Genomic DNA, 142522 nt, shown 5'->3' with positions numbered 1-142522 from the left:
CCAAGCTGGATTCAACAGACAAGGCTCTAGCTTACCATAGATTTTCCCTAAACTGCCTTCTGATTTTTGCTCGACAAATGATAAACCTGGGTTTCTCAGGCCAACGCTGTATGTGAGGGGCAGTTACACGCAAGCACTGTGGATTTCATTCTGGGATGACAGCTCCATTGCCAGCTTTTATGGACCACTCCTTGGTCTGAGGTTCTGGATGGAAATCCGCAGTGAGCTACGCTGTACAAGCTCAGCAGAGCCTTGGAGCCTCCATCACCATCCCTGTCCCCGTTGCTGATTGCGCCGTCTCCCTTCACCTCACAGCTCTGATCCCTGAGAAAGTCAGAGGGCCCTGGGGGCTCTGAGTGGCCCTTCCGCTCACATCCCGAGCCATCGAAGTCCAGAGATGACCATGGCCCTGTCAGCATGGGGGCCCTTGGGTACCCCCAAAAGGAAGACCAGAACTCCCCTCTGTAGGATCGAAAGAGTGCAGAATCTTCCAAGAGTTGGTTTCCTTGGCAAGATGTAAAAAAAATGGAAAAGAGCCAAGTCTGAGAGCAAAGAAAATCTTATTTGGTGACTTCATAGCTGGGCCTGAGCCTGGCCTGGCCCCAACACAGGCTGGCTGGAAAGGACAGCTGTCCTCACGACACATGGCTGTGACGAGGCTGTGCCCTCCCTGCCTCACCCCCACCCCTTCTCCCCTGCATCCCTAACCTCTCAGGAAGGAGACGGCCTGAAATGGTTTTGCCTGTCCCTGGTTAATGGGGGTCTGGGGATATGAGAGGGGCATATTCAGCTTCTCCTTCTTTCATTTAATTTTTCTGTTTAGGCAACTAGCTCAGCTTCTAGAAGCAAGACTGGAATCTAAATAATATTGGTGTTTATGAAACGCTTTTCCAACCATTATCCCACTTGATCTTCATCACAATCCTGGAAATTTGACAGGAATTATCACCTTCCTCCCACCCCCGATTTCTGCCCTTTTCCAGACAAGAAACAGGATCAGAGAGATTATGTGACTGAGAGGGCAGAGTCAGACTAGAATCTGGTGTCTTCATACAGGTGCCATGGTGGACACTGCCATCAGATGCATTGGCTCCAGAAGAAAGGGAGCTGGAGGGGGAAACGGGTCCCAGCCCCCTGGAGAATGGCCCTGGGCTCTGCAGCTCTGCAGCGTTTGCCCATGCTGTCCCCTCTGCCGGGACCCTTCTCCCTGTCTGCAAGTTGGGCTCCTACTCATTCTGCAGAGCCCCACCTAAATGTTAACCTCTTAATAAAATTCCAGGGTACTTGCGGGCCAGCTGGATTATGTGATTCCCTGGGCCATCACAACTCCTAGGATGACTTTATCACCCTGGACTGTCATTCTTTGTTTGACATTTACCTTCCTCATTGGATCCTAAGCTCCATCTTTCATCTCTGCAGCTCCTGCCCCTAGACAGGGCCTGTCCCAAAGGATACACACTCTTTAATGTTTATTGGCTGAATGAGTGAATGAATGAATCAATCAATCAAACATATCAAGCTGCCACCCCATGTGTTTATTATCCACAAAGCAGATTTGCCATTTTTTGTTATTATCTTATGCATTTACTTTTAATTATTCAAGAAGAACATAATTATATTTTTGCTGTAAGCAATTCAAACTCCACAGAGAAATCCCAATTCCCCCTTGTCAAACCCCCCTCCAGCCATCACCCCCCTTCATTCCAGTCCTTTCCCTAGAGAACGTCGTCATCACTTTGGGGTGTCTCTTTCCAGACTTCTTACTATGCGTTGACACACATTTATAGCTACATACGGAAACCTAAGGCTTTGTGTGTCTTTTAATCTAAATGACATCCCATTTTACAACATATTCTGCAACTTGCTTTCGTCACACCACGATCTGTCTTGGACTTCTCTCCTTGTCAGTTTCAGAGAGCTCCCTAAGCCTTTGTAGTTGCTGATCTATTGCTTATTTATCTAGACTCTTCTTGATGGGCACTGAGGCTTTCCCCAATTCTTCGCTCTGGTAAACGAAGTGGCAGTACCACGTTCAAGTCTTATAATTTCCTTTCCCAGGTGAGTGCCTTCCAGATCCACGCTGGAGCCCCAGGTAAACTCTGGTCCTCCTCCAGCCCATTTGTGCAGCAAAGGCCTGGGCTCCGGCCACACTGGTGGTCTAAGGATGGTCAGAATCAAGTTCCTGAGACCAAAGGCATTTAGCGCAACCCTCCTCTGAGGTTTGTTGCCATTTATACAACAACCTGAGTCATGGCTTCCACAGCCGGGGAACGAAGCCCTCGTCACCCCCCAAGGGAAAGTCACCAACAGGGTTTGCATTCAGACACTGTTGGTTTGGGGGACGTGGAGGCCTGGGGGCTCAGCCTTAGATCCCTGTTCTAAAGATAGAGGACGGCAGCCCCTGCCTGCAGGGCTACTCTGAGGGTTAAAGGAGATGAGACGTCCACCGCGCCTCGCACTGGGCCAGCTCTTCCCAGCTGCTCAGCGCCTTCAGCTACTGGATCCATACCCGCCTTCTGCGGCTGCCCATCTGAGAGCCAGCTTAGCCCCACCCTGAGACCCCTGCTTTCCCGGCCCATCCTGCCCCACCCACTCATCCTCACCTTGTCCCTAATGAGGGCAGGTCATAGCTAAGGAATGGTCTTCCGGGATGTTTGGGAATATGAACTTTGTGTTTCCTTATGTAAGACAGGATTGGAAATTCACCTGCCACCAAAGTCACTGACGGTCAGTGTTCCAGGATCCAGAAAGATCTGTACAGGGGCCAGCTCCTCCTGGCGTAATCGAGCCGAGGCTGGAGAAAAAGAAGATAGATCAGCAAAGCACCTGCCAGGGCCAGGGTGCAGACTCCCATCCCCACGGCCTGGGCCCCGACTCAGCGCAGGGGGCTCTGGAGTCATCTGAGTGTTTGTCCAGAGTCACCAAGCTAGGAGTACTGGGACCAGGACAAGGATGAGAGAAATGACCTTTTCCTCCTAGAGCAAAAGGACCCCTCCCCAGAGGAGGCCACAGGTGCGCCGGGGCGGGAGGAGCTGGTCGGGTTGGCTGACTTGAGCTTCTCTTGTTTACTGAGTGATATTGGGCAAGTCACTCACTCTCTCTGGGTCTCGGTTTTCTTGTCTGTGAAATGGGAGCAGGGCTGCTCTCTCACTGGGTTGTTGCAACAGCGTATGTAAAGTTCTTGGTGACATCTAAAGTCTAAAGCATCAGGTAGGTGCCAGGCCTTCCTGCTAGGACACTCTCAGAGGGCAGAGACACGTGAACCGCTTGCAAAAGACCGAGGTAAAGGAAGTAGGGCCTCAGGCAGAAAATAAGGAGAGGAGTTATAGGGTAAGTTACAGGAGAGATGGGAAAGGAAAATGTGGACAGCAAGAAGAAATAGCAATGTGCTTTCCAAAGCCCATTTTCACTCTTCCCCCGTTTTACCACTGTTCGTGTTTCTCCTCGGCCCCTGTGGCCTCGGTTGATCTCTGGCGGTGTCTGTGGAAGCCAGCGGGGCCGGGCACCTCCCCAGTCCTGCGACAGGCGAGCTGACCCCACGTGCTTCCCACTGCGCTTGCCGCTCGGGACACGCGGTGGCCGCAACATCGTGATCCTCTGGCTGTCTCAGTCCTCCGCTGGAGACTCCCCTCCACTCGGCCTCACCCTGACCCACATGCTCACCACGTCTCCCTCCCAGCCCCCGGCTTCTGGGAGAGGCCAAGGAACCCCCATCCCACAGCCAAGGCTGTCCCGAGGCGTAGGGGACACGAGACCGAGAGAGAAAAAGAGAGAGAGAGACAGAGAGATGAGAGATGGGAGTGGGCTGGGGGAAGGGCAGGTACTCAAGAAAGAAAGACACAGAGACACAGAGATGCAGAAAGGAAAAGGGAGAGCTGGAAAGGCAGAAATATCAATGAGCAGGGCCAGGGCACAGAGCAGAAAGTCTAAGATTATTCTGCGGGTTGTTCGTAGGTGTTTGCGGGTGGGGATGTGGTTCTGTTTCCAAACAAGTCAGGTGGAAAGCACAGGGTAAAACAGGAACCAGAAAGGCTTCTCTTCTGCAGGACAATACTGTGCTCTTGACGTGCTAATGTGGGTGTCCTGAATCTCCAAGAGGGGGCTCTAGGGTTTCCCGATACAAGTCACCACCGGGGACAACAAAGACCAAAATCCGGCACCGTGACATACACTGACACAGAGATTCAGAGGAAGACATGGACCCAGAGAGCCGGAGGCTTAATGTAAAGGGACAGGCAGACAGGCAGAAGGACACAGAGAGACAGACATAAAGACAGCGGGGACAGGGAGAGACAGAGACAGAGAAACGCACGCACAGTGATTCAGATTTCAATGCAGAGAGAGAGGCGGGGCCAAGACAAATGTGAAGGCACGTGAAGAAAGAGAGGGGCAGTATCGCAGGGACAGGGGAATAATAGAGAGAGACAGGGACCCAAAGAGAGAGAAGTGATGGGCTGTGCTGTCCTGAATTTAAACCCAGAAGGGCTCCCGCTTGTTCTGAAACGTAAAGCCCAGCACGTCGGGCCCCTCCTGTAGCTGTGGCCCAAACACTTCTCCTCTCTCAGCGGACAGCGCAGAATCTGCCAGAACCAGGGGACACACTCCCTGGGGAAAGTCACTTGACCTGCCACAAATTCAGCCACCCCTACGGAGAAGTCCTGAAAAAGAAATCAGCCACGCGGCGGACTGAAGACCAGTCCCTGCTTCTGGAAAACTAAGACAGTGCATCAGCAGTTACCGCTTGGCTTCCGGGGGCGAGGCTGAGATAAAGCTCCGGGAGTTCACTGCACCGATTTTAAATGATTTGCCATTAATTTTATGGGTTTGCAAGAGCTTTCGAGATGAGAGATGGACTGCGAGACTTCAGAGACTATATTTCATGGGTGTTAATGCCAATTCAACTCAACAGGCCACCAGCTCTTTTGATCCCTTGAATTCGTGCCTGTTCTCATGAAGAGCGGTCCTAGGGGATTTCTGTGGACACAAGTCCCCGTCACCTCAGATCTATGTGGATCTTTCTCCCCAGCGGCCCCACCTGTCTCAATCTGTGCTCCAGGCAAGATGTGCCAGTAAGTCCGCTGCCCTGGGGTGACGGTGCATGGTGGTCACACAGCTGCTCCCTTCCCCTCGTGAGATCTTTCCAAAGCACAAATGTAAACGGGCTTCTCCCCTGCTCAAATGCCTTCCAAGACTCCCAGTTACCACTCTGTATGCCTGATCACCCTTCAGCCCTGGAGAGACGTTTAGGCAGAATTCTTCACTGCCTACTGTTCTCTTACCTCCTCTGAGGCCAGCGTCTCCCTTGTTCTCAATAAACTCTGGATCTTTCTTCTGCGGTGGCTTCATGTTCTGTGTTATGGATTGACTTGTGGTCCTCTCTTCCTTGTCTCATGGCCCTCTCAGGCTGGCCCCCTGTTTCTGGCCCCACTAGCCTCTTGGACACAGTGATGGGCATGGTGATGAGGTCGAGCTTCTCTGGCTCTGGTCTGCAGGCTCACCCTTCAGTGCTCCCTGATGCTGGCTGCTCTGGCAGGTATACACTTGGTCTTGTATTAGGCTACAGGCCAAACTACTGTAACACGGCATCCAAAAAGACATGTGAAAGAGGTCTCATTGTTTCTCACATAATCGTCTAAATGTAGGCAAACACGGTAAATTATTGGCCTACCTGATCACCCCTTCCTGTATTTGTCCTCTTTGCTGTGTGTCTTTACACTTTCCCCGCTAGAGGTGCCAGGTATTTTACTGCCTTGCACCGTGACTTAATAATACTCAGTAAGCTGACTTGTCATGACCAATGGCATGGGGGTGGAAGCCACAAAGTGCCAGTGAAACAAGCTCATAAGAGGCCTTACATGACTCTCAGCCAGCCTGCAGACACGTGAATGGAATAAATGCTGATTGCTGTGGGCCACGCAGATTTTGTCGTTATTACAGTGACAATCCAGGATGGGCAGACGGCTGTGCTTCATGGAGTTGTGCGTGGGCCCAGGTTAGCGGTGAGCTCCGCCATCCTAACGTGTGACTTCCATCTGTGTCCAAGGCAGCTGCTCCAGAGCCACTGGGAGGGGAAAAACCAAAGACAGGCAGCTGCCTTTAGGGAATTGACCCGGAAGCTGTAGGAAGCTGTGCACAGCACTTCTGTGCATAGCTCATAGGACTGAATTCAGTTGCGTGGCTTGCAAGGGGGTTGGGGAATGTAGGCTTGTTATGGGCTGAATTATGTCCCCTTAAATTCATATGTTGACGTCCCAACCCCCAGTACCTCATAATGTGACTGTATTTGGAGATAGGGCCTTTAAAGAGGTGATTAAGTTAAAATGAGGCCACTGGTGTGGGCCCTAATCCAGAATGACTGGTGTCCTTATATAAGAGGAGATTAGGACACAGACACACACAGAGGGAAGACCCTGTGAAGACACAGGGAGAAGACGGCCGTCTGCAAGCCAAGCAGAGAGCCCTCAGAGGAAATCAACCCTGCAAAGACCTTGATCTCGCACTTCCAGCTTCCAGAATTGTGAGAAAATAAGTTTCTGTTATTGAAGTCTCCCAGTGTGTGGTGCTTTGGGATGGCAGCCCAAGCGAACGAAAGCAGGCCACAACTGGGTGGCTGTGCTCCTCACTTAAACTTAGGGGAGAGTGGTGATTCTACTAGAAAGAAGAGAAAAGAGGATGCTGGGGGCAGTTAACAGTCACCACCAGTCTCCCTCGTGTGTCGGATCTGACACGTCACCCCCACCTTCCCAGTTCCACACCCTAGTGACATGGGGGTCTACCATGTATCCACTGGCTGTTTACCCAAAGCCAAAGTCATAATTCTCTGCACTTGACTGTGTGCATTTACAAACGCTACTCTGAGAAGGGGTCCGTAGGCGTCACCAGATTATGGTCAAGTGTCCATTGTTTGTGATGCTCTTCCCGGGTCACAGACAGGCCACATGCTTGTGCGTTACTGACATCATCTTTAATTTGGTGACATACGTGGCTTGGGGACCCCTCAGTCATTCCACCTCCATTAGCCAGCCCCAGGATTAGGCAGAAAGAGAAGTTGAACTCTGATCAAGACGCAACAGAGGTCCCAACCGGTCCCACAGGAGCTCCGGAGCTGGGGAGGCCCTCAGAGTGTTCCATATTGAGACAAGGGGCTGGGCCTTCCTCCCCCTACAGGGACAGTCATTGGATGCAGGCAGCCCAGAGGTAAGGAGTGGCCTTAGGGGAGTCAGCTCCCTCCAGCTGAAGGCAGTGCCTGGCGAGGGACTCAGCTCTGAGCCCCCAGCGGTCGGAAGTCCCGGCAGCCAGGAGAATGAGGGAATGCCTGGGTCCTGCAGGGGCATCTTGGTAGTGCACTGCACAAGCTCTTATTCTAGGCGCTAATTCCAGCTCTGACTACCCGAGCCAAATGTGCTTTCTGTCTTTGTGTCCTTTTCGGCAGAGCTGGGCAAGCTTTGGCCCATGGCTCCAAGAGGCACAAAAATACCTAGTCATTAGCCTCTTGGGCCTAGGAGGAAGCGTTCTCTTCTGAATGTCAGAACCCTCGAAGTGTCCACCTAAAGGACTCTTGCTGTTGGAGCTGCCACTGGCCCAGGTGCGGGTGCTGAGGAGGGAGCCTGGCCCAGCTCGGGGCTCTCGGTGATGGGCTCTCCTCTCCTTCCACATCCCGTGAGACTCGACTTCTGTGCACTGGGCTCAGAGGAGCAGTGGGTGAGAGCTGCCAAGCCAGCCGGGGCTGTCTAACCAGAGCTTAGCTCTCTTCCTGGGCTTCTGGACACTCTGGGGCTGCCCTTGTAGGCATTCTTAACCATCTCTGTCCATGGACCCCTGAGTAAAATGTGATGGAGCCGATTGACCCCTTCTCTGAGTAATATTTGTAAGTGCATACAATAAAATACACAGAATTACCAAAAAAAACTCTAAAACAATGATATTGGAATAAACTTATCAAAATATGGTAAAAACCAGTTTTCTGATCTAGTACTATATATGTTTTTTCAGTGCATTAATGGTAAGACTGGACAAGAGTAATCTATATCTCACACTATCTAATAGCAATCATAATATTAAAGTAGTGCGGAGCATAAATGGTATTTTGAGATACCTGTGACAACCATAATATGATACAAAAATATCTGTGATTTTTCTTGGTTTCAACGTAGCGCTAACATTACCGTGGTTTGTTGCCTATGATATAATTTTTCCCACCAAGTTCATGGACACCCCTGAATTCTATCTTCAGACCATTTGGGGGTCGAGAGAACCCAGACTGAGAACCCCTGTTCACTAGTGAGTTAATAGCTAGAAGAAGCTGAGCCCAGCCTTGGAGCCAGGAGCTGGATTCTACAGCTAAGCTGCAGTTCCCTTCTCCTCTTGCTTGGCAGCTACAGAGCTCATGATTGGCCATAGCAGTCGTTTAGCATGCCTCTACGTGCTGCCTGGGACTGATCATTACTTGTGCATCCATGCATCCATCCATCCATCCATGAATCATTCAACAAATATTCACAGAGATAGACTCTGGGCTGATATCTCTATCCCCACCATGCTGGGGAAATTTCAGGATGCAGGGGGCAAAAAGAGGAGATGTGAGAAGAGAGAAAAGGATGACAAATCCAAATGTTGTTGGATTTCTCAACAGCAACAACAGAAGCCAGGAATAATGGAGGAAGAGCTTCAAGATTCTGAAGAAAAGTGACCTCCAATGTAGAAATATGTAGCCAGTAGACTATCACTTAAGGTTACCGCCAGTTAGGCTATCAGAAATGCAAAGTCTCAAATTGTTTGCCTCCTGTGGTAGCCAATGCCCAAGATGACCCCCGTGATCCCTGCTTCTTGCTATTCCACCCCCTGGGGGAAGCCAGCTGCTCTGTTGTGAGGGCACTCATGCAGCACTGAGGAGAGGCTCATGTGATGGGCAAATCAGAGGACTTCTGCCAACAGCCAGCAAAGAACTCAGGTCTCCTTCCACAGCCGTGTGAGCGGGCCTCTTGGCAATGCATCCCCGACCCCATGTTAAGCCTTCAGATGACTGCAGCTCTGCCCGACAGCTTTACTGCAACCTCATGAGAGACTGATCCAGAAGCACCCATCTAAGACACTCCTAGATTCCTGAAATGTCGAAACTGTATGAGATGATGCATTGCGGTAATCTGTATTATATATATATTTATGATAAAGAATTAGCTCACACAATTAAGGATGAGCCAGTCCCAAGATCTGCAGGGTAAATTGTCAAGCTGGAGACCAAGGAAGGCTGATGGTTTAGTTTCCATCCAAAGGCCAGCAGGCTCAAGACCCAGTCAAGTGTGAGGGCAGGAAAAAATCCAGTGTCCCAGCTCAAAGGCAGTTGGGCAGAAGGAGTGCCTTCTAACTCAGCCTTTTTGTTGTATTCAGGCCTTCAGCTGATTGGATGAGGCCCACCCCACACACCAGGTAAGGCAATCTGCTTTACTTAGCCTACGATTTTTTTTTTTATATATAATTATATTTATTTAGTTTTGGCTGCATTGGGTCTTCGTTGCTGTGAGTGGGCTTTCTCTAGTTGCAGTGAGAGGGGGCTGCTCTTCATTGCAGTGTGTGTGCTTCTCACTGCGGTGGCTTCTCTTGTTGCGGAACACGGGCTCTAGGCATGTGGGCTTCAGTAGTTGTGGTGCGCGGGCTCTAGAGCTCAGACTCAGTAGTTGTGGCACATGGGCTTAGTTGCTCTGCGGCATGTGGGATCTTCCCAGACCAGGGTTGAACCCGTGTCCCCTGCATTGGCAGGCGGATTCTAAACCACTGCGCCACCTGGGAATTCCCTAGCCTACCAATTTAAATGCTAATCTCATCCAGTTATACCCTCACAGGCACACCCAGAATAATGCTGGTCCAAATATCTGGGCACCTTGTAGCCTAGTCAAGTTAACACAAAATTAACCATCACAGATACCAATGGGGGGAAAGTTAGCTGAAAGAGTTGAAAGCGCTTGATTCAGGGCATTTGAAAATGGTGGTGAGAGGCATCAGGGGACTGCCATTTCCATAGCAAGCTTTTTAGAACTACTTTATTTCATAGATTCTAAGACACCTTTTTCACAAGTTAACATCTCTGAAACTAAGATTCTGTTTAACCATCAATGGCATCGGCCAGTTACAACTGGTAGCATTATTTTCTTCCTCACTGGTATATAAAATTAGAATTCACCTTGCAATCAGTATCATCCTAGATTCAATGAGATACAGCATTTGACTCTTTATGTTCAAGGTATAAATTTAGTATCAAAACAGAAACTAAAAAAAAGAAAAGATTGTGTCCATGAGACAATTCCCTCACTGACACATGCCTAGGCCAGCCTGGACCAGGATGGAGTAAAAGTGACAACACACTACCCGTATAATGTAGAAGAATCACGACTTTTTTTTAAACCACTGGACTTTTATATTTCTCTCATTATTAAGGGGATCATGGAATTAGCAATCAAACCAGAACCCTTTTGAGAGTAAAGGAGAGCCACTATTAATGATTCACTCCAGGACAACAGGCATGAGACTGTCCCAAGCAAACTGGGATGTATGATCACCACTCAGAGTGCTTACCCCACTCTAGCAGTTACCATCCAGTTACAGATCTGCCTCCCAATCTCTGAAGCCTGTAATCTTTTGTAACTTTCATCTTTGTACTTCTCAGTGTCTAGCATGGTGTCAGGTACACAGTTGGTGCTCAATAAATAGTCATGGGATGAATGAACATATGACAGGGTTAATGGACTCTGGTTAAGGAATTAGTGGTGGACCACAGAATCAGACTCTAGCTATTACTTTGCATCAGCTATTACTATGTCGTTCACTACTTAATATTCATGCTCAAATGAAGTCTCTCTGAAAGCATGTATAAATGCAGGTACACTCAGTTCTTGTGGAAGTTCAGTTTTTCTCAACTAATTTTCCATGGGTTTCTTTTTCTTTTCCTTTCTTTTCTTTTTTCTTTTCTTCCTTCCTTCCTTCCTTTCTTTCTTTCTTTCTTTTTCTTTCTTTCTTTCTTCCTTCCTTCCTTCCTTCCTTCCTTCCTTCCTTCCTTCCTTCCTTTCTTTCCTTCTTTCTTTCTTTCTTTCTTTCTTCTTTCTTTCTTTTTGTCTCCAATTAAAAGAATTGCTCCAGGCCCCGATAAGGCTAGGTACCCACCTACAGTGGAAACAATACCTCCTACAGATGCCAACACATCTGGATTGCACACCAGCTCTGCCACTAGAAGCCATGTGTCCTTGACAAGGCAGAAGCTCTCTGAGCCTCAGTCTTCCCTTCTGTAAAGTGGTCAGAGAACAGTGCTGGAGCAGGTCATAGGGTGAGGTTGGTGGTGGGTGAGTCGGGGGGCAGCACCCTGCACATCCCCTGTTCCAGGTGAGGAAAATCCTCAGGCACACGGTTTCTCTGGGCCTCAGATGCCCACAACAGCTGAGCAGTGGCTGCTGGTACCAGGAGTCTTCCTCCATTGTGACACTCTGATGTAACAGAGCTGGGGGAAGTAAGACAAGCCTGGAGTATTTCAGCCTTGGAAACTGTGTCCCAGTTGACCTCGATAATTTGAGAAACAGGAGCATGTCTTTTCCTTGATCTACCCATGAGATTGCCACAGCTTCATTCTTCAAAGACAGGCACTGTCTGAAACCCAGGCTTTACGAAGAGGAAAACCCCAGAGCATTCTCCCAGTGACAGTCCCTGGTCACCTCTGTGTGAGAAATCTCTGTTCCTCCATCTTCCTTTCCTGCTTTGGGCTATCTTCACCCCCAGGGACTTACCTGCTTAAATACTTTGTGTTAATAGCTCTCAGAATGTATCGTTAACGTGTCTGTGAGCCAGTGTGCCCTATCTTCAGTCTTAATGAAGACTCTGATTTAAACATGACCACAGACCTGGGGGAAGTCTGGGGGAAAGGTGAGAAGGAAAACTTCCTTAAATTGTTTAGGCTCTGAGGACCCTCTGAATTGTATTTGAAAATCTCTTACACTTCAATCCATCTTAATTAGAATGGATTTGGCTGCAAGTAATCACCCAAACTCCCATTCCTTTAGTGAAGCTGTGAGCATATTTGTATCTCACAGCAGGAAGCCCTGAGGTGGGCGGCTCTGGGTTAGTTAATCAGTGGTTCTGATGCTCCCAACAACAGCAGCAAGAACTGGATTCTTCCCAACCTTCCCCTGGGCCATCCTCAGGGCACAGCTTTGGTCCTCAAGCTGCTGCCCTCTGGACACAGATGAGGAAGAGCAGACAGTGGATCTAAGGACAAACAGACAAATCACTGACTTGGATTATTCGCACTTGAAAGAAGAAGAAACTGAAGCACAGAGCAGTTAAGTAACACGCTCAAGGTCACACAGCAGAGCCAGATCAGTCTTCTTTTGAAGACCTCTTTCTACTGGATTATGTTGCCTCCCATCTCCTACCTGTCCTGTCTCCAACCAGAGCTCATCACCCTGCTCCTTGCCCAGGAAGGAGCAATAGAACAGGACGAGAATCTCCGAGGTTTGGGAAATAGGACCCTCTCGTATCATATGACTATGGGTTTAATGCTGAATGTTTTAAAGTATCTCTACAGTTGCTGCCTCCTTTGTGTCTGAGAATACAGTGAGCCCAAATAAGGCCTCAGAGAAATGTAAATACGAACTGAATAGCAGGCTATGTTGATGAATTATAGTTCATGTTATTAGATGAAACACCGAGGTTACGTAAGAAAATGTCCACACACCCCTCTTTGCTGAGACGCAAATGCAAGTATTCATGAGTGAAATGAAGTTTGCAATCGGCTTTAAAATACTCCAGGGAAAGGTGAGGTGGGACAAAGCTATGGTGGCACAGTTCTGATGGCTGTTGAAGCTGGGTGCTGGGCACATGGCAGCTCACTGTTGTCTCTACTTTTGAATGTTTGGAAATTTCACAATGAAAATTAAAAGTAATTAAACATAAATTTCTAAATCAATAACAAAAGGGCCTCCCAGCCAAGCTAGGAATTAGTCCTGTGGAGTTAGTCAATGGAAACAGAGGGGCTAAAAATAGCAGAGAGATTTATTTGGTCTCTCTGCATGACATCTCTGATAATTTATCATCCACGTTCACATTTACCGCATTTGTTCTCTAGACGTCCTGGATGGAGCTTGGTTTCAAGGAGAGAAAGAAATATTCCCCTATCCCCACTTGAATAAGTGCTCCTGCAACTTCTGATGGTGGGATGGAGGGAAGTGCCTTTCCCTGCCCCCACGACTGTGAGCCTCAGTTTCCCCAAAGAACATTAAGCATGAGGGTACCTGCTTTGACTCTCCAGTAGGGTCCTTGAAAGGAGCAGAGGAAATGCTATAACTGAAAACGCTTTTTTAAAAAGCCTTGATTTTCTTGTTCATAAGTGAGACATGGCTCATTGTAGAATATTTAGGAAGCAAGATAATCAAAATAAAGAAAATAAAAACGACTCACAATACCACCTCCCAAATATAGCCAGTATTATTTTAGCATATTACCTTACAGGTTGTTGTTTGCCATGCATATGTTCTTTTGTTGTTGTTAATTTACAAACAGGCTCAAATTATGTAACATTTTATTTTCTAACTTAACACATTGGGGACATCTTTTCATATTGTTACAAATTCTTCCACAATATTATTTTACATTTTAATCATTGCTATGTTTTCCATTATGTGCCTATACCATAATTTATTTAACCAGTCTCATTATATTAGTTTCCTAGGGCTGCCATTACAAAGTGCCAAAAACATGGTGGCTTAAAACAAAAGACATATATTTTCTCACAATTCTGGAGGCCAGAAGCCTGAAGTCGAGGGTTGATTCCTTCTTGGGTATTCAAAGGGAGAATCTGTTCCATGCATGCCTCTCTCCTAGATTCTGGTGGTTGCAGGCAATCCCTGGGATTCCTTGGCTTGTGGCAGGATAACTCCACTCTCTGCCTCTGTCAGCACATGACTTTCTTCCCTGTGTGTCTCTGTGTTTCTTCTTTTCTTGTAAGGATACCAGTCATACAGGATTAAGGATCTATACTGCTTCTATTTCATCTTAACTTAGCTAATTACATCTGCAGTGACATTAATTCCAAACAAGTTCATTTTCTTTATTTTTTTATTTTTAATATTTATTTTATTTTTATTATATTTATTTATTTATTTATTATATTTTTTTGTTGAGGCACGTGGCATCTTTGTTGAGGCATGCAGGATCTTTCGTTGCGGCACGCGGGCTTCTCTCTAGTTGTGACTCATGGGATCCAGGGTGCGTTGCCTCTGTAGTTTGCGGCACACAGACTCTCTCGTTGAGGCTCGCGAGCTCAGTAGTTATGGCATGCGGGCTTAGTTGCCCCACAGGCATGTGGGATCTTAGTTCCCCAACCAGGGATCGAACCCGTGTCCTCTGCACTGGAAGGAGGATTCTTTACCACTGGACCACCAGGGAAGTCCACCAAACAAGTTCATATTTTGCAGTTCAAAGAGTTAGAACTTTAACATGTCGTTCCGGGGATAGAAATCCATCATATTGGTGGGCTTTGTAATTAGCTCATTTGCTTTACTTTTTTTTCTTTTTGCTATTACTAATGTCTCAATTTTTTTTTTTTTTTTTTTTTTTGCGGTACGCAGGCCTCTCACAGTTGTGGCCTCTCCCATTGCGGAGCACAGGCTCTGGACGCGCAGGCTCAGCGGCCATGGCTCACGGGCCCAGCCGCTCCGCGGCATGTGGGATCTTCCCAGACCGGGGCACGAACCCACGTCCCCCGCATCAGCAGGCGGACTCTCAACCACTGCGCCACCAGGGAAGCCCTAATGTCTGAAATTTTTGATCACATCTATGATTATTTTCTTAAAGTAAATTCTTAGAAGTGGAATTTCTAGGATAAAGACTGTATCAGTCAAAGTTAGGCCATGAAAAGAGAAAGCATAGGTATTGCAAACAGAGGGGATTTAATATAGGGAATTAACTACATAGGTGTTAAGAAGATGAAAAGCAAAAAGATGCTGAGATAACTCAGAGATTAATAATGGCAGGAAGCAGTTACCATCCCCAGGACTTAGGGAACCAAAGGAAAGAGTTGATGTTACCAGAACTCAGGAGTGTGGAGGAGGAGCCCCCCTAAAGCTCATGCTTAGGCTCCTACAGGAGACACCGCAATGTCAGTGCTTGGAACTCTCGAGGGAGCACTGACAACTGGTGCTCAGACATCTAAGAGGAGGGCCCACAAGAGATCTCTGATGGAGCACCACGTGTCTGATGCTTAGACTTTTGGATGGTGCTACTCCAGAGGGTACAAATGGCATGGCTGCTGCTGGTGGGGTAAAGACCTCAGGTGGAAGCCAAAAGACAGTCCTTTCTCTCCTCCTCTCACCTTCCAGTTTCCACTGGTTTTGAGGTCAGGCTTTTCTATTTATATGTGGTCAAACCTATTAATCTTTATTTTTTTATGGATTTGCCTTTGGTTTCATGCTTAGAAAGCTCTTCCCCAGGCCAAGATTACATAAATATTTATATTTTCTTTATTCTTCATGGTTTCTATATTTTTAACATGAACTTTTTAAAATTTTAGTCTTTATATGGAATTTATTTGGGATATATCAATAGTATAAAGTTAGAAATTATTGAATAGTCAATTTTCCTCTATTATTTGGAATGCCATCTTTATCCTTTATTAAATTTATATGCATATACATGTATCTGTGTCTATTTCTGGACGATCTCTTTTATTCCAGTAGTCTGTCTGGTCATTACATTTTATTACATTCTCATAAAAATGTAAACTCCATGATAGTCATCTTGGTACCACCAGTGGCTAGCTAGAATGGTGCCTATCAAAAAGTAATTACTCAAGAAATACACATTGAATGATTGAGTGGACTATTTCTGTGCCAGAATCATGTTCTTTTTGTTTTAAACTCAGATTTGTTGAGTATTAATTTACCTATAGTAAAATTTTCCCTTGTTAGTGTCCAGTTTAATGAGTTTGACAAACACATACAGTTGGGGAATCACCATCACAGTCAATGTATAGAACAGTTCCACTACCTCAAAAAAAACTATGATGCTTTTTTAAAATTACTTTTTTTAACTTTAAATTATAATTAAAAAAAACTCACATAACGTAAAATTCGCCATCTTAACCATTTTTAAGTGTTAAGTATAGTAGTACCCTAGTACTAGTGTTAAGTACAGTAGTACTATAGTACTAGGCAGTAGTGTTAAGTATATTTACATGGTTGTGCAATAGATCACCAGGACTTTTACAACTTGCAAAACTGTAACTCTGTATCCATTAAATACAACCCCTCATTCCCTCTCCCTTCAACCCCTGGCTACCACCCTTCTACTTTCTGTTTCTACAAATCTGAAGACTTTAGATGCCTCATATAAATGAGATCACACAGTATTTGTCTTTTTGTGACTGACTTAGTTCACTTAACATATGTCCTCAAGGTTCATCCATGTTGTAGCAAATGTCAGAATTTCTTTCCTTTTTCAGGTTGCATAATATTCCATGCTCTCTACCAAGTCCTTTGGTAGTGAATGCCTTCCCAACCTCTCAGTTTTCTGTCTCAGCAGTTCGGCCTTTTCCAGGCTGTTACATAAATGGAATCTGACAGTTTGCAGCCTTTTGAGTCTGGCTTCTCCCACTCGGCATAAGGCATCTGAGGTTCATCCATGTTTTTGTAACAATCAGTAGTTCGTCTCTTCTTATAGTTGGTACTGCGTCATTGTATGCATGCATCACGGTTTGTTTATCCATTGCCCAGCTGAAAATAAATTTGGGTTGTTCCCAATTTTAATTATTATGGTTTCATAATGCATTTTTATAGTGAAACCATTCAGGAAGATGCCAAACATATACCAATTGTAGCCAGAACTAGTGGAGAACCAGGTGTCCCTGGAATGTGGAGATAAGATTTCATTCTGGGATTGAGAGCAGGAAGAACTCACTTCTGATGAATGTGGAGAGCATCAGTGATAACAGAAGACTTGTGGGAAACAGCCAGGTCCTGTCAATAAAACTGGGCCAAGTGAGCTCACCGGCAGTGTCGTGAGGAGTAAGGCATTAAGGACATGAGCTCTGAAAACAAGGAGCTCTAGATGTGGCTCTTTCCTCTGATGCTTCCTTGCTGGTGATGGGGCAACCTCCTGGCCTGCTGGAAGCCTTGGTTTTCCATCTGTAAAATGGGAACACGATAGCACATTCCTCATGTGAAGTTGTTAGTGCAGCCACTAGCGCAAAGTAAGTGCTTACTAATTGCTTCTTTTTGTTAGCTATTCTCTTGGGAAAGTGAGGCTGGATCATGAAAAAGAAAGCCACGTATGGATTCATTCAGCTGTGTTTCTTCTCTGAAGAAAGAATATACAAACAATGCAGGTGATAACGGTGGTTTTGAAACACGGCTGCAAGTTCTTCAACATTCTTCCTTTCAAGACATGAGTCTATATTCTCTCTGCTTGAATCCGGATGGACTTGCAACTGCTTCCACCAATAGAGTATAGCAGAAGTGATGGCGTGTGACCTCTGAGGCGGAGCCATGAACAGCCACGTGGCTTCTGCCCTGTTGGCTGGGCCTTCTGCTTTTGGAGCCCTGAGCCACCGTTAATTAGGAGTCTGACTATCCTGACGCCTGAAGCTGCAGGGGTGAGACTGTAACTGAGCAGGACCCCATGGCGCCTTCCCGGGACAGGCCTTCTCTTATATCCTCTGCTTTAGCTCCTCTCTGTGAAGTACCTAGAAAGCAGTATTTGATGCACATTTCCTGACTTGTTTTACAGATGGGAAAGCATACCCCCACCTGCTCCCCACCAAATGGAAGATGTTAACAACTTGATGACCATGAGCCCATAGTCCCAGGCCTCCTGGAGCCTAAGGACTGGTAATGTGAACCCCTGTGACACTGTTCCCTCACTATCAACCAGTCAGAGACTTGTGCACTAGCTGATCACATATCCTCCCTCACCTGGCTTTTCTAAATGCTTTGCCGAAACCCTTCGGAGAGCTCGGGGCTTTTTAGGACATGAGCTACCCATCTCCTTGCTTGGCCCTGCAATAAACCTTTCTCTGCCCCAAACTCCAACGTTTCCGTTTGTTTGGACTCACTGTGTGTCAGGAACATGATCTTGTGCTAACAAGACCACATGCAGACCACAGAGAAAAAGAAACCCAACAGGCACCTCAGCCCAGGAACCAGACGTGCGAGTAAAGAAGCTTCCAGATGATTCCAGCTCCCAGCTATTTGAGTTATCCCCAGCTGTGGGGACTCCCCAACTGAGGCCCCAGACATCATGGAGACAACCCATCCCCTCTGTGCCCTGTCCAAATTTTTGACCCACAGAATTTTTGTTTGCAATAAAATAATGGGGATTTTATGTCACTAAGTTTGGGTTGTTTTGTTACAGCCATAGATATCCAGGACGGTGGTCTAGAAGAGATTTAGGGGAAAAAAAAAAGGAAGGCAAAGAGGGAAGATTTATCAGTGTTCTGCTAGCAGCTGGTGGAAGCCTCCACCCACCCACTAGAGGAGCCTCACACACGTGGTGGGAGAATTAATCAGGCTTTTCCACGGCCTCAGTGAAACATCCCCCAAGAATGTGTACCTTTGCTTCCTCTGCTTTTGTGCCTACTGAAAACCAGAGGCTGACTAATTCAGCCATGATGGCCAGGAGTATTCCGGAGCCTGGAAGAGTTACATCAAAGTGGTAAACCAATAGCTCTGCGTTCTGGTTTGTACAACAGTCTCTTATGACTTCATATGTGTGAATCCCTTAAGCCCAAAACTTCTGGACCTCCTCAGCGGCACAGTGGAAAGTCACAGGCTAAGGCTCTGGGTCTAAATCCCAGCTCAGTTACCGTACCACCTTGGCAAGGTGCTTGGCCTCTGTGAGTCTCAGTTTCCCTGTTGGTAAAATTGAGTCAAGAATGTCTTTTTCGGGCTTCCCTGGTGGCGCAGTGGTTGAGAGTCCACCTGCTGATGCAGGGGACACGGGTTCGTGCCCCGGTCCGGGAAGTTGCAGTATAGTATAAAAAAAAATGAAAAGACAACCTACAGAATGGGAGAAAATATTTGCAAATGATTCAACTGACAAGGGCTGAATCTCCAAAATAGTATTTCTTAATTTCTCTCCCCCCCACCTCCTAAAAAGCTTGAGGGCAAGTTCTAGACACAGTGATTCCTCCTAACTCCCCCTCCCCCTCTCCAGGCATTAATCCTCAGAAAACCTGGCCATGGGAGCCCGGCTTGCTCCTCTCTGACCCCTCCACCTCCAGCTACAGTGCTGCCCACACAAGTGGAAACTCTTGGCCTGGCTGTTGGAGCCAGTCTGGCTTCCTCGGTGGACCTGAAGATGTGTCTTGACCCTGCTCCTAACCCCACAGGCTCCGACTTGAGAGGCTGAGGGAGAATCAAATAGGAGGCGACAGAGAACATATGGCTGGGATGACAGAGTATATAGTCCCTGAAGGTAAGCAGCCCTGTCCCATCAATTGGTAGGATGGGAGAGAAGACAGGGCTTGGGAAATTACAGCCCCATCAGGCTGCCATCATCTCTTGCCTCTCATGAAAGTGACCAACAGCCCTTCGACTCTCATTTTAAAGATCAAATGGGAGGAAGGATGACTCCAACAGATTTCAGCCCAGGCCGCTGGCAGCCCCAAATGCCAGAGAGTGTGATGGATTGAGTGCCCGAAACACAGAAAGAAAACATGAATCTCCATATATCACTGGAAGACGCCAGTCAGATCCAAGGAGGCACGTGGTCCCTGCATCTTCCGGCCTCAAGACAGATCCTTGTGCTCTCTGGGGGTCCGGGCCCAGGCTCTGGAACATCAGTTTCAGGAGAGCAGGGGACCAAATCCATTTTGTTCAGCACACATTAGGCACTCAGTAAATATTAGTTGAATGAGTGAATGAACGAACAAACACTTGTTCTGTCTTTCTAGCTATGAGGTTTTGATCAAGTCACTTTGCACAAATCAAATGGCCTGTCTTGGCCTCAGTTTCCTCATCTGTAAAATGGAACCAGGAATATCTACCTCTCCAGGGTTGTTGTGAAGATGAAATGACATCGTACAAAGAAAGCACAGTGGCTGGCATCCAGTACAAGGTGCCCAGGCAAGGGAGAGGCCAGGTGGGAGAGTCAGGTCACGAGGCAAAGTCCAGACGGGTAGGATGAGAGCCAGAAGGCCAGGCAGGGCCGGGGGAGTGGCTCTGTAGGGCACAGTCCTGAGACGTTTGGGGCAAAGATGGCTCAGCTTTGATGCATCAGCTTCACTCTCCGCCCAGTTCTGTGTCTGCGTCCCGTCTGCCTCAGAGGAATCACGCAGAATGCTGTGACATGTGCTTAGCGGATCCTTCACTGCCGGTGACATGAGAATGGTGTTCACAAAGGATTCACGGAAGGGGGTCCCTTTGTCGGGAACAGTTCTGAAGGCGTTGTGGAGGGAGGGACATCTGTACCTGTCTGTAACAGGCAGACAGAGCATGGCTGGTGGGGCTGGAACCCAGGCATGTTTGTGGGCTGGATGCACCTTCTCTGGAGGCTCCAAAAGGCCAGGCTGAGGACTTCACACTTCACATCAAGGCAGTTGGGAGCTATGGAAGGTTTTAGAGCAGGAGTGATTACTCCAAAAAAATTCCTTAGCTTTGTTAAACAATTAGTGTTTTGACTCTTCCACAGAAAGGGGTCAGCAGTTCAACATTAGCACCTACCATCAAGGCGAAAGAAAATAGCAGGGACGTGATGGCAAGAGTCACAAGCTCTGGGTTCAAGCCCCAGCTCTCCTGCTTATGGGCAGCAGTCCCACAGGCAGGTCACTTCACTGCTCCAAGCCTCGGCCTCCTCATCTGATTACTGAGCTGGCTGCACAAGGATTCTATGTGTCAACGCCAGGCAGGCTCTAGCACAGTCCCCACTTGGCAGCAGGAGCAAGCAAGTCTCAGCTGGATTTTATTAGTATTTGTGTTAAACAGAGAAGGAGCGGGAAATGTGGTGAAATAAGTTATCTTGAAAGGGGAAAAAGAGGACTTCCCTGGTGGCACAGTGGTTAAGAATCCGCCTGCCAATGCAGGGAACACGGGTTTGATCCCTGGTCCGGGAAGATCCCACATGCCGCAGAGCAACTAAGCCCGTGCGCCACAACTACTGAGCCTGCGCTCTAGAGCCCGTGAGCCACAACTACTGAAGCCCACACGCCACAACTACTGAAGCCCACGCGCTCTAGGGCCTGCGTGCCGCAACTATCGAGCCCACATGCTGCAACTACTGAAGACCGTGTGCCTAGAGCCCATGCTCCGCAAGGAGAGAAGCCACCATAATGAGAAGCCCGCGCACCGTAACAAAGAGTAGCCCCCGCTCGCCGCGGGCAACTAGAGAAAGCCCACGTGCAGCAACGAAGACCCAGTGCAGCCAAAAATAAAAAAAGAAAGTGAAAAAAGAAAGGGGGAAAAAGAGGGGCAGGCAGGACATTGAAGTTCAGGTTGTCAGATGTGGACGTCACCAGGGTACCTTTGGGAAGTGTCCTGTGAGTGATGGCACCAAAAAATAACTGACCCTGGGTAGGAGGTTAAGTTCATCTTTGCCTCCAGGATTCTTCTCCTGCCCCTCCAATTTTTCCAAAGCCCTAAGGAGCCTATTGGCTGAAAGAGGCAGTGTGTGGGTTTCTTCTCTCAGTGGCGGATGGGCTGGTTTGTGGTTGAATCTTGGGTTTCCTCTGGCCAAGGGCTGCCTGGTTACAGATCCCATCTGAGCGTGGGGTTCCTGGAGATGCACCCTCACTCCCCATGGCCAACATGGCATCAGGATCATAAACTCACTTTGTTTCCCCATAGATGACAAACAGACAGGGGGAAGGGAGCGGGGACGAAGCCCAGGCTGGTGCCTGGAATCTGGGATCATGACGTAGCCTGGTGGAATGGGATCCTTGGCCCAGAAGGTACACTCTGTAGCCTAGCAGCCACTGGCCTTGGCAGTTGGCCAATGTTCCCAGAGCCCCCGGCACTGACTGCCTTTCTGCTTAAACAGGCTGTGCCTTTGCAGAACGGGGAGAGGGCTACGAGCCCAGGGTCCACCTCAGCTTAGCAGGACGTACCCAGTCCACAGGTCCAGGCAAAGTTGGCTTAAATAAACACAATGAGGAAAAAAATCTAACTGGTCACTCATGGCTTCTCACTGGGACCTCCCCGCCACAGCCCCGTAGCTGCTATTTCCTAGCCCTCCAGACTCACTCCCTGCCCCGTTTACACCTGAGCATGCTGCCAGATTTCTCTTCCCAGATTACAGCTCTGGTCAAGTTATTCCCCACCTCAAAATGTCTGCTGTGCCACTATGGAGAACAGTATGGAGGTTCCTTATAGAACTAAAAATAGAATTACCATAAGACCCAGCAATCCCACTACTGGGCATATACCCTGAGAAAACCATAATTCAAAAAGAGTCACATACCACAATGTTCATTGCAGCTCTATTTACAATAGCCAGGACATGGAAGCAACCTAAGTGTCCATCGACAGATGAATGGATAAAGAAGATGTGGCACATATATACAATGGAATATTACTCAGCCATAAAATGAAACAAAATTGAGTTATTTGCTGTGAGGTGGATGGACCTAGGGACTGTCATACAGAGTGAAGTAAGTCAGAAAGAGAAAAACAAATACCATATGCTAACACATATATATGGAATCTGAAAAATAAAATGGTCATGAAGAACCTAGGGGCAAGATGGGAATAAACAATAAACAAGATGGGAATAAGCAGACCTACTAGAGAATGGGCTTGAGGATATGGGGAGGGGGAAGGGTAAACTGGTACAAAGTGAGAGAGAGGCATGGACATATATACACTACCAAACGTAAACTAGATAGCTAGTGGGAAGCAGCCGCATAGCACAGGGAGATCAGCTCAGTGCTTTGTGACCACCTAGAGGGGTGGGATAGGGAGGGTGGGAGGGAGGGAGACGCAAGAGGGAGGAGATATGGGAACATATGTATATGTATAACTGATTCACTTTGTTATAAAGCAGAAACTAACACACCATTGTAAAGCAATTATACTCCAATAAAGATGTTAAAAAAAAAAAAAAAGAAACATGTCTGTTGTGGCTAAAAAGTACCTACACACTCCTCACTGTTGTTTCCCAGGCATCTCCGTCTCAAGGCCAATCATAAATGATGTCTCCTCCAGGAAGTCTCTCCTGATTTATTTTTCTGAACTGTATGTGACTGCCCCCTTCACAATCCCCGTCAGCTTTCACTTATATCAGAACCGGTCCCAAGGCCTGGGGTGTAACACACAGAGCCAAGGAAGAGAAAAGGCAGTCCTTCCCCAGGGAGAGCTGATGGCTTCCCCAAGGTCCTACAACCACCCTGCCATCTGTCAAATAAAGAACATTGTCACACAGAGAGTTACCCACCAAAACTGAGAGGCCGGGGAGACCAAGCGCTGGGCAGCTTTGGTGTGTGCCTGAATATGTATGTGTGTGTGTGTGTGTGTGTGTGTGTGTGTGTGTGTGTGCGCGCGTGTGTGTGAGTACACGTGTGTGTCAGGGAAGCCCAGGGGCTGGGAACATCCCAGGTTGACAAATTTAAATCAAATTAGAGCGTTAGAACTGAAAGAGACCTCAGATCGTTCAGTCCAATGCTTATACACAAGGAGCCTCCTTATACACAAGGAGGCTCCAGAGAGGGGGTGGGATGGATTTCCAGTTAGAGATCACAGGAGTCATCATTTAGTTCATGCAATCACATGGTCATTTGTTCTTTCAGTTATTCAACCACTTTACTAAAGCCCTGATAGATTCCAGACCTCCTGCCAGACTTTGGGAACCCAGAGCTGAAGAAGAAATGGCCCAGCCTGCACGAGGCTGAGAGTCCATGAGGAGTGACAAGTGCCAGTCTGGAGGTCAGCCTGAAGCGAGAAGAAGCAGAGAAGGGAGCAGAGGCCCTGTTGGGGGTGGCAAGGTGGGTGGACAAAAAGTGATCCCGGAAGGCTTCCCAGAGGAGGTGACATCTGGTCTGGGTGTGAAGAATGTGTAGGAGTTTCCTGCAGGGTCCAAAGTAGAGTTAGCAGAACCCACGCATGTGGACTCCCTGCCCACTGCTCTTCCCTACCCTGCACTGTAGGATTTTAACATCTGAGCACAGCCTGAAGGTAGTGGGAAGAAGTGGGCCCTCTGTAACCCCAGCTTGGCCCAGCCTCCACGGAGCCACAGCCTGAGGCTGCGTAAGGTACAGCAATGATTGGTCCAGAGTGACTCTGAGAGAGTCTCTGCAGGGAGACAGAGAGAGGAATAGCAACTCTGGGGCAGACCTTGTGTTCAATGATCCATCCACACTGCAGTGCTTGACCCTTGGAGTGGAAAACACTGGGTCATTTTACAGACAAAGCAACTGAGGTCTACACAGAGAGAGCCGCCTGCTCAAGCTATGCAGTAAGTCAATAGCAGAGCTGGGATTCAGAACAGGCTTCTCAACTCCTAGGCCAGCGTGCTCCCCTGGCGGGGAGTCAAAGAAATCAGGGAAGCATCCCCTAGGGAAGCATCAGAACACATTATTTTAAAAGTCTTTATAAAACTCACAACCAAAAAAGATCGAGAGCCTGATAAGAAATACAACCAACACCAAATGTAGAGGTTAAGAGATGAGTCGAGACAATTTGCAAAAAAGTGTTTTTCAGGGCTTCCCTGGTGGCGCAGTGGTTAAGCATCTGCCTGCCAATGCAGGGGACACGGGTTCGAGCCTTGGTCCGGGAAGATCCCACATGCCGCGGAGCTACTAACCCTGTGTGCCACAACTACTGAGCCTGCGCTCTAGAACACGGGAGCCACAACTACTGAGACCGCGTGCCACAAGTACAGAAGCCCGTGCACCTAGAGCCTGTGCTCTGCAACAAGAGAAGCCACCTCAATGAGAAGCCCTCGCACCACAACGAAGAGTAGCCCCCGCTTGCCGCAACTAGGGAAAGCCGGCGGGCAGCAACGAAGACTCAACGCAGCCAAAAATAAATAAATATATATATATATAATTTTTTAAAGGTGTTTTTCAGGCTGAGGGTCATTGATTCCCCTGTCTTCAAGAAGCATTCTCCCTTGAAGACTCCCCTCCGGTTGCACTGGGTGTCTCCACCAAGCAACCCGGGAACTGAGTACCGTGTATCCTCATCTACACTCGAACTTAACAGACCTCTTCTCCGCAGTGAAGGAGAAGCTCCTTGAAGGCAGGAATGGTGTCTCTTTTATTGCTGTGCTCCAATTACTCGGCGTATTGTAGATGCTCAGTAAACATTTGTTAAGTTAATGACTGCATAAAAAAAAAAAAGAGTAATGCTTCTTCCTAAAGACAAGGTCTCTGCTGTAAATTGAATTTCCATCCATCATCTCTCTATTCTCCCATCCCTCCTTCCAACCATCCTTCCATCCATTCATTCCTCCATCTTTCCATTCATCCATCATTTCCTGCCTAACCCCTTCCTCCCTCCCTCCTTTCCTCCCTTCCTCCATCTCTCCCTCCATCACCCATTTATCTATGTATCCAACACCATTTTTTGAGCACCACCATGGGCAGGCCGCTGAGTTAAACAAAAAGAAACGGAGTCTGGTCTCTGAAGTGAAAAGCTTTCTGTTGGCAGGGGCCTTCACAGAAAACCATCATCAGTGTTTTGGAGAAGACAGCAGAGTAATTTAGAGATGTGATTTAATCAATACTTCCTGGTCCCTGAAATCCATCTCTGTTAAGTGACGAACAAAAGACGGAGGCCAGGGAAGTACCACTGACAAGTGAGAGGGGAGAAAACTCAGTGTGACATCTGATGGGGAAAAGATCCACCTGCTGGGTTAGGGCGGCTAAAACCACCAGACACCTTTGTTATTAGTAATCACTGTACAGAGGCTCCTGACAATGAATGCAGCGTCCCCATGCCTGAGGCTCTGCTGCAGGCAGTGACAACAGGTCTCAGATAATCACCTGAAAATTCCTCCTTGTGGGAAGCTTTGCCTCCAGCTTTGACTCCAGTCGGCCTCCACACAGCCCATCACCACTCAAGACCCTCTGCCCCCAGAGAACCTGCCCAAGGGCAGCAGTGATGGTAGTAGCTGCGTATTCTTTGCAGCAGGACACGCCTTCACGTTCTTTTCTCCTTTGAGCCCTTTGAAGATCCTAATTGGGAAGTGGTATCAGTCTTCCCCTTTCCCAGCTAAGAAAACAGAGGCACGGGAGGATGAACCGGCTTGACAAGGTGATAAAGTTTGCAACTGTCAGCGGGAAGGCAAACTCGGTTCCCTGACGGACTGCTCCCCTCACCAGGCCTTCTGGGGACTTGACTCAGTATCAGGACATAATTAAAATCCTAAATGGCATTTTCCAGGTGACACCCCGAGTGAAAACAGCCCAGTGCTGGCCTGGAAACTAGGAACATTATTAGGACTTAAAGTTAACACCCCAGCACGGTGTTCTAGTACCCAAGCTCACGATGCGGGTGGATGCCCCCTGAGCTCCAACTGCCTTTCAGAGGCTAGTAGAGTCCTTAGAGTTCTGTATCATCCATTTCAAAGCAAGAAGGCATTCGCGAGGGCTGCCAGCTGTCATTCCTATAATGGAATTTGCTTTCAAAACCCCAGGTCATGCTAATGACAAAATAAAGCGCACTCAGGAGAAGTAGGCTCAAGCAAGGCGGGTGGGAAATGCCAGGACACCTCCAGCGGGGGGCGGAGCACCGAGAGTCGTGACTGAGTTGCCTACACTTGTGTGCTTGTGCACACACACACACACACATATGCACATGTATGCACACACACTCCATGGGGAGGTTCTGGAAACCAGGGAGGGGGAATTGAACCTGGGACGGAGATCTTGGGGGGCACTCGAGAGCTGTAAGTACGTTACGGGATTTTTACATGGGAGAGAAATTAGAATTAATTTGAACAATGGTTGCTGCTCATTGAGTGCTTACTATGTGCCAAGCCCTGCACTGGGGGCTTTTATCTTCTCAGTCAATCCTCACAGCAAACGCAGGAGGGATCCTATTCATTCCCATTTTGTAGGTGACAAAGCAGCGGCTCAGATGTAAGACCTTTTGCCCAGAGTCAGAGCGCTGGTAAGGAAGGGAGCTGGGATTTGAAAGCAGATCTGTCCTCCTCTCCTTACTACTCCACCTCCCTGCAGGTGGAAAAAAAAAAATACTATAATAAAACAAAAGGCTGGTGTCTCCACAGGGCAGAACTGAATCTCATGGGGAGATGTCACAGAGATGAAACCACTGTCTCAATCCAAGAAAGAACTAAAAGCCAGGGCTGACCCCAAGTGGAACGAGTGGTGAGACACCTGCCCCAGGAGGTATGCAAGAAGCAGCAGAAACCGGTCACTGGGATGACCCGAGGGTCTGTTGGCTCCTGAGGCTGAAGCCAAAAGAGCTGTTTTTCAGCCCCCGCATAGAGCACCCACCCTCACTGCCGACTAGCCCCCGAGCTCCCAGGCGGAGGCTTCGCCCACATCCCGCGCTGCATGGCTCAGGGAGCTGCCGCGTGACAGTCCGCCTCCGAGGGCACCTCGGGGGGTCGAGAGCCCCCTTCGCCAGGGAGTTCCCACGCAGGCTCCGCCCCGCAGTGGCTGAGTCAGGAGCTGCCTGGTTGTCAGCACCGCCGGCAGCCCCGCCCACGACAGGCGCTGCGGGGAACTGCCGCCCTGCTAACCGCCCCTGAGTGTCACGGTGCCACCCTCACTCACTCTGCCCCAGGCGCTGTCTTCTGCCTCCCCAGCTCTGGAGCACTCTCTGAGTGCCTGCTGTATGCCAGGGCGGTGCTCAGGAAGCGGAGTCCGGACTTGGACTTGGAGTCCACCAGTGCATTGCCGATCCTGCTTCTCCGGGATCACCCCATGACTCAGTTTCCCCATCAGCAAGACTGAGTAGTCACAGCCATGACCCAGGCTGGCAGGAGGACTAGAGGCGCTGAGGAACATGAAGGGCAGAGAAGGGTGCCCGGCACACACCGGACAGCAGTCACTACAGCCTCACTTAGTGCCCCCAGCAGGCCAGTGAGATCTCGCTTTACAAACGAAGAAACTGAGGCTCAGAGAGGCAAAACCGTGCTCTCATGATCACACAGTTGGCAAGGGGCGGAGCCAGGACGGGAACCCGCAAAGTTCTGACACCAAGTCCAGGCCCCTCATCACTTCTCCTCTGCTCAGTCCCAAAGCCTGACCACGCCTCCACCACATCCAACAGCCCGCTCCCACCCCAAGCTTCGGGTCACACCTGGGGTGGGCTGCTGTGACCATTTCCTCTTGGCTCTCCCGATCTGGGGTCCCAGCAGGGTTTTCCCATCCAGCCGGAGGTGGGACTCTCATCAAAGAAGAAGCAGCGTGAAAGGTTTGGGCCAGATAGATGACAACCACAGAGGGCAGACACTGGAGCAGGGGCACCAGGAGAGAGGGGGCTGAGGGCTGAGGCTCCTCCAGTTAGTCACTGGTAACTTGGGACAAGTCATTCCACAGTTTTTTCATCATAAAATGAAGAGAGAAGAATTCTTGCAGGGCTGCTGGGAGGATAAAATGAAACGATGAATAGAAAGTGCCTAGCACAGGGGCTGGTATAAAAAAGGTGCTCAGTAACTGAGAATTGGAATTAGGGGTGGAACAAGCAGAGCTCACCAGGTAATCAAAGGCACCATCTCTTAAACTTGCTCTGCCCCAGAGGTAGGTCCATGGCTGTTCTGCTCCCCATAAGTCATTCTTCTCTTAGTCCCCCGACCAGGGATTGAACCCGGGTCCTTGGCAGTGAAAGCGCGGAGTCCTAACCATTGGATCTCCAGGAGATTCCCTCCCCATAGGTCATTCTAATGTTTATTGAGCACCTACTATGTGCAGGGTTTTCAGCAGCTGCAGCACTCTGCATTGAGGCTACGGAGGTGAATGGGGTGGGATTCCCAGCCTCAACAAGTGTCTATCTGGGGAGTTCAGACACACAAAAATAGCTCCAATACACTGTGTGATGCCTCCGTGAAAGAGAAGCAGGTAAAAAGCAGTGAGTATGTGGTGGAAGGAAAGCGCAAGTCCGGCTCTGGGAGGAGGGGGGAAGTGGGGAGCTGGAGGTCAGGGAAGAACTCTAGCAGCTGGTCTTTAGGGGATAGGATTTGAATCAGGAGATGGGCGAGGGGCTTTCATCGTAGCAGGCACAGCCTCGGCAAAGATGTGGAGGCTGGAAGGGCTGATGGAGCTCCAGGAGGGCAGAGCCCTGCGCTGGGAGTCTCTGTCCTTCCAAGGCAGGTGAGGTATGTTGTGAATTCTGCACGTTCCGTGTGGACAAGGCTGGGCCTGTACCCAGGGCCTGGCATGCATTAGGCACCCCGCAGAGATCTGTGGAATGAATAAGACGTGAACCAGTGTCCATTTCCTCTGAGTTTCGTCCAGCTGTTTTCTAGAACACATAGCTGAGTAGCTTATGGATTTAGTTTCTGGAAAAACTGCTCTGGTCAGAGTTCTGTGTCTGACTACCTTGAAGAGTTACCTAAATTCACCATTAGTAGTGAAAGCTAACACTTATGGAGCCCTGCCATGTGACTGGTTCTGTGCTAAGCGGGTTCAAGGATTACGCCTTTAAGTCTTTATAACGACAATTTAAAGCAAGGGCTGTTGTTTGCTTTAATTTACAGATGAAGAGATCAAGGCCCAGAGAAGCTAAGCAACTTACCCAAGATCACACAGCTGATAAAGGCAGGAGAGGAACTTGACTATAAATAAAGTGTTCATGCTTTTCACCACGATATAATGTTGCCTTGTCTCTAAGTTGCTGTACTTTTTTTTTTTTGGTACGCGGGCCTCTCACTGTTGTGGCCTCTCCTGTTCCGGAACACAGGCTCCGGACGCACAGGCTCAGCGTCCATGGCTCACGGGCCCAGCCGCTCCGCGGCATGTGAGATCTTCCCGGACCGGGGCACGAACCCGTGTCCCCTGCATCGGCAGGCAGACTCTCAACCACTGCGCCACCAGGGAAGCCCAAAGTTGCTGTACTTTTGTGTCCAATATTATTTGGACTGGAAAGAAAATGCATCTTCAGAGAAATGTTTCTACAGTGTAGATTTTTAATTATCTGTTTTTTAGCTGGAAAGTAAAATAGAGGTATATGTAAAATACATAAACATGTAATTATATGTAATATAAGTAAAATAATATGGAATAATAATTTGAAAGAAGAACTAAATGACACTCATTTAAGAAAAGATCGATTCACTCACTCAACACTCAACATTATTTTGCGCCTACTGTGTGCCAGTGAGGCGTTATTCTCAATGCAGTGGTGAACAAAGCAGACAGTGCCCTCAGAGTTTACATTCAAAAATAAATGATAAGTGGATGATGGAAAGAGAGAGAGATACAGAGTGTGATGAGTAAAAAACTAAATAAGAAAAATAAAAAGTAGAAATAAATCTGAAATTTAGTATTGCAAAGTATGAATCTAGGGTGAAGTAACAAAAATAGGGTGAAGTGATACACAGTGACTCGGTGATTACTTCAGATGGGGTGGTCAGATCAGGGAGGCCTTCTTGGGGAGGGGACAGTTAAGCTGAGAGGTGACGAGAAGGCAGCTGTCTGACCATTCTAGAATACGGGAAAGGGCAGTGCAAAGGCCCTGAGGTCAGAACCACTTGGCACATCCCTGAAAGAGAGAAAGTGTTCTATGTGCCGAGGTTGAAGAGGTGGGCAGGGTACAACATGGGGGCTTCCTGTTCTGGGCGAGGGGGCTGGATTCTGGTCCAAGTGCTGGGGGAGGTTTGGAGGAAGTTGATGGGTTTGACTCCCACTGTTTCAAGGTCACGCTGGTGGCTGTGTGAGGGGGATTGGACTGCAGAGGGCAGGAGAGGAAGCTGAGGTCCAGGTGAGGTCCAGAGTAGTGACAGTGGAGATGGAGGACAGGGTCACAATGGGGACACACTTCATTTTGGAGGTGAAGTCAATGGCTCCTCCTGATAGAGGAGATAGCGGACAAAGGGGAATGGAGATGTTCTCCATTTCTAGGTGCTTTGCTCAAAAGACCAGGGGGACGGTGGTGCCTCCAAAGGCACATCTGGATTTGGGGAGGGGATGGTAATCAAGGGGACTCCTTCAGATGCCCACTTAAAGTCCATTCTGGAAATACCAGCCTAGAGCTATGGATCCAGCGGAGTAGAGATGTCCATCTGGGTGTCATTGGCATATGGATGGTTCTTAAAGCTGTGAGCCTGGGTGGGGTCCCCTCAGGAGGGAGGGAGTCAGACAAAGGAGGTGGCCCAGGTGTGCAGAAATAAAAAAGAATGAGGGACCAAGATGCCATGGAGGGCTTTTCAGAGGAGGAGGGGCAGCACCAAGAGCTGAGCTGGGCGGCCAGAGAAGTAGGGAAGGCCAAGAGGAGAAGGAGGAAGCGGCCGCTGAACTCACTCGCTGACCATCAGCAAGATGCTGGCAATGTGCTTGGCTGGAGTAAGCCGGGGGGAAAAGGAGGTACTGAAGCACCAGAGATGGTAAATGGAGACTGAAACAAAGCTCAGCTGAGCTTTTCATAATTTGTGCGCCGTGAAGAGTAGCAGAGAAATGGGGTGACCCCTGCAGGGGGATGTGAAGTAAGGAGAGAACATTTTAAAGCTTGGAGATACTAAAATATATTCCGGTGCTCCTTGGAATGGTCCAGTAGGGAGGGAGGAATTGCCAATGTAGGAGGTCATGGATAACCACAAAGCTGTACTGGGAGGGAAGGCAAAGGGTTTGGGCATGGAGTGTACCCACTGGTTGCTTTGAAGCCAAGACAAGGAGGGAACCCCTGTCCACTTGACTCCTGGCTGAGGCAAGGCTGCCAGCTGAGAGAGGGAAAAGTATGCATTGTCAACTTAGAGAGCAAAGAGGAGTGTGGGAGGATTGGGGGCAGGGTGGAGGCACCCAGGGGCTCATGTGTGCCGATCACAGGCTTCAATGTGCTCAGAGCGGTCCCTGTATAAATAACATTGCGGTGAACATCTTTGCATATCGACCCGTTTCTATATTGTGCGCTGTTTTCTCAGAATTGAGTCCTCGAAGTGGCTGTACACATTATTGTGTGTACAGCTTTTCCATTTATTTGATTCATGTTGGAGTGAAGCATTTTTTCATAAGCTTACTAGCTACTTGACTTTTCTCTTACTGTAAATTGTCCTTTTGTGGCATATGTAAAGAGTCTCCGAGGTAAATCTCAGTGAAGTGATGGCCACACAGCCCATTAGGAGTGAACCAGGGGGTAAGCTTGCAGAGAGGGATTTTGTGGCTATTTCTTTTCCTGACAGTTGCAAGGGGGTAAAAAAACAAAAAGCCTGTAAAGTGAGTCAGGGCCATAAACAGCATATTTTGAAGCTAATTTAAAATAGGAGGCTTCTTTCAAACTGTTACCTCTTTCTTTCTTACATAAACACAAACACGCACATATATGCTGATGATAGCGGGGAATTATTTACGGAGTTCTATCTCAGCGAGCTTTTTGTGATGACTTTTATTAATTATTGAATCATTCGATAAATAATTCATGATTTTCCTGCTGGTGAAGGCATCATCAAAAACTCTTGAATACCCGTCAAGCCATCTCCTGGTCTTCCTGAAGCCGCAATAAACCCTGATTGTATTTCCGTGAATGTGTGAATGTGTGTGTGTTTGTGTGCGTGCCCGAGCGTGGGCCAATGAGTGTGGAAGCCTGGTGTGAACAAGTGTGCGAGTGGTTATGTGTATGAGTGTATATCGAGCATGTGGTGTGAGTGTGCCAGTGGGGTGGGGCGTCTATAGCCAGGTGAGAATGAGTTGAAAAGGAATTTCTCTGTGACTCTATTCTGCACGTTGTTATCGTTTCTTTGGCTTCTGGTGGTGGGAGCAATAGTTCTTTCTTTGTTATCTGTATAGATTGTTCCTTAATAAAAACAGATTTGGGATAGAGGAAATTGTAATAAAAAAATATGTGTGCCTTGGGGAGCAGTGAGGCGCTGGGAGGGCAGGGGAACGATGGGGAAATAAGGAATGTCACCTCCACCTGATTCCCCAGGCTGGGCTTCTCAGTGCTTGGCACCTAATAGTTTTGGACAAATCGCTGAAGGCTATAAAAGATAAAGAAAAGGAGAAGCTCCTTTAAAAAGGAAGACAGACCCGGCCATCGATCTCATCAGCGGGGCTTCTAGTCTGACCCCTTTGGAGGAGGGTCCTGGGGCTCAGCCTGGAGATGGAAGGGAGATGGCTATGGTGGCCAGTTTGAGTACACTGTGTACTGGGGTTGTTAGTTAACATGTCTGTGCTTCTGCCTATAAAATTACAACAAGAAATCCCTGCCCTGTGACCACTGGGGGCTACTGTTAGAGCCTTGAAGAGAAGTGAGTGCTTTGTGCCCAGGGTCCCCAGGGCTTCGTGGGAGTGGAAAGAACAGGAGACAGAGGACAGTTCTCAGTTCCTGCCTGGTCTCTCTACCATTAGCTGGCTGTGCAGTGAGGGGCAAGTCATCTTGTTTCAATTAGGCTCAGTTTCCTCAAGTGGAAAATGGGACACCATCAACTATGAGATGGGAGCAAATGAAATCAAGCAGGACCATGGTGAGAATTAAATGGCTAACCCTGGCACACAGGGTCTGCACACAGCTGGCTCGTGGTAACAGTTTACTCGTTCCCTGTTCATCCCCAGGGGGCAGCATCTTAGCCCACAGATTGCCGTCTAGTTGCAGCACCAGTTACTGAGAAATAAGCATTACCATAACCAGCTCTGTGGATGTGTCCACTTCATTATGCTCTGGCCGGTTTTGTTTTGTGCATTTGGAAGCTATTATGTGCCACCACATTTAGGATTGTTATGTCTTTCTGCTGTATAGACCTCTTTATCATTATGAAATGTCTCGGCTTTGTTCTGAAGTCTACTGTGTCTAATATTAAGACAGTCACATATCAGCTTTTCTTTGGTTAGCATGCACATGGTCCATCTATTTCTGTCCTTTTAATTTAAACCTATGTCTTCATAGTTAAAGGACATCTTTTAAAGGCAGCATATAGTTGCTCTTTTATCCAGTCTGACAATCTCTGCTTTTTAATGGACATTTCGATCCATTTACATTTAGTATAATTATTGCTGTGGTTGGATCTATGCCTACAATCTTGCTTTCTTTTTTTTTCTATTTGTCTCAGCTTTTTTGCTTTTCTATTTCTCCAGTACTTTTGCTTTTCTCCTGTTCTTTTGTATTAATTGATTTTTTTTCTTTTAGTTTTCCATTCTATATCCTCTATTGCATTTTTAGCTATACTTCTTTTCATTATTTCTACTGATTGTTCTGAGGATTCTAATATACATCCTTAACTTACCATGTCCCCTTAGAATCAATATTGTACCACTTCATATTTCACTCTTCACATTTCAAATTTAAGAACATTACAAGACTACAATTACATTTATCTTCTTATCCTTTGTGATATTATTGCCATATATTTTACTTCTACATAAGTGATAAACTTAACATTATAATGTTATCATTTTTACTTTAAGCTGTGACATTTTTGTTAAAGAGATTAAGAGAAGAAAGTAAAAGCTAACGTGTTATATTTACCGACATCTCTATCATTCTGGTGCTCATCATTCCTACCTTCAGATCTGAATTTCCCTTTAGATTCATTTCCATCTAGCCAGAAAAACTCCCTTTAGTGTTTCCTGCAGCACAGGTCTGGTGGTAAGAAATTTTCTCAGCTTTTGTTTACCTGAAAATATCTTTATTTTCCCCTCATTTTTAAACAGCTTTACTGAGCTGTAATTCACATCTCACATTGTTCACATATTTAAAGTGTACAATTCAATGGTTTTTGGTATATTACATTATTGATTTTTTTAAATTGTGATAAAATATATATGACATAGAATTTTCCATGTTAACCATTTTTAGTGGCATTAATTACATTCACAATCTGCATGATTATCTCCACTATTTCCAAAACTCTTTCATCACCTCAAATGCAAACTGTACCTATTAAGCAATAACTCCCCATTCCCCACCCCAGCCCCTCTAATCTATTTTCCGTCTCTATGAACTTGCCTTTTTAGGTACCACATACAAGTGGAATCACACAGTATTTGGCCTTTTGTCTATGCCTTATTTCACTTAGCATATGTTTTTAAAGTTCATCCATGTTGTAACGTGTCAGTACTTTACTCCTTTGTAAGGCTGAATAATATTCCATTGTATGGATAGACCACATTTTGTTTATCCACTCATTTGTTGGTAAATACTTCGGTTGCTTCTACCTTCTGACAATTATGAACAATGCTGCTATGAACATTAACATACAAGTATGTGTTTGAGTCCCTGCTCTCAATTCTTTTGAGTTCGTTCTTCTTTCTTAAAGATATAGAACTCTATGTTGACAGTTTATTATTTTCTGTGCTTTTAAGACCTTATTCCATTTTCCTTTGGGTTTCCATTGTTTCTGATGAGAAGTCAGCCTTGATTTTTGTTGTCCTCCTGTATGTGATATGTCATTTTTGCCTGACTGCTTTTAAGATTTTTGTTTGGTTCTCAGAACCTTTGGTTCTCAGAAGTCTGAGTATGATGTTTCTAGGTTTGCTGAGCTTTTTGGACCATTGATTGGTGATTTTCATCAAATTTAGGAATTTTCAACCATTATTTCTTCAAATATTTTTCTACCCTATTTTCTCTCTCCATGTCTTCTGGGACTTTAAGTACATGTGTGCTATACTGCCTGATATTGGCTCGGAGGTCACTGGGGTACTCTTCATCAAAAAATTTTTTTTTCTCTCTGTTCTTTAAATAGGGTAATTTCTGTGAACTGTCTTCAAGTTCACAAACTCTCCAATCTGATGTTAAACCTATCCAGTGAATCTTTCATTTCATTTCATGTTGTATTTTTCTGTTCTAAAACATTCATATGGTTCTTTTGCTTCCATTCCTCTGCTGGGATTCCTCATCTGTTTGCTCAATCAGACCATCCTTTCCTTTAAGTCCTTGAAAATATTTATAGTAGCTTCTTTAATGTTCTTGCCTGCTAATTCCAACATCATGGTCATCTCTGGATCTGTTCCTACTCACTTCTTTTTTATTATTTATTTATTTATTTATTTATGGCTACATTGGGTCTTCATTGCTGCGTGAGGGCTTTCTCTAGTTGTGGTGAGCAGGTGCTACTCTTCACTGTGGTGCATGGGCTTCTCATTTTTGGTGGCTTCTCTTGTGGAGCACAGGATCTAGGTGTGTGGGCTTTAGTAGTTGTGGCTCGCGGGCTCTAGAGTGCAGGCTCAGTAGTTGTGGTGCACGGGATTAGTTGCTCTGCGGCATGTGGGATCTTCCCAGACCAGGGCTCAAACCCATGTCCCCTGCACTGGCAGGCGGATTCTCAACCACTGCGCCACCAGGGAAGCTCCTACTTCTTTTTTCTTAATTATTGGACATACAGGGGTTCAAATCCCATCTCCTCCACTTTTTACATGTGTAACCTTGGGCAGATTAACATCTCTTAGAGTATTTCCCCTTCTATCTACTAGGAATAGTAGCAGTTACTTTGCAGGATTGTCAAAGGATTGAATAAGATACCGTATGTGAAGAGCCTAGCACATAGTAGGCGTTTAATGCAAGGTGGCTATTACTGACCTTCAAGATTAGGCTCGTGAGACATCTCTCCCACAGGAAGCTCTTTCTGATAACTCCATTTGGAGTTGGTTGCCTCTTTTCTGTGCCCCTCAATACCTTGGGCTTACCGCCCAAATGCACATTATTGTACTATCTACTCACCCCCGTCTCTCCTGCTAGACTATGATTCTTCCAAAGTAGGAATGGGTTGTATTCAGCTCTGTGTCCCTGGCTCACAGTAGGTCCCAATGCACATCTGTTCCACCCAACCAAAGCAGCCCTTTTCTGAGAAGCCAGGAGCAGTTTCACAGACAGCACAATTTACTACAGTCTGTAACATGGTAGAGAGTTGCAATAGTTCAGGAATTCCCCACGGGCCAGCAAACCTGGGGTCCCTTGTGCCTCCAGCCCTGTAAAACTATAATTGAAGCTCACGCTGCATTAAGCATTGCTTGTATTAGGTCTCGAGGCAGTGCAGTTGCTCTTTGCCTCTAATATACTACTGACATTTCATTTTTGTAGCATCAGTGTCTCATTATTACTCATGGCTTCTGCCATGAGACCATAAATACCTGGTACATGCATCAGGCTTTTCTCGCTACGTGACACTCTCATATCTGAAATTGCCCCCAATCCTCCCCCTCCCCTCTAACTCAGAAACCTGACTCCTGGTCCACTGTTCTGTCCAGTGAACTCCCGAGGCAGATATCAGTGATGGTGAGAATGATGATAAATGGGCCGATGAAGACTAAAGCTAATAAACTGAGGGATTGCCGTGTCCCAGGCACTGTGCGTGTTACCCCACTTAATCCTTATCAACTCTGAGCAATGGGTGTCATTATTCTCATATAAGAGAGGAGGACTCTGGAGGCAAAGGGAGATGATGACTTGCCCAAGGTCATGTAAATGGTAAGAGAAAACCCAAACTTGCTGACTCTTTGTCCAGTGCTCTTTTTTTTTTTTTTCGTTACGCGGGCCTCTCACTGTTGTGGCCTCTCCCGTTGCGGAGCACAGGCTCCGGACACACAGGCTCAGCGGCCATGGCTCACGGGCCCAGCCGCTCCGTGGCATGTGGGATCTTCCAGGACCAGGGCATGAACGCATGTCCCCTGCATTGGCAGGCGGACTCTCAACCACTGCGCCACCAGGGAAGCCCTGTCCAGTGCTCTTTTCTGTTGACTGTTGGTGGTGCTCAGCAACCCCTGACTCCGTGGACAGGTGCATGTGCCCAATCTTACCAGTCACATCAAGATGCTCCTGGCTCTGAAAGCTCTGGGGAGTGGTGTTTTTTTTTTTAAAGGGATGTGCCTATCTGTGACGAGTAAGGTGGATGGGGTGACCTGGGAGATCTGGAGAGGATGAGGTCCACAACAACTGTAGTGACAGACGTCACTTTTTGAGGACCCATTGGAGCCAAAGCATACGCTGGGCAATTGACTTATATTATCTCAGTCCTCACAACAATCCTGCAGGGTAACTATTATTCCCATTTCACAGATGTGGAACTGAGGCCTGGAGAGATTCAGTAACTTGCAGCTCCCCAGTGGGCCTGCTCTCCCCTATCCCCAGGCCTGTGTCCATCCTCTACCTCTTTCGTTGCCTGGTTCGCTCCTGGTCACCATTTGGGCGAACTGAGAAGTCACCTTCCTGGCCTGTGGCTCCCCCAGGCTGGGTCTGGGCCCACCTGGCCCCATAGCAACCTTGCCCTTCACCTCATCATGGAGCTTCACATACCGCACTGTTCTTACCCATTTTCTACCCCGAAATTGAAACTGTGAGTAACTCACATCTTACTTGGCTCAATATGTTTAAATGAATTACTCAACGTAAAATGCCTGGCGCTGTCTCTGGTGCATAGTTGGGGCTCAGTAAATGCTGTTACTTTTTTTTTTTGGCCACGCTGTGTGGCACGTGGGAGCTTCGTTCCCTGACCAGGGTTCAAACCCACGCCCCCTGCACTGGAAGGGTGGGGTCTTAATCACTGGACTACCAGGGAGGTCCCAATGCTGTTACTTTTATTGTCTCTGTTGCTTACCATAATTCCAGGCGCACAGCAGGCCAAGAGACATCTGTTAAATTAAGGAATGAATTACTACCATATGGCCATGCATTCACAGAGCCAGGGATATGATTCCTCTTATCCCTGAAACCCACATATTGCCTCTGTCACCCAGGCTGGGTATGCGGGATGACCCCCAACTACATGTTGCCGACATGCCTTGACCTCCAGGCAGCACCCCAACTCCTAACACACCAGCAGAGGCAGGTGAACACATTGGGAGCAGAGCTCTCCGCGACAGAGCTCACAGAGGCCTCAGGTCATGCCTAAGACCACTGCCCAAAGCACCTTGGGAACGGAGGGCCCAAGCTCTGTCCTCTGCAGGGCTCGCGGAGGGAAGGGGACTCTGCAATTTTTCTTGGAATTCTCCAACATAAAACGCTGACCTTTCTCTTCTGAAAGAACAGGGTTTTAAGACTGGATTTGTTAATTGGCCTTCACTGGTCATCTAAGCGAGCTCCCTCCTCTTGCTATCCTCCCCTAGGAAACCTTCATTTTGGTCCAGGCCCTACTCTCTGTCCATCCTCCAGACCCACGGCCTTTATCATCCCGAGGTAGCCTTTCTTCAGATGCAAATTCCAGGCTCCTTCGTTCCTTATTCAGTCTGCTCTAATGATGCGTGCCCCACCTCCTGCAGTGCAGCCCAAGGGAATCCCAGCTCCTCCCACCCAAATACTCACTTTTTCATAACTGGGGCGCCACACCGCCAGATCCTTGGCCAGTCCCAACAAAAGCAGACCGACCAGCAGGAGGGGGCTATGGCTGCATTTCTTGCCCAAGCTAGGAATTGTGTGCCCCAGGCACACGCCCTGGCACCTGGGGGTCCAATGGACCTCGTCCCTCAACCCCATTTCGTTGGCCAGTTCTCCTCTTCCTCTTCCTCTTCCCCCTCACCACCACCACCACCACCACCATCATTATCATCACCATCACTGCTAACTCTTATTAAGGGCTTACACTGTGTCAGGCACTGTTTGGAACACATTACATTGGTAAACATCATTTCATATAACTAGATCCCTACACTACTTTGGACAACTAGGGCCTGATCCTAGAAAACAGGTCCACTTGGTGGAGGTCCTTAGACCTCCACTCAGGTAACTAGACACTGTAACCATCAGGGATAGAACACCTGGGACTTCATCCAAACTACCCTTCTAGAACCGAGGTTGCTGATTTGCCAGGTTCACCCAGAAACTGACTTCTCTTGAGCGTTGGCACTAGACCAGATGGGGTCCAGCTGTGCTCTAATACCTGGATCCTGGATGTGGGTTGTGGGATCTGCCATTAGGGCCAGTCCAGCAGGCCAGGGCAGCTTTGCCTTCCTCCCCTTACCCAAGTCATGCCTGAGTTCCCAGCCTGCGTCATGGCCAAGCCCACCTGGGTTAGGACATGAATTCTCCATTTGAACATCCACAGTGATCAAGTGCCCCCAGTAACCGATGAACTACCTACTTGAATTGTCTTGGTGGCGACTGCCATCTTGAGCTGCCTCCCCAGTTCTTTTCCTCCCTCTACCCTCTCAGCTTTTATAAAAGGCAGGATGGAAACATCACGGGTGTGACTCTTGTTAAAGCTGAAAAAGTCCATGTAGAGACATGGTTATCTTGTTAAAGCCATGAGAGAAAACCTATTCCATTTTATTTTATTTTATTTTATTTATTTATTTTCTATTCCATTTTAGACCGAAGTTGAGGGTCCCCCATGGAGAGGACGGTATTCCAGTTCCTACAGCTGCAAATCGAAGTATAGCAGCATCAAACAGACCTTTGTTATGCTCATGGATTCTGTGGCTCGGGAATTTGGGAAGGGCTCAGTTGGGCAGTTCTTGCCTGGGGTCTCTAATGAAGGTGCCGTTAGATGTTGATTGGAGCTGCAGTCATCTGAGGGCTTGATAGGGCTGGAGGATCCACTTCTAAGGAGAATCATCACATGGCTGGCAAGTTGGCATCAGCTGTTGGCTGGGAGCCTTGCCTTCTCTCCACAATGGCCTCTCCATGAAGCTGCTTGAGGGCTGTCATAGCATGGCAGCCAGCTTCCTCCAGAGTGAGATATCCAAGAGGCCAAGATGGAAGCTACAACACCTTTTATCACCCAGTATTAGAAGTCACACACTGTCTCTTTCACCATATTCTATAGGGGACACAGGCCAGCCATGATTCAGTGGAGGAAGTGTCTACACAGGCGCAAACACCAGGAGGCAATGACCATTGGGACCATCTTGGAGGCTGGCTGCCATGTACACCATTCCCGAGGAGGGAGCAGGTCCCCCAGGTGGGAATGGAATTGGGGGCCAAGAGAAGATGCCACATCCCTCCCTCGGTTCTGGATTTGAAGGTGTCAAGATGTCCAGCCACACTCTCCTAAACTGTGGGTGCCACAATCCTGTCCACCATGCGAAATAAGACTGAGGAGGAGATAAAAGGACCCTGGGATGGAACCCAAACTGGAAATGGGTAAATGTCACTGATACTTTTGGCACCCGCCCTACCCCCCTCGCTCACCTCTGATGCCAGCTGTAGCTGTGGTGGACAGTTCTGGGCACGCTGCAGAATGTCAGCTACAGCGCCAGACACATCTTGCTTCCCTGCCTGGTGCTCACTTGGCCCCGACACAGGGCAGCCCAGAAATGCAGAGGGGTCAACAACCCCTACCAACAGGGGTGGCAGTCGGTGGGTACAAGCCCCTACCTCCTTTCCCTTCTGGGAACGATGCTGTGTTCCTTAGGGGTCCTCAGTGAAGCTGAGCCCCAGTGGCCCACAGCAGTGTGATAAAGCACTTAGTATTGCCTGTTTCTCCTTCCCCGTTCTCTCGCCTTCGGAAAAAACACCTGTCACCCAACTCCTTGACTCAGACTCTACTTTGAGGGGAACTCAAACTAAGCTTCATCTCACATTCTTTGTGGGCCCCATTTCCTCAATTCATAATATCCTCTGCTGGTTCTTTTATTCAGCAGACGCTTTTTGAGCACCTGGTCTGCACCAGACGCTGGGCACAAAGGCAATGATCTCGGTCCTCGAAGACCTCAGCCTTGCCCGCAGCAGTCCTAGACAAAGGCACTGACTATTAGCACGTTGATGAAGCCAAGGACCCGCGTGTGAAAGGAGCCCAGAAGAGGGGTCTCTAAATCAGACAGGGGTCTGGAGGGCTTCTCAAGATAAATGATGCTTGAGCTGAAAGGTTCAAAGGATGAAAAGTTGTTAATGAGACAAAGCATGGGGTGAGGTTGGTTTGAGCCAAGAGAATTGAAAGGGAACAGCATTGCCGAGGAACTACTGCTAAGGCTCTTTGTTGGTTTCTTTTTAACACTTCTGGAGGGCTTTTCCAAGTGCTCAGCCCTCACGTGGATTATTTCATGAAATCCTCACGACACTTTATGCGCTAGGCATAATTGTCGCCATTTTATAGATGAGAAAACAGAGGTAAGAGTTAAGTAATTTGCCCATGGTTGCCCACCCAGTAAGTGGCGGAACGATAATTCAAACCTAGGTCAACCTGATTCCAGATCCCAAAGTCTCAGCCCTACGAACGTACTTGCTTGTACGGTTACTGGTACATGTGGAGGGTGGTGGGGACAGAGCGAGGACAGGAGGCAGGTACTAGATCACAGAGAGCAACCAACTCCGAGAGCTTAAACGAGGCAGTGACAAGCTCATGTTTGGTATTTTCCAAAGATAATTCTAGGCATTGTTAGAACATTCTCTTCCATGTTCCAGAGGATGAAAGAAAGGTTTTTGTCCATATTGCGCCCAGAGGGATAAAGGGCAAGCAGCGCCCCCATGAGGCAGGAATGGGGTGGCAGCAGGTGGGTAACACCATCCTCGTCCCAGGCAAAGGTGACTTTCTCCCAGCAAAGCTCAGCAGTATCCCCCCACCTCACCCCAACCCCGACCTTAAGAAAGTGCCCTCCAATGCGAACCTTCCAGGGCCCGGGATTTTATTAAGGAAAGAGGCATTTTCTTTCAGGTTTATCCCTCTTGGAAAGCGTAATAAGCATCACCTAATGAGCATCAAGGGCCTCCAGGGCAAAACGCTATACACGATGACTATTTTTGACTCACCCTGTTTTTTTCCAGGACAATCTTAATTAAGTGGAAGGTGCCAGTAGCTCTAAAAGTATTTATCAACTGCCTCTCAAAGTGACTCTGATTAATAGCAGAGGCGCAAATGTGTCGCCATAACCAGGTCACATGACATAATACAAATGACTGTCTGTTGCTATTTTTAAATAATGTTTATTAGAATCCCTTGGTGCGTAATAAATTTAATTTACAGCAGCTTGAAGCCCAGCCTGCACATGGCCTCCTGTGGCTTAGCTCATTAACACACTCAGGGAAGAAATGAGTTTTCTCCTTTATTCTCCCATTCCATTTCTCCTTTCTAATGAGGCCAGACAGTGAAACTCTTCAGGAGAGAATTTCTCCACTGTCTGCAGTAAAAATCATTCCTAAATGTTCAAATTTTTTAATTATCACAGAGGCACGCAGCACAAATTCATGTTAGATGGCTCGGGGCAGAGCTGGAGAAATAAACAATGAATCATCCATTCTCACGTGAGTGGGTGCGGGCCCTCAGAAGGGAGGATAACAAGAGGAGTCCTGTGGGTACCAAGAACATTCCAGTTGGAGATTTGGAGGCTTTTAAACAAATCCAACTAGAAAGTCCCCCTAGAAAGCAGTAGCAGAGCTCTGGACTAGAAGACCAGAGACCTTGAGTCTAATTCTGCCTCTGAGTTTTGATTAGAAGACCTCTGAGGGCCTATCGAGCTCTTAACTGTCTGATTCTTTCCATTTCTGGGCCTGAGGACCAAACTGAAAGACCAAACATCTCAATCAAACTATCATGTAGAACAGGAGTGTACAAACTTATTCTGTAAAGAGCCAGAGAGTAAATATTTTAGGCTTTGCAAGCTAAGAGGCAAAATCAAGGATATTGTATAGATACCTACATAATAAGAACAAATTTCCACAAGTAATTATTGATGAAATTAGAAATATAATAATTACGTATAAATTTTGTATAATAAGTCTACCAATGAGAAGAATGGAATTCCTTTTTGTGGGATAGCATTTGTTTAATTGAGGTTCAGAGTAACTTCCCTATCATCAAACCGATTGAAAATATTCATCTATAATAACCTTTCTTAGCTCATAGGCTCTACAAAAACAGGGGGTGGACTGGATTTGGCTTGCAGGCCATAGTTTGCTAACAGCCAGAATAGAAGAGCATCTAAGAGTGTGGGCTCTGCAGGAAAACCACCTGGGTTCAACTCCTGGCTGTACCAATGATTGGCTGAGAATTTACGTAATCTCCTGTTCAAGCTATCCAGTGTCACAATGATGCTGCTAAACCTTGGTGGTGTACAGTGAGAAATACCTACCTAGCTCCCAGATCTGTGGAGGCCCCCTCGATCTGGGTGGGCTCTGCTGATCTGGGTGGGTTTACTCATGTACCTGGAGTCAGTTGCAGATTGGCTAAGTAGCTTTGCTGATCTTGGCTGGGCTCACCCACAGGTCTGAGGTTCAGTTGGTTGTTGGCTGATCTAGGGTGGCCTCAGCTGGGAGCAACTCAATTCTGTTCCATGGGTCTTTCACCTCTGGCAAGCTAGCCAGGGCACCATGTGACCATGGGAAGAGAAGCAAAAGTAAGAAAACCCAGTTACACAGCACCCTCCAAGCTCTGCTTACACTACACTTCCCCATGGGTCCAAAGTAGGTCACAGAGGCCCAGAGTCAGTGGGAGGGCAATACCAAGTCACATGGCATAGAAGGTGGATGCCACAAGGGGCACACTCTGGAACCACTGATGCAGACTCATCATTCTTTCCCAGTTTCCTTATCTATAAAATGGTGACAAGAACAGTAACTACCTTATAAGTTTGCCATGAAGATATAAGGAGTTAACACTGTAATATCTTTGAAACAGAGCCTGGTGCTTAGTAAACAGCCAAGAAATGGTAGTCGTTCTTATTGCCTGGTTTACCCAACTCTGGGTACGAGCATCTTAATTCTATTCACTGTGTAGAATCTATGCATGCTAAGGATCTACAGATAAAAGTACCTGGAAAGAATGATTTACTCTGGGGCTCTTTTAAAGCTTTCTCTATGCTCAGTTAGGTATGGACCATGGATGCCAGAAGAAGTCTGGTGGTGTCTGGTCTCAGCCTGCCGCTCCACCCATTAAGGAAGTGCAGAGAGGCTGGGAGAGAGGAGCTGGGCTTTCAGGGAGACATCCCCATGCGTTCCAGGTTGTGTGGCCCCATGCTGTCCACATGGGCTGGCTGCCTCTGGTTTAGAGGCTCTTTCACACTCTTGCAAAACTCAAAGGTTTGCCTCCCTCCGGACGGTCCACCTGGCCTGCTGCTGCCATGGGCCCCTCAGCCCCCTGCCTCTCTGACCTGAGCTCCATGAGGCTGCCCTCTGTCTTGCTCATCATGGTTGCATCAACACGAGGGGCTGCTCAAGCCTCTCCCAAGCAGGTAGGTGTCACTGTCTCCTTGGAATACGATCCAAAAGAGGGCCCCCATTACTGGGGAAAAACGGATATCCTTGAACCTCTTATATAACATAATTAAGTACCCTTCCTGCAACACAGCCTCTGGGGTTGCTCTTTCTTGTCTGATGTCCTATGGGTGACATACATTTCACTTTTAAGAAATCTAACATATGAACTCCACAGTGCAAATCAAGAAATTGCTAGTTGTCTAGTTGTTCCCCAATATCAGTATCTCTCTTATTCATCAGTAATGGCATCTCTGATTTTAAGCTGGGCACATAGCTGCTCTGAAATGCTTTTCCCAGCTTCCCTCACAGCTAGGTGTTGTCATGTGATTATGCCCAGGTCTATAGGCTGTAAGCAGAAATGTCATTTGATACTTTCAGAAAGTGTTCTTAAAGGGAGGAACCTACCCTTCTTTTTCTCTTCCTATTCCCTGCTAGTTGGAATGTGGATCTGATGGCTGGAGTTCAAGCAGCTATATTGGACCATGAAGTAAAAAGAAACCTACATGCTGAGAATTGCAGATCAACAAGCTAGAAAAAGCCTGGACCCTACTCTGTGGAGCACCATACTAGCCCCAGGCTTCCTTTTATCAGAAATAAACTAACATGTTTAAAGCCCCCACTGGTTACTGATCATGTCTAGTACTTGCATGGTATTTTAGAGTTGACAAAACCCATTCCCATTTATGTTCTCTTATGATCTTCCCAGGAAAAGAAAGTAATTTCATCGTTCCCATTTTACAGATGAGGAAACTGAGGCTCAGAGAGTGTAAATGATTGCCCAAGATCACACAGCTAGGTAAAAGCTGCTATTCAAACCTAGACCGTGTGACTCTAAGTCCAGGCTCTCAACCAGCACTCGGCTTGCCCACCTTCCATCTGAGCACCCCTTCACTCATATCCCTCTTTCCCGTGATGCCAGCATGGTCTTTATAAGTCACAAATGTACGATGCCATTTTCTTGCTTAAAACTGTTAAATGCTTCCCTACTGTCCCCCAAATGAATTCCAGATATGTTAGCATGGCTCACGAGGCCCACCACGGTCGAGTCTTTCCTTCCCGCAGCTCTTTCCTTGTATTTTCCCACCCTTTTCTCCAGCCATGCCCAAGAACACATAGCCAGGAAGCAGCAGTACTAAGATCCAAACGCAGCTCTGTTTGATATCAGAGTCAATGTGTTTTTCTCCCAAATCGTGCGCCCCACCCCTATGCCATCAATTACTCATTGCTCACACGAGAGGGTAAAAAGGGCAGCTCCTAAGAGGCAGGCTACAGACAGCACAGGACAGGATGAGGCTGGTGGGGTGTTGGGATAGGGGAGGGAATCTTTCCTGGGCAAAGCGATGTAAGCCAGGATTTGAAGGATGACTAGGACTTTGCCATGAAGATGGAGGGAAAGCATTCCAGGTAGAGGAAACTGGACATGCAAAGGCAGGGAGTTGTAAACAGCAAACGTGTGCAGAAAATCACAGTTTGGTTAATCGAAAGCAGAAAGTACAATTATGCCGAGATGCTGAAAGCACTAGGTTCTTCCTGAAAGTTTGCAGCCTGTGCTCACCTCTATCACAGCCCTTCTCACACCGTGTTTATAAGCATCTCTTCCCTTCTCTGTCTTCCCCACTAGCCAAGAGCTCCCAGAGGGAGGGCAGGGACCCCGACTCAGGCAATTCTGATCTCCAGTGCTCAAGTCTGGCCCATAATCTGTATTCTATAAATGTTCGTTAAGTGCCTAAATGAGCACAGATTATCTCAGTTATTTCAGGGACAAACACACCAAGGTAATCCTTCTCATCATACTCTGAGGTAGGCATGCTCTTTGAAAAGTTATAACAAATAGCTGAGCAATGGGCCAGTCAAAGCGGGTGTTAGCAGATCTTCAAGCTCCTGGATGCTTCCGACATTTCTGACTAAAGTAAATGGCAAAAATCCTCATTCCCTGAAAAATCTACAAAGCTCAAAGACTGGCTCCCAGGCAGAAGCCATTCTGTGAAAATCCTTGTGTAAACAAGAAGAAACAGGATTCAGCAAGTTCACCTTGTGATTAAAAAAAAGTCACCCAAACATTTCATCAGAAAGCAAGACACAAAATGTAAAATTCTGTAAGTTGTCTCTCTTTCCGTTCACTCCTTCAACAAATATGTACCGGGCCGTCGTAGGTCAAGCATGCTCTAGGCTTGGAGTGTGCTGGCCTCTTGGTTTGGGTTCTCCCCAAAGCAGTGTGAGACCAGGACTCATGTGGGTGATCTGTTTGGAAGGTGAGCCCAGAGGAGGAAGGAGGAGCCAGTTAAGGCTGTGTTAATGGAGACAGTTATCCGGCCCCCTCACCGCAGTCAAAAGGGCCTCAGTCCACTGAGGGGGGACCCCCAAGGAACTGTAAGAACGAGCTTCAGAATAGTCTTCAAAGAAAGGCAGGCCAGGGTATGTGTCCACAGCCCTACTCCATTGTTCAGGTCCTTCGGGAGGCCTCGCCCCCCGCACTTCTGGTTTCTCCCTGCTTTCCTTGGCTCTCAGGCAGCTTACTGGGCGGGGCAGGGGAGGACCCCAGCGTGCAGAGGAGCTGTCCGTCATGGCTGTGCTGAAACCAGTGGTGCCTTGAGCGGATATGGTGCAGGATACAGGAAGTATCTGCTCCAGGCTATGAACAGAGGAGTCCAAACCCCCTGCCCTCAGGAAGCTTACATTTTAGTATGAGAGGAGACACATACTGATCACAGGAAACAAGTTTTAAAAGTGTGTATTAGGAAGCAATATATACTAGTGAGAAAAATAAAACAACATGGGAGAATGGGGAAAGCCAGCAGGCGTTGGCTATCAAGTTAAATAGGGTGGTCAGCACGGGTCTGGGTAGAAGAGTGACAGGCAAACAAAGACTTGAAAGGTGTGAGGGAGTGTGCCCTGCTGAAATGGGGGAAGGGTGTTCAGGCAGAGGGAACAGCCAGGCCCAGGCCCTGGCCCTGAGGCACGCTTGGATCTGAGTGTTTAAATAACAAGGAGGCTGGAGGCGGGGTAACAGGAGAGAGTGAGAAGGGAGGTTGGAGAGTGAAGGAGACCCTTGCACAGAGGCCCAGTGGCACTGGGTTCTACAGTCACTCTCAAATATTTACGGAGCCCCTGTTAGACGTGGGGGGCCGCCGGGTGTCTGAACTCAAAGATGAATAAAACAGAGCCCCTTCCCCCAAGGCCTGCACAATTAGGAGAGGAGACAAACTTGCACCTAGGTGGAACAGACAGGATTTCTTGAGGGCCTGCGCTGTGAAGGCACTGGACTCTACGCTTTACATGCGTTATTTCTAGTATTTCCCCCTGTAGCCCAGCAAGGTGAATGTCAGCACCCTTGTTTTGCAGACAGGAAAAGTGAGGCTCAGAGAGCTGAACGGAACTTTCCAGATTCCTCCCATGGTCAAGCAACACCAATACCAGAGTTCTTTCCATTAAGTCCACGCCCTGCTGCATCCCTGACTGCCCATGTCCTAATAATTCGAGTGCCATGATGGAGAGGTGTGTAAGATCGGGAGAAGGGAGACAGGGATGACTGTATAGGAATTAGCCAAGTTGGCAAGAGGAGAAGGGATTCTCAGCACAGGAAACAGCGTGAGCAGAGCCGGGAGATGTGAAACAGCGGGAAGTGCTGGAGCACCAAGGACAAAGAGGGGAGTGAGTGCGGAGCGGCAGGGGCTGGGGATGCTTGGGTGCTGTGTGAGAGTCTTCTGGGGGCTTGAAAGCAGAGAAGAGAAACGGTCCTATTTGCAGCTTAGGAATCATGTATGCTTCTCCTCCCTCTACTAGAATGTGAGAAATTGGGGAGGAAGATCTATCTCCTTCAGCCTGATGGCTCCTGCTTGGCCCAGCACATGGAAGAGAAGAGATGAAGCCAGCTCTCTCAGCTGGGCTGGCATTTGGACTTGACCCACTGGGCCAGAGGGGTGGCCCACCAAGCAGTTCCAATCAAATGTTCTCTTGGATCATATCTGTTGGACTCTCCTCTGACACTGGAAAATGGCACTGGACCAGGCTGTGCCACCAAGCATGCCCAGTCCTGACAATTTCCCCCAAAGTTTTGGTCCTTTCTTAGGATTTAAGAAAGGACAACAAATGAGGGAAGATACAAGTGGTTTTAAACAAAAGTTTAAAATCCGGGATTCTTCCTGACTCTCCTCCATGTCCAAACATCTGGCTGCAAGAAATCTAGACCAAAATGTTCTTGGGGAAAGGGCCTAACTCACAGTCTGGGGCAAGGCAAATCTGCCCACATAGCCCTTGTAATGAATCCAGCTCAGCTCTTAGGTTACTGGTTGGAGTGTGGGACCAACCTCAGAAAGACCAGTGAGGTCTGGGACAACACCTAGGAGAGACTTGGGTTCCCGCTCCCCCAGTACGAGAGCAATCAGGGAAATGTCCTCTCTGGACAGAGTCACAGCTGATCTATAAAACGTGACACAGACAATTCCATATTTCACTCAAGCAGAGGTAATGAACGATTTGGACACCACCAATGTCTTTTTCAATAACTGTGTTTATTTGCAGTATTTCAAGACGTAATTACCCTGCATAACTTCATGGTTCAATGAGGGCTCTTTTACTGGTCATAAAGTGTTTCCTTTGTTTCCTTGCGTTTTACTTAAAAAGATTCCTGATGCCAATTAGCACTTTTGCAAAAGGGCAGCATTTTTGCGCCTTTATCCGTCAAAATAATTAGAGACTCCTTCGCTGAGCAATTACTATGTGCCAGGCTAAGTGTTTATATGAATTATCTCAGTTAATCCTTCCAAGAACTCTGCAATCTAACTCCATCTAAATACTATAATTCCTGATAGACAAAGAAAAGGAGGCCAGCTTTTTTTTGTTTGTTTTTTTTTTTGTGGTACGCGGGCCTCTCACTGTTGTGGCCTCTCCCATTGCGGAGCACAGCCTCCGGACGCACAGGCTCAGCGGCCATGGCTCACGGGCCCAGCCGCTCTGCGGCATGTGGGATCTTCCCGGACCGGGGCACGAACCCGTGTCCCCTGCATCAGCAGGCGGACTCTCAACCACCGCGCCACCAGGGAAGCCCTTTTTTTTTTTTTTTTTTTTTTTTTCTGTAGAGGCCAGCTTTAAAGGTTAGGGTATTCTACAAAGACTCCACAGCTTATAAGAATCAAGCAGTCTGGCTCAAGAGCTGGTGTTCTCGACCCTCATGAGACTCTTCCCACCTAGAACTTGCCTGGATGCACAGGAGTGGGGACCTGAAGAAGACCATCTGGATGCTTAAGGAACCCCTTTGAATTTGCTGTGGGTCTTCAGAGGTTGCAGTAGGAATGCAGTGTCCTACTTCATTTTATGCATGTGGCCACACCCTCTAGAGCCCATGAACCCTCCAAGAACTTGTCTGAGTCTAAACTCCCCAGGAACCGGAAGTAAAGCAGAGGTAATAACAAATTTGGGGGAGTGAATTTCTAGGTCAGAAAGAGCAAGGGGAAATTGGCAGGGAGGCAGGGAAGGAAGGAAGGCAAAGAAAATGTGGGCCCTTCACTGGTCTGGCCACAGCTTTGCTGGGGAACACAGCCAAGTGCTTAGTCACACAAGACAGACTCGAAGAGGCCAGATGGAACCACGGATGGAGAAAGGGTGATGGATTATCTACCACATCTTTCCCGACCCTGTCTCTCCTTGATCAAAGTCTGTATCACAGGGAGTTAACTCTCTACACTTTCAGGTCGTGTTCCTTGGCCCCTACAGATAGCTGCTCTGGGAGTCGGATCCCATCCACCATGGTGTGGGGCTTTGTCTGAGTATGGGATTGGTAGTAGGAGCCCAAACCTCCATGAGTCTGGTCCCCTCCATTGGTGTTGGGACCCCTCCTACAGTGGGCATGATGGAGGCCACACTGAAGCTCAGCTCTGCCAAGGTGGGGAGGCTGAGATAACCACAGTGTTAGGAGATGGGATGGTGGTAGCTCTGGCCGCTCTCTCCAGGGAGCAGAGTAAGGAAGCAGGTGGAGCCAGACAAATCTAGGTGCCTAAATGTGGTCTAATAGAGTCCACCCCCCTGCATTACTCAGAACCGTTCACATCCTTCTATGCTATTTGCAAGTAACTTGAGAAGAAAATGCCATCAATTTGAGAGTGAAGGTACAAGTCCAACTGTAACTTAGACAGAAAAGCATGAGCAAGCCAAGCTATAGTCCCACTGCTGCAGCTGGTCCTAGGGCCATAATTGATATTCATTATCTCGCCCCCTACACCTCCCATTCTAGATTTCTATGGCCAGCTTTTCAGCTGGTCCGGGGTTCTTACCTGGAGGGTCTTTGGACGTCTTAACTGCCCGTTCATGTTATCTCTGAGCAGAGAAGCTCCAGAGAATCCCAGAGTATCAGCTCGAGCTGCCATAACAACATACCACAGGAGGGGTGGCTTAAAGAGCAGAAATTGGGCTTCCCTGGTGGCACAGTGGTTGAGAGTCCGCCTGCCGATGCAGGGGACACGGGTTCGTGCCCCGGTCCGGGAAGATCCCACATGCCGCGGAGTGGCTGGGCCCGTGAGCCATGGCTGCTGATCCTGCGCGTCCGGAGCCTGTACTCTGCAACGGGAGAGGCTGCAACAGTGACAGGCCCGCGTACTGCAAAAAAAGGAAAAAAAAAAAAAGAGCAGAAATTCATTTTCTCATAGTTCTGGAGCCTGGGAGTCCCAGATAAAGGTCCATAGAGTCGGTTTCTGGTGAGAACTCTCTTCCTGGCTTGCAGAGCTTTTCCTCTGAGCACATGCAGAGAGAAGGAAAGAGAGCTCTCATCTGTCTTCCTCTTCTTGTAAGGACACCAATTTTATTGGATTAGGGCCCTACCCTTATGAGCTCATTTAACCTTCATTTCCTCCTGAAGACCATTTCTCCAAATACAGTCACATTGGGGAATTATGGCTTCAACATACGCACTTGCGGGGTGGGGGAGGGTACAAAATTCAGTCCGTAGCAAGATATACTCTTCCCCGTGCCCACTGCGTAACAGCAAGCCTAGATCCCCATGGTAATCAAGGATGACCGCCCTGCCAGTATAGCAACTCCTCTCTCTGACTGCTGGTCCACTGGCAAGAGAAGCCCAAGGTGCCCACGTAGAACTTACAGCTTTCAGTTTTGAGCATCCCTTACTGTGTTCACTGGTGAAGGCATCAGCTTCTAGGAGCCAGGACCACTAACCCCTTAGTGTCTACATTTGCAGGAACAAGAAACACAGAGTCTGCAGGTATCTCTCTGACACGTGGGCTCAGAGGGGCCAATCCTACTTCACTCCTTTGTTCCCAGATTTTGTGTGTTCTTGCTGTTGAAGACACATCTATCAACTCACACTGCAACCAGGAGAACAATGGCCCATCCCCACAGGTTGTTGTCTCCAAGCTGATGCCACGGCTCAGCCTTCAGCAGACCAAGCCATCGTTCAGGGAAGCACTAAGATGACCAGAGAGAGAGGCTGGCTGACTTCCACAGGATGGGTCATCCTGTCCAACTGATTGCTGAGAGTCTCCTTGGCAATGGATGCTCCCTGGTGAACATGAATATGAGGCAGGACCATCAGTACCCTTTGTGTCCACTCCTATGAGTTCATCCATTGACTATTTACCTGACCTCCATGCCCCTGAGTTTTCAGTATTGTTATTTCCATAAACAATTAGCTGAGCCACTTCCCCCTGCAGACCCAAGATTTTCAGGCTTGTTCGCCCAAATATTCCTATTCTAGATCACAAGGTCCAACTCTTTCCCTATCAGAGCCCTGATGTGAACAGCTGTGTGGCTGCACGTGTAGTGTTCTTTCCAGCTCTGCCACCCTTACAATCAGATCCTGAGCCTATTTTTCAGGTGCCTTGTGGATGTCAAGAGATGAGAGTGTCCTTAAAGCTTTCACAAAGTATGCCTCAAGTTGGCAAATAGCTTCCCTATCACTTTCTTTTTGCAAAATCTCCAGTGCTGTCAGAAGAAGCCATCTAACCTCACAGTCTTTATGATTATCATTGATCAATCACAGTGGCCACTTGACCTCCCATAGCCTTGCTTTTTACCCACATCTCATCTCACTTAGCCAGAGGTGAAGCTTTACAAATAGTAATGTCAAATATATGCGTGATTATGACCTGCTTCCCGTCAGTAATGGGGCCCCTATGGCTTCCAGATAGATGGGAAATCCAGCTCCAACATCTGACCCTGAAGACTTGCTTTCTGGACCACCTGTGGTACCCATTGTCCCTGGTTCCTTAGGAGACAAAGCATGAAGCAATGCTGGCTTGCTAACACTTTATTGAGGGCTACAATTCTAGGACAAGAAAAAGAAAAGAAAACGGAAGTAAAGGAAGGAAGGAGGACAGTAAATACAAGGCTGTGGGTTATCCAGGTGGCTGCATCTTTGGAAGAAAACATTGCCAGTCACTCAGTCACACCTCCTGGACATCTCCTGACAGGCCAAATGGAACTACTACCATCCATATGCTGGCTCCCTCCCATCTCTTGTCTTTTGTTCGTCAAAATTTGCTGCAAGGTTTAACGCCCCTGCATTTCTTTTTTTGTGTGTGTGGTACGCGGGCCTCTCACTGTTGTGGCCTCTCCCGTTGCAGAGCACAGGCTCCAGACGCGCAGGCTCAGCGGCCATGGCTCACGGGCCTAGCCGCTCCGCGGCATGTGGGATCTTCCCGGACCGGGGCACGAACCCGCGTCCCCTGCATCGGCAGGCGGACCCCCAACCACTGCGCCACCAGGGAAGCCCGCCCCTGCATTTCTCGAGGAGAGTTACCTGGCCCTGGTAGGCAGATCCCAGGTACCATGGGTTGCTTGGTCTTCACCCTAACAGAGGTGTGATATTCCATGGCGTTAGGAGGGCTGGGAGAATGTGGAGCCAGCTGACACTCAGGAGGTACGTAGACTGGGTCCAGTACAGGAATACTGAAGATCAGAATGGATGATGCAGGCTTTCCAAGAGGCACAGCCTGCCTAGGTTCTCCTGAAGTGTTGGACCTCTGGTTGGGGCCAGTACTTCTGAATCCCAGGTGAGCAGCTGTGTGATCCTGGGAAAGTCACATCTCTGAACTTGTCAAATGGGGCAATTACACTTACCCAACAGAATTGTAAGAACTGAATTAGAATGTGATTTAAGAACATTTTTAAGTAGCAAAGTGTTCCATATAAACCTCAGGGGCTGCTGTCATATCTAAAGACTGAAGTCGTGGACTGAACAAAATACCCTGGCTAGCTTCAGTGGAAAGGCATTAAAATACCGTGTTATTTGGACCTCAGCTGACCAACAGGGCTCATTTTGTGCCTCATTCTCCTGCTTCAAACCACTGGTGAAAGCAAGTCATCCAGGAAGCCCCTCCTGCCCCGACACCTATATTTTCTTCCCGTCCCTCCTCCCACTATGATGGGCCCCTTAAAGGCAACAGGAAGATGTGATTTGTCCACTGTTGTATACCCAGCATCGAATGTTCTGTCTGGCCCTTAGTAGCTGTTCCAGACACTATGTATGGAATGAATGAACAAATGAACAAGCATCTCCACATCTTTGCCCAGGGGGTTCCCAATGCCTGAAATACTCCCCCACTCCCGGCTGGTCACCCAATCTTGGAAGCCTCTCCTGACCCTCCCTCCAGTTTTCACTGCTCTCTCCTCCCCTTATAGTGCTTTCGTCACACACAGCTGACAGCAGAATGCCAATGGACAGTGGAATGGCTGGTTTTGTTATCTGTCTCCCAGATCAGACCCCAAGCTCTTGGAGGGAAGGGACAGGGCCTCATTCACGACTGTGTCCAAACATCTCCTTGGTTCAGATGCGGCTCTACGGAGCCTGCATGGAGAAGAGCCTCGGGTCAGCACTCAGTATGAAAGAGGTCGCTAGGAAATTGGTCTGAAAGCCGGTTTGCAGAGCAGTTTATAGAGTGTGTGTTTACAGGGGGTGACTTAAGGGTGCCCAGAGAGATGGGGGAAAGGAACTAAGTAAATGCTCCTTCTATGAATGAGCTATGGTGTCCGACTCTCCGCTCTCTGTCCTGACCCCGTGGTTCCTTCACCCAACCTAAAAATAAGATTGTCCATGCGTTGGGGGCGGGGGCGCTCTGGAGAGCCCCTCTGTAAATCAAAGCGCTCGTCAGGTGCTCTCACCCGATCAGTGGAGGTCATGCATACCTGTGGTGCGGCCTGGCGGGGCCCGGGGCAGCTTGTTTGAAAGAAACGTAACGCGCTACTTCGCCACCGACTTGTTGATAATCTCGCCTCAAACAGGAGTTTGAGATGGCTGACGAAAAGCAGTGGTGGAGAGGTCCTCCCCGGGGCCGTCGGCAACTCCTTCCAAGGTGCAGCCGTGTGGCTGGAACGGTCCCCCCGCCCGGGACTACAGAAGGGAGAACACAGCACTTGGCCCCGAGAGTGGCGGCCTGCACCTGCAGCCCGGGCAACCGGGGCGCCTTCGGCACCGTCCGAATGGGGTGGAGGAGGGGAGGGATTCCGCAGGGATCGAGCGCAAAAAGGGGTCTCCACGAGTCAGTCCTTACTCCCTTCCCGCCCCCTCGGAGAAACTTGGCGGGGGGGACGGCAGGCAAGGAGCAAGACCCTCGGGAGCTGGAGTCTGCCTCGCGGGTGGATAAATAAATTATTAAGCGCCCAATACACAATAGCCTCACTAGATGGAGACGAGGAATCACTGCAGCGGCGCTGGCGGCAGCTGCGGCGGCGGAGAGCGCGGGCGGGAGCGCAGCCCCGGGCGGGAGGCGGGCGAGCTCTGGCTCGGCTCACGTCTGTTTTCCTTTTTCGTCCATTATTTATTTCGCCTCCGCCCGCGGCCCTGCGGCCAGAACAGGCGCTCGAGGCCAGCGCCTCTAGCCGCTGCTTCTCACGGGCTGGCGTGACGGGCGGCCGGAGCTCGGGCACATCAGCGCCCCGGGGAGCCGCGCGGCGCCACCGGGGAGGGCGGGGACCCGGGGAGGGCACGCACCGCCCGCTTCAGGCGGCTAGGAGGAGACTTTCCCCGCCCTCCGCCTCCGCCTCGGCAGCCCGCCCCGGCCCCGGGCGCGGGGTGCAGCCCCTCCCGCCCCGCGCGCGGCCAGGCGCAGCCCGGAGCCACCGCGCCCTGCGCCCCGTGCGAGCGCGCCCTGCCGGGGCCCCCGGCTCAGCCGCCCCGGAGGCCCAAACCGCGCGCAAACTTTTGCTCCAGTGCCCGGCGCTCCTCCCAGGCATGTGAAGCCCCCAGGCGCCCGCGCAGTCGCCAGGGTGAGGACCGAGGCCCCGCCTAGAGGGCGGGGGACTGGGGAGGCGGCTGGCTTTAAATGGGGGCCGTCCGGCCGCTAGGGAACAGATTCTGCCGCGGGGGGGAGCGGGCGCCTCCCTTCCTCGCGCCGAGGATCGGCTGGGGCCGCCGCCAGGCAAGGTGGCGTAAGGCCCCGGAGGGGTGCGGGCGGAGATGGAGACGCGGGGCGAGCTCGTGCCCTGAGGCCGGAGGCCGGGGCTCAGTAGAGCGCGAGGGCAAACGGGGCGCGCACTGAGGTGCATGTGTTGCAGTGTGCGCAGTGAGGGCCGGCGGGGCAGAGAGGGTGCACGCAGCGTGTACATGCGGGGTCAGCGAGCGTGCGGGCAGGAGTCGGTGGGTGTGCACGGCCGTTTCTGTGGGTGTGCACGCAGGGTGAATGGTGCCCGCCGGGTTTGAAGTGTGCTCACAGTGGGAGAGAGTTGTGCATGGCTGTTTCTGGGGAGGTGCACGGGCCTCGGTAAGCGTGCTTGGCTGTTTCTGGAGGTGTGCATGGGGCCAGGGTTTGCGCGCAGGATTCCGGGGGCGTGCACCACGACGGACTGTAAGTTCTTGGATGCCGGCCCCTGTGAGTGTGCATGAAGGGTCAGCGAGGATGCAAGCTGGAATGAAAGGCCAGGCTTGGTTTACGAGGGTGCCCCAGGGTGCGGGGCGTGCCCGCCCAACCTGGACTGCTACGTGTGTGCGGGTGCGCAACCACGGTGGTGCCAGCGGCGCCCGCCTGACCCGAGCTTTGCTCCCTGACAGTTCGCCCCGGGAGCGGGTGCCGCGGGCCGAGATGCTCCTCCGGGACCTGGTGCTGCGCCGTGGCTACTGCTGGCCCTCACTGCTGCTGCACTGCGCGCTCCACCCGCTCTGGGGCTTCGTGCAGGTGAGCGGTGGCGCGGGCTGCGCGTGCCTGAGGACCTCCTGGTCAGGACCGGGTAGGGGGTGGTTGTCACTTCACTCCCACGACCCTGGCTTCCTGCAGTCGCCCCTCTGATTGGTCCTGGGAAGAGTTTAGGAAAAGAAAGGATGCGTACTCTCGCTCTGAAAAGATAAGAAACTCCTGAAGGAGGCTTCGGTCCTGGCCTGCTGAGGCCTTCAGGACAGCGCCTTGGAACAGAAAGGGCTGAGGGAATGCCTTCTTGATGATAATATTCTATTGCAGAAATGCAGACAAAGAAACCTTAGAGCTTTTACAAAGTTAAAAAGAAAAATGATACCGAGAATATACCTTCTTTATTTCCCATCAGAGCCACTGGTAAGCTTCATATCAGCCTTCTTAAACTGGACTTCAACACAGAAGGGGTTGTTTCTTGTAGGTAGTAGAGTTGAGGATGTGGACAGGTTTTGCAAGGTGGCCACTGGTGGGGGAATGTAAGAAGGAGCTGTCCATCTATAAGGACTGCCTGAGGATGGAATCTTCACCCCGGGCCCCCCAGTCCCCAGGGCAGAGACCAGGTAGCCACCAACTCGAGTGACCTGTGTTAGGGTCAGAGAGATGGTAAGATGGGATGGTCCCTAGTCCCTCCCAGAATGCACACAGTCAGCAGTACAGTGGAATGGTGAAGAGGTGGACTTCGGTGTCAGCTCTGAATTTTGAGCCCCAGCTCTGCCCCTTACCAGCTGGGGGACTTTAGACAGTGCGCTTAACCTCTCTGGGCTCTGGTTTCTTCTTCCTCCCTGTGCTAGTATAAGTACTTGATGAGATAAAGATTACTTAGCGCAGCTCCTGAACCATAATAAACACTAAATGGTAGCTGGCGCTGCTATTATTGATGTTAGTAATAGTAACGTCACTCCTCTAACTGGCTAGCCAGGTACTCTGTTGATTGCTACGTAGTCTGATCAAGAATTTTGAATTGTTTTGATCAGCATTTTTACCATTTCAGTCATTGAAATACCCACTCTGGGGTGTTTGCAGCTTCATGTCCTTCTGTTGGCATTTTGGGGCTTGGGGACTATTCAGGTAGTTGCCCTGAGTAGGAGGTGACAGTCCAGAGAAGATGGGATTGAGCAACGCTGCTTGCCAGGCTGCCAAGGCTCATGAGCTGTCCCAAGTGACGGGGCGTTGCTGGGAACCAAGGTGGTCAGTCCTGCTTGTATGGCAGCCCTGGTGACCCCTGGAGAGAACCAGGGGCTCTAATGCTGGAACCAGCCAGCTCAGGGGAGAGCTCGAGTGGTGGAGGGGCATACCCCCCTGCTGCAGCGCCAGGCCCATCTTGTGTTCTCTTCCCTGGCTTGCTTCTGTGTCACTCACAATTGTTTTCCTTTCGGAATTTGACAGCTTTGTTTAATGTGTGAATCGGCAGTTATTAAACTCAGCTGTGCCTCCTCGGGATTCAGAATTTTGTCACTTCGAAACACTTGGGTGGTTTGGGACCAGTTTCTCTCGTTCAACTTTTAGCTGAACCTCAGGTGTTAAGCTCACTTCCTTTTTGTATTCGTTTGTTTACAATTTTCCCTCTTCTGGGAGACTTTTTCAGCTAGTACAGAGAGCAACATGATGATGTTGTTAATCTCCAAGGACTGGAATTTTCTGCAGGAACTAGCAGGATAGAAACAGCAGATCCACCACCTCCCTACCCACTCCCACCACCAAAAGAAAGGATTTTGTAAAGTAGCTTCGTTTTTTAGCAGTGTCCTTCAGCCAGGCAGTACTCACACAAGCAAATGTGTGTGTGAGTTTGTGTGTGTGTATTTCAGATGCCGTTTACTCAATACAAATCAAGTTTTGTGAAAATCAATTAGAAAAGAAATCCTCCAGGCAAGTAGAATGGGTAAAATCTTGGCTGGAGGCACTGGAAAGATTAATCTACAAATGATAAGGACTGAGAAGTCAAGGGAAAAGGGGCTTTGGAAGGAATGGATTTGGTTTTTGAGCAAAAGAGCTGAAACCAGAAGAGAGGGGAGAAGAGGAAAAATCGAAGTGCACAAAGCCATGTGTTTCCCTTTAAGTGGAGAGAGTGTCATTTGTCACGTCATAGGAGTTTCTTGAACATAAAGAAACCTATCTGTGCTTTCATGAGCTTTTTGCCAGAAGAATCCCTCTAAGTCGTAAACATCTGGAAGGGTGAGACCAGCACAATAACTGGTGAAGCAAGAGGTCTGTGGTCCCTCAAAGCACCAGGTTCCAACCTTGAGATCAGCCCGGAGCCTCTGGCTGCTGCCTGGATGATAAGAAACTTAATCATTACAGTCAGATGACATTAAATGGCCACAAGGTTGGTGGGGGCACTCTTGAGGCTCTTCCCATTTTTCCTTCATGTGTCTGGAATTGAGATTTTGAGCTTTTGTGATTTAGGGTTCTTCTAAGTTCACTTCCACATGAGTCCTTTTTTTTTTTTGCAAGTGAAGAGGATGACAGGCTGGCGAATTTATTAGGTGTGACAGGAGTGTGTCTCATCAAGTTACTGTGGCGCTGTAACAGTATCGAGTTACTGTCTCCATAAAAGATGCCAGAAGCCATCATCCTTGTGGGCGCCCCCCTAAAGCAATTGTCATGGAGACAGGCTCTGATCCGGGCCTGTGGGTCTCTGTGTGGCAATGAGGAGCCATCCCAGACCCAAGCGATGCCGACCCCCTGCCCCTGTGGTCAGTCATTACAGCTTCACTTATTTAGTCAGCTGCAATTATTGGGCACCTACTGTTTGCCAGGCCCCCCGTGTTAAGTGCAAGGGATCTAGGGGTCCCTGCCTTCATGGCATTGACAGTCTAGCACTGGAGAGATTGTTAGACAAGTCATAATAGGCAGGAGTGCTCAACAGGAGCAAATAGCTTAGAAACAGGAGCTTGTGGAAGATTCAGAGAAACCTCGCGGATGCAGTGCTTCAGCTGAGACACGAACAAGGAGAAATCAGGAGTCAGGATGCAAGCGTGAGTGAAGTGTCCAGGTGGTGGAGGGAACAGCCCCGAGGTGGGAGGAGAGGGCAGGGCATTGGAAGAACACAGGTGAGGCCTCTGTTGTAAGCCACTAACATCGTGTCTTACAGTTTGGACTTGATCCTGAGGGCTCTGGGGGCCGTGGAAAGTTTTAAGAAAGAGACGACACAACCTCAGATTGGCATTTTAGAAATCTCAGTCCAGCTCCAGCACAAAGTTTGGATTCAGGGAGGGGGCGAGGCAAGGGGCACAGGGGCTGGTGAGAGTAGGGTTGCCAGATTTAGCAAATAAAAATACAGGCGGTCCAGTTCAATTTTCAGATGAACAATGGATCGTTCTTGAGCATTAAGTATATCCCATACAATATTTGGGACATATTTATACTTAAACAATGTTGTTGTTTCTCTAAAACTTTACAGGGTGTCCTGTATTTTATCTGGCAACGCTAGGAGAGAGGCAGGGCTACCCAGTGGGGATGTGATGGTGTCCTGGTTTAGGGCTGTAGCACTGGCAGTGAGGAGAGGTGGATGGATTCAAGGACTGGGCCAGAGAGCTACACTGCTTGGCCAGAAGTGAGAACTGGCTGCCACAGCACCGTGTCCCCCAGACCACGGTGCCAGGGACCAAATCCAGGTGACTGCAGGACCTCTCTGTGCCTCAGGATTCTGGCCCCAGGAGGACACTGCAGAGCAGGGACAGGACAGCAGGAGATGGCAAAACCGGAATAAAAAGTGGTCACAGGAAGTCACGATACCGGCTTTAGGCGGGTCGTTGACCTCTCTGGGCCTCTGCTCCTTCTTGGTTAAGTCTAGCTAAGAGCAAGTGACTTCAGGGGCAAGTTTCTTCTCCTTGTAAGACTCCCCAGGATGTAAACCAACCAAGCCAGGCATCGAGACAAGCTCGTGGTACTGAGGTTTCCTCTCTGCTGGTCAAAACACAACACTGCCGACCCGCAGAATCCCAACGTGGACCTGGAGCTGGGGGATGGGGTAGATCCCATGTTTCTCCACTGCTGGGCAGACAATCCCCGGCACACACTTTTACTGAGCACCAATGGAACGCCGGGCCCTGTGCAACTTTGGTAAATCACTTAGCTTTTGCCAAGCCTGTCGTCCCAGCCAGTAAGTGTGGATGATAAGAGCTACCTCTCTTGATTATCCTCATGGCGAAAGGAGAGCCTGTTTCCCACGACTGACACACAGTAGGGCTCAGGAAGTCACACTTAGGATAAAGCACAGACCCACCTGCCTTTCTGCTCCAAGATGCTCACCACTTAGTGTGGGAGGACATTAACAGTGGGAAAAGGGCCCCAAAGGGGAGGGTTTATGAGGTGAAGAGGCAGCACTGGGCAGCTGGGTCTCATCTGGGGGGACGTGGGGTTCAGGACAGATTGCCTGGGAAAGCCATGTAAGAGCTGGGTTTGAAGGATGCATAGAAGTTGGCAAGTGGATAAAGGACCTGTGTAACCAGCTGTCAGTCTAGGGAGGCTCAGCGGCCACAGGCTTGCACTGGACCAAACCAGTGAGGAGCCCCAGGGGTCCCCGCCTCGGGGAGAAGAACAGCCCGCTCAGGCTCGCTAATTTTGTGATGACCTTTGGGTAAGCAGTTGTGCCCGCTCGCACTTCAGCGGGACCGTTACACGAGAGACCACAGATGTTTAACACGCCGTGTGTGCCTGCACTTCCCCCACTTCAGCCTTGAAACTTGGCCCTGGTTTCCCTGCCTGTACTTTCATCACATTGTAATGCACTCTTACACAGATGTGCCCTTACAGCCTCGCACGAAAATAGGCCATTGTGTTGGGCCAGGTTAAAGAAACGTGCTCCCCTTGAACGTTCTTGCATAAATTGCACCTCGGAGAGTGGGAAAGTAATTGCTTTGGCAATGGCATTGCTTGAAGTTTGCACACTTGGTAGAGTTCAGCGGAGAAGCAATCTCAGAGGCCAGCCGTTGGGAGAAGGGAGATTTTGAGCAACCGCCATGGTCTTAGAAGGTCAGAATCCAGATGGTGATGGGAGGGCTGACAACTACGCTGGGGGAGAAGCCAGTGGATTTGCCATGACGTCTAAGGAGTTAATCACCTCCGTAAAATAACAGAAAAGGCTCACGGTCTGAGGATATGCTCTTCCCGGCGGGAGGTAAGATTGCCTTCCAGAGTTTGAAATGCAGTCAGTGGTCCTTTAAAAACACTAAAAGGTGGTGAGCAGGAGCTTCGTGGCCTCGTCAATATCAAGTCAGGGCTGTAAATCAATCCACCGCCTGCTGCCATTCCGGTAGCCATTACCCATCCTGTTCACATCTGCCAAGTGGCAAGCGAGCAGCCGAGCCCTGCTGGCTCTCTCTGCGGGCCTGGAACACGTGCAGCAAAGGGTCTGCACTGGCCCCCAAAGGCAGGCCTTCCGTGGCTGGTTGCAGGGAAATTGGCGTTCTGGGTTTCTACTCACCGGAGATGACAGCCAGAGAGATGAACTGTGGGCATCACTGAAGTAGGGGGTGACCACCAACTCTTCCTTCATGTCTTTAAATCAGCTGTTCTCTGGACAGGCAGAAAATGCTAGGTTCAAAGGTTTATGGCACTCTGCCATAGAGAGGGATGTTGGCAGTTGGTCTAAACCAGCCATTCTCTCACTGGCTACATAGTTTAACCTGGGATGCTTCAACAAATACGCATGCGCAGCTCCACCTGTAGAAATTCTGACTTTAACTGGCATGGGAAAAGCTCGAGCATGAGTATTTTTTAAGGCTGCCTGGAGATTCTGATGTGCAAGAAGGGCTGGGAACCGCTGGGTGAACACAACCCACTTTTGCTCCCCTTTTTAGTTTACAGATGGGGAAAGTGGGACTGGTGTTGAAAGAACACCAGCCCAGGAATCAAGAGGTGTGGATTCTGGTGAATTCCAGGCATTTCCTTAGGTGTTATGATGGCCAGAGAAAAAACAAAAGGCCTGACCCCTGACCCCATAGACCTTAGAGTCCAGTGGTAGATAGGCAGCTGAGCTAGGTAAACGCCCCCATGTGGATTTCTGCCTCACAGAGTGAAATCCGGTGCCAGGAGAACCTGTAAAATGGAGATCTGACCTAGTGGGGGTGGGGGGCGCGGTCAGAGATGCTTCCCTGAGGAGGTGGTACCAAGCTGAGTAATGGGTAAAGCAGAGGGAAAAGTGTCAGAGAAGATTCCAGGCCACTGGAGCAGCGTGCTCAAAGGGAGGGAGCATGACCAGGCGCCAGGCACCGGAAGGAGGGCTTTGAGAGCAGAGCAGAAGGCCAGAGCAGGAGGGGAGGGGGGCCCTCCCTTGCAGGGCCCTGTGGCCCCGTGATTCCCCTGAGCTGTGGGTGAGCATCCGGGCATGGCGGGGCGGGGGGGTGCAGGCAGTGTGGTCAGGTGTGTTTCCCACAAGGCCACTCGGGTGGCTCGTGCATCACACTGGGGAGGTTGCTCTGCTCCCCTTCGTCACGTGCGCCACCAGAGCAGAGGCCTGGCCGGGTAAGGGCCCTCCCCCAAGGTGGGGGGACCTTGGCCCAGAGTGGACACAGAGAGGCCATCAGGAACTGTGGCCAGAGAGGAGGCGAGGGCTTGGTCCTGCACCGTAGCTGGGCAGATGGGAGAAGCGGTTAGGTCAGGTTACGCAGAAGGTAAAATCAGTGTCCTGTCACCATCTGGGTGTGAGAACCTCAGGCGGCCACTTCTCCTGCCTGGGCCTCAGTTTCCTCATTTGCACGATGGGGAGATTCTAGAAGCCTCTCATGAATGCCCAAGCCAACTGCCCTGGTCCCACAGAGCTGGAAATACAACCTAGGTCTCCATCCCTGCCAGGCCAGCCCCGCGTAACACTGTTCCCTGCGAGCCAGCCCAGTTTCTGGCTCTTCCTCCTGCCTAGGTCTGGGGAGGGGTGCGTGCGTCGGGGTGGTCCCGTTTGGGCTCCCAGATGCCGCATTGGCTTCTCTCGGGCGCCCGTGCCCATTCCTGCAGGTGACACACGGGGAGCCCCGGAAGTCCTGCTCCAAGGTGACGGACAGCTGCCAACACATCTGCCAGTGCCGGCCCCCACCCCTGCTGCCCCCCCCCCCGCCGCCCCCGCCGCCTCCCCGACTCCTCTCCGCCCCAGGTAAGTAAAGGCTCAGCTCTGGTTCCGGTTTCTCTTCGCGTTTTCCGGGGCCCAGGAAGGACCTGGGAAGCAGGTTCCCGGGAAGCCAGGAAGCAGAGGGCAGCCTTGCTTCCTTTGTAATTTTCCACTGGCCAAGCAGGAGGGAAGCCAAGACCCAACTTTTCCCTGCAGTCTGTAGAACGCCTTTCCCACAGAATGTTCCTGTGAGATGGAGAAGGATGTTTCTCCATTGGTTAATCAGATAAAAGTCAATCTCCATTTGATGAGTGGCTCTGCCTGGATTGTTCCGAAGGCCAGACCTTGAAGGGGGGCAACCATGGGCACTGGTCTGAAATACCCCTCCCATGAGCATGGTTTCATTTTTTGATTTTAATACATGTGTAAGGGAGCAATTAGTATAGAACCGAGGTGGAGGCTCTGAGAGCAAAGTTACACGGGTGCCGTTCAGCTATTTGCAGCAAGTTCTGCTACACACACACACACACACACACACACACACACCCGCGCATCCCCTCCCCCGCCCCGGTCACTTGTTTGCCTTGATTTCATCTCTGAACAATTTGATTGCAAACAAAGGAGGGTTTCTTTAGCCAGAAATGGCTTCAGTCCTGACCCGTAGGGGTTAAGTTCCCTGCTTACAATTGCCAGTTGATAAGGTCTCTAACAAGAGATTCTGTATTTTGGTTTGATCACTCAAGTTGCGGCCTATAGAATGCCCAAGCTCATGTGTGGATCCACCTCATTAAACACATCTCCGTTGAGTTATTTGGGGCATGTTTTAAATAACTTTGACGAGGCTTATTCTCTGGTAAAGCCGTGTTTCCAAGCTTGCGGTGTGCAGGCAGGGATGCGGTGTTCTGGTGGAATCTTTTGCAGTGCACATGTGTTTCTGCACTTTGTCTGCTAGGCCCCCACCTGTCTCCATTCTTCCCTGACACCCGTGGCTCAGTGCTTCTCAAAGTGTGGCCCTCAGCATCGCCTGAAGCATTCGTTTTAAAGTGACGCTGCACAGGGCCACTTCAACCCACTGAGTCAGAGCCTTTGGGGTGGGACTTAGGAAGTGGCATCCTAACAAGTTCTGAGATGATTCAAGTGCAAGTTAAAGTCAAGAACCTCAGCCTACCAGGCCCTGTGCTCCCGGCCTCTGCAGGGTCCTGCCATCCCAAGATGCTCACCCTCCTTCTCTCTCCTGAAGGAATCCCTGGGCTGTACTGTAGGGCCCCGCCTCAGGCCCCTGGCCCCTCACTCCCTTCCCTTCCATGAAATTCCTTCTCCCTCCGCTATTCAAGCTCCAGGCCCCTGCTGCTTCCAGGTGTGTTTGTACCTAAATGGATCCACGTCCGCCAGTTAGAGTCTGTTCAGTTCATCTTGTGCAAACCGAGCATCTGTGCCAGACACCATTCTGGTCTCTGGGATCTCTCGGCCTCAAGGAAGGCCTTCTGTCAGCAACCGACAAAAAGTGACCTGAGAGAGCACAGAAATTGTTCTCCAGGTGCACTGGAAATCCTTGAGTGGCTGGGCCAAACTACAGCCACAGTAACATTGACTTGGGTCTTCATAATAAATGGAATTGTTCTAGGTCATTGAAGGGGTGGTGGGGAAAGGGCATCCAGGCAGAAGGACCATCGAGAGCAAAGGCTTGGAGGTGTGACTCTATGGGACTTCTCATGGGAGGTCCAAGCCCCTCAGACTGTGAAGGGCCTTGTGTGCCTGGCCGAGTAGATCACATTTCAACCTGTGAATCGCTGTTTGCCAAACATTCCCCTATCCAAATACCTCCTGTTGTTTGCCTTATTTTTTTTTCTTTAAACAGACTCACTTTTGTGTTGATACAAATTAATCTCCAAAGAAAACTTTAATAACTACCATCAGTGAAAAACCAGAATCACTTGCGTAAGTAGAAGGTGACCATAAAAACAAATGCAAACAAACCGGTGTTTTAAAGTTCTAGCCTGTCGTGAAAGGCTCTGAGCTCGAGGCCTTCTTTCTTTCTGCTAAAAAGGGAGCGCAGCAGGTGGTAGGTAGACGGGTGGCAGAGCTGTAGTAGCCCCGTGCGGAGATATTTCTCAAGAAAGAAATCAGAAGGTTTGTGAAAGAATCAAAAGGGGCCTAAGTTTCTTGTTCTATGTTTCTGTGTGTCTGAGCACCAGGTCCACGTGTCATCCAATACCAGCTCACTTACCTGCAGGGACACGCGCCCCATCCTTTAGGAAACTCTACTCTGGGCAGCGATGAGCCCACGAAGGTATTAAGCAAAGAAGTGACACGATCCCACACCGTCCGCTTCAGAGTCAACTTTCCTGACCATGTGGAGGGTGGATTGGGGTGAGCTACCCGACTGGGGTAAAGAGGGGACCACTGAGATACTTCAGACCCCAGACCAGCCACGAAGGCCTGAAGCCAGGTGGGGGGCTGTGGAGAAGGGGAGGCGGGCGGCCGTGCCAGGTGTGAGGGGACAGAGGCCTCCTGTGAGCTTGAGGCCTGAGGGCACTTCCGGGTTAGAGGACAGCAGGTGTAGTTTGATTCTATGGTAGGACTTTTTCAGTTACAAGTAGCAGAAACCCATCTTGAAGTGGCTTAAGTGATGCAAAAACTAGAGAGAGCTGTTCATTTTTTTGGCTCATGTATTGGAATATTCCAGCAGCAGTTCTTATATGATGACGGTACTGGGTTTCCGTGTCCATCTCTCTTGTGATTTCTCCCGGGTCACCTTTTCTCTCAGGCAGGCCCAGTCTCTGTGGCTCCAGGATTCCATCAACCTTACAGTTAGTAATCTCCCTACAAGGAGAGCTTCTCTTTCTCAATCATTCAACTAAAGACCCAGGGCTGACTTTCCCTAGACCAGCTTGAGTCACATGCCCATCCTTGAACCAATCATGATGGCCTACGAGATGGAATGTGCTGAGTGGTCAGGCCTGGGCCATGTGACCACGGTTGACAGTTGAGGCTTATGGATAGAGGTTAAGAGGGTGGTGGCTTCTGAAAGGAAAATCCAGGTAGAGGGGTTGTAACCCAAGGATGAAGACGTGGACACCGGGCAGGAGGACAGTGGATGCGCCCCACGGCCATGGGGTTCCTGGCAGGTTAGACCAGTGGCAGAGAATGTATTTTGTACACTGTCTTGGTCCTCACTGAGCTCAGCCCAGAACCCCACACACGAGTACTGCCCGGTAATGTCAGACAGAGCTATGGCCACATCCACAACTTCTGCATATTCTTTAATCCCTGAGGAATTAGCCTCTCCCAGAGGGCACGGGGCTTCAGCAGGTGTGCACGGAGCTCCCCAGGTGCTGGCAGGGGCTTGGAAGTCAGCCATGATCAAGAGAGGAGCATCTCCTGCCCACAGGGAGCTCACGGTACGGTGGTCCATAATCTGAAGAGGGTGTGTCTAGGAGTGTCCTTTCCTGCCATCTTTCTGGATACACTGGCTCCAGGCACGTGCCAGCCTTTGCTCCTCTGGTCATCAGATGTGCCTGCATCCCTGCCGCTCACAAGGGCTTCTGATTTACCTGGTGAGCGTTTGCCGAGTGTCTGCTCTGCGTCCAGCCCTGTGTTGGGTGCACTGGAGGCCCACAGAGAGTTGTTCTCAGTGGCGGGGCCCGAGTAATGAAAAGACTGAGAACACGGCATGAGAGGTCGAGACCCTGAGCCTGGGTTGGTGTGCTAGCCCTGCCACTTCCTCTGCATGATTATAAGAGGGCTGGTAAACTTTTTTTAAACTTTTTTATTTTAAACTGGCCTATAGTTGATTTACAATGTTGTGTTAGTTTCAGGTGTACAGCAAAGTGAATTAGTTATACATATATAACTATGAAATAAGAATTCATATATAAAAAGAATATATCTATTCTTTTTCAGATTCTTTTCCCATATACGTTATTATAGAATATTGAGTAGAGTTCCCTGTGCTATACAGTAGGTCCTTGTTGGTTATCTATTTTATATATAGTCGTGTGTATATGTTAATCCCAACCTCCCAATTTATCCTTCCCCCCAGCCTTTCCCCTTTGGTAACCAGAAGTTTGTTTTCTATGTCTGTGAGCCTATTTCCAGTTTGTAAATAAGTTCATTTACATCATTCTTTTAGATTCCACATATAAGTGATACCGTGTGATACTTGTCTTTCTCTGTCTGACTCACTTCACTTAGTATGATAATCTCCAGGTCCATCCATGTTGCTGCACGTGGCATTATTTCATTCTTTTTTATGGCCGAGTGATATTCCATTGTGTATGTGTACCACATCTTCTTTATGCATTCATCCGTTGATGGGCATTTAGGTTGCTTCCACGTCCTGGCTATTGTGAATAGAGCTGCAGTGAACATTGGGGTGCATGTGTCTTTTCAAATTATGGTTTTCTTCAGCTATATGCCCAGGAGTGGGATTGCTGGATCATATGGTAGGTCTGTTTTTAGTTTTTTAAGGAATCTCCATACTTCTCCATAGTGGCTGTACCAATTTACATTCCCACCAATGGTGTAGAAGGGTTGAAATAGGGCTGGTAAACTTAAGCCTGAGTTTTAGGTGTGAGGTTTTCACCCACCAATGGGGTTGACTGGAGGATTCATGTAAGTGGCAAGCACTTTTGAAAACTGGACCGGTATCCATTGCTGCTAACCATTGTGTGAAAACCATTCTGACAAGGAGCAGCCTCTGAGTGTTAGACTTAGGGAAAAAAGAGGTGCTTTGGGGGAAAGATATTTAATTCCAAAAAGGGCAGGAAGGGAGGATCAGGACAACATGGGAGAATTTCCAAGCAGACCTCGGATAGGCAGGAGCACAGGGTGGCCGGACAGTCCATGGAGAGGCTGAAGCAAAGGCCCGGAGTTCGGAGCCCGAGGATCAGGCAGGAGGCGCCCTGCTGCAGGAATGTCCTTCTGCAGGAGTGTGGATTTCGGTACATGTGTCGGGGGTAGAGGGAGAAAGAGGACACAGGGAAACCTCTGTACCTACTCACACAGACCTATAAAGTCGCCTGTAAAAGGAAGAGCCAGAAACATTTGCCAGAATTGTTGGGCATCCTCCCTGTGGCCAGGCAGGCCTCCCTCTTCATCCAAACAGCACCTGCTGCTGCGCTGCTGCTCCGGGCTACCAACGTGTCCCGGGTTGGCTGGGACTCTCCTGGTTTTAGCCCTGAAAGCCCTGCCTCCCGGGAAACCCTGTAGTCCTGGGCAAACTGGGATGGTGGGTCACCTACTGCTGGGCCACCCTTCTGGCAGTGGCAACATGGTCTTTCAATTTATTTCTTATGTTTTATTTTGTTTTACTGTGAAACTTTCAAGAGCACTGTCCCCTCACCCCCCGCCTCCAGCTCCATTCTAGAACATGTTGATCATGGGGGCAGCTCAGCCCCACATTTGTCTGTGGGTCCCCAGCTCGGCTGCCCCTCCCAGCCGCCCTGGGACGTCTGTTGAGACAGCTTTGCCCTGAGTCCTGCTTGCCACCGAGAAGGAACTTGGAAAGGGTTCTTGTGATGTGGAAGATTCTTGACCAGCATCTCCAGTTTCTGCCCTTTGTTTCCCAAGTTCTGCCCACGCCCTTCACTTTAGGTGGCGACTGCCTAGGGCAGCTGCACTTTGTAAACTTTTGCAAACAGTGGGAGGCACTAGACTGGGTGATTCTCAAATGCAGGTGTGGTCTGAATCCCCTGGAGGGCTTGTCCAAACACAGGTTGCTGAATCCCATCCCCAGAGTTCCTGATTCAGTAGGTCTGGGGTGGGCCGGAGGATTTGCATTTCTAATATATTCTCAGGTGACACTGATGCGCTGGCCGGCCAGGGCACACCCTTTGAGAACCGGTGTCCTAGAGAACGGCAATCGAGTCAAGAGACTTTGGAGTTACGTGCGGCTCTTCCACTCCTAGCTCTGCGGCCCTCGGCACATCTCATCCCTCTCAGCCTCAGTTTCCTCATCTGTAAAATGGAGCTAATGATACTTAACCTCAGGAGGGATTGCAGTGAAGACTGGAAATTATACAGCCTGTACTTGGCAGAAACTACATGCTTAACAGTGGTGTTACAGCACAGTGGCTCAGCCTGGCTGTCCTGCCCTCTAGTTCTGGGGTCCACCCTTGTTCATGAGCTAAGTGATTTGGGCAACGTGTCCTTAACAGCTTGGGACCTCAATTTCCACATCTGTAAAGTGGGGCTAATGACAATACCCGCTGCATATGGGCTGGGCGGTTGTGAGAATTCCATGCCATGAAGTTAACACAGCGCAGAGCCTGGAACCCAAGTAACACTCACTGAATGGCAGCTAATAAGTAATACTAATGATAACAGTAGAAGTAATAATAATAGTAATAGTCACTGACGTTCGGGTTGGGAGCTGTTTAAACGTGGTTCCGGCACCTCGCTGCTGAGAAAGGAGCATCTGATTAGAAACTCAGGGAGGAAATGAGTGCTTTTAGGACGTGTAGATGGCCCTAGGTATCCAACAGGAAAGAAAAGGTTTACTGAGAATACCATTCCTGCCCCACTAGGGGCAGCTGTCACCAGGCTTGTGATCCCCAGGGTCAGCCCCAGAGTCCCTGGGTGAAAGTATTTCTGGAAGGCATGGGCAGGGGTGAACCCTGGCAAAGCAAAGGAATAGACGTGTTCGAGGGCCCGACCGAAAAGCCCACGGCAGCTGCCAGGGCTCAGGACTGGGCCGACTTTGTAAATGTCAGCCATGGCCCACTCGTCCCCGCGTGTGACTCAGACGCTGCGGCCGAGGAAGGAGCCGTGTACCAGCCCTCAAGGAAGAGCATGTACACCCCCTCCACGAGACCTGCTTCTGAGGCTGATGGGGCCAAAAATAGCTGTAGCAGAACAGAGGCGTGAGCCTGCATTCCCATAGTGCCTGTCTTTAAGGAGCTCAAAGCGCTGAGATAGATTTGATTTTTCGCGTTCATTTTATTCTTAGAAAAACCCGAAGAGAGGTTGACTCCGCAAAGGTCACACAGCAGTGGTGGAGCTAGGAATGGGGTCACCTGGTTCCCTTCCTATGTGCCAAGGGCCACGTTTTAACAGAGAGAAGCAAATGGGACTGTGGAAGTTCTAGAATGCTTTTTTTACTCAGCCAGAACACTAGGAGGAACTGGTACTCAGCCCCCGGTACTGAGGTGGAAGGTCTGTGCTTCTCTTCTCGTTTAATCCTCACGCACTCCTTTGTAGGAGGTCGTATCAGCCCTGATTTCCCTTAGGAGCCTGGGACTCAGAGAGGGTGACTTACTTGTTCTCGGCGGCCCAGCTGGTAAGGAGGGGAAGTACTTCCAGGTCACCGGATTACTTCCTGCTGAGTCCTCTGCCTAACTCTCCTCCTCCATCTCTGAGAGTCCGCTTCAGGGGTCCCCTTTCCTCTCCTTGAATGGGCCTCGCTCCTTCCTGTCTCGGAGCCTCTTGTATATACTAGTCCTCGTGTCTGCCAGGCATCCCCTCAAAGTAGTTAACCTCAACTCAGGCAGATCTCAGCTCAAATATCCTCCAGGAAAACCTTCCCTGACTTCTACAGAGGTCACTCCGTTCCCTGTTCTGGGTCTCGATGGCTATGGAGTCAGTCGTGCCAAAAGTTAGTGGTTAAAAAAACAACCCAAGTGTACTGTCCTTTCCTCTCAGCAGTTATGGGGGGTGACGGGGCTCCACCAGGAGGGTCTTGCTCGGGGTCTACATGCAATTGTAACCAGTTGGCTGGAGCTGGAGCCACGTCGAAGGCTCCCTTGCTCGTGCCTGATGGCTGATGATGGTGCCTGGACGGGTCCCCAGCTAGTCTTGTTTCTCCACGTGGCCTGGGCTTCCTCACAGCATGGTGGCAGGGTTCCAAGCTTGAGAAGCAGGTAGAAGCTGTATGCCTTTGATGATGTAACTGAGGAAATCATGCGGCATCATTTCCACTGCATTCTGTTCCTTGGAATCAAGTAAGCGAGGCTGCTCAGCTTCTAGGTTCAGGGAATTCGATTCCGCCTCATGGTAGAGGAGTGTCAGGGAACTTGTGTACGTTTTAAAACCACACACGTACATACACACACTCTCTGAACTTTTTCTTTTCCTTTATAGCAATCATCCTACTCTTTAAATATCTAATTAATCATTTAATGACTAATGCCTGGGCTTTTTGCTAGATACAAAGAATTACGTGTGTCCGCCGTGTCCACTTATAGCCCCAGCTTGTTAGCATATGCCTGGCACATCACAGGTCCTCAGTAGCTACTAATTTGTTTCTTTTGCAAAGATTCTTATGCTCTACTGTATGCCAGGCACCGTACAAGGTTCTGGGAGTGCAGTGGTGAACAGGATGGAAGGGTCCCTGTGTGGGGGACAGAAAATAAACCAAAAATATCGCCAGAAAAATAGAAGATAGTGTATCCTACAAAGGTAATTAAAATCACAAGATCTGATGGGGGTGACTGGGCGGTCACTTAGATTGTGTGGTCTGGGGACAGGAGATGACATTTCAGCTGAGACCCTATTGAAGGGAAGGTGTGGGCAAGGAAGACGTGGGGGAAGAGCGTTCTCAGCAGAGGGAACAGCAGTGCGAGTTCCTCGTGCGCTCGGGGTGTGTGAGGGGCCATTGTGGCTGCTGGCTGAGGCGAGCCCCAGGGCGAGGGCCCGGGAGGCCAGGGAAGGGGTTGGGGTTTTATCTTAAGTGTAAGCAGAAACTTCGAGAGGGTTTTGAGCAGGGCTGTGGTGTGGCCTCATTTATACTTTACAGAGCCCGGCTCCCAGCAAGGAGGGTGTCCCTTCGGTCCAGGTGGTGATGGGGGAGCCTGTGAGGTGGCCTGGACGGGGGGAGGGGAGCGGCAGCAGCGTCAAGGCCTGGTCTGGTTTAAGATGGTTTTGGAGGTGAGGTGATGGCTGCGGTTGTAGGGAACGAGGGCAGCAAGGATGCTCTTAGGTCCTGTGGAATGAAGAAGCGGGGGAAGCCTCAGGACGTCACTCACAAGCTCCCCCTCCTCGGTCCCCTCGGATGTTTGTGATCTCGGCAGCGGGATGATGATGCAGACCCGGGTGGTGCCGGGAGGAGGTGAGCGTGTGACACGGGACTTTGGATACCCAACACAGGCTGTGTCACTTGGGTCATTTCTTGTTTCACGGGCCATGTTGGTGCCAAGCTGGTCTTCACTGCCGCCGTTGATCTGGACCTCAGGGTATTGGATGTTCATCATTCGCGGGAGGTGGGGTTTCTGTGCTGTTATCTTTGAGCCACTCGTCTGGTCTGTGAGTAGTAGGATCTCGTGGCTGGGCCCGGCTCTGTCTCTTACCAGCTGTGTGCTGGCCACTCAACCTCTCTGAGCTTCCGTTTCCTCATCTGCCGAAGGGGGTTCAGGATGCCGTCCTCAGAAGGTACTTGTGGGAGCATGAATAATATGTGGGCCTAGCCCAGCACCCGCTACGTTCCCACTCCCAGTAAATGGGCTCTTGTCAGTATAATCCTTGCTTGAGCAAATCTCTTATCCAAACCAGTCTCAGCTCTCCCAACCCTAAAAAGGGCTGGCTGGCTCTGCCCTGAGTTCCCCTCGACACTGAGCATCACGTGTATGGTAGCGTGATTTTCTTGTGCCCGAACTCGAGTGTCTGATATCCGTAATATCTTTCAGTACATGGAATCGTTTGTCTTCCATGTATTTGCTCATATCCAGCAAATAAAAGATTACAAATTGATGTGGACTTTAATTTCTTAACAAACCTATATTCGTTGATTTATTGAACAAACGTTTGCCAAGAGGTTGTGCCCTGGCAGGTCTTGGGGCTGCAGAGATGAGCTGTGCACAGCCCTGCCCTCGGCTAGCCTGCCCCTGGCTGGATGCCTGAGCCCTGCTGCATATCGGCATCCCCTGGGAGCTTTAGACACGACTGATGCCCGGGCCCGCCCTCAGTGGAGGTGCTTCTTGCATGAATCAAGGTTGAGACCCTCGGCTGGAACCAGAGGCCAGAGGCAGGAAGGGGTCTGTACCAGAAGGAGGAAGAGCTGAGGGCCCAAAAGACTGGTGAGGCTTGCACGTGCGTGACCTCCTGGTACGGCTACGGGCGCTGTGATGACCCCAGAATCGGGGCCAAACAGGGCAGGGAGGGTGCGGCCCCCATAATGGAAGGGGAGCCTGCTGGGTGGGGGGCATGATCCTGGCTAAAGGGCCCCACCTGTCGCATCGGGATGGAAGGCTGGTTCTGACGCCCTCTGACTCTGGCCTCACGTGGACCTCATTTTCCTCATAGGGCTGTTGAGAGGGTCACATGAGTTTGAAGGTGACGGTGCTTAGAACAGTGCCAGCACGGGGTGATTGCCCTGCCAGACTTAGCTCTTTCGTATTATTATGGAAGTCATCTAGAATGTCCCTCTTACGTCCGGGTCAAAGCAGCCAGCCTGGCCTGTTTAGTTGCTGATCCAGTCCCTGAGGTCGGGGACTGTTGATTCGTCTTTGTCCCCAGAGACAGCGCAGAGCTTGACATGGAAAGCGCACACTGAGTGTTTGAATATATGAATGCAAGTGTGACTAAATGAGGAAGACAGAAGAGAAACTGTCCAGGGCAAGGGGGTAGAGAGGGGACTGACATTTTTTTAAGCTTCTGCCATTTGCCAAGGAGCATTTGGGACCATGTCTTATTTAGGGCTCGATGGAGGGTGGGGTGTCGACTTACCCAGGCAGAGCTGCAGCCCTGGCGGTTGGAAGCCCAGCCAGCGAGCCCAGGAAGGGCACCAGCAGCACCTGGTACAAGCTGTCACCTTTTTCCACTGTCATTGCCACAGGTGACCTTGCCCCCGGTCAGACCCAGATGGATCTACATCTCTTAGCTAGGAGCCCACACCTCTCTTTAGCACCCAAGAAAGCACGTCAGCGTTCAAGCGAGTGTTCTCCTTTCATGAGGATACCTAATTTACATATTTAAAGAGCAGCAAATCACTCACAGACGTTTACTCATTCAACAGATGCATGGAGAGCTCTCTGCTGAGGCCACAGGCTGAGGAGGGCACAGTGGGCAAGACAGGGTGAACCCAGGGAAGCTTCAGTGGGGGACGCTCCGGGCTCTGCTTTCTCTCATGTGGAGTTTGGGATGCCTGTGGACAGCCAGGAAAGGCAGAACACACAGGAATTGTAGGCTAAACGGAGCACCAAGTGTCCGCAGGCCATCGGGCCCCTGAGAGGAGAGGGTCTGTCCTAGAGCAGGTGTCGTGCAGGAGGCACTGGCTGAGCTGAGGGGGGATGATTCTCCAGGTGAGGGCTGGGCGTGCTCACAGCACAGAGAACAGCAGGGGCAAAGGATGGGAAGCCACGGTGATGGGAGGCATGGTGAGAGAGGAGTGGAGGCGTGGCAAAGCCTGACAGTGTGCGGGAGTCTCAGACTCACTCCCCGGGCGGTGCGAGCTCTGGAGGGTCCGACCGGGTCCAACTGGAGAGCTGCCACCTAAGCTGCCTTTACTCAGCCCTGGCTGGGTTCAAAGTAGAAGGAAGTTGAAAGCAGAGGGCGGGGAGGAGATGGTGGCCTGGGACAGACAGCAGCTATGGGGCACGAGAAATTTCAGGACTCAGTGACCAGCCGCTGTCCAGGGTAAGGGAAAAGGAAGACTCTGTCCTGGAGACAGGACACGAGGGAGAGGGATGGCCTCAGGAGTTCCAGGCTTTGTCACGAGGCATTGGAGGTGGCACAGGACAGCGGGGGAGATGGTTGGCTGGTGGGTCTGGAGTTGAGGGCAGAAGGCTGAGCTGGCCCTAAGGATGGGGTGGGAGCAGCAACGGCCTTGGGGCCAAAGCCACTGGAGATCAATCACCTGGGGAGAGCAGGGGGAGGACAGAGCCTGGGGTTCGGGGAAAGAGGAGCACGAGAAAGGGCAGCCAGAGGGGAAGGAGGAAACCCAGGAGAGGGGAATAGGCAAGGAGTCGAGCGCTGGGAGGGCTCACGGGATTCGTAACCAGGCGCTGGTATCCACCCTCCTGTATCCACTTACCTTCTCCTCTAGAGTGGGGAAGAATGAAGGAGGAAGAAGCTTAAGAACTGAAACAAATGCGTGGCTGCCACTTAGGGACCACTGGAAGTCAGGTGGTGATAAAGTTAGTCCAATCCAGGGAGGCTTCAGGGAGGAGGCGAGCCCACTCTGCATACCTGCAAGGTGGGGAGAAGTACGATTGGCCTCAGGAAGATGAGCTGAGTGGGAAAGGGCATGAGCAAGGTAGGGGAGCTAGTGTGGACGTGGCTGGGAGCAACCAGGGGCCCCCAGTGGAAGATCTGGTCTGCGTTGTCACAGGTGGGTGTGCTGATCAGGGTTCAGAAGCAGAGTCCCCGGGATGCTAGGAGCTGAGGCTGGGGGAGGCAATGGCAAGACTGGGAGACCTATATTCATTCAAACATTTTTTGAGCATTTCTACATTCCAAGAGCTTGGGCTACACCGTGGAACAAAGTAAATGCAGAGCTGCTACTCTGGCAGGGGAGAGAGAGCAGAGAACAATAAACTTGATGAACCTTTAGGCTGTAGAGTGTGCTAGAAATGTAAGTGCTATGGAAAGAAAGCAGCGAGGGGTGGCCGGACACTGCATTTGCTACAAGGCGAGCAGCTCCAGTGGCGTCTGCCCCAGAGATGCTGGGACCAGGGCTGTCCTGGAACCAGGACAGAACCATCTGATTTCAGGTCCCAGCGAGCCCCTCAATGAGCACTCGGATTCGAACAAGGCTCTGATGAAGGGCTTTGTAAGTGGGCTGGTACTGGTGTAATTAAAAGAGGGAAATGATTTATGCATCTGCCAGGTGGGGGATGAACGCCTACCACCCAGTGCTTCCGGGTGTGAAGCCTGAGTCCTTCATCACTTTCATGGCACTGTGATTGGCTACGCAGCCCAGATCTGCCCCACCTGTATCTCCAGGGCCCTGGGACTGGCATTCCCAAAGCCACCTCTTGGGTCTCAATCCTGGCACCCAGGTCTAGCCCAGAGCAGAGGCCTATTGTGGAGGAACCATCATGGAGGTCATTTCTGTGGGTACAGGAAAAGAGTTGAACTCTGTAAGAAACATGGTGATAGTTTCTCTGAAGTGAATCAATGCTGACAAATGAAAATAACAGTTAAGAGTTTAAGTATACTCAGAAGCAAGAAGCCACTCTTTTTTTTTTTTTTTACTGAAGTCTAGTTGATGTACAATATTATATGTTACAGGTGTACAATGTAGTGATTCACAATTTTTAAAGGTTATACTCCATTTGTAGTTATTTTAAAATATTGGCTGTATTCCCTGTGTTGCACAGTATATCTTTGTAGGTTTTTTGTTTTTTGTTTTTTTTTAAATTTATGGCTGTGTTGGGTCTTTGTTGCTGTGTCCGGGCTTTCTCTGGTTGCAGCGAGTGGGGGCTACTCTTCCTTGCAGTGCGCAGGCTTCTCATTGCAGTGGTTTCTCTTGTTGCAGAGCACGGGCTCTAGGTGCATGGGCTTCAGTAGTTGTGGCTTGCGGGCTCTAGAGCACAGGCTCAGTAGTTGTGGTGCATGGGCTTAGTTGTTCCATGGCATGTGGGATCTTCCCAGAACAGGGCTCGAACCCGTGTCCCCTGCATTGACAGGCAGATTCTTAACCACTGTGCCACCAGGGAAGTCCCTGTAGCTTATTTTATACATAATAGTTTTTCCTCTTAATCCCCTACTCCTGTATTGCCCCTTCCCCCCACTGGTAACCACTAGTTTGTTCTCTATATCTGTGAGTCTGCTTCTCTTTTGTTACATTCACTAGTTTGTCATATTTTTTAGATTCCACATATAAGTGATATCATATAGTATTTGTCTTTCTCTATCTGACTTATTTCACTTAGTGTAATGCCCTTCAAGTCCACCCATGTTGCTGCAAATGGCAAAATTTCACTCTTTGTTCTTCTTTCTCTAGTTGCTTTAGATGTAACATTAGGCTGTTTATTTGAGATTTTTCTTGTTTCCTGAGGTAAGCTTGTATTGCTATAAACTTCCCTCTTAGAACTGCTTTTGCTGCACCCCATAGGTTTTGGATCATTGTGTTTTTGTTTTCATTTGTCTCTGGGTATGTTTTGATTTCCCCTTTGATTTCTTCAGTGATCCATTGATTGTTTAGTAGCATATTGTTTAACCTCCATGTGTTTGTGGTTTTTGCAGTTTTTTTCATGTAGTTAATTTCTAATCTTGTAGCGTTGCGGTCGAAAAAGATACTTGATATGATTTCAGTTTTCTTAAATTTACTGAAGCTTGCTTTGTGGCCCAGCATGGGACCTATCCTGGAGAACGTTCCATGTGCACTTGAGCAGACAGTGTAATCTGCTGCTTTCAGATGGAATGCTCTGTAAATATCAGTTAAGTCCATCTGGTCTAATGTGTCATTTAAGGCCTGTGTTTCCTTATTGATTTTCTGTCTGGATGATCTGTCCATGCTGTAAGTGGGGTGTTAAAGTCCTTCACTATTATTGTGTTACTGTCAATTTCTCCTTTTATGTTTGTTAACACTTGCCTTACATACTGAGGTGCTTCTATGTTGGGTGCATATATACTTACGATTGTTATATCTTCTTCTTGGATTGATCCCTTGATCATAAAATTGCATTTTTTTGTGACTGAGTAGTATTCCATTGTGTATATATACCACATCTTCTTCATCCATTCATCTGTTGGTGGACACTTAGGTTGCTTCCATATCTTGGCAGTTGTAAATAATTGGGGTACATGCGATGAACACTGGGGTTCATGTATCTTTTAGAATTAGTGCTTTTGTTTTTTTCAGATATATACTCAGGAGTGGAATTGCTGGGTCATATATAGTTCTATTTTTAGTTTTTTGAGAAACCTCCATCAAGAAGCCACTCTTAGTTTCTGCTATAAAAAAGCTCACAACCTGGGGCTTCCCTGGTGGCGCAGTGGTTGAGAGTCCACCTGCCGATGCAGGGGACACAGGTTTGTGCCCCGGTCCGGGAGGATCCCACATGCCGCGGAGCGGCTGGGCCTGTGAGCCATGGCCGCTGAGCCTGCGCGTCTGGAGCCTGTGCTCTGCAACGGGAGAGGCCACAACAGTGAGAGGCCCGTGTACCGCAAAAAAAAAAAAAGATTATAAAAAACCTCACAACCCAAAACGCTTCTAACTTTTTGGTCAAGAGCCAAATGAAACTAGAGTCTGGATGCCCAGTGGGAGATTGTTGCAGGTGTTCAAACATCTGCTGAACTCTTGCCCTGGGGTGGATGCTGTGGCAGGAGCTGGGGATGTGAGGATGTAGTGGTGATTACATGGCAGAAACGGAGGCTACAGAGAGGGCCCTACCTTGGACAGAGTGGGCAGGATAGGTCTCTCCGAGCTGTCTGATATTTGAAGGAGAAGGAACTAGCCTTGTGAAGACCGGGGAGAGCATTCCAGGCAGGGAGAATAGCATGTACAAAAGCCCTGTGGTGGGAACAACTGTTGTGCTGGGCGTGGTGATCAAGGGGGAAAGTGGTTTAAAACGATGTTAGAGAGGTTAGTACCAAATCACGCAGGGTCTTGAAAACCATACTTTACATACCACAGAGCTGGATTTTTTCCAAAGTGCCATGGAAAACCACTAAAGAAGTTTGGACCAATAAGGTGGCACTAATAGATTTACTTTTGAAGACAATCATTGGTGGCCGAGTGGAGAATGGGCTGGAAGGGAAAGAGAGTTATAGGGAAGACCAGCCAGGAAGCTATCGCTGTTGTCTAGGTGATGGGAGATGGAGTCCTGGACTGGGGCAGTGGCCAAGGGGAAGGAGAGATGGACAGACAGATCCCAGACACAGTTTGGAGAGAGAGCCAGCAGGATTGGGTGGAGAAGGATGAAGAGGAAAAGGAGAGAGTCTAAGAAGGAGATACAAGGACGAGAAGTTGATGCCAACTAGTGTCTGCCAACAGTTTGGTGGCCCTGGTACCATCTGCTGAGCAAGGATGCTGATTCACTCAGCTCATTTGTACGGAACACCTCCTATGCACTTACTGGGTGCTAGGGTGAGCAACATAGAGATAAGTAAGAACTGTTCCCTGCCCTGGAGGAGCTCACCAGCCAGGGGAGGGGGGATAAAAAGCTGTCATCCAGCGCAGAGCACAATGGATACGAAGTGCTGCTGAACCCAGAGGCGGGAGCTCTGAGCCATCAAGGATGACTGCTTGGAGGAGGTGGCATGGAATTGAGAGCAGTTAGGATTTTGAAGAGCAGACGTGGGGAGAGGTATGAGGGTTGATGGAAAAGGTGCTCCTGGTGAAAGAAACAGCATGAGAAATGTGGGGAGTCAGGAGTCCCAAGGCCTTTTGGGAACCTGAGCATGGTCCCACTTGTTGGGAGCGTGGGATACCGGGGCAGGGTGATGGGAGTGGGCGCGGTCTCGGGATGGACCGGCTGAGGAGTCTGGATGTGATTCGAGAAGAGCTAAAGCTTTTGAGCAGCTGAGTTAAGCCGACCAGGTGGTGTTTGAAGACTATTAATCTCACAGAGACAGGAAGGAGGCCGAGTCCACTGCACATTCGTGTGTCTCTTTCTAAGATTGTGCCAAGATGTTGGCCTTGTTTTGTTCCCCTTTACAGCCCAGTTTATGGGGACTTGATTTATGCTGGCTCTCCATCCCATTCCTCTCTCTAAATATGGTTAGGTTGCAAATGCGGATGGTATCTGTTAGTCCTGCAGCGTGGGCCTTCCTTTAGTTTATCAAGATTGGACAGGGGGCTTCCCTGGTGGCGCAGTGGTTGAGAGTCCACCTGCTGATGCAGGGGACACGGGTTCGTGCCCCGGTCCGGGAGGATGCCGCGGAGCGGCTGGGCCCGTGAGCCATGGCCACTGAGCCTGCGTGTCTGGAGCCTGTGCTCTACAACAGGAGAGGCCACAACAGTGAGAGACCCGTGTACCGCAAAAAAAAAAAAAGAAAGATTGGACAGGACCTGACAGTGGCACCCATGCTCTCCTTTGCCCTTTGGCCTCCAAAGAAAGAAGCCAGTAAAGGTTCAAGGTGTCTGGGACCAGCCTGTCTGGGATGCTGGGATGCTCGCTCTGGGGCCTCTGCCAACATCCAGAGCAGGTGGTGACGGCAAGTACTTCTTCTTGGTCACTCCTCTTCCAGGAAGGCCTCCCCTCCTCTAGGTCTGGAAGTTGGGATTACGAATGGGTTGCTCCAGCTGGCTTGTTGGGCTGCCTGGGGAAGAGCTGTTTTTCTTCCTTTCTTACTCGGCCAGGAGAATTGCTGGGCTTAAGAGATTCTAAACTCTGATTGTGCTGGAAATACAGTTACCTTGACTACTCAAGAGTATTTTGATTCTCTGAAACAGGCACTTTTTCTCTTTCCCCTCACCTCCCTCTCCAGCCCTTTCCCTCGTACTCAAGTTCATACTTCTCCAAGTTCAGATGAATCTCCCCCACCCAACACACACACACACACACACACACACACACACACACACACACACAGAGGCAGTGCCCTGCCCTCCGACACCCTCTTTCCCTCTCTCACCTTGAGCTGACTTTGATCCTACCTGTGGTTCTCAGTCAGGGGTAAATCAGCCCCTTAGAGTCCATTTAGAAAAGTGGGGGGGATTCTTGTTTGGGGGGAGCGGCGAGTGCTGCTGGCGTTTGGTGGTCAGGGGCCAGGGATAAGAAATGTCACGCAGGGGGCAATTTACACGACAAAGTCCCTCCCCATGATACTCACAGGGATCCGGCTGAGAAACTGCTTAGCCACCAAGCCTTGTTTTGAAGCAGCCAGTCTTCAAGTCCTAACCCGGTGTCCCCAGGAGAGTTCACTCTTTCCATTTTTGGAAAACTCAGTGACCCGCATCGCTACCCTGGAAGACAGTTACTGTCTCTTTCGATGATTCTGTTTCACTTTGGATAATGGCTTGAGGCTAGTCCACATTCATTTATCAACCATTTATGAAACACTTTGCGAACAACAGAGAGATGCAGAATAGGCAAGACCTGGCCCAGGTCCTTAGAGAGCTTGTGTTTACGTTGCTGAGTGACTCTAGTGGTCTTTGATGACCCCAGCAACTCACAGTCCCCTGGAAGGCAGAGAAGGGGTCTACTTCTTTCCCACGTCCACGCCACAGAGCTGTTTTACGTGGCCTACTCGCAGACAGGATGCCGTTCACGCCTGTTGGCATTCTGGTTGGCTGGAGGACAGGGCTCTTGGTTATCCATTACCAGGGCTTTTGTTCTCCCCTATGCTGTCAATGTTGATGTATGAAATTGAAATTTGATGCATGGTCTTACGTGGTCAGGTACTTATATTAGGCTGTGTCTTTATAGGCATCATGTTTTTCTTGACTTTCATTGGTCATCTTGTCTTATATCGGGTGCCCTAGGGGCAGAGCCTGAGCTGGGTTCAGCTGTGTCATCATTGAAGGAGGGTTCTCAGGAGGGAAGTGAGGGAAACAGGACCCGAAACGGAAGAAGCCGATCAACGGTATGATTTCAGGGGAACCCACAGGGAGCTCAGCATGTGAGCGGCTCCAACGAGGAAGCCGTGAGGCAAGGGGGCAGCCTTTTATGCTTCCAAATCACTGACTGCCCCAGTGGTCCATGGGGGACCCCAGCGGCGTCTCCTACAACGCTTAGAAGCAAGGAGCATCTCCATCAAGTTAGGTACCGCACAACATGCCCTCAATTTCTTGGCCCGAATCTGGCAGAGTCCTTTGCTGTAAAGACCCACCCAATTTTGTCCTCCTACCTTTGAGATTTTTAAGTGTTTCCCCAATTTTTGTTCCTTTCATTCCCTTTGTCCCCCATTTCCACTGGTCTTCTGTTCCCACCAAGACAGAGCCCGGTGCCCTGAAGTACCCAGCTCACCTCAGAGACTTGGAGAGCTTGAGGGGTGCACACGGAAGGGGATGAGTCACCCCAGCCCTTAGCCACAGCTGATTTGCAGCGCAAAGCCCCCTCCCTCAGGCCCCACCCCCAGGCCAGAGCCCTACATTCCTCTACAGTGAGAAATACACAAAAGATTTTTGTCTCATCTCTGAGAACATTCTGGACCTTATAACCAGCAAAGCAGTTTATCTCCTTTCTCAACCCTAAGATGCTTTCTGCGGGCCCCTTAAAGCCCTGTGGGATTACCGGCTCTGACATTTACTGCTCCTCATTCCGGGAGGGACTATAGGAGTGGGAGCGTGCTGGTGGCTGTTTATTAAGTGCTGCTGTCTCCGAGGTGCAGCCATTAAGTAATACCGCTAATTCCTTTCTTGCGTTTTTTTTTTTTTTAAAGCACATCCCACAACTTATCCATCCTCCCCTTGGAAGTTATCCCACTCTGCTGGCTCTGGCTGTCCTGTCACTGCCCGGAAAGTTTCTAGATTCTTCCCTATAAGGGTTTGAGCCTGCGTGGCCAAAACGGGGAGGGGAGTTAGGCATCTGATCTACAATTTACAAGGAAGATTCTGGCAGCTGTGTGGAGGACGGATGGGAAAGGAGAGACCAGTTAAGAGGCTGCTGTCAAGAGGGCAGGTGAGGGCGGAAGGGACGGGAGGCCAAATTCGAAGGAAGAAATGACGAGACTTTTGTTGCATTCAATGGAGGGAACGGGGAGGGGAGGGGGGGATATCAGGAAAGATCCCCCAGTTTCTGAATTGAGCAGCTGGGTGAATGGATGATTGGAGAAGGAGGGGGTTGAGGGGTGAAAAGTGAAGAGTTGGGTTTGGGACACAGACAGTCTAAGCTGGCCTGTGGACCACCTAAGTGGAGATGCTGAGTCAGGAGCTCAGGGAAGATGCTGGGTCTAAACGGTAAATATGGGAGTGGCTGGCACCTGGCTGGTGTTTGAAGCCCGGGGACTGGATACATCTTCTGGGGAGCGAATGGAGAGAGAGACATGTATGGGAGAGGCCGCCTGCAGCTCCAGGACCTAAGAATGCTGCATTCACTTTCTCTCTGTTTTTCAAGATGACAGCTTCCTTTCCTTCCTTTATTCCCAGAGGAATAAATCTTTAAAGCTGATCCGTTACTGAGGCCATCACCTGGGTCATTGCCCCCCAGAAGGATGGGAATGGCAGCCATATCAGATACCACACTGATGGGCCCGTGGCCTCATGGGCCACACCCAGTGTTTAAAAAGAGAAAGAAACAATATGTAACCATCAAAGATAGTTCACATTTTAAAAATCCTGATTTCGGTGTTCTCTTAAAAATCAGCACCTCGCAGTGCTGTGGAATGGAAGTGTGAGCTAAGGCTCAGAGTGGAGTCCTCCAGGTGATGAGGGCAGTTTGAGGCAGTGTGGGGTTGGGAGGGGAGAAAAGTAGAGAGAAGGAGGCTAGAAGGACTTGCGGGGGCAGGGGCAGGGGGGCCTGGAGGGACTGGAGTGAGTCTTTGTTCTGTGCTAAGCTTGGTGATCCCTTCGTGCTTCTCTAGGGAATCTTCGGTAAATGCTCGTTCCTCATTACTGCCTGTGGGTTGGCCCCAGGGGCTGGGGGCGGGAGATGCTGAGTTGGCCTCAGGGTGAATTTGGGACAGGAGGCAAGGCCCCAGGAGCCCATGGCATCTGGTTTACCATCTCTGTCTAACAGAAGTACTGGAAAGGCTCCATATCCCTTATCTGAAACTTGGGACTGGCTGTGTTTTGGAAATCAGAATGCTTCAGATTTTACAAAAGCGGTATCATATATCAATATATATCATATATCAGTGGATTAAGTAACACCTCCAGGCAGTCCAGCATCCAATAATATTCCTGCAGTGAAACGTGTGGATATTCACACTAAATGAGACAAATCACAACCATAAAGAAACCCACTTCCCCACAGCTCAGGTTTTGCTACCAAATTAATTTTGGCAGCAAATGACAAAGCGTTGAGGTCCTGCATTTGAAAAACATCCTCTTCTGAGCTAGCTAGATACATCGTGGCATATCCATACCTTGGCACGCCATTCAGCAATTTTTTAAAAAGGCAGCTCTGTTCATACTGACGTGAAAGCATTGCCAAAATATATTAAGTGAAATATATATTATATCTGATAGCATGCCTGGTGTATGTATAGGATGCTGTCTTAGTCTGTTCTGGCTACTCTAATGGAATAGACTGGGTGGTTTATAAACAACAGAAATTTAACTCTCACAGTTCCAGAGGCTGGAAGTCCAAGATCAAGTTGCTGGTAGATTTGGTGTTTGGTGAGAGCCCCTTTCCTGGTTCATAGAAGGTGCCTTCTTCCTCTGCCTTCACATGGCAGAAGGGGCGACAGATCTTTCTACAGTTCCTTTTATAAGGGCACTAATCCCGTTCATGAGGGCTCCACCCTCATGACCTAATCACCTCTCAGAGGCCCCAACTTTTCACACTGTCCCTTTGGGGGTTAGGATTCTGACGTATGAGTTTGGGAGGCGCACGAACGTGCAGTCCATAAATGGTGTTCTCACTTGGAATATATATAAATACAACAGACCTGCTGTCTCAAAGGACACATAAGAAATCGGGTCCAGTAGCCTCTGGGGAAGGAAACTGGGTACCTGGGCTAACCCTTAGGCCTCCATGTCCTTTCACTGACCAGCGTCTGGATGTCTTGAGAACCTTCAGGGTTATTGATCATATTTTACAGTTCAGATTCCCTAGAACTGAGGAAATCTCAGCATCAGAAGAGCGTTTGAGACTCCACCTCATTCTCAGGGGAGGGGCCTGAGGCAGAGCCGGCCTCTGCCCCGGGCCGTGGCTACATGGCATTTGTTTGTGGTACCTTGGGTTTTCTGAAGCAGGTGGACACAGCTGGTTCCTAAAGTGTCACCCTGTCTGTATGAGGGTTTCAAGGCCCCATTGATGTCCCTGTCAAAGGCAGATGGTGGGACAGTTGATTATGGTGACCTGTGTGGCCAGCTGTCATGAAAAATAAAGAACAGGTGACAGTGTCTGGGTTCTTGAGGTGCTCAACAGCCATTGGATTTTGGAACAATGTGTCCAGGGAGCTTGTGACTATAAGGAATTAAAGAGGGGAGGGCTTCCCTGGTGGCGCAGTGGTTGAGAGTCCACCTGCCGATGCAGGGGACACGGGTTCGTGCCCTGGTCCGGGAAGATCCCACGTGCCGCAGAGTGGCTGGGCCCGTGAGCCATGGCCGCTGAGCCTGTGCGTCCGGAGCCTGTGCTCTGCAACGGGAGAGGCCACAACAGTGAGAGGCCCGCGTACCACAAAAAAAAAAAAAAAAAAAAAAAGGGGGGGGGGAGTATTTATCCTGAATGTCGTATAAAAAGTTTCTCCCAACCTCTCCCTTGCTGAGAATTTTATTTCCCTTTTCCATCACTCCTGGGGTCCAGGGTGGGCATGACTGTGTTCCCAGGTCTTGTGCACGTCTCACGGATCTTCGGTTGAGTAAGTCCTACCCTCCACCCTTAAGAGGAGTGAGTAAAGGGCTAGAGAAGGCTGGGAGTGTGGCCGGGGACACTCCCCATGGAAGCCATGGGTCTGAGGTCGAGGCATCCCCCGGCAATGTTCCAATCTGTTCTTCCAGCTGGGCCAAGGCGCCCTGCCACCAAAATCCAATAGCAGTGGTCTTTGCCTGGTTGGCAATAGGATGTGGTAGAAAGAAGACGGACTTTGACATTAGATGGTCCTGGAATCCTGGCTTCTCCGGTGACCTCTCCTCACTGAGCGCCTGTAATTGGGGACAGTGACACCCACGTCTCCTGATGGATCAGGAGACCTCAATCAGGTGATACGCATGCACGCAATGTGGCTTCAAAAGGGCTTAGCAAAGGAGGGGCTGTTATTATCATTAGAGTTGTAGTAAGCTCCTTGAAATATTTTTAAGACATAAAAGTAGTCCTCCATAAAATTTTCTGAAACCTTAGGCATTTGCTAGTCTGCCAATAGATAACAAACACAAAACACTAGTGAAGGCTCAGAAACAGCCTGGCAGCCCCAGTCTAGAGGTCTGACGTGTGTGAACGCAGGCGACAGTGGCCGTGACTTTGTGTAGATGGCGATCACAGCACCTTTGTATGATGGGCAAGTTGTTCCTACTTCACCTTGTGGGATTTAATGCATCCTGGACCGTGACCTCCTGCACCCGGACTTTGAGTTGCTCTGCCCAGAACGGGACAGAGACACCCTGCTCCACTGTGCCTTCCACTCTCGAGGGAGTCCTGTTTAAAAAGAGGGTGGTCTCATCTCTCCAGTTAAGAAAGGGACGGTGTCCAGTGGCTTTTAAGAAGAATCACTATTGTTAAGTCTTCTCCCCAGGAAAAATGACAGAGTTCTGCCTGGCGGGTCAGGGAGGAACGTCCATTAGTTTCTGTCCCCTTCTTTCACCAGAGAAAAAACAAGACAACAATATGAACAGTGCCCATTGCCAGCTCCCAAGTTTCTGTGTCACCCTCACCAGCACCCAGAGAAGGCTAAAGGCTACCGTTTCCTGGAAGGGGGGTCGGCCTGCCCTCCGCCCCTCCCGAGAGTGAATGGGCTCCTTGTTCTCCGATTTAGAATGAACTGGACTGTGGGCAGCAAGGGCACATTGTCTCCTGCCTTGGCAGAGAGAATTATGGATGCTTCGGAAAATAACGCCTTCCCCTCTTCTTGGATGCTGTTACGGGCAGTTCCGCTGGGCAGCCTCTCAGTAGCTGGGGGTCGTCGTGGAGGCAGTTGGCTTGGAATCTCAGGTTCCAGCTGGGAGGCCATCAGGCCTAACTCCTTCCGTTGGCTGGGACTGGTGTGCTGGACTCTGGGAGGCGGGTCAGGGCTGCACTATTGGCCGTGCCCGCATTGGAGGCATCCATCTCTGCACCGCGTGGTGGAGCCAGGGAACAGCCCTGGAGACCTTCCAGTCCCCTGGTTTTCAACCGGGAGATTTTGTTCCCCAGGGAACATTTGGTCATCACAGTTGGGAGGGGGATGCTCCTGCCATCCAGCGGGTAGAGGCCGGCAGCTAATGTGTCCAGTGCACAGGACAGTCCTCACAGCAAAGGAAGATCCAGCCCAAAATGTCAGCAGTGTCGAGGCTGAGGAACCCAGCTCTAGGCCAAGCTCACCACTCCCATCTGGCATATGGGCATTTGAAGTCCAGACTGATGAAGTGACTTTCAAAAGTTCCAGGGGTTTCCAAGCAACGCCACCAGCTTATGTGGCCTTGATCTTGAGAATGAGCTGCTTGTCCAGAAAGAGAACAGAATTCCCAGGCAGGAGCCAGCTGCCAAGTTGAGACCTTCTGCCCAGGGTCAGCTTGCCCCATCCTTCAGACAGGCCAGCGTCACGGAAGTTGTCCACGGGGAGTGTGATGGTGGGGTTCTCGTGGGCCTGGCCCCATTGCCCTGCAGCGAAACCACTGCACAGCTGCTCATCACGGAGGGCAGAGCCACTGCTTCATTATCTCAAAGACAGAGTGACCACTCTGGGTCACGTGTTCCGCTCGCCAAGCCACATGGCTGTTGAGTGTGTCTGCCAAGCGTGGGTGTTAGGCTGCACCCCAGCACACTTACAGCTCCTCAGAGAGCTGACTTGTTGGGCCTCCCAGCTGCTGTCATTGTCCTGGAACCTCCCAGCGGTGGCAGCGGAGGCCTTACAGCTCAGAAGCTCTGACTCTGTGACTCTGCCAGTGGCTCTGTGACTCTGCCTCTTTTGTCCTTAGGAACCCTCAGTTTCCTTATCTGAAAAGTGATGCTCAGAGTTCCTGCCTTGGCCTATTTGTGGGGGAGGAGAAATGAGAATGAAATAAAAGAATCTGAAGAAAAAAGGGCTTTGAAAAGAGCACAGTCGTCATACGTGTGGCTGTCTCATTTTGCTTTCCATGAGGTATGAAAACTACTCTTGGCTCCCTTTTTGGAAAGCGAAGCAGAACGTCTCACCTCTCATCACCCTGGACACCTGGAAGTGCCATCCAGTAGACTTCCTGCAATGATGTAAATGATCTGTATCCGTGCTGTCCAGTATGGTAGCCATTAGCTACGTGTGGCTACTAAGCACTTAAAATATGGCTAGTACAAGTGAGAAACTGAACTTTTCACTTAATTTAATTAAATTTAGGTAGTTACAAGTGGCGGGTGGCTACTCTGTCAGAGCACAGCCATGGACCATCCATACAGGTTTCTTTCCTTCTTAATACTATGGTTTTGCCCCAAAGCTACAGACATTGCAGGTTTCTTCCTTTTTTAACAAAGACCAATTGAGCAGCAGTGATCTTTTTCAGCTGTGTCACTGTCCCTTTGTAGTCGCATTCAGGACAAAAATCATCCTTGGGTTAACCCAACAGGGACCTTTTAAACAGAACTTAGGCTCAGTCCAGAGAATTAGCAAAGGGTGGTTCTGGGAAGGAATCTTCCAGAACATAGAAATCACACATGAAGCTCGTTGGGATGTAATTTTATTTGAGGCCTTAGAAGGCAGGCCACGATCTTTCGGTACCACGGTGACCTCGAGTCTAGGGCTCCTGACGTGGAACCTGTCCTCAGAGACAAGAATTCTTAAAGGAGGCGTTCCCAGGGGAGACTGGAAGGCGACAGAGGAGGGGGAACAGGGCGGGGAGGAAGCCAAGTGAGAGTCCAGGAGGCCTGAGCCTGACCCCATAGGGTGCTCTGGAGGCTTGGTGATGTCTCACCATTGTCCCCAGCCGGTGGCAGAGGCTGACTGTCCCACCTGGTACCTGTCACGGGTTGAGGACTCTCTGGGCTTTGGAGGAGTAAATTCCCAGGTTCTCTGCCTGTGCTCGGCCACTCTAGCAGCCCCAGGCAGTCTTCTAAAGAAAGTACAGGTGCCCAGGGAAGTCAAGGTAGCTGCATGCCCCCTGCACCTCAGCACAGGTGGGAGCAGCTCCCGCCTCACCTCCCACACCTTCACAGCCAAGTGTGGGCAAGGCAGCCGCAGCAGCTAATGTCCAAATGCCCAACAAATAAAAAGACCCTGAGATGTACCCATGAGAGGGGCCAGGGGGAGGAAGGCGGGGCCAGAGGCTCTCCTGTGCGCTTAGAACTGTCAGAGGAGGAATGGAACAGAGCCGCCTGTGCCGCTGCTAAGCTGAGGCTAAGCCTTTCAACCGAGCAGGAGCCAGAAGCATCCTGGAGCCTAACGCCAAAGCGGCGGGCTGTCCCAGCCTTAGGAATCAGCCTGCTGCATTGAAGGACAGTTAGTGTCGGCAGCTCCTGGGGGGGTCAGTCCTAAATCTGCCCCCGTCCCATTGCCTCCACTCACGGGCCCTAGACCTGACTCGAAGAGCCACCAAACATGTTATGGTGGTGACCCTGCCCTTTGTTGTTTGCCCCTGCCGCAGGGCCGCGGATGGTACCTAGCATATTACCACAGTAGATGCTCCCCACCCGCCTTCCAGGGAATGTTGTGCCCCCGGCAACTGACCACTTAGCAGGTGCGGTGTGGCCAAGTCAAGACTGTCACTGTTAAAACTCCCAGACAGAACAGAGCCCTGTGTCACATGTCTAGACACCTCCCACCAGGGCACTGGTGTGACATTTGGAGTAAAGGGACTTTCTAAAATATAAAATGGAAGGAGTGGAACGTGTACTTGTAACATGCAAATATGCGGTGTAATTTCAGGGGTCTCTCAGATCAGTTTTCTAAGCTTGTCTGAGAATCTCAGCCGAAGACCACCAGAAGTTGGGGGGGGGTAAAAGGCCAGAGAGTAAATAACTTAGGCTTTGCAGGCCATACAGTCTCTGCTGCAGCTACTCAACTCTGCCGATGCAGCAAGAAAGCAGCCGTGACAATATGTAAACAAATGGGCGTGTGTCTGTGTTTCTATAAAACTTTATTTACAAAAGCAGGTGGTGGGCCAGATTTGGCCTGTGGGCCCGAGTTTGTTGACCCTTGGGCTGAGTTGATCCTGAGCCCCTCTTCACAGTGATGACGGCTGTTTGGACCGAGCAGATTCTACCTGACTGGGCAGTCATGAGACCCCATTATCTAAGTGCCCTCTGGAAAGGGAGAAAGTTCTCCAAAAGGTATTGAGTATCAACTCGGTGCTGGGGCTCTGCTGGGCATTTAACATAAACCATTGGGAGCATGTTCCTGTCCCAAGGTCATGAGCCTCTCACGAAGATGAGCCCATCGCGCTCCGTCAACCTACGTTGGGTCTTCGTGTTCGGGGAATTCTTATTTTTTTGTTGTGTAGTTTCCTGCTTTTTGTACCTAAGGCACATGCCCAGTATCTCGGTGAGGCAGGAATCAAATGTGCATTTAGCTGGTGGTTAGTGAATTAGTGTCCATTCTTCAGCAGACTGGACCACAAGGGCAGTGTCCCTGTGTGTTTTTGCCAACCTTCCTCTCCCCAGTACCTAGCCCAGTGCGTGGCATGTCGTAGGCTCTTAGCAGATAGGTGTTGAGGGAGTGAATGGATTTGTCCTCGGACAAGGAGGAGTCGGGGCAATGAGGGTGCGCTCAGGTGGTCCCCTAGAGCTTTCCCCTGTGGCACCGTCTCCTCACTTCTGGACAGCGCTGCGCTGTTCTAAGCTGGCTGAACGTAGCCCTTCCAGGCAGCAGTCCATCTGCAGCCCTGGGTGGGAACCGAAGGCTTGGCAGATCTGGGGAGGGTCCCCAGGGCCGGGCACAGAGAAAGTGTGGGCTGCAGCTCCTGAAAGATAGCAGAGCTGTTGAGTACAAGTCCCGGCCTTGAGGAGCCTCACAAAGAGGGCTGTTTGGGTGAAGAACAAGGGGAGACGTGTTCTGCAGTCGCCATCAGAGGCAAAATTAATTGCCCCAGGCAGCAGCCTCCTGTTCTCAGGCCTCCACCCAGGCCTCTCCCTGGCATCAGGAAACACCAAGGCTGCCCCCACCATACATACTTCAATCCAATTCATAATTTTCCTTTCCTAATTAGGCACGGGAACGATGGAGACAATTATTAATAATGTATTGGGTTTTTTCTTAATGCCCACCCCCCCCAGGAGCCGATCCTGAGAACCGTGTCCTTTACGATAAGCGGCCACATTGCCACCATGCTGGGCTCCATGCCCGGGACGCCGGGCAGAAGTAAATAAATCAGAGGAGTGAGCATCTCGTGGAGCTCAGGGAACCAGCTGGGACTCACAGATGGAAGGCCCCAGAGCCCCTCAGCAGGGCTTTAGCGGGGTGGCCCCATCACCAGGGGGGAAGCAGAGGCTTGGGGCACCAGCTGCCCATTCCCCATTCTTTCCCTTGCAGCCTAGGCCAACCCAGACAGGACCTTTCCATAGGGCTGTCCCCTGTCCCCAGCCCTATAGGGCTCGACCAAAATGCCACTTCCTCAGAGAGGCTTCCCCACAGCCCAAGGTGACACCGATCTTCCCTTTCCACACCCGGCATTGCTCCCCTGGATTTGCTGGCTCACTGGTTTTTGGTCTGTGTAGCAGTTACGGGTTGGCCCTGGAGCCAGATGTCTGGGTTCAAATCCCAGCTCCACCACCCACCCAAGTGGAGTTGGGCGTCTTCACGTGACCAGGCGGTGTGCCTCAGTTTCCGCCTCTGGTCCAGCACCGTCTTCACTCCCCCGGGTGCACCCACTTCATCGTACACGCTGGGCAAACCCGGCTGCCCACCGCCGGCAGCTGAAGGCGGCTGGGCACAATGGCCAACCTGGAACTGGACTCGCCTTCACATCACTGGCCCTTCAAGCTCCTCCCTTCCCCAGCCAGACCAGTCACCCACCTGCCCTCCTAGAAAACCGGATCACCTTCTCTGCTCCCCTGGAACGCCCACCCCTCCCCCATCCTGCTCTCAGCCCTGGCGCTGGCCTGGCCTCCCTCCGAAGGCAGCTTCCACTGACTCTCACCTGTCATCCCCCCACCTTTCCTCCACAGCACAGCTCCTGTCACCTGTGCACAGGCCGCCCCCTCTCCTGGGTCCCGCCCACCAGCACTCACACACGCTTCATCTCCCGTCTTAGAATCCTTCTCTTGCTACCACTGCTCGCCCCAGCTATGGCTCCATGTTGCTGTTCCCTTTTGCAACACAACTCCACCAAAAAGCTGTGCATACTTGCTGTTTCCATTTCCTCTCCCCACATCCCCTCCTAGATGGCCCCGGTCAAGCTTCCTCCAGCGCTTCCGCAAAACCACCTGTGTGGTGGTCAGCGGTGACCGCCATGTTGCTCCATTCAGCGGCTGGCTCTCAGCCTCGTGGCGTTTGTCCGTCAGCTGCAGCGGACACAGCGGACTGTCCCCTCCTCCTTGACGTCCTGCTCTGACTTGGCCACAGGACCCCACATCTCCTTGGCCCCTGTCCCTGCTGGCCTCTCCTCCCAGCCTCCTTTGCTGCCTCTTTCTCTGTTCCTTGGCCTCTTCCCGTGGAGCTCCCCAAGGCTCAGGCCTGGACCCTCCTCTCCACTCTGCTCACGCTTCCTCACTTGACGATCTCATCCCCTCTCAGGACTGGGTGCTGACAGCTCCCAAATTTATGCCTCCAGCAGAGCCCTTGCTGCTGAACTCAATCTAGATCCCACTGCTGGGTTGCCATCTCCCTTGGGTGTGTGATGGGAATTGCAGACTTTACTCCCGACCTCCACACCCAGCAAGCCTGTCCTGCCCCAGCTTTCCCCGTCCCTTGATGGCAGCTCCATCCTTCTGCTTGCTCAGCCCCAAATCCTTCAAGTCATCCTTACCTCTTCTCTGTCTCTCACACCCACATCCAAGCTTTCGTGAGCCCTACCTTCCAAACATATTCAGAATCTATCTTTGCCCACCACCTCCACTGCTGACCCCCATCTGAGCCACCGTCAGCTCTCTCCTGGGCTATCGGCGGTATCCTCCCAGCTTCCCACACTGGCACACATGCCCTGCCACACCCCCTGCCACACACACACACACACACACACACACACACACACACACGGTCTATAGTCTACTCTAAACACAGAGTGATTGAGCCAATGTGTAAGTCACATCTCACCACCCCTCTCTCCAGACCCCTCAATGGCAACTTATTTCTCAGTGTAAAGGCCCACACCTCTCTCATGGCCTCCAGACCCTGAGCCATCTCATCTCCTCCACGTCATGCCAACATGCCAGGCCCGCAGTGACCTCAAGGCCTTTTTTTTTGGCTCTTCCCTCAGGTACCTGCATGATGAACCCCCTTACCAAATCCCAGTCTTTGCTCAAAAGTCGCCCCTGGAGGCCACCCTACTTCGCATTGCAATCCACCCACCCTCCACGCCAGTACCCTCAGCGCCCCCAAAGCTGCTCTATTTGGTGGTAAAGAAGGGCATGGCAGTGTCCACAGGGAAAGAAGCCTGCCTGTTTTCATGCCTCTAACAGCAAGGAGACAGGTCTGGAAGCGCCCAGCAGACTGTTCCCCTCGTGTCATTGGCCAGAACTGCATGACGTGCCCACCTCTGATCCAATTAGGGGCAGAGGGCTGGAACAACCAGGCCTGGCTGAGACCACTGAAAACCCACCTCCTGGGCTGGTCCCGCCTCCCCAAAGCCTGGGCCCTGTAGAGGGGATCAGGGACACAGGAGGAGAACTGGGGTTCTGCGAGGGAGAAGGGGAAGGATGGGGGGGCAGCTAAGGGGTGTCTGCTGTGAGCTCTCTGATCTCATATCTCATTTAATCCTTGCACCAGCCCGGTGGAGGAGGTGCTGTTGTTTCCTCCCAATTTATAGTGGAATTTAAATTGAGATTAAATCTAAAAGATTAAATGATTTTTCCAGGGTTGGAATCTGGAATTTAACCCCAGATCCTTCCAGGTCCTTTGAAGAGCCACTGTGCTGAACTGGGGGAGGTACCCCAGGGAGGAGGGGCCTGGTGACAGTGATAAACAGACAGGGTTCCCCAGGAGTCAGGGAGAGGTAGGTGGAGAGGAGGTCGGAGCGCTCAGCCACACTGGCCACTGGTGGCCTAGCTGTGGAGCAGAGGGCGTGCTGACCCCCAGGCTGGGGTCTGAGCCTGGAACGAGGGCAGGACAGGAAGGGGGCAGCTCACTGATGGATGCTTCCAGCACAGAAAGTGGGGATTTGAGACAGGCTGCACACATGTAGCAGTGGCGGAAAAGAAGCCGAGGTGGAGAAGATGTTTGTGGGGGCCACTGGTAGCACAGTGAGGGGAGGTCCAGGGGCCCTGGGCAGCCCTCCCTGTGAAGCCCAGTGAGATGTCCAGCCTGGATGGCCCTTGTGGCTCCAGCCCCTCTGGAGTCCTGGTGGCCAACTGAGGTCTGTCTCCTGGCAGAGCCCCTCACCAGAGGCTGGCCAAGGCCTCCCGCGCTTCCGTAGACCAACGAAGTCCATCTACAGCAGACGAAAGCCAGGCAATGCTCAGCTGCAACAGCCCCCAGAGCCCGGCTGGCAGGAACAGGAAGGGGGCTCCCGGGCTGGGTGTGGAAGTCAGTGGAGACCAGCGACAGGACTGCGGGAGGCGTAGTGGGCAAGACAGATGGCCCTCCGCGCCGTCACAGCACTTATTCCCCGGAACACTGCCCCTCCCTGGCCGCCCTGGAGGCCAGGGACCCCCATTCAGGCTGCAGTGTCCAACCTGCAGGGTGGAGAGGGAGGGGCCCTGGGTTCTGGAAAAGGCAAACTGCTGAGGTCCCCCCAGGAGCAGGGAATTCACGCCTTCTGCCTGCTCTTACTAGGCAGCCTGGGGCTTCCTGCTGTGGGAACCTCGGGTCTGGGGGAGGAATGGGGAAGACTTATGGAAAAGGGGGGTCTCTGTGCTGCACCCAAAGCCAGATTCCCAGTGGCCGAGAAGGGGTGGAAGGAGCCCCCGCGCTGAGGTGCCGATGCTCACTGCTTTCATCGGAGCAACTCAAACGAGCCTTCTCCTTTCTCTCCAGAAACGGGGGCTGATTGCAGGGCATTGTGTAAAGCATCAAGGTCTGAGCTTGTATCTGTGGTTTAAAGTCCGGCCACACACGCTGGCAACGTGCCGGTAGGAAACGAGTGAGCGCCTCCCCGCAAGCTGGCCCAGGCAGGGGGGTGGACGCCCCTGGCACAGACCTCCCAGTGGAGGCCTGTGCCGGTGAATGGAGAGCAGCGGCCTGAGTTGGTCCCTTGTGTCCCGCAGACAATGGGCTCTGTGTGGGGCGTGAGAGGGAGGGGCCGTCGCCGTTGGATTTGGGGTCTGTGTCAAGCAGCCCAACAGAGGTGGGGCTGCGGACCCCGAGGCAGTGAAGGGAAAGGGCCGTCAGCCCGTGAAGGAACTTCTGAGAATCCAGGTCCTTCACGGTCCTTGGCGGCAGCACATAAAGCAGGGCTGGGGGACGGGAAGCCCAGGTCTGTCCCTCCCCTCCTCCCGGCCTCGTGTCCTCCTTTGTCTGAAGGGTCTGGGGGCCGGGTGTTGCCACCACACAAATGTACTAACAAAGTTCCTGGACCCCTTGCTGTCCTCGTGAGCCACATAAAACCAACAGGGGTTTTAGGCGAGCAGGCAGAGGCAAGACGAGAGTAACCATCCTCTTAAAGGCTCTTCAGACACTCCATCAACTTGCAGTGTGTGCACGATTCCTAGACATGCTGGACAGAGTCCTCAAGACCCTCCACGTGGGCGGCAGGGTGTGGAGGTGAAACGGAGCCCACCCACTCTGAGGGCCAACTGTGCCCCGAGACCGTCCCTATCGGGGCTGTGTGGCCCCCTTCGCATCTGCTCCCAAAGCCCAGGGCAGCACCTGATACCCAAGGGTAACGAGTCCCTGGCCGTGTCGTGAGGCCCGGGCCAGCTTCTGACCTCAGTTTCCACAGCAAAGGCTGAGCGTGTCCGCTGTGGTTTGGGAAGCATGTTTACAGACATCAGCCCCTCAAAGGAGACCAGTCTCTGCAGCTCAGGGGACCCTTGGCACTGCAGCCCACGCTCAGTGGCTGTGATCCGCCCAGCGGGCTGGGAGCTGAGCTGCGAGGGGCAGGAAGCAGCTTTCTGTGCAGGTCACACCTCCTCACCTGGCCGTGACCAAGGCCAGCTCCTGGGCATCAGTTGGGAAGCCACTCGGGTAGCCTGGGCATGAGTCACCAGACTGTGAAAGTTAGAGACGTCTAAGGATGCCCTAGAGGCTACTGCATGCGCGTGGTGTCACCAGCAGGGCCAGGCTGCGCTCAAGAAACACTGAGCCACATGAGCGTGGCGCTGGCCTCCGCAGGTGGCCACATGCGGGTCCAGAGGCCGAGCCAGGGATAAATCACAGCCTCCATCTCACAATGGAAACGTCAGGTTAAAACAAAGAACATGGCTCTCACTCCCTTCTAGCAATCCTTGAAAAATATCTTGCAAAACTAAGGTTGTTTCCACCCAACTCACTGTTCCTTTGATTCATTCATGCCCCACTCAGTTCCCCTCCTGTCAATCAAACATCTCCAGTGCACAGCGGGCTCTGAAGAAGAGATGGAAGTGGCAGGCCCCAGGTCCGAGGTAAATATGCACTGAGTTGGCCATGAGTGTTGTCACAAGGCACACCTGGTTCCAATCCTGGCAGGCCCCTGCCTGTGTGTCCCCACTGCAGAAGGGGGACTAATAGCGGCCTCAGAGTTGGTGCCGCGCAAGGGAGGGAGGTACTCCTGGTACCCTCAAGAACACTGTCTCTGTCGTCCCATTTGATAGACACAAATACCCCAGTGAGGAATACAGGAAAGGCGCTTGTCCCAGAGAGCAGCTGACCTCACGCAGTTCCTCTGTGACACCGGACCTCAGGCAGGTCCACACACCCCAGCAGGAATCTCCTTGGTCTGCTTAGCCCCCGTGATACCGTTCAGATGGGGACATCCAAAGAGACCCCCCTGCCCCCAACTGCTTCTTTTCCAGACACTTGTGGGGGCAGCTCAGCCTCTTCTCCATTTCTTTTCTAGCACTTGCCATAATCTGTAATTATTTATTTGTGGGTGCTGTTGGCTCCCTCTGCTTTTCTGCAGGTGCCCTTGGGGAGGGGCCTCATCTGTCTTGCTTCCTCTCAGCCCCATTTCCTCGATGTTCTCAGTGGGCTGGACCTGGGCGGCATCTCCCTTCCAGGACTGATATTTAGAAACTGTCTCCAGGCAGTAAGCTGGGGCAGCCGTACCGCTCACCTTCTCTGTTTTTGTTTTTGTTTTGACTGCGCTGCACAGCTTGTGGAATCTCAGTTCCCCCCACCAGGGATTGAACCCAGGCCACAGCAATGAAAGCCCGGAATCCTGATCACTAGGCCTCCAGGGAACTCCCACCTCCTTTGTTTCTTGTCTCTCACTGCCTTTTGTTGCCTTGATGTCCATTGTTTTGAGACCATTGTTTTGTATATTTGGTACATCTTTTAGATGTTGGGAGGGGATGGGTAGTGGTGCCAACTCTGGGCCTTGTTACTCCACCTTGGCCGGAAGCTGAAGTCCCAAATATAAGCTTTTAACGCTGCGTTTCTTGACTGAAAAGACGGCAGCTACTGCGAAAAAGCAAAACTGAGTCCGTGTTGTTCTAAATCGCTCTCTGGTTGCCAGTCTCATTATCTTTACAGGCATCAGGGGTGTTTAATGAATACAGCAGACAAAGCCTCATTGAGTCCCAGGAGGGAGGGTGTCGTGACCCCTGAGATATCATGACAGCTCCTGCCTGTCTGTCGTGTTTGCAGAATCTTGGCGGGGAGCGAGGGGGAGTGACAGAGAAGTCAGCTCCGCGGCAGCCTCGTGTCAGGGGCTTCACGCTCTGGTGGCCTCAGCACCCTCCTCCATCTGACCACCTGCCTCTCACAAGGCATCACCCTCCCCTTGAACCTTGGCGCCAAGTGGCTTCCTCTCCTCGGCCACAAGTGACCTTCACCTTGCACATCAGCACCTCCTGTGTCTCCTCTCCTCTTGGAGCCTGCTGCCTCCTTGAGCAAGGTGATCAGGTCTTGGTCAGCTGGCATTAGACCCGGGAAGGGCACAGTTTACATCTAATTCACCTCTGTACTCCCCGCTCCTAGCACGGTGCCAGGCACAGAGGGTGATTAGTAAATGTGTGGTGGATGAATGAACAAATGAATAAATGAGTGAGAACCTTCATGATTCTGTCTTCTCGAGTATGAGCCATCCGTCTGCCCACAGGGTAAGCGGTCTTATCACATCTGGAAAGTAGTACTGGCCACGCCCAGTGAGAAGGAAGTTCAGGCAGGGGCAGACCTGGCCTGCAGCCTAAAGATCCTGGGGTCCTAATCCTGGCCCCTGGGAAAGCTGCTTGATCCCGAGCCTCAGAATTTATTCTCTTTTCTGAAATGACACCTCCTAGGCTTCCTCAGACTCCAACATCTCCTGATCTTTTCTAATGTAAAAGGAATGAGTCAAGCAAGGATAAATAAGGATGCATTCTTTGAACACAGTAGCTGTTTTCTTGGCAAAATCCAAGATTTATGCCTTGGACTGTTTCACAAAACACCTCCCTCTTTTCATATCTGGTAGTATTTTTGCTTGGGGTGGTTTCCTCACATGCAAGTGGTGAGCTGAATATTAGAGGGGGACCCTCTGCAGAAGGACCCTCTAGAACAAACCTCCCTGCTTTCATTATCAACTGTGTTTGAAAAAAGTCAGCAAGAAGGAAATTCCCACCTCATTAACAGCGAATGTAAAGAAAACATCACAAGACGCACTCTGAAATTTAGCGTCTAATTCCAAACGAAGTTTAGAATCAACCCTTTCTTCTGTTTCAAGTTGATGGAATTTCTCAACAGGGGCCCTGGTGGCATTCTGGAGGGACAAGTCTACCTTGTGTGGGAATATCCGGGTCACTGTTGTTAATATCCATAGCTGCTAGGCGACCAAAGACAGCCCCCACCCCCGGATTTCCAAATGCCCCCAGGAGGGATGCTGCCCCTGACTGAGACCACACACTGGCAGATGAATGCCCTGGCCATGGGAGTGTTGGGTAAATTGTGGGCCACTGGTGTGAGGGTTCCCATGGGCTGCAGGCTTGGCCCTGGACACTTGCCCAGAGGTGTCATAGCCTGGGTGGTAGAATCGACAGAAAACAAAATTGCTTCCCTTGGCAGTGAAAATGCAAACCATTTGGGGCTGGGACCCCGTGTATCTGGTTGCTCTTCTGATTCTCCAGCAATGACCACTGTTGTGGGGAATATCTGTGCCCAGTCACCCTGGGGAGACTCAGCGAAGCCAGAGGCACCCCGAAGACGAACAATGAGGGGGAAGGATTTTGTGTTTGATATTTCACAGAAAAAGCACTGAAGAAGTTCATCATGGGGAAAAATGAGAATCCTTTTGGATTGCCTCTCCCTTATTCTAGAGTTTATTCCCCTTTTGAATTCTATATTCTCTATCTTTTCAGTGTTGGAGTTTCTAAAGTCCCGCTTTCACCGGGCTGAGAGCAGCCATGTGGCTCAGTGACATCCTTGTTCCAGTCATTTCTTAGGATGCATTTCTGAATCTGCTTGGTCTCTGTGAGGATCTGAGCTCCACCTCTGGGGACCTTGCACCTGTTAATGGGGCTTTAGCACCTGTTCCCTGGGAAGCACATAAAGGCTTCCTGGATCTCCTAATCCAGACGCAACAATGCCACAATTTGATAACAGTTTGGTAACCTGTAACCACTCCCTTCTCTCCATCTTTCCTTGTTCCCAACAGGAGTATACAAGAGTACAAGCACTTGGGGAAAACAGCACGGCAATTCCTTACAAAGTTAATCATACACAAACCACAGGATCCAGTGATCCCATTCCTAGCTGTTTATCCGAGAGAAACAGGAACACATGTCTATATCAAGAGAGTATGTCTATACCATGTGCGCAAATGTTTATAGGAGCTTTGTTCACAAAAGTCAAAACCTGGGAACAGCCTAGGTGTCCATCAGCAGGTGAACAGGATAAACAAATTGCGGTATATCCATACAATGGAATACATCTCAGCTATAAAAGGAAGCAATTACTGAAATATACAGCGATGTGGGTGAATCACAAAACCACTGCTATACAAAGGAAGCAAACAAAAAAACACACGGCATGATTCCATTTATGTGAATTTCAAGAACAAGCAAATCTAATCTGTGACTTTAGAAAGCAAAACAGGGTTTTGCTGGTTGCCAAGAGGGTAGGGATTGATTAGAAGGAGCCACAGGGAAGCTTTCTGGGGTGATGGAAATATTCTATGTCATGATAAGAGGTGTGGCTTACACTGGTGGACGCATTTGTCAAAGCTGATCAGATGGTACACTTAAGATGGCTGCATTTCACTATATGTAAATTACACCTTGATGATTATAACAATAACAACATCATCACTAATAGTAATTTAATAATGAAGCCACCCATGGTATCCTTTGGGAAACCTGTCACTATTCCCTGTTACTGTTCCCTGTCATTTTCCTTTGGGAAATCTGTCACTGTTGTACCCTTCGAGGTACCTATTATTATTATTATTATTTATTTTTTTTTTTTTGCGGCACGCGGGCCTCTCACTGCCGTGGCCTCTCCCATTGCGGAGCACAGGCTCCGGACGCGCAGGCTCAGCGGCCATGGTTCACGGGCCCAGCCGCTCCGCAGCATGTGGGATCCTCCTGGACTGGGGCACGAACCTGTGTCCCCTGCATCGGCAGGCGGACTCTCAACCACTGCGCCACCAGGGAAGCCCTCGAGGTGCCTATTATTAAGTCTGGGGCATAGTTTTGATTCTTTTGCATATATTCACGTCTTGAAGAACTGCCCCAAACTAGTAATGTCTGTATGTCTGTCTGTCCATCTGTCCTCCCTTACCAGCCCCCTGTCTCTTTCCCTCCCTCCCTCTCCCTTTTTCTCTCTTTCCCTCACTTCCATTCCTTTTGCAATTCCAGGCAATTCTTTCCAGTTGGGTCTAGGTCTTCCAGAGCCTCTGGGATAAGGCTGTGTGATGTCTCTGCTTTTCTCAGAGCCGAGTAAACCGGCTCTGTTGCAAGCCTCATCTACACCTGTGTGTGGGTCCACCCACGCAGCTCATGCCAAGGGGGAGGACAGGTTCACCCCAAGGACCCCACGGACTGAGTAATGACAAGGGTGCCCTGCAGCACCCATGTCATATGCTTTCCAAATTGTGGCCACCCTGTGCAGGCTGAGACAGCTGCGGAAACCCACCACATGGACCAAACCCAAGAAGGGAGAAGATTTGCCTCTTGCAAAAAATTAGCTTACGAAACGGATGTTGACAGGCTTCCCTTTCTCTCCCCTGCCCATCGTGCTCTGCGGGCCCTGCTTGTCACCCTCACCTTCAGAGGAAGCAGATTTAATGTCCCAACTGAGAGAATGAGATGTTCTGTTACTTTTCATGGGAAATTAAACCCGACCCTGCTGTCAGTTAGCTCATGCCAAGGGAGGATGGATGGCTCCGGGTGCGGTGCTTGACCCCAGCTCAGAGCACGTTGCCTGGCTGGAGGCCAACCATGATGTCACCTGCCGCTGGGCGGGGGTGGGGACAGCAGGACAGGTTGGAGAGCCTTCATCTGGGTGATGGATGGCGGTGAGACCAGCCTTGGTGTCACCCACAACGGTCCAGCTCTGATGCCGGCTGGGACCCACTCATCCAGGGGACACTCAGGCTGCTCCTGTCTCTTTCAGCTCCCAATGCTACCTCGTGTCCCACTGAGGAAAGCTGGTGGTCGGGGCCGGTGATCATCATCGCGGTCTGTTGTGCCTCCCTGGTGTTTCTCACTGTGCTTGTCATCATTTGCTACAAAGCCATAAAGAGGTGAGTGCTCACCCAGCTCTGAGCCCAGAGGGGAGCGCAGCTGGGCTCAGGGGTCCTCTGCCCACCCCCATTCTGTTTTTGGTTGTTTTTTAATAATAAAAATTGTTAAGCGTTTAAGAAGCAGAAAGAATGTACAGTGAACACCCATCTACCTTCACCCCGATTCAACAGTTACCAAGATCTGGCTAATATTTACTCTCTTTCCTTTTCTTTGTATCTTTTTATTTGCTGAAGTATTTAAAGTTGATCTCAGATATTATGCCCCTGTCCTTTTAGGGGGTTCAGCGAGCAATTTGATGAGCGCCAATTATATGTCAGGCTCGATGCAGTATAAAGCTCCCCTATCCGTAAGTCGCAGGCCCTGCTGTGAAGAGCTCTCTTCAGGCCTGGGAGCATGGAAATAATCCTTGCAGGGTGGGTGATGGAGCGGCTGGAGGGGGTGCCATGCTGGTTTGGAGTGGGAACTGGGTTTCGGAGTCCGATCTAAATTCAGACTCCAGTTCAAGCTGTGTGACCGGGAGGAAATCAGCTCTCTGGCCCTCAGTTTCCCTATTGGTAAAATGGGAGTCAAGAATAACGGTCTCACCCTGGGGAACGGTGAGATGCCTTCTGTGAATGGCCTGCATAATATGTATACTCTGCAGTGCCTGGCATACAGTACGTGCTCACCAAGTACTGCACCAGCTTTCACTGTTTCCATAGTCAAAGACAGAGGAAGAAGGCTGACAGAGGAGGGAGCGAGGTTCTCTTGGGAGGAGAGGTAGTGATGCCTCAGAGAAGGTTTTCCGTGAATGTGCCACCTCAGCTGGGTTTTGAAGGATGAATAGGAGTGTTCCAGCAGGATCATGAATGATCCAAACAGCAAATTACCTTTCAATAACACTCTCCGTCATTTCTGTTAACTACCATCTCACTTGAGTTGGGGTGTGCAGCTCAATATGGTTATTGTTGGGGCCTGAGGAGGTTTGAGGTGTGTCCAAGGGCCCTAAGTACAGCAGAATAGGCCACGGTGTGACACCCCCTGCACTTACAATACAGTAGCTCTCTGGCTATGTCCTTTGATTTCCAGTTCTTAGCCTCCTCCAAAAAAATGGCCTCCCTGGCCTTGGGGGATGTTAGGGGAAGATAAAATCAAAAGACAAACAATAATGTTGCAAAACGCCAACGGGCCATAGGGATTGTTAATATGTTTTTAAGAAAGTTTTTTAAAAATTCCCTAAGGCCCAAAGTTAGAGGATCTATTCTGAGCAATCATAAGACCAAAGTTATTTAACTTTACCCTTTTAGTCGGTTGTTCTGTGTGATTTCACTTTAATAATTCAAAAGCAGAAAGAGTAAAATATCAAAAGTCTGAAAACATGCATATGGTCAGGGCTGCATCAGGCCAACAGCCTGGGAGTGTCCTGGTGACCAGGCAGGAAAGGCAGAAGTCATGTGAACTCTGATGTGGATGAAACAGCATTTGAGCTGAGAGCCTGCTGCAGCGGGAGGACGACTTTAAGAAGCAGACCAGGGGAGGCATCCCAGGCACCAGGAAGCCCCTGTGACGGGGCAGATGAGGCTGGAGGGAACCCTGAGCCCGACGGCGAAGGCGTCTGTCCCACCAGGCGGAGCTGTTGGCCCGTGATTCAGTAGACACAGGGAGCTACTGAAGGTTCTGGGGGAACAGTGTGCGAGATCCACCTGGGGCACTGCCAGAGAACGGGGCAGTAGTCCCCTCAAGGACCCTCCTTCCCCCAGAGACAGGCTGCACCATCTTTTTAATAAGCTCAGGCACTTCCAAAAGATACAGCGTCGCTTCTGCCTCTCTCTCTCTGCCCCAAACTCTCCTGAAGAAATGGGCTACCTGCTCCAAGGGCAGGAGGGCAGGGCGAACCTATCAGAAGAAGCTGACGTTCACAGCTCCGCACCGTGGCGTTTCGGCCAGCGGTGGCCTTGTTTCGGCGGAGCGGCGGCCCTCACAGAAGGTGTGTGGAGGCCCCGCCCTCACCGCCCTCGGAGCAACAGGAGGGGCCTCCCGTCTCCTTCCGCCGGCTCTGGGCTTTTGGTTCCCGGGTCTGTCAGCCGCCTGGAAAGACAGAGAACTCACCCCAGACGGCTCAGTGGATCCCTTCCATGGTGTGCCTGGCACTCCTTCCCGGAGGGTGGGCGGGGCTTCCTCCCAGGGGTGTGGGCGGGGCCTCCTCCTAGGGTGTGGGCGGGGCTTCCTCCAGGGGGTGTGGGCAGGTCCACCGAGCGGTGGAATTCGTGAAGCATTTCAGGACTAAAAGCGGTGGGAGCTCTTGGCACCCCTAGGACAACGGAAATAATACAAGGGGGAACCTAGAGAGCCCGGAGACTCGAAAGAAGGGCTAAGCAGCAGGACCTGTGGTTGGAACTGCGGGAGATGCAGCCCCAACACAGCAGGTGGGGGGAGAAAACTCCCCACCCTTTCTTTCTCCAGGCTCCCAGGTCTCCTGGAGGTGCCTCCCATTGGCCAAACCCAAGAAACAGAGGAGCCCAGGAGATACTGCCTAGGTGTCAGCCTCCCGGGCCCACGTAGTAAATGGAGCACAGTCCCTTTTCTGCCCTAGCGACCAGATCAGCAACCTCCTCTGGGTGAAGACCCAGCCCTCTGCCGTCCAGACCCTCACAGTCCAGAGAGGGCATCCCTGGCGCAGGAGGACAGATAATCAGTGACAGGAGGGGCTGCTACTCATGGTCAGTGGGGGCAGAAATAGAGGCCAGTTCTCCCAGAAGCCTCCTGGAAGGAAGCTTGACCTGGGGAAGGTGGATCAACCTCTCGTGGGTTGGGGGAGGAGCAGCAGAAGTTACGCCCGGTGTAGGAGAGCAAATGCCCCCTCCCGGCTCCCCCAGTTGACCCTGTAAGAGATAGCCTGTCGCAGGCAGCTGTCTGTGTGCATTTCTCTCCCGAGTAAATGGAAGATTTCTTGCTCACAGTCAATTCTTTTTGGTTAATAATTCATCTGAAACATGGCTTTTCTCTCAGGAAACAAAAGCATTGCATGTCGCTATAAAACCATTAAAAGGAAAATTCAGTGATAGACCCTGCTTTCTTAAAAAAAACACTCTCACAGCCTGGAGTCCTAGGGGAGGATTTCCAAGAGATCTTTGTGAATGGCCACAACACAGCCTTTTGGAGCCAGATTGCTGGGAGGATGGTTCTAGGATCAGCTGGGATGGGAAGGAGATGATTCTGGAGATGCCAGCTCGGCTTGGCATGTGGGTTGTGGCCGCAGGGATGAGAGAGACGGGGTGGGGGGGCAGATGCAGAAGGAGCACCCCCATGGTGCCCTCACTGGGCATTGACCTTGGTGGGAGGTGGGGTCTACTTAGCACTTTCCACACACAGACTCAGTGACTCAAACTTCATCCTGTGACTCAGCAAATGTTCCCAAGGTCCCGGCTCTGTGCTGGGAGGTAAGGTGCTCAAGGCATCCAGGTTGGGAGATCCCAGAGGAAGGGGCACCTCATCTAGACCTGGGGGCTTGAGAAGTTTTTTGGAAGGAGATGGGCATCCCATGTGTTAGTCAGTGGGACTAACACGTGCAGTGGCCCCCAAGTCCCCTGTCAATAACCCAAATTCTGGAGGGTTCCCAGCCGTGGGGAGCCCACGCGGTCTGCATTTCAGTGGCTCCTTGCTCTGAGCTTGCTGTGACCACGGGATGGTCAGGCCCCAGAGCCCTTGGGCGTTCTGGACCTCGTGCTCCATCCAGGCCGCTTCCCCATCCCAGGCCTGGCATGTACCTGTCATCAGACAACAGGACAGCCTGGAGCTGTTAAAAGAACCCAGAACTGGGAGTCAAGACCCCCGCGTTCTGTTCCCAGCCCCAGCCCAGCTCAGTGGGTATCACTGCCCTCATCTTCAAAGTGAGGGTCCCTCAAGTCTCTGTCCAGTTCCCTGAGCCTTTGTTTCTCGGTCCTGGCATGGCAGGCGGACCACTGCCGCTAGGTCCTTCCACCGCCCAGACGTGTAAATACTGGGCCAGGGGCCAGGGCTGTGCTTGGCCTGGGCTCTTTGGCGGTGGGTGCTTCAGGCACAGCCCCTGTCTTCACTGCACACATCCCTAGGGGGAGAAGCGGGTGTTAATCAGATTGCCCCCCAAGGACCAGGAATTACAATGAGAGAGGACTGCCTGCAGGGGAGACCAAGGCTCTGTGAGCAGGGACGACAGAAGAACCTCTTGGTCCAGGGCAGGACAAGGACCTCAGACAAGCCAGAGTCAGCAAGAGGCATGGAGATCAAGCTCCAAGGTGCGGGGTGCGCAGTGCCTGGGTAGGAGAGCCAGGTGGCACCCCACAGGCCTGTGGGCCCTCAAGAGTGAGGTCGTTCTCCTAGGTGGGTTTGCAGCTTCTCTGCCAGCCAGCCACACCCTTCATGCAGAGGCCTGCGTTGCAGAGATGGCCTCACCCCTCCCAGGCCCCTCCCTTGAGCTACCCCCACTCCCAAGGCACAGGAAGAACACCCTGCTTCCTTTGCTGGTGCATGGCACGGGCCTTTCACCCTTTGCCACCGATTTGCCATTAAGCCACTTGACAGCCATTTCCTTCTAATTTACAGGGTATTGGCTGAAAGACCAATAAAAAGCTGCAGAACAGTTTGGCCGATCCTGCAGGCTGCTAATTGCAGACAATAAGCAAGCATGCTGCTCCCTGGGAGTACGCTGCGGTGTGCACACGTGTGCCTGAGAGTGCCTGGGCGCCCGCATCATTGCTGGGCTCCCGTGCACATCAGCTTTTCGTGGTTGAGTTGCTTCCAGGAGAACAGACACTTTTGAACACCCAAGTCTCCTTGATGGGCCTTAGAACCCACTGACCGGCATAGGCTGCTCAGTGAGCCAGTGCTGGGCCACACATATTTATCGAGCACCTACTGTGTGCTGGGACCTAGACTAGATGTCAGGGATGTAGTGATAAACAAGACTGGGTCCCTGCCCGCCCCCTCCTTCTGGGGGAAGCAGATCAAACATACACACACTGGCAAATTAATAAATGAAATGCTTTAAAAGGCTGAGTGCTATGAAGAGGAAAAAAGAGAGCCTCGGGGTAATGAGGGAGAGGAAGAGAAGTGGGTGGGAGAGGTGCTTCCCCTACCCCAAGTGTCAGGAGTGCCATGCGTGCCTCTTGAGGCAGCTTTATGATTAGAAAGTATGGTTAGGGCTTTGAACGTTCATTATCACTTTTTAATTTAATTTTTATTTTTATTAAAGCAACACATGCGCATAGTTAAAAATGTCAAATGAGTCACAGCCTATTAAGAAAACCAGCAGCCCCCTGATTGTCCCTCTTTCACCCCAAATCTCATTCATAAGAGGCAAACATTTTTTTTTTTTTTTGGCTGTGTTGGGTCTTCGTTTCTGTGCGAGGGCTTTCTCTAGTTGCGGCAAGCGGGGGCTTCTCTTCATTGCGGTGCGCGGGCCTTTCACTGTCGTGGCCTCTCTTGTTGCGGGGCACAGGCTCCACACGCGCAGGCTCAGTAGTTGTGGCTCACGGGCCTAGTTGCTCTGTGGCATGTGGGATCTTCCCAGACCAGGGCTCGAACCCGTGTCCCCTGCATTGGCAGGCAGATTCTCAACCACTGCGCCACCAGGGAAGCCCGAGGCAACCACCTTTGAGTGTTCGTTGTTCCTTCTGGTATTTCCCTGCATATTCTAAGTGATGTGGATACTCTATTTACCTTTTCTTTCAATCTGAAACATTATCAATTGACTTTTCACTATAGCAGACACAAGGTTCAGGACCCTAACACTACCCACAGACGTACAAAGCACTTCCCCACTTCCCATCCACTTCCTATAGGTGTCTCCTGTGAGAGGTTCAATGACTAGCCAGTGTCTCCCTTAGTAAGTGATAATGTAAATATTGATCCCAGCTGAGTGCACTATGATTTGTTTCCTTCCCTGGAGTGAGCAATGCCTCTTCCCAATATGGTCAAATACATCAGGTGATCAATCTGTCAGTTCCATGTTTGTCCTGGAGAATCCGTCCTCCTCTCCAGGTGGATGGTAGCTCTCTGGGCTTGATGCACAGCTGTTGCATTCTCCAGCAGCCTTCCAAGCTCCCCTCTGGGAACTTGCTGCACTCAGCTCTCTCCCTCTCCTTCTCCCACTCCAGGTCTTTATTTCTTTAGCTTGACTCCATCGTGGAATTTGTCCAAGATCTTTCCTGAATCATAGACTCGATAGCAAGTCAGTTTAGTGAAGTTAGTTTTCTTTTTAGAATTGACGTGCTTTTTGGAGCTTTGGGATGGCCCAGAAGAGGGTTAGCTCTTACCGAGTGTGTGGCAAGTCAAGAAGACCTGGTTCCGAGGCAGCTGGAATGCCATGGAGGAGGGCAAAGGAGATTCCTGTGATGTCTGAGCCACAATAAACCTCCGTGGTCGTAGGAGGAAGCTGAGACCTGGATGGGGACGAGACGTGGCTCAGGTCACAGAGGTGTCCAGCCCTCGTCTCACATTCTTTGAGGATGCAGGGAGCTGCCCTCCTGGCTTCCAGCTGAGTCCTTACTGCTCACTCAAGACCCAGCTCAAACACACCTCCTCGGACATGGCACCCTGGGCTTGGGTAGATCTTTCTTCCCCTCCAAGTGCTAGAGTTGTAGCTCTCCCTGGATTTACATTTCTGCTTTCTGCTCTAGGTCGGTTAATGTTGGTGTTTGCATGTGCACGAGTGCGTGAGTGACTGTGCACACGCACGCACACGCACACAACAGGCACATTAGACGGGGGAGTGGTCGTCCTGTCTCACTCATCTCCTCTCTCTCCTCCACAGCGCCTGGCACACGCCTGGCACGTGGTACTCTTCCATGACTTCCTGTGGTGCGAATGGAGGCTTGTTTGTACAGACTTGCCAGAGTCTGCCTTTAAAAATGACAAACTCTGTGCAGAATTTCAGTAAACTTAGTCACTTTGTTCCTCTCCCTCTGGGTGAGTGAAGTAGAATCTGCTCTTAGAGCGAATAATGTGTGCATGGTTTTAATGCCTGGCCTCACCCCTTCATCAGCTTCCTGACCGTCTGCCATGTCTGCCCCCTCCCGCCAGGCCCCTTCCTGGTACCCATGATCCAGTGCTCGCACACTGACTCAGCAGCCCCCTGTCACGCCCGGAGAGGCCTGGCCTCCCTGCCACGCGCACATGACACACTCTCAGGCTGAGACTGCCTCAGAGGAGGCAGGCCCTGCCATCTGCTGCCTCCCCTTCCGCCCCAGAGGACACGCCCAGCAGCCCAGCCCTCTCTTCCCCGGCCTCTGCTGAGCTGCCTAGTCAGGGTCAGAGCAGGGGCCAGAGGAAGACCAGGTGGGCTGGGTCCAGGATTTGGAATAGGAGTGGAACCTCTTCATCCAGCCTCAACTTGCCATGAACTTCCAGGAGCAAGAAATTCACCTCGAATCCATCTTGCATCCCTGGAGTCTTGAGACTGGGCTTATCTTTTGCACCAACACTTCTTGGGACAGGTGGGGGCCTAATGCAGTGATTGGGTGCTTGAGACCCAGCCTTTCCCTCTGCCACTTCTATAGCAGTGCCACTACCCCCAGGCCCCCAAATCCAACCTCTCTGGCTGGAATTTGAGACTATCATGTCTGGCTGTACCGTGAATTAAGTGAAAAGTAGTATGCTCCAAGGAGGGACCCTTCTGGCATCGGTGTTGAGCACAGATGCATGGCTGTGCTCAGAAACCGTCTGACTTCCTTTGGGACCTGGGCTGGATTCAGAGAGCTGATTCCAGTGCTTTGCGGCAGGACCAAGACTCAACCGTCTAACTCCTGGGCCAGCACTCCTTCCCCTGAGCCACGCTGCCATCCTCTCGGCTGTTCCAGTGGTGGGATCAACACACAGCTTTCTTCTGAGTCCCAGGTGCCACAGGATCTCTCATTATTTTTACCATCACCACACTTCTCCCTCCAAGAAGAGACTGGGCCCAGAAGGGGCTGGGGCGCAGGGTGTCCTGACCTGCCCTGGGCTGAGATACTTACTTGGGCTTATTTGTGCTTCTCCCCCGCCCCATAGGGGTCCACAGGCTGTGGCGGGTGATGAAATCCCATCCTGGCGGTAGGAGGCGGGCTGTAGGGACCAGCTGCTCTGTCTGCCCGGGATCCTCGGGTCAGGAGCCCTGTGGGGTGCACCAGCGGATGGGAGACTCAGACGGGTCCCTGCTTGTTAGGCCTTCTTTTGTCACCAAGAAGCTCCATCCTCCCTGAACTCGTCTCTCCAGACATGCTGGGTCAAGGTTATGGGGCAGGGTGAGGGGATAGACAGGAATCCCCAATACAAGGAGTCCTCTGATGGCTCCCGCTGCACTCAGAATAAGATCCAGATGCCTTGTCCTGCCAGCCACGTCCCGAGGAGGACATGAGTCTTAGAGCCTCCCGATGCCATCCTTCGACTTGCTCAGCAGATGTGGCCGAACAAGGAAGCCCTGGTGGTTGGTGGGGGGACGGTGAGCACAGGGGACGCGACTGGAGTGCGAGGTTCCTCAGCCACATGCCTGGCTCGCCTTCCCCTGGCGGTGGCAGAGGATGCGGGGCGGGAAATGGGGCTGCTGCTTCTCATGGTCAGGGACGCCCTCTGTGGCCCAGAAAGGCTTTTCTTTGGCTTCTTGACGAGGTTTGGAGAAATCTGCAGTCTACAGAGGCGTCTCATGGTAGAACCCTGTGTGTGTGTGTGTGTGTGTGTGTGTGTGTGTGTGAGCATGTGTGTGTGATATATATGTGCATGTATGTGTATATGTGTGTGTAGTGTGTGTATGTATGTGGGGCATGTATGAGTGTGTATGTGTGCATGTATGTGTGGGCTTGTGTGATGTGTGTAGTGTGTGTGTATGAGCATGTGTGTGTGATATACGTGTGCATGTGTGTGTGTGGTATGTATGTATGGGTGTGGCGGGCATGTATGAGTGTGTATGTGTGCATGTATGTGTGGGTTTGTGTATTGTGTGTGATGTACGTGCAGTGTGGTATGTGTGGGTGCATGTGTGCATAGATATGTGTGTGTGTGTCGGGAGTGGGCTGTGGGGAGGATGAATGCCTTTGGAAGAGGGGGTCTGAGACCTCTAACCTCACTTCGCTGAGAATGACCCTCCGTGGGGTGCGTGAGGCAAGAAGCCGGCAGCCTCCCTCTCAAGCCCTCAGAGCTGTTCTTCACTTCCAGTTACCCCACAGAGCAGGGGCTGCGGGTGGGGCCTGCGGCAGCCTTGCCAGCGTTGACCGAGAGGGCTCCGCCCTGCCCAGGCTGGACCAGCCGCTGTTCTGCAGGCAGTGAGGCATCGGCGCCGCCCTCCAAGCAGAGAACAGGGGGCCCCCTGTGCACCAGGCCGGGGTGGGGTGGGCGTGGGGTCTCAAGGTGGGAGACCTCACCCTCCGACAGCTGGGAGTCGGGCACAGAGCCAAGGAAGCGCTCACTTCCCTTTCTCTTGGTTTTAGGAACCAGGCCGTGTAGGCAGCCGTTTGCGCCCATCTCTTCCCACACAGACCGGGTGGAAAGGTCTTCTTGGTTTAGCGGGGCCTCCCCGGCTGGCTCACGGAGGGGCCCGGCTGGGTCCACAGAAGCCTCCCTAGCACTTCAGGAGCCCTGCAGGGTGCACACTAGGTGGGAAGTCTGTGCGGACTGGAGACCACTGGCTGCTCCCCGCTGACCCCTTTCCAACCGTAGTACTGAGAGCTAACACACACTTATGGAGCGCTTACTGTATGCCAGATGCTCATCTAGGGGCTTGACACGCATTAACGTATTTAATCCTCCCAACGGGCCTATGAAATGGACACCATTATTGTGTCCATTTTATAGACCAGTAAACTGAGGCCTAGAGAGGTTAAGTGGCTTGCCCAAGGTCACACAGCTAGAAAGTGGTGGAGCTGGGTTTACTGAGCCTGATTCTTCCTCCCAGCACTTCTGCAGCATCACCCTGAAGAGCCGTGCTTAGAGAGAGGACGGAGATGGGGTTCAAGGCAGAGTCTTGTCCTGCCGTAGGTAAAACTCCAGCTTCCACCGGGCTCCAGTGAACCCCGGAAGGGCTTCAGGACTGGGCTGCCCAGGGAGCAGAGTGGATGGGGGCTCAGCTCCAGTGGGGAGGGGAGCAGACCAAGTTCACTTCTCAGAAAAGCCCTTGGGGCAGCCACTTCTCCCCTCAGCGCACCCAGGCTCCGGGACTGCTCCTGAGGCACTGTTGCGCCAGCCAAATGTTGCCTACTTTGCTGGGTGGACCCCTGCCGAGACCCCCTTTCCTGTCTGGGAAGCTGGCTGAGTCACTGAGAAGGCCCTGGAGCTCTCTCCTGAACCTGCCTCCAGTGTCCCTCCAGCCACGCCCTCTGAGCCACCGTGGCCCCCAAGGCCCCGGGAATGCAAAGGGGTCTCCCAGCCAGCAGCCTGCGTTAGCAATCTCTCCTCTCCTCCTGACAGAAGGAATCCTGCTCAGTTCCTACCTACTCCCTAAAAAGGGCAGGAAGGGCTTCCCTGGTGGCGCAGTGGTTGAGAGTCCGCCTGCCGATGCAGGGGACACGGGTTCGTGCCCCAGTTCAGGAGGATTCCACATGCCGCGGGGTGGCTGGGCCCATGAGCCATGGCTGCTTGGCCTGCGCGTCCGGAGCCTGTGCTCCGCAACGGGAGAAGCCATGGCAGTGAGAGGCCCAAGTACCGCAAAAAAAAAAAAAAAAAAAAAAAGGGCAGGAACTCTGTGCCCTCCAGGCTTACTCCATTTCCCTGTGAGTTCCAGGACCCCTTCATCTCTTCATTATCCACCCCGCTTTTTTTCATTTTTTTGGCTGTGCCACGAAGCATATGGGATCTTAATTCCCCGTCCAGGGATCAAACCCCTGCCCCCTGCAGTGGAAGCGCAGAGTCTTAACCACTGGACCACCAGGGAAGTCCCTCATTATCCACCCTTGAAGGCCCTTAAGCCTCATCTCCCCTGCCCTGGACCCATTGCAGCTGCGTTTTCAGACCTAGCCCAAGAGTGAATATTTATTAGGGAGAAAAACAGAAAAATCTTTGGGCCCAGAGATTTTTGCCTCTATTTTCTGGAACCCTGATCCTGATGAAATCCCTCTATATTAATGATAAATTTAGGAATCTCACTTAAGTCCATCGGCGGCCTCATGTTAGGGGCAACAAAGGATCTCACTGTAAGAATATGCGTCCCCACACCCAGTTTTCCAGGCTAGGTAAAACTCCCTGAGTCAGAAATCAAGCCCACCCAGCAAGGTCAGAGCTGCTTGAGGCCCCTGGAAAGGGGTGGGTGGGACAGGAGGAAAGGTAAAGGAGACAGAGGGAGAAAGGCGCAGGGGGAGAGGTCAACTCAGAGTCCATCATTTCCAGGAGCCCATCACAAACAAGGCAACTTGTCTGAGCCCTTTCTGAATTCCAGAAAGTGTCTGTGAGCATCTACATAAATGGGGTGTTCAGACCCTAGAACATAGCATGTGCTGGGTTAAAGCAAAATGCGACAGGCTTCTGGGAGGACTCTGGAGAACTCTGGGGAATCTCCAAGAGGAGGACGGAGGAGGGCCTTCCTAAGGTGATTGGACCACAGAGCCCTCTTGGTGGGGGGCGGGGGGGGATGCCTGCTTTATCATCAGTAGCAGGAGGATGCTGATTCAGCAGAAAGATGTCTGGACCAGGACACGGTGGTGGGTGGTGTTCCAGGTCCCACCACAAACTAGCTGGGAGGTCCTTGGGCAAGTCACAGCTCTCCCTAAGCCTCAGCTGCCCCATGAAATGAATCTCATAACTTCAGGCCTATCTTCTTCAGGGGACCGTTGTGAGAGGGGACAAGAAAATGTGTGGCTGATAACCATGTCGCCTCTGAACAGGCCTGGTAGTCCCACCCCATGAAACTACTGATAAGCCGCTCACAGACCCTCCCTCCCCTAAACTAATCACCCAGGCCCTTATCCCATAGGCATCAAACTGTCTCCACCTACCAGGCCTTCTCCTGATGGGTTTGGGGAGGCTCTGAGGACATTTGAGAAGGCAGATGCAATCAGTCCCTAGGCTTTCAACCATGACCGCAAGCGTTCAACTTAGACAACACACAAAGCCAGTTCAGGCGCAGCCCCAGCGTTATTGGAGATACAGGAGGTGTCTGAGCTGCTGCCTCATGGGCCTCAGATCCACCCAAGAGACAGCAGGATTGTGGCATGGGGTCGGGCTACGCAGCATGTATGGCATGGACCTGTTGGGAGGCTGTGGCCACTCAGGCCTGGGGCTGGGGGCCGAAGCCCTCCTGAGCCATGCAAGAGAGGAAGTGGGATTTGAGCCAGGCCAGAAAGCAGTGCTGTGAATTCAGTGTCTCAGTGGAGTGGGCACGAGCCTTCTCAAAGCCATCCTCCCAGCCTTCCCGATGCCCTGCGTTTGTAAGACGAATGGCTCCTGGGGTTAAAGGGCCTCTGGAGTGAGTTTCAAACGGCTCGATGTGAAGTGTTTGAGAACCACTGGGGTGCACTAGTTTAGTCTGGACATTCACCATCACCACCACCACCACCGTTACCATCTCTACCGTCATCGTTATTACCACTACCTTCAACTGCACCACCATTACTATTACCACTGTCATCGTTGCCATCATCACCACCACCATGACCAACGCTCTCATCACCACCATCAACTCCACCAGGACCTCCACCCCAATTACTATTACCACCACTTCCACCCACCATCACTACCACCTTTGCCATCAGTGCCACCATCCCTGTCATCACCATCACCGCCTCCACCACCATTACCACCATTACCACCATCCACTTCATCACATTTTCCACCTGCCTTTGATCACACAGAGATAAGATTTTAAAGTCCAACTACTAGCACCTCTCCCCTCTTAACCGTCTGCACCCCAAATATTCATCGTCATGTCTGTCGGCTCATAATCAAAGAGACCAACCAAAGCCTGATATCATACTAGGCTGAGCATACATTCTGGTTTGTCCAGAACAGTTCCAAATCCTGCCTATTGTCCCTGCTTCATTATTCACGGCTCCCCTCTTTCACCGTCAGCTATGTTTGCATGACATTATATTGTCACCCTAGTTTAAGACCACATCCCGCTTCTGATTGAGTCTCACGAAGATAAGCACCCCAAGGATTCTGACCTGGAACAGAGCCTGGCGGGAAAACTAGGAGGGTGAGATACCCCTCGCCAGGCATCGATAACTAATGGATACCCCTGCCTCCCCCTCCCTTGCCTTCCCGCTGCTGCACCGGCCCCCAGGAAACCCCTGAGAAAAGAGGAAAACGGCACCGGTGTTGCTGAGTATCCCATGACCTCCTCGCACAGCAACAAAGGGGTGGACGTGAACAGCGCCGTGGTGTGAGTCTGCAGGCCCTGGGCCGCTGGCCAGAGGGGCACCTCGGCGGCACTAGTGGACACAGGAAAGCAAGTGGACACGAGCTGACACTGGGCTTGTCGGGACTTCATTGCCTTGAAGGCCTCGAGCCTCCCGAAGGAGAAACCATACTCTGCCCAGCCTCACCCCCTGGTCAGTCCGTGGGCAGGGGCAGCGGACACCATGCTGAGCCAGGCTCACCTGCGTGCAGCACCCGGGGCAGCGCTGCCACCCGCGGCCCCGTCTCTTCCTTGTCTTGCGTTTGATCCGTTGACTGTCTCCGGGCTGCTGTCTAAAGCACACGCTCTGAGAAGGCAGGGAGTCTGTCTGCTGGGGCGGGGAGGCATCCCCCTTTAGCCAAAAGGAAACCTCTCCTCCTCCCCAGGAAGCCCGCCTGCTTCTTCCTTGACCAAGCTGCTCCCAACAGAAGCCATGGGTGCATCCGTGAGACGTCCCCGTTCAAAGGTGCTTCCCACACATCTGTCCGCCGCCCCATCTGCAGCTGTCTCAGTCTTCAGGGCCTGCCTTCTCCCTTCCGTCCCCACCGACGCCTGGGGCCCCTGTCTGCTGACCCCCTGCCACGGAGGGCCGTGAGCCCAGCCTGCAGAGTCCCCTCCGGACCCAGCAGAGGGGCCCATTCACACCCCGGGGTGGAGTCTGGCCGTCCAGGGAAAAACGACTCACTGAACCTCAGGCCCGGGGCCCGGGAAGGGCAGGGGCCACTACGTCTGTCCTCAGATTCATTCCCCCACCTGACCCTCAGAGGAACCAACGCTTCCACGTGAGCCAGGCCCTGCCCTCCCCCCGGCAGAGGCCACCGCTTGTGCCAAACCCACCGCCGGCCCTCTGGGCTGGGCCCACCCTGCCTGGCGCTGGGGCCCCTGATGCTCCCCTGAGGCCTGGTACCCAGACCCTTCCCTGAGAGTCCCCAGGCCTCCCGTCACCCAGAAGGAGGCAGTGTTCTTCCTGTGGCTTGCTTTGAATGTCTTTTATGTTCTAAAAGCGCTGAACCCTCCAGAGTGGTTGGTAGATGAAGGGAAGAAAAGGAGATGTGAGGAGAGGGACCCTCCAGGCCTGGTGACCCCCATCTACTGGCCCGGTGACCCCCATCTGCCAGCCTCTTTGGCAGTCGGCCACCTGCCCCGTGGGCACATTGCTAGGCCCTTGGAGACAGCAGCCTTGTGGTTCTGCACAGCCCATGCGCTGGGAGAACACGCCCCGCGGTTCCCTCACTGCCCACACACCTGCTCAGAAGGGACCCGACCCAGCCAGCGGCTCCACTGGCTGGCTATGTAGGGACTTAGCCTGGGGACCCTGACCGCCTCCTAAGCCATCAGTGTCATTCTCTGGGGGGTGTTTGGGCCACAGGTGAGACTTTCCCATCCAGGGGAGACTGATAGACTGAAAACCAGTCCCCATTTGGGCTGAATATTGAAACATCCATTGTCCAGGAGCCCTGGTGCCCACGGAGTTGTCTGTGGGCCGAGCGCAGGGGAAAAGGTGAGTGCACTGTGACCCTGACCCAGGTCCTGCTCCCAGGTCAGCGGGTACAGGCTGAGGACAGGTCCAGGGCAGACTCTCCCAGAAAGGATTTTTCCTGCTTTTCCATTTTCCCCGTGCATTGAGGCCTGAGTGTGGGTGTGGATTGGATTTTGCTCTCCCTGTGCACCTTAGCACAGGGCCACCTGTGGCCTGCATCCCTGGTGAGCACGTGACAGTACTCATGGTTCATGCCCTCCAGTTCCCAAGGATGCAGATCTGGGTGACAAGCGGGCCAGAGGCTGTGGGTCCTCAGCGGGGCACACCCCATCCCAGCGCACTTCCCCCACTGCCTGCAGCCTCCTGCTGAGTCCCCCCTGATCCCTGAATAGAGACCCAGGCAGGACCCCAGCCCTAAGCACATCCATCCTGGGTTCAGAAGTGATAGGAGAGCACCTTCAGCCAGAGGGAAGGATCCGAGCTAAGGGATCGTGGAGTGCTGGACAGCCAGTCTCGGGGGGACCCCGAGGGGGGCAGGTCACAGCCCGGCTTTTGCACAAACCTACTGGTCCACCTTCCCCAATCTGAGCTTAAATTTAGGAGGCCCGGATTTTGCAATTAGCCTAATCCTCCAGCCCCGGCGAGTCTCCCCACGAGGAACCCCGGTGGACCATCCATCCATCACTCTGGGGCCAGTATCCCCTTCCCTGGAGACACACAGCCAGGGCTCCATGAAAAGCTAACGTTTGTGCGTAAATTCCCCCAAATTGGGTTTGTCAAATCTCCTCTCACCAGTTAGTGAAAACTAAGAGAAGGGCCCAGTTTTTAAAAGAGAATTCACTTGAGAACAAACCCTGAACCGGCCATTTGGAAGACAGCTCTCACGGGTGCAGGGGGAGAGCCCCACCGGATTTTCAGCTTAAGCAACAGAAGCAACAATAAAACTACCCCAGCCTGGTGTTTGAGCTTCGAACTTTAATTTAAGGACTATCTGCAGCCCCTAAACACGGACCAATCCTCAGACTAGTCTGAACTTTCGAGAACGAAATGCACATTCCTTCTCTGCATTTTCTCAAATAGATATTTTTCAACCGTCTCCTAGTTGAGCCCAACTTTAGAGTGGCATATAGATCTCCCAGAGTTTTCAGGTGTTCCTTAGAAGCTTCTAAAGCCAGTTTTAGAAGAAAGACTAATAGCTGTAAAAATATAGACATATATATTATATATAGTTATATATATATATTTAAAGAGATATCTATATCTATATCTATATATAATTACTGTACTCTCTGAATCTGTACAAAGTATGATTTAAACAGCCCAGGTAGTGTGAGATATCTAATGCATGAATGTAAATACCCTGAGACCTGCCTTCCTAACCGTGTGCCGAGAGTACCGGGAAGATGGCTCTTATTCCCAGGAGTTCTGTCTCAATGGACAAATACACGCATCGGTGCCGTCTTGCCCACCAACAAGCCACTGATGTCGACTCTGTGCTGAGATGTTGCACAGGAAGCAGGACGGGCAGCACTGGGGGTGGGCTCCGTGTTACTTACGAGGAAGAAAGCACCATGCCTTTTTATTTTCAATAAAAATATACTTATAAAGATGGCTGTCAGTTGTCCTTTGTGGCGGAGTGGGGAAGGAGAGAGCGGACTGAGTGTGGCGGTGTGGTCCTTCCTTGAGGCCCTGCTATAGACCCAGGTACCTTGGGTACCTGGCTGGCCGTGGTACTTTGCTTGCCTGGTTTCTATATGGTTTTATCGTAACGCCCCGAGGCTGGCATTTGTGGGGATTCCAAGGTATCAAGCCTCTCCGTCAGCCCCAACCCGGCCACCTTGATCCTTGACTCAAGTGAGAGGAGGGTGGCCAACCATCCTAGTTCGCCTGGGACTGGGGGGTTTCCTAAAATATGGAACGTTCAGAGCTGAAACGGGAAAAGTGCCTGGCGGACTGGATGAGCCAGTCGCTCTAATTTGACAAGTGCTCACGGGAATCATGGGGGCCAAGGATCAGCGGGCCACGCTGGAGGGGAGACGGGTTACTTCTGTGGCCAGTGACGGGCCTCCTACTATATCTACCCCCAGGTCTAGACCTCGGCCCCCAGGGTCAGTCTGCAGCTGCTCAGATCACTGTGGTGTGGCCTACCCTGCGCCCCCAAGCAGAGGGACCCCAGCCCCACCAGGAGCAGCCCTCTTTCCCTGTGCTTTTGGAGAGAAGAGGCTCCTGTCTGATGGGCCAGGCGGGATGGAGAAAGAAAACAGTTGCCCCTGCAGCATCATCGTTTTTATCCGAGGAGTGAGGAAACAGTTTGGAGACGGAGTGACAGCCAAGGTCACGCAGACACAGGAAACGGGTGGGACTGGGGTTTGCACCCAGACTTGGGTGTCTTCAGCATGCAGCCACTGGACACGACTGAGGGGGACCCCAACCCAGACTGTCTCCCCACAGTTGGGGTGCTGCTGGACCCCATCACCTCTACCTGGGTTCCCCACGGCTTCAGAGTCAGCTCCGTGGAGGCAATTGGGAGGCCCCTGTGTGCCCGGAGTTGGGGGCCTGGAATTTCTCCAAGCTGCCAGCTGAGGGGGATGTTGGCTCAGTGCAGCGGCTCTGGAGGAAAGGGCCTGTGTCTCAGGCATCTGGGGTCAGGGAGCGGAGGGGAGCCGTGGAAGTCCCTGCTGAGAGCCAGGAGGCTGTCACCCCAGTGGCACACCCCCCGACCTCCACCTGGGATTCCACGAGCTGTCATTTCCCGAAACTTGACACGTGTCCTGGCAGACAGTAGGCGCACGGTGGGTGGTGGCCACCATTGCTGTCACTGTCACTGCTGTCATTAATAAAAGGCTGCCACCCAGGCCACAGGGAGAGCTCCTCCGCCCACTGGCCACTTACCCGGGTCCCCTGTTTGGGGCGGGTGAAGATTCGGTGGGGCACCTCCGACCTCACTCCCGGGCACCCCAGCCTGGCCAAACTCACAGCAGCAAAGCCCGAGGCCAGCAGGGCGTGTGGCAGGGTGCATCAGGCCTGGGTGTGAGGCTCTGCTGACCCCTGCAGGTGCCCGGCGGGCAGGAAGCAGCACCAGCCTAGGAGAGGACAGGTGCTGGGGAGCCGTCAGCCCAGAGCGGCAGAGTGCCCCCGCCACTTCCCATCTCCACCCCGCCTTTCTGGGGCTTTTGGCCACGCTTCCAGCTCCAGACGGAGACCAACACGGCAAACAACGGCGGGTGCTCCGGCCGCCTGCCAGCCCTGTGCCCACCCGTGAGCCTCGCCCCTCGTGCTCGGGGTCCTGCTGCCGCCACCCAGGTGTGGGACACGGTGGGATCCACAGGTGACCGGGGTGGCGGCACGGAGCTGTGCTGGAATGACTGCCCCTGGCCAGTGGGGGGCGGCTCTTCCTCCTTGCTTCCCTCAGACGCGGCACTGAGACTCACCGTGGGTGACATCTCGGGAGATGGCCCTGTGAGGTGGAGGGAGCAGTGGCACGTGGTTCCCGGTGGCGGCCTCGCTGCGGCCTCATCTTTGGCCATGCCCACCCACCCCACCTGCCTAGGGACCGGCCCCACTGGACCTCCACTTCCTTCCTCCACCCTCCCCTGCCACCCACCCCCGCCCAGGAGGGAGCCATTAAGCTCCCTCCTCCCTCTTCCCAAAGTAGCTGTCAGGAAAGCGCCTGAAAACTTCCTTGACATAGTAGTTTTGATGCCCTGTCTCCTGTTTCCATCCCTGGCACAAACAGTGCCACCAGCCCAGACTCCGGGCGCCGCTGTGACTGCCCTTATCCAGCACATCCGACCCCTCGGGCCACCCCTCCTTCCCATCCTCTGCTGGGGAGCGGTTCTCCCAAATGTACATCCTCAGGCTCCTGACTTCAGCTGTCAATCATTTGCTCAGTCATTCCCCAAGTACTCACAGAGCATCTGATACGTGGCAGGCAGCACACTGGACACTGGGGTTCAGCTTCCCCGATGCTTGAGGTCCCAGCTCATTCTCGCCCTCAAATCCGGCAGGTCCCGCCCTGGCCCTCCAATCGGCTGTCCAGTCCCACCTCCGCTGTCCCAACCCCCAGTGCTGGTCCCACTCCCCACTTTCCCCAAACTCTGCCTCATTCCATCTAGCCTCTGTCTGCCCACAGGAACTTCCTCAAACCTACCCCGCTGACGGCTAGGGACCACTCCCTGGCCACGGTCTCTGGCCTGGCTGCCCTTCCCTGGGCCATCCCACACCGCTCACCGCAGCGCCACTCCACGTGCACACCTCCCTGTCTGCAGGTTTCAGGCTCCCCTCCCCCACCCCTTGGCCTGGCTGCATGGCCACATCTGATGCGCTGTGCAGATCCTCTCAGAAGCTGCCTCTTCCCTGACCACATGGACCAAAAGCCCACGGGTGCACAGAGCCCAGTGATTTCTGCCTTCTCTGGACGGCACAGACAGCCCTGCGTGCACAGCTCTCATGTCTGCCCTCTCCCGTGGACAGTTCCAGAAGCTTTCTCCTCTCTTGTGTGAACCTGTCACCCCCTGGAGAGCCTGCATCCACTCCTACCCTAGGTGTTGACCATGCTGTGTCCTGGGGATTCAGAGAAACAGGAGAGGGCCCCACCCCCAGGAGCAGTTTGGTGGTGGCGATGTAAACAGACAGTGACACCCGTGTGGAGATGGAGGGACACCCAGGGTCGACTTCCCAGCACTTCACATACATCATCTCTTTTAATGCTTCCTGCAAGCCTAGGAGGATGTAGATCATCCCTATTTCACGGAAGAGTAAACTGAGGTTCAGAGAGGTTCAGAGGGGTTCAGTGGCTCACCAAGGGTCAAAAAAGCAGTAAATGACAGAGCCGAAATTCAGACCCAGTTCTGTGTGGCTATAAGTTCTAGGCCCTTCCAACCCAGACAGGCCCTCAGATTTCAAATGGTCCATCCCAGCTAGATTTACACCCAATTATCTTCCCAGCCCATGAAAAGCAAACAGGACACTCAGCGTCCCCAGCCCCTGGAAGCTGGAGTCAGGGATTCATGGATCTAACATGAATCATTTTTGTGATTTCTTTTTTTTTAATTGAAGTATAGTTGGTTTACAACGTTGTGTTAATTTCTGCTGTACAGCAAAGTGATTCAGTTCTACATATATATATACATCCTTTTTTTAAAAATATTCTTTTCCATTATGGTTTATCATAGGATATTGAACATAGTTCTCTGTGCTATACAGTAGGACCTTGTTTTTTATCCATTCTAGATATAAAAGCTTCCATCTGCTAACCCCAAACTCCCACTCCATCCCTCCCCCAACCCCCTCCCCCTTGGCAACCACGAGTCTGTTCTCTATGTCCGTGATTCTGTTTCTGTTTCACAGATGGGTTTATTTGTGGCATGTTTTAGATTCCACATATAAGTGATATCATATGGTATTTGTCCTTCTCTTTCTGACTTACTTCATTTAGTACTAACATGAATCAATTAATATGTGATTCTGGCAAGTCCTCTCCCCTCTCAGAGCCTCAGTTTTCTCACCCGTAAAATAAGAGTAATAATCCCTGGCCAGCTGCTTCTCCAGGATGTGCACATGGAAGGGACTGGAAGGGTCCCAGCATCACCGGATTGAGGTCACAGCAGTTGGGTCCTCATTCCAAGCCTGCAGGAGCCTGAAGCTCTCCTGTCCTCTCTACCCATCCCTTGGGGACTTACATCTGGCTACAGACTTCAGAGCCTTCAGGGTTGCCCCTGGTCCCCAACAAGCCGGCCATCACGTGACACCCAGTCCCTGCTTCCTGGGTCTTCCAGAAGATTCTCCAAGTCCTGTGAGACATTCATGTATGGGACGACTTTAGGGGGGCTCTGTGTAGGTGGGTGAGGGGAAAATTGCCTTCTCAGTCAGTACCGGCACCTGGACCCTGAGGATGCCCCCAGCCCCAGGGAAGGAACCAGAGATGGGCCTGAGACCCAGGCGGCCCCTCTTTTCTCAGTCTTCGAGAAGGCCTCGCCCCAGCCATGTGAGCCACAGACTCGGAGGGCCCCTCCACCAAAGGTGGGGAGCCCACGCCAGGCCCCCCAGGGGTAGTAGGGGCTCCCTGAAACCAGAGGGGCCTGCAGGGCCGCCCAGAACAATATGAACGGCGGCCCTGGACCTCCTGACTCCCCTTGGCTGACGCAAACAGCTGCTTCCCACCAGGCCCAGATGCCGTTGGGTGTGGGTGCCTAAGGCACCCTTGGCCTCGCATTTGATGGCTCTCTGTGGGTGGCCGTGTGGCCTCAAGAGGGTCTTCCTGGGACGGCTTCTCAGGGACAGGAAGCAGAATCCTGCCCCCACAAGGTTGCACTGGGCTCTCATCCTCCCTGGCCCCTGGTGGGCATCGTCACCCCTGCCTTGGCTGCAAGGTCGGTCATTCAGAGTCATTCCCTCAACAGAAGCCCTTGACCTTTGACCTCAGCCCTGTACTCCTGCCCTCATGCCACATCTCTATTTCTTCCACTAAGTTTCCTCAGGGGGATGGGGGTCCTTTCCTGTCCGCTAACCACAGCCAGAGCCATCTGGGGCCAATAGAGGAGCTCTTCTAACAGTGAAGCCCAGAAGGGACAGGGTTCAGGCTTAGCTCTCTTCTCCCAGGAGCTTCCTGAGGGAAAGCATCCTCCTTTTTTTTTTTTTACGAAGACAAACACAAGCCACCCTTTCCCAAAGGAAATGAGTGTCTACTGACTCCCAGCTAAGAGGGGCCCTCAGGAATTCCTCCCAGAGCAAAGAGGTAACTTGCTGTCTCCACCGTTAGAACTAGAAGAAATCAGAAGCTTTTGTTTGTTGTTCCCCATGTGCCCGCCCTACACCCCTTAATTAAAAAAAAAAAGTCCTTTCCAGACTCGCTGATACATGGGGATAATGCAATTATGAAAAGGGAGTCAGGCAAGGCGCCCCCCAAAGAAAGAGTCGCTCTGATGGTGGGCGTGCAGGTTGGGGGATGTCTGAGTAGGGGGCACTGCACCCCTGACGTGAGCGCAACCCTAGGAAGTCCAATCCCTGCCCAGGAAGACAGAGGGGTCCAGAGGATCGTGACGACACAGCTAAGCACACAGACGATCGCCAGTGAGGCCACTCTGAACCTGTCCTCAAAGAGCAGGGCTGAGGAGGGTCTGGTGGAAGGAGCCCTTGTTCTGTGGAATTCCAGGGGGGCTGGCTTCATGCCACTGACTTTTGCCTGGAGGTTTGGCCTCAACCTTTCAAATGGGACGTATTCTCAGCGGTAAGTCTGTTCTCTGTGAGAACTTAATTTTCGATTTCATTCTTAGTCAAACTTAAAAAAAAAAAAGTGTAATAAACATGTCTGGATCATAGGAATACATACTGAGATTTCAGGCCCACATTTGTGTTCAATGTCGCCCGGTGACGACAAACAGCACCATTTTAGTCGTCGTGGGTGATGAAAAAAGAAGCCAGCTGGGCACCGTGGCTGGCTGGCCTCCCCACTGCCTGGCCTCTCCGTGCAATCCCCCTCCTCTGTCTGCCACACCCTCCCAGAGAGCTCATCCAGTCCTGGGCTTCACACCCCATCAAACATGCATGACTCCCACGTTCGTGCCTCCGGTCCCCACTTCCCAATCATCCCCAGACCTGAGTGCGTCCAACTGCACACTTGCTGTACGCGGGCATCTCATCAGAGCCCGGAAGGACTCCTGGCTCTCTCCTTACGACCTCTCGTCACCCCATTGTCCTCACCTCCACACCTGGCCTCTTCAGCACCACTGTTTCTCAGCCCAAACCCTGACAGTCAGCCTTTATTCCTCTTTGCCTCTCAAAAGGGACATGTTCTCAGGGGTGATCATTTGTCAGTGGCCAATAAACCAGCAAGTCCTATCAACTCGGTCTCCAAAACACTTAAATCCATCTGCTTAACTCGGCCCCGACCACCCCCATCCAAGCCACCATCACTTCCTGCCTGGACTACAGTGACAGCCCCTGCCTGGGCGCTCTGCTTCCACCCCTGCCGCCCCCAGGATCGTTCCCACAAAAGCCAGAGGGATCCTTACAAAACGTAAGTCAGACCACACGTGAGTTAAAAACCTGCCCATGACTTTTTTCATACTTAAACGCCACACTCCGTGCACTGGCTCACAAAGCCCCTCCTGACCTCGCCCCTGCTTCTCCGGCACCCACTCCCCTTCGTCACCCTGGCCTTCCTGAGCTCCTCACATGTGCCAGCACCTTCTCATTTTAGGTCTTTTCAGCCACTCTTTCCTTGTGGCTTTCTTCAACCAGCCGTAGTCCTTCTCTAATCTGTCGCCTTAGTAGTTTATTTTCAATACAGCACTTCTCGCCAGCTAAGGACACTTGTTGAGAAGTGTATGCATTTCCTGTCTTTCTCCTCCCACATGAATATAAGATGCGTGAGGACAGGGGCTTGCTCTGCTTTTGGGTCTTAGTCATTGCCAGGTCTCTAGACCCCCAGTGTGACTGAGCCCAGAAATGTTTGTAGGATTCATTGATTAATTAATTGTGGGTTACAAATTTAATACCGTACACACAGCGTCAAGAAAAGAATACAGCACTTTATTTCCCAAAACTGTTCAGAGTCCCCACCTCACTGGGTGTAGGGGGGTTGAGGCGGCAGAAAACCCTGAATTTGCAAATTGATGGTGTTTGGGCCTCTTCTGGTTTAACTAGTTTCTTTTGGATGACTCTGTCTCTTTGGGACAGATGCTCAAACTGCGAGCCCTCTCCTCAGTCCGGCTCCCCTCCAGGAGGCTCCCAGGTGTGCCCCTGAGGGGGTATCCGTGGTCTCGGGCACAGGCAGAGGCAGGTGCAGACCACGTGGTACCTTCGGGGTCCTGGCAGGTCTCGTGGCCGGCCTGGGCTGCTTCCGGGCCAGGTGACTGCAGAACTGTGCCTGGGCCCTTCCGGTCTCCAAGGGTGACGGCACCCCCAGCTGCAAACATCCACACTGTGGCAGCCTCTTTCGCCTGACCATGGGCCCTGCCCATCTTCCTGCTCTCTCAGCTCCAGCCACGGGGACTCTGGAACCTGCACGCTCCCGCAAGCCGGGAGAGAGCTGCTGGAGCTGGGTGCAGGATTCCATTTGCAGCACCGAGGCTGCCCAGGGCTGCCGGCCCTTCTCCTGGAGGCTTGTGCACCGCCATGTGATGGGGCTCCCTGGGACATTCCCATCAGAACATTTCTACAATGTTCTCACCCCTAGCAGGGAAGCTGCCGACATGCCCACCTGGCCTCTCTGCCCTGCCCTACATTTGTCTCCCTTTTTCTTTGGCCAACAGTCCACTAGGGTCCAGAAGAGGCGGGCTCCCCATTCCCTCATCCTGTGTGACCAGAACTTTCCCTGCGTCTGAACCCCCTCCCACCCACGCCATCCATGGAGCTAGGCTGGGGAACGCGATTTCCTGGAGAAGAACAAAAGACATATCCATTTATTACTTTCAAAATATCATCCCCATTACAAACACAAGGATGTGTTCACACCATGTGAAGTCCCGGTGAGGAGAGAACACACCATATGCAGGAGGATTTCCCAGTTGCTCATTCAAACAGAGAAACGCGGGAGGGAGAGCCTTGAGTCACCACACGCAGCCCAGCAGCGTAGGAATGCCGCATTCCAGAGGATGGGAGCCAAGGTCCCATTGCAAGCTGTGATTTCATCTCAGCAAAGCACCAGCTGCCACGTGGCATTACAGTTGGAAGAAGAAATGGCTGCGTGACTGTCGGCTGCTCAGCCCAGAGCCTGGCATCCCCAGGAGTAGCGAGGGGTCCTTAAAGTTCCACTCTCATTCCTGTTTACGACTCCCTCTCTGTGCTAAGTACCGGACAGACATCGTTGCGTTTACTCTTCGCGGAAACGTCCGCGGACAGGGCTTAGCATCACCATTTTGCAGCTGACGAAACTGAGCCTTAGCGAGATGAGGTACTTGCCGGCGGTCATAGAGCGGGTCGGCGGGAACGTCCGCAACTGGCCTGGCCGCAGAGCCTGTGTGTGTCCCCCTCCAGCTGCCCCCCAGCCCTGAGCCCAGCATCGGGCTCTCTAGCTGAAGGCTCTGGGCACACCGTGCTGTCTGAACTGGCCGATCCCCTCTTGGGAACTTTCCCACCACCAGCCCCCAGCACCCCACCTGGGCAGCGTGATTGTCCTCACCTGGAGTGTTTCTGTCCTTCACGCCTGATTACTTGCTTGTTCCTTTCTTTTCCAAGTGGCCACTTGAAGGAGCGGAAATCAGGGCATCTGCCAGGCAGCCCCAGGAGGCTCCCCTCTCCACCGGCCTGCAGGCGGGGGCCTGTCTGGACTGCATGATTAAAAAGCCAGCTCTTTGTTCGACCAGATCCGTGCCTTCCGCCAATGTCCCTGGCACCCTGCAGGGAAGAGCTGCTGCCAGGGCTCACCTTGCAGGGACCAGCCCTGACTAGAAATGAGGTCGAACTGATGGGTCGGGGTGTGCAGGGGGCCCATGGCCATGCAGATGGAGGTGGGGGAGTGATGCCAGGGAGAGGTGGGCCACTGTGGGGCTGAGAGCACGGCCCCAAGTCCTGCTTGGCCACTGGCTCGCTAGGTGACACTGGGTCAATCCCACCCCGTCTTAGGCCCGTAAAATGAGACGGTTGGTCTAAACTGGGTGGCAAACTCACAAGCCTGCAGGGTGGAGCAGGTGAATGAGTGAAGCACCAACTGGAAGGCAACAGGATTTCTGCCGAGAGGCTGTGGGGTCTTCCTGCTTGGGAGGCAGAGGTCAGTAGTGGGAAACGGTACAAAACTGTAGACTGCATGCTCTAGCGGAAGTATTCAAACTGAAAGGGGAAATGGAAAGTTCAAGTTCATCAAACAAAATATGCTGTGGGCCAAGTTTCACCAGCAGGCTGCCGGCTGCTGACTTCTGGTCTATGTGATTCTAGGTTACCTTGTGGTCAGGTGAGTAGCAAAGGACTCTACCCATCATTGACCTGCCAGAATTATGTAGTAGAAAGAGCCAAGGCTTTGGAGGCAGACATATCTGGATTCAAAGTTTGCTCTGCCTCTTACTGAGTGACTCCTGCAGATACTGTCTCTCCATGCCTCAGTTTCCTCATCTGTAATATGGGGTTAATAACAGAAGTACCTGCCTCACATCACTGTTGAGAAGACTGAATGAGATTGCTGTATCTAAAGTGCCTGACATGCAGTAAGCCCACACAGAGGGTAGCTATGATTATTTGAATTAGGGGCAAGTCTCAGCAGGGCTGAGTGAACTCAGACCCCTAATCTAATAGAGTTCACCATCCCAATCTGATGAATTCAGAAAATTTTATTCTTTGCCATAAAACTATTATATTAAGTGGGAAGCTAAATGTGATTTAATTTGTGAGCTATAATTCTTTGGCAAATAAATGAATTCCCAAAGTAAAGGAGAAAATGCCTTTGTCAGATGAAGTGACAGTGGCTCAATGGAAATTTATTATGGATGATTAATAAACAGAGAAACCAACAAGACTGAGCTTCCTCCAAAAGAGCCCTCAGATTGCTTTATCCCATGCTCTTGGCACATTTTAGCCAAAAGAGGCCAGAATCAAAGAAAGGGAGAGAGAAATTAACATTTACTGAGTGAAGCTCTGATGGAGTCAGTTGGCCTTCTGGTCCTAATGCTACTACTGCCAGCTTGACCTTGGATGAGTCATTTAACTTCTGGGCTTCAGTTGCCTCACCTGCAAAGTGGGAATATTAACGGGGAAGAGAGGGCTAAGAGAAGTAAAGATAATGTTTGTGAAGTGCTTAACACCTAGTAGATACTCAGTAAACGGTGGCTCTGTGGTTTCACTTGAACCCCCTTCAAAAGAGGCTCACTGCTGTCAGTGGAAGGAACTGGCCAGCCTCTTACTGATAACACTTCCTCTCCCAGAGGGTTTGACTCATAAAAACATAGTTTGGTTCCATTCCATTGAGTTCCAACCACTCCCTTCATTCTTCTTAAGACCATTACTGTTAAAACACCCAATTTGCCCAAAATACATAGTTTCAAATTAATTCTATTAAAGAGGTATATTAAATGATCTGCATTGTCCGATTAACGCCAGAAGCCCTTGAGTCCCAGCTCACGAAAGAGTCTTGGTGAATAACCCATCTTCTCTGATCCAATCCAACTTTATTTGTCCTGTTGTAGCTTGGAAATGGAGACGAAGTTGCTGCGGTCACTTGGCCTCAGATGAGACTCTTAGGGAAGAGAGTTGCTGAAAATATCCCATTGTCAGGCAGAATGACACGCTTGTAAAGAATGGCATACAATGAAGACTGGACACCCTTGGTTAATGAGCGCGTTTCAGCTCCCATGGGTCTTGTAGGTCTTGCTTCTGAGGGACTGGCTGAAGGAAAAACCAGATGAGCCTGCAGCTGGGAGCTGTCCCCTCGTCTGGTCTTCATAAGGTGGCACAGGTTTCCTCGGAGGTCCACAGAGTCTGGTACAGTCTCCCAAGCACCACCTCAGTCCTCCACTCGTTTGTGCTTTCCATCCCCCCAGGGAGATGCGTAGACAGCTCCATTTTACAGATAAGGCAAAACAGAGGTCCAGAGAGATTTAATAACGTGTCCAAGGTCACCCAACTAGTAAGAGGCATGCTCACTGCAAAACAGTCATGGAATCTACGCATTTGCAGATTCTGGCCCATTCTACCCTTGGGAATCTCAGAATGTTCTGTTCACATCCTGGAACCCGTAGGATTCCGTGAGGGAAGGAAAACTGAATTTATTTATTTATTTATTGGCTCTTCTCCAAGCCAATAATCAGAACTGGCCAGATCTGGATTGAAGTCTCTCTGCCCTCTCTGCTGCTGTCAGAGCTGTCACCCGGGGCTGGACTGTGGGGTAGCAGGAGTCTATATGGACCGTGGTTGAGAGCACAGTCCCTGGCGTCAGACAACCTGGGGTCATGTTCTGGCTCTGCCTCTTACTAGCCGTAGACCTTGGGCAAGGAGCTTTACTTCTCTAGGCTTTAACATGAGAACAAAAACAGCAACCGATAACTTTTATTGAGGGCTTACCATGTGCCCGGCATTGCTTTAAGCTCTCTCCTTGCATTCTTTATTTCGTCACCTCAACAACCCTATGAGGTAGAATGTGTCACTGTCCACATTTTACAGGTGAGGAAACACTAGTAATGCAACTTCAAAAACCCTGAGGCTTTGGGGAAAACATACCCATGCAAGGGTTCAACTCAGTGCTCCTCGGTGGCCTTCACCTAGGCCAGAGGTCAGGAGACTTTTTCTGTAAAGGGCCAGATGGTAAATGTTTTAGGCTTTCAGGACTATTCAGTCTCCTTCATGACCCTTCAACTCTGCCGTTGTAGCACAAACACAGCCAGAGACAATGTGTAAATGGTTGGTGTGGTTGTGTTCTAGTAGATTTTTTACAAAAACAGGCAGTGGGCTGCAGTTGTCTGACTCCTGACCTAGGCGAATGGCTTCTCCTCTTCCTTGTAAGGACAAATCCTGCTAAACTTCCATCTGTCCCTTCTTTTCCTGGCTTTTTTCTTCTAAGTGCCTGAGCCCCACTTGCTGGAGAGGCTACCACAATGACATAACAAAAGAAGATGAGGATACTGGGTAATGAAGTGGGCAGGGGGGAGTGAGTGTAAGCCAGAGAAGCCTGCTGATCTCTATCAGCCAATGAAGTGGCAGGGTCCCAGCAGGGGCAGTATTTTGGTCAAGCTGGTAGGAAAACTGGTCCCACAGTTCTGAGGGGCAAGGAGGGAGACCTGCCTGGATGGGACCAAGGACCCAGGTTGTGACTGGGGTAAAGGAAACAGGTCCAGATAGCAGGAAGCATTAGAGGTGACCCAGTCAAGAGGGCTGAGCTAAAGGGTCATCTCCAGCCCTTGGGGGGATGCAAATACAAAGGGAAATTGAGCCAGAAGTTCATTCAAGGAACTGGGCAAAGAAGATGGAGAAGAAGCTGTGGATGACTCTGGACCTTGTCTACTGGTAGAATAGGGCCACCAAGATCCTGGCCACCTGTGGCAGGGTGGGCTCAGGACCACTAAAGAGCTGGGCCTACAGCTGAGCCCAGATGGGGAAGTCAGTTAAACCTCCAGGGAGAGCAGCCAGGGCCTCCTGCTCCAGCCTGTGTCTGTAACCCCCTCTAGGAATCCCTGCATAAAAAAGAGAAAGTCACAATTTAGCCCTTGCTGAGCCCACTGGGTAGCTCAAGAAAGACCTGCTGCTTAATCAAATCCGTTCCATTCAATAGACACTAATTAAACATGTATTATGAGCCAAACCCTGGGGATACAGAGACAGGACATATCCTCAAAGCCGTCACAGTTTACAAGCGAGATAAGTACATGCGCAACTTTTTATCATACAAGACAGAATGTGCACAGAAGCATAACCAAGCACGACTGGGACAGAGGAGAATTCTGAACAGGGGAAGGCCTTTCCAAAGAGTTTGTTGGCAAAATATGAGGAAGAATCATTTCTACACTCTTACTATAAGGACCTATTGGTTCCCCACAAGTTTTCATAAGAATGGAGATCTGCCAGCCTGTCTTTCTAGAACTCATGTGAAATACTTAACATTTGAGGACTTGTTTTCCCCTGAGAAGCATTAAGATATCAGACTTCCCAGAAGAAGAGAGAAGCTTCTTTAAAACCAACATTAAAAAAAAAAAAAAAAGTCTCATGCCCTCAAAGTCCCTCCTAGAGAATGGACTTCAAATAAATTGTGTATTTCTCTCACCAAATGACCTTCAAGAAAGCCTTTTCCTCTAAAAATTGTACTTAGTCTTAATGGAAGTTAGAAGTTTTAAAAGTTTAGAAGAAATGGTTGTCAGGAACTAAACTCTAGCTCTATAAACTGATTTTAAAAAACCCCAGGCTCACAAAGATAATAAAAAATGCATTTAATAGCATGTCAATATACAGCTTAAGTGTATATTAAGTCTTCTTTTAGTCAGTGCATTACAGGGATAGAGAAGAGAAATATCATTTGTGAATGCACAGTCAAATGTTAAATATAAGTGCTGATAAATCTTGGTGCTCTTACACTATTAAAATTCCGTTTTATGAAGCACAGCTCCAGGTGCAGTGTTCTGTACCAGCGTGGGGAATCGTCTGGTCCAGTATGCAATCTGCAGTTTTAAATTGAATTGTATACAAGTATTAACAAAAGAATAAAATTTATTATTCACAAAACTAAAGTGGTTGTCATAAAGCTTACAAGAAAGTACAGCCTAGGACTAATGAGTTGAAAAACTAGTTTTAAAAATAATAAAACTTACTGGACAGTCCTGGAAAATGATATTATAAAACAAAGAAAACAGTTGGCACAGTTTAACCACCTAATTTCTAAGTGCACTTTGTAATGGTCCTTGCAAGCTGCCACTTTTCCCAGGATAATGACAAAAAGCTTCAGTCAAGTGTCACTGGCTTATGGTGACGGGGTTTTTTTATTGCATTGCCAAGAGTGGATTTTAAGAAAAAACACTACAAAGGTTTCAAAAACCCTATTTATTCTCTATCATCAAAAATAGCAACAGGGGGACTTATACAACTTTTCTGTGAGTACCCACCAGTCTATTTTTTTTTCTTAAAAAAAATAGAAGTTAGTTAAAGAAAAATGATTTGGTTTTTAAAAAATAATGTAAGGAAACAATCGGATAGCCCAAGGAGTCATCAGAAATGTGTAGCAAGAAAGCTTCATTTTGGCCCTCTCCGGCCTTTGCACGTCTTTTACTAAACTAGAAAGAGAATGTACAGTACCAATATGTTCCCCAACCTGCTTGGATCGAATTGTTTTGTTTTGAAACCCATTATTGCTAAACCAGAGTGTTGACACTGAGAGCCGAGGAGTCCGCTCATAGAGGATAAAATTGAGAGGCTGCTTCTGAGGACTGGATCTCCACCTGGGCCATTTTGAACTGGGTGCACTGCAGCCACTTGCGCAGGGCCGCCAGGCTGGCACTGCTCTGGGTGGAGCCCGGCAGCGTCCTGAGGCTGTGGTGGTTCACGTTGTTCTGAATGGCCTGGAGGCGAAGCTGGAGTCCCGCAGATAAGTGCTGTAAGAAAGGGCAAGACGGTAGTTTAGTTTCTTTCCTGCTCGGGTTCCTGTCAACCCAAGGAGTGCCGGCCTGGACTTCTTCTGCAGGAAGAACTTACACGTGGCACGGGAGCTGTCTGGCCTGAAGAAGGCCAACTCTCAAATTTGGGGAGGGCTCAGGGCAGAGGGCGTGGGCTGGTGCCATGTTCTTAGAGCCCACCTGGCCCAAATCCATCCAAATAATGCCCCTCCCATCTCGACTCATTCTTTGCAACACGAGTGCAGGGGCTGACACTTAGAGTTGTCCCGCTATGTGGGCCTGGTGTTGCGGGCTATGTTGCCAGGCTCCCTGGGTTCAGATCCTCGGTCCTCTGTAAACAACTTGGGGAACAAGGTTTTTCGGTCTGTGTTTGGATTGTCTCATGGGCAAAGTGGGGATAGTAACACTCACCTGACGGGGTTATTGTAAGGTGAAGTGACTTAACAGAGGGGTCAGAACAGAAGCTGGCACATAGGAAGGGCTCAGGACATTTTCATCATGATTATAGTCTCTCTGTTCTCACGTTCATGCACACGTTCATGTACACACAAAGGAGCTAGGTTGTAAGCTTTTCTTATTCTTCTTAGCTTTCCATGAAGTTCTGTTGGCCTCCACTTAGCACTCTGGGCAATGTCAAATTGCCACAGATGACTGCCAAGCAGGGGGAGGGCAGTTTGGAATGCCTTGGGGTGAAAGTCCAAGCAGTTTTCACAACAGAAGCTAGTGGTGCAATGAGGTTTTCAGCAAAGCCATTGGCCCTACCGGTGGCCACAAACAGCAGTTAGGCCGTGAACCAGTACTCAAAGCCTGTGGGCACTGCTGACAGCTGTATATCTCTCTTGGTATCCCTTGAAGTCACCTCCCTTCCTTCCACAAGCATCCCTCCCCAACTCTGGGAGGAAATCCAGCAACAAGGCTTCCATCTTCTCCCCCTCCTTCCTGATACTCCCAGTGCCTTAGACGGGACCCAGTTTGGGATGGAGAGGGTGGTGAGCTTTGCCATCTTAATGTTAAGCCCCAGTAACTAGATTTACAGCCATGGAGTATGTCTGGCCCTGCAGTGACAATGCGTCACTCAAGGCGGGGCCTGGCAGTGAGAACTACGTTCTGTCTCCCCCTCCCTGGCTGTGGGACCCTGTCCAAGTTACTCTTCCTTCCGATCCTATGTTTCCTCTTAAATAGAATGAGGGGGGGAGTGGGCAGGTCCCTTCTAGTTCAATTCTGTCATTCACTGAATGTTATCCTCTCTTAATAGAATTCTTCCCATCACAAAACGTCAGTCCTAGTGGCCAGGAAATAGCACCGGACATGTCTGGGACCGGATCCCATGGGTATCCTCTGAAGGTACAGTAGCTTTTCAGCCTGTGTTCTAGACAGTAGCGGAGCCTCGCCCAGACTCTGGGATCCTCCCCCTCCCCCTTCAATCAACGATGAGTAGGACAGCGGCTCCTGCTGTCACCTCAGCCCACAGGCCCCCTACCTGTCCCGCAGGGTCTCCTGCATTATCAGCCCCCAGAGACCAGGAACAGGTAATGAGTGGCGCATTGTGGAGCCCTGTGAATGTTATGAGCTTCTCTGGAGGGAACTGAGCTTCCAGTCCACCCGGGGGTGACTTACCTTGATATTTGACTGAATCATTGGCAACCACATAGGTATCAGCTGTATGGAGAAACACAGAAGGCCCATTATTACTGTTCTCCATTCTCCCACATAAGCTCCACTTACTGCCTGGCAAAGCAAGGCACACGGAATCCCTTTAACATCACAAAAGGATGTGGGCCTCTGCTACAGAGTTCCCCCGCTATCAGACAAACGTCTCTCTGAGGCCAAACCCTGCTGAGCTGGTGGCATTTGGAGGTTAATAAGCGCCCCATGAGTGCCTGAAACACACACGGTAAATGACTGATTGTCTCTTGAAAGCTACCAAGCATGGGAAATTAAATGTGTATTTATTTAATTAAATCCTCTCTTTCTTGAAATAGAATTTCCTCCACGGGATCTTTAGAACTGAGTCTCCAAGTAGCATGGCGAAGCTCTCTGCCTGTGGTCGTTAAGAAAAGATCACTGGGAAGCAGTTAAAATGCTTAAGTGATGGACAAAGACAAGCCCTGAAGTTGCCTGGCTGTGATCTGGGAGACGAGACACAGCAGGAGTGAGCGCAGGCCGGGGTTTCAGCAGTGTGGGTGCACGGGCAGGCGAGCAGCGGGTCCCTGCTCCAGCCGGGAGCAAGGCTCTCAAATCCTGGGCATCTGGGGAGCCCTGCCCCTCCGCTGCCTCTGATTTGCCCTGAGACCCTTCCTAGGAGGTCACAGGTGCCCCGCCCGAGCTCCCCCAGCAGCGGCTCTCCTCTGTCCGCTTTGGTCTCTCGCCACACTTCAGCCCTTCCAAACGCCAAGTGTTGACTTGTGTTCGTGGCCTCATAAATCCGCAAGTCAGGGACAGAATACATTTCCCAAAGTGTATTCCACAGAACTCCAGTTGGGTGGGATTTAAATGGGGAAGGGGGGCTATGATCTAATAAGTCTGGAAATGTTCGTTTCTTTCAGGACTGTTCAGATCTTTAATATGCTCAAATGCATCATATCATTTCAGTCCACGCTCCTTCAGACTCAACTCCAACAGAGCTGATATGGATTGCATTGTGCCCTCTCATATAGCCGTTGTAGTCCTTGCCCACAGCCTCAGATGGGACCTTATTTGGAAATGGGGTCATTGAAGATGTAGCGAGTTAGAATGGGGTCACTCTGGAGTAGTGGGGACCCCTAATCCAATATGGCTGGTGTTCTTATAGCAAGGGGGAATTTGGACACAGATAGGTACACAGGGAGAGCGGTACATGAAGGTGAAGCAGAGATCTACAAGCCAAGGAACGCCAAAGATGGCCAGCAAACCCCCAGGAGCCAGGGGAGAGGCTGGGACAGATGCTCCCTCACAGCCTCAGAAGGAATCAATTCTGCCATCACCTTGATCTCATAACTTCCTGCCTCCAGAACCACGAGACAATACATTTCTGTTACTTGAGTCTGCAGTGTTCAGCAGCCTAGCAAACTAATACAAGGGCACTCAAGGAAGCAAAGCCCAGAGGTGGGAGTGTGCAGAGAGGCGAGGAAGCAGTGGGGGTTCACGTGATGCTGAAGGGTGAGGTTCTTAGCACAGGGTCATGAAAAGCAAGTTTAGAAAAGCAGAGTGAGGCCTCTTGATGTTTGGCCTTGATGTTTGGGAAATACCTGAACTGACCTCTTGTTAAGAATCCTGAGGGATGGGGAGGTGGGTTGAGACCAGGGAACACTGAGTACTCTGCCCCTGGGTGGACATCTTTCCCAGGGTTGCCCCAGGGGCTAAGGGCCTTTATGAGGCAAACAAGGGGAATACTGAGGTTGATTTTAGAAGTGCTTTTGTTATTTCCCCACTGATGTAACACAAGACCATAAGATTCTAAATATACCTGCAAGGCGCCTTCAGGTTTGTGATTTACCAACCTGACTGAAGGCGTCAGGTTAAAGTTCATTGTGAAGGACAGCATTATACAATCCAGCAGTCATCCTATTTCAGGAATGCTAATTTGACTGTTTTGAATAACGGTTCATTTCAGTACCCTTTTGCTAGTGGCTCCTACAAAGCTGTCAGTAAGAATTAGATGTAATTTATTCTGGGCACTGTAATGTTATAATAAAATTGGTTGGTTTTTTTTCTTCTCCAAAAACAATATCCAGAAAACTGAAGGACACTTAAAAAATATGTTTTTCATCAAAATCAAAGGGATACTTTTCCTCTTATCTTGGTTTATGTTATGGGATAAATTGAAGACTTCCTGCTCAGTTGGACTATATTCATTTCACTCCGTGCTTTTCCCAGCCCTCAAAATAAAATTAGTCATGAAACTTTCTCTTTCACCCAAGATGGAGTGACAAAGACCAGATTTACAATCCTGCCTAAAACAAAACTAAAGTTCCAGATGAAGGGTAATGAAACAATGATTTTCAGACTTTAAGTATCAGCAGTGCAGGACAGCGATCACTGAGGGAGAGGAAACGAACAAGGTGACCCCTACAGTTACCCTAGCTCACTGCCTAGACAGTGTTTTCAGGCAGTAGCACAGGGAGAAGGAACCCAGGTAGAGTCTGGTGGTCTTCCTGAGGTGAGGAGATGGAGCTGGGAGTCCAGGGAGGCCAAGGGAGCTAGAGTTTGTAAGGCAGAGTAGTGGAAAGGAGAGAGCTGGAGAGAGAGAGAGAGAGAGCACTAACTCTCTGAAGATCTGTAAAGGGCTCCCCTTGAGTCTTCAGCTCAATACTGACCAGTATACACATGTGAGAAAATTATCCAAGGCTGAAGAAAAAATAACCTAAAAAGATTAGAGGGAAAAATCCCTGGTAATCACATAGCAATAGTTTGTGTTTCCACTAGTTATAGTGGAAACATCTTGCAAATCATAGAACGCCAAGTAGAGTACTCAGGATATTACCTTACCAGTGAAGAAATAGGAGCCCTAGACAAACTGCTGCTCCGATCCTACCTAACAAAGCTTAACACCAAGTTTCAAAGGCATAAAACTGTTTCTAAGTAATTTAACTATGGCATAGAGTACAGCTCAAGAATGCTTGTAGGAATAAAAAAATATCTAGCACCCAAAAAAGTCAAATTCAAAATGTCAAGAATCCAATAAAAAATTACCAGACATGCTAAGAAGCAGGAAAATGTGATCCATAATGAGAAGAAAACTCAAGTAACTAGGAAAGACCCCGAAATGACACAGAGAACAGAACCGGTAAACAAGGACGTTAAAACAGTTATTACAACTATATTCAATATGGTCAAGAAGGCAGAGGAAATACTGAGTATGTTAAATAGAGGTATGCAAGAAAATCTTAAAGAAACAATAGCTGATACTTTTCCAGATATAATGAAAACTATAAATTCACAGATCCAAGAAAGTCAACAAAATCAAGAACAAGAAATATGAAGAAAACTACACCAAGGCATATGCAACAATGGTAAAGAAAAAAATCTTCAGAGCAGCCTGAGAAAAAAGACGTATCATATACAGAAGAAAAAAAATAAGAATGACAAAGATTTCTTCTCAGAAACAATGGAAGCAAAAAGACAGTGGATGAATAGCATCTTCAAAATACTAGGGGGAAAAAAACTTTGAACCTAGAATTCAATAACCGCTGAAAATAGCTTTCAAATATGAAGGCAAAGTAAAGACTTTCTCAGACATACGAAAGCTGAAGGAATTAAGCTTCAGTAGACCTACATGAGAAGTTGTAAAGAAAGTCCTTTGGGCAGAAGGAAGATGGAAGTTTAATTCTACAGAAAGGAATGAAGAAAACTGAAAAATGTAAATATGGCAAAAACAGAAAATATAAATAAATATAAAACAAAATTTAAATTGCTTTGAGAGATAATTGTTTAAAGCAAAAAAAAATTATGGTTTGGTTTATAACGTATGTAGGAGTAAAATGGATGACAATCATAGCACAAAGTCTGGAAATGGAAGTATACTGTTGTACATTCTCATACTATACATGAAGTGGTACATTATTACTTGAAGGCAGATTGTGTTAAGTTAAAAATGTCGACTATAAACTCTTAAGTCAACCACTAAAAATGTCGACTATAAACTCTTAAGTCAACCACAGCTAAGACATATAGCTAATAAGATAACTGAAAAACACATTTAAATAACCCACGGGTCAAAGAAGTCAAAAGGGAAATTAGAAAGTATTTTGAACTGAATGGAAATGAGAATATATCAAAATTCAGAGGAATACAGCCAAAGCAGTACTTAGGAGGAAATTCAGAAAACCAAACACTGACAGCTGAATAGAAAAAGGTTCTCAAATTAATGACCTCAGCTTCCACCTTAAGAATCTAGACCAAAAAGTGGAAACCGTATCCAAAATTTAATCATTAAAAACTCAATTAGTCAAAAAGAAGGTAGAAAAAGAGGGAATAAAGGACAAAGAACAGATGGGAAATAAAGAAAACAAATAGCAAGGTATTTTAAGCCAAATGATATCACAAAACACATTAAATGAAAATGGTTTAAAAATCCCAATTAAAAGGGATTGTCAGATTGGATTTTTTAAAAAGCCCAATACCCAACTACATGCTGCCTATAAGAAATATACTCTAAATAAAAAGACACAAATAGGTTAAAAGGCTAGAAAAAGATATACCATACTAATACTAGTCAAAAGAAAGCTGGACTGCCTTTATTATTACCAAAGAATATTATCGAGGATAAAGAGAACCATTTCATAATTTCAATTCATTAAGAAGATATAACAATCCTAAACATTTATACACCTAATAATAGCTTCGTAATATGTGAAACAAAAACTGGTATACCTGAAAAGATAAATTAGGGAGATATTTCAATACCCCTTTTCAATAACTGATAGACTAAGTGGATAGAAAAAGAAGGAAGGACATGAAAAAATTGAAAAATACTATCAACAAGCTTGAATCAACTGACATAGGAAACTATATTCAACAACAGCAGAAGACATATTCTTTTCTAGTACACACAGCATTTACCAAGATAGACAATATCCTAAACAAGACTCAATAAATTTAAAATGAGTCAAATTATACAAAGTATTGATATTTTCTCTGATGATAACGGGATTGGATTAAAAATCCATAACAGAAAATCTCTAGAAAAGCCTCAAATATTTGGAAACTAAATTATTGCCTCTAAATAAGCAATGGGTCAAAAAGGAAAGCAAAAGGGAAGATAGAAAGTATTCTGAACTGAACGAAAACGAGAACAGAACTACCAAATTGTAGGATGCTGCTAAACCAGTGCTTAGATGGAAATCTTAATCACTTATGTTATAAAAGAAAAAAATCTCAAATCAGTGAATTCCACTTCCACCTTAAGAAACAAGAAAAAGAAGAGCAAATTAAATTGGAAGTCAACAGAAGAAAGAAACTGATAAAGAACAGAAATCAATGAAACAAAAACTACAGAAAAAATCTATGAAAACCAACCAAAAGCTGGTTATTGTTGTCATTGTTTTAAATCAAAAGCTCACTAAAATTGATAAACCTTTAACCAGATTGATCAGAAAAATAAAAGTGAGATCACAAATCACCATTATCAGGAATGAAAGAGGTAGCATAACTACTGATCCTACAAATATTAAAAGTATAATAAGGGAATATTATGAGTAACTTCATGCCAATAACATCAACTATTTTGATGAAACGGACAAATTCTTTGAAAGGCACACTGTCAAAGATCACTCAAGAATAAGCAGATAACTTAAATAGCCCTGTATCTATTAAAGAAATTGAATCTGTAGTGTAACACCCTCCTGCAAAGAAAATTCCAAGCCCAAGCAGTTCCACTGGTGAATTTGACCAAATATTTAGGAGAAAAAAAAATACCAAACATATATTAACTTTTCCAGAAAATGGAAAAGAAAGGAACACTTCCTGACTTACTCTATAAGGCCATCATTACCCTGATACCAAAACCAAAAATAGTTATTACAAGAAAAGAAAATTACAGTCCAATATCCCTCATAAACACTGACGCAAAAAAATTATTTTAAAGTGTTAGCAAATAGAATTCAGCAATACATAAAAGAATAATACTTCAAGACCAAGTGGTTTGTCCCAGGAATATAAGGTTGGTTTAACATTCAAAAATCAATCCATGAATCTCACTGTTAATAGTCAAAAAAGAAAAATCAAATGACCATCTCAATAAATGTAGAAAAAGCATTTGACAAATCCTACAACTATTCCTGACAAAAATTCTTAGCAGACTAGGAACAGAAGAGACCCTTACTCAATCTGACAAAGGGTACCTATGAAAAACTAACAGCTAACATTTATATTTAATGAATGCTTTCTTCCTAAGATCAGGAACAAGACAAGGTTTCCAACCCTCATGACTTCTATTCAACTTGTATTAGAGGATCTAGCCAGAGCAATGAGACAAGAAAAAGAAATTAAAAGTATAAAAATTCGAAAGAAAACTGCTTCTACTTGCACATGACATAACTGTCTACAGAGAAAATCTGATGAAAGCTACAAGAAAGCTACTAGAACTAATAAATGAGTTTAACAGATTGCAGGGTATAAAGGCATAAATCAGTTATATTTCTAAATACTAACAATAAAATACCAAAAATTTAAATGTAAAAAACCGTACTATTTATAATACTATAAAATTACTATACACTTAGGAATAAATTTGATAAAATATTCTAGTCCTGTATATGGAAGACTATAAATATTGCTGAAAAAAATTAACAAAGACATAAATAAATAGAGTGGTATACTCTGTTCAAAGATTGGAAGACTCAATATTGTTAACATCTCAATTCTCCTTAAAGTGATGTATACATCAGTGCAACCCACATTCCCAGCAGGCTTTTCGTAGTAATTGACAAGTTGATTTTTAAATGTATCTAGAATGCAACGGACCTAAAATAGCCAAAACAACTTTGAAATAGGTGTAGAAATTTAGAGGAGTAACACTACATGATTTCAAGGCATATTAGAAAGCTATAGTAACCTAGACAGTGTGGTACAAAGGTAGACAAACAGATCAATAGAAATGAATTGAGTATCCATTAATAGAACCATACATGAATGGTCAATTGGTTTTTGACAAAAGGCAATTCAATGGATAGAATTTTTCACAAACAATCCTAGAATAATTGGATATCCACACACATAAAAAGTACCTCAATCCATACCACACACATCCACAAAAGTTAACTCAAAACGGATCATAGATATAAACTAACACCTAGAAGAAAACATATATAATATCTAGAAGAAAACACAAAGAAAACTCTTTGTGCTCTTGGATTAGGCAAAGATTTTCTTAAATACAACATCAAACGCATGATTCATAAAAGAAAAATTTGATAAATGGTAGTTCATCAAAATTAAGACTTTCTGCT

The 142522-nt window shown here is 50.2% G+C and overlaps 3 protein-coding genes across 6 annotated transcripts in view; 1 reads left to right on the top strand and 2 right to left on the bottom strand.

Annotated features, from left to right (window-relative positions):
* Nucleotides 1–3588, bottom strand: part of LOC114903935 (splicing factor 3A subunit 2-like) — a 6920-nt gene extending 3332 nt beyond the window's left edge. Inside the window, 2 exon segments of the mRNA XM_029237159.1 lie at nucleotides 2707–2794; nucleotides 3507–3588. Coding sequence (XP_029092992.1) covers nucleotides 2707–2794; nucleotides 3507–3588 — 170 coding nt within the window.
* Nucleotides 3589–56401: 52813 nt separating this feature from the next.
* PRIMA1 (proline rich membrane anchor 1) lies at nucleotides 56402–116171 on the top strand. Its single transcript, XM_029238857.1, has 5 exons — nucleotides 56402–56502; nucleotides 57127–57250; nucleotides 64214–64349; nucleotides 102651–102780; nucleotides 115980–116171. Exons 1-5 carry the CDS (start codon nucleotides 56402–56404, stop codon nucleotides 116080–116082), a joined length of 594 nt encoding a protein of 197 aa, XP_029094690.1. The 3' UTR covers nucleotides 116083–116171.
* Nucleotides 116172–133007: 16836 nt separating this feature from the next.
* Nucleotides 133008–142522, bottom strand: part of UNC79 (unc-79 homolog, NALCN channel complex subunit) — a 246911-nt gene continuing 237396 nt past the window's right edge. For all 4 annotated transcript variants that reach the window (XM_029239760.1, XM_029239759.1, XM_029239763.1 and 1 more), the window contains 2 exons: nucleotides 135213–135254; nucleotides 133008–133574 (listed from right to left, as the gene is read on the bottom strand). In XM_029239760.1, coding sequence (XP_029095593.1) covers nucleotides 133374–133574; nucleotides 135213–135254 — 243 coding nt within the window. In that variant the 3' untranslated portion in view covers nucleotides 133008–133373. The remainder of the gene's footprint in view (nucleotides 133575–135212; nucleotides 135255–142522) is intronic.

Source organism: Monodon monoceros, unplaced genomic scaffold, assembly GCF_005190385.1.
Source record: "Monodon monoceros isolate NGI ecotype Baffin Bay Population unplaced genomic scaffold, NGI_Narwhal_1 Super_Scaffold_21, whole genome shotgun sequence".
NCBI lineage: Eukaryota > Metazoa > Chordata > Mammalia > Artiodactyla > Monodontidae > Monodon > Monodon monoceros.
Note: the sequence above shows the minus strand (reverse complement) of the source record. Positions and strands in the feature narration are given on the sequence as shown.

Coding starts and splice junctions, on each gene's coding strand:
- PRIMA1 (XM_029238857.1), top strand. CDS start 56,402: ATGGGGGCCGTCCGGCCGCTAGGGAACAGATTCTGCCGCGGGGGGGAG. Junction 56,503..57,126: donor TGGGGCCGCCGCCAGGCAAG/GTGGCGTAAGGC, acceptor GCTCCCTGACAG/TTCGCCCCGGGAGCGGGTGC. Junction 57,251..64,213: donor CGCTCTGGGGCTTCGTGCAG/GTGAGCGGTGGC, acceptor CCATTCCTGCAG/GTGACACACGGGGAGCCCCG.